Raw genomic sequence first — 144,179 nt, 5'->3', positions numbered from 1 at the left:
CTTGGCCAAAACTAGCTTCATGTGTAACAACCATCCAAATCCATCTCCCCAGCAAGCAGTCCCTGACTTGGCAATGGCCCATTCATACAAATGGCTGTCATCACTCTTGTTCTCTGCTATGCTTTATTGGAACATAAAAGCCATCCAGAAAATGCTAATGTGCTCGTAGAGAACCTATTGGTTTGGAAGAGAGGGTAGAAAGAAGTTATAAAATGGTAGAAGCAGTTTTAGTTACTCTTAGCCTCAAAACAAATTCCCAGGTAAGACTAATCCGCCTAATCCAATCCTCTTCTGCCCAATGTCACTACCAAATCAACATGTTTACCTGAGGTCTCACCCTGCTCCTTTGCCTAAAGCTCATTTATAAATAAGATCTTTATTTCAGTTGTCAGGTATTCTCCTTACTAATGCAAATACTTCCAAAGGTTAATGGGATTCTAATCATCACATTTCGAAATAACTCAATCATACTATCTTCCATCTAACTCCTAGAAAATACATGAATTATAACAAGTTTTGATTCTGGAGAAAATACGAAGATAATTGGCAGGTTTGGAGAACCTGTATATTCTCATTCTTTCAGACACAGTGATTGTTTATAGAAAGCAACCCCTGTTGCAGGCAGGAGTACTTAATACCTACGGGTGGAGGTGGAGAGGGTGACTGGGGAGCCACAGAAAAAGGCTTAGGATAAAATGAGGGCAATGGTCTGTAATGAGAATTGCTGCGAAGTCAACAATATGTTAAACTGAAGCAACCAAAGTAAACAGAAATGTAACAGACAAATTTTATCGATTTGAAAAGTTTGTCTCATGTTTTCCTATATCAAAAAAAGAAAGAAACATATATGTCCACCCTCTCTGACTAAGTCTATTTCCAGGACACAAACACAATAGAAACTATCATTAAATGTCTTTTACATGCTTTTAGTTTGTACTCACTTTCATTCAAAAGAACATTGTTTACACCACTGTAATACCATTCCAAGCATGAATTGCTATATCAACACTTACATTGGTGGTTATCTAAAAAAGTATTTAAGGATTCAGAGTTATATCTAAAACACTAAAACACCAGCATGTCATGCAACATCCTACGTATTTTTATATTGTCTTACTTTACTGACTCATTTTAAAGTATTACTTCCTCTGTTCTAAATAATCTGTTTCTAGCTTGCTACTCTATTCCAGGTAGAAAAGTAATGAGTGAACAGAAGTTTAAAAAATTCTGCAATAGTTTCAATACATGAATTTGGTGACTTTTTTTTGGCAAGGCAAGCATTACAGACAGCACCCTTGTGTCCACTCCCCAGATGCCTGTCCTTTGCCAGAACAAAGCCAGGATCCAGGAGCTTCATCTGCATCTCCCACATGGATGTCAGGGCCCCAGGTAATTAAGCCTTCTTTACTGCTTCTCCCAAGTCAATAGCAGGGAGCAGAACTTGGTTGGAAATAAAGCAAGGGAACTCAAACATTCACCAATGTGAGATGCCAGTAGCATTGCAGATGGTGGCTTTATCTACCACCCCTAACACCAGCCTCAGTGCCATTTATTTCAATGTTCAGATATTGTTCTACATAACTTCTCTGCTTTGCTCTGTGTAACTAACATTATCAGATTCACATTATCAGGTAAGTGACCTACAATTAAGAAGGAAATTATAATGCTGCAATCTATTATGAGGAAATGGATGGGGTACAAATTGAGCATAATGGTTCTGCCACCCACAGAGGACCTATTGGAGTATCTGAGTTCAAGTCCTACTTACAGTACCTATTGTCATTTCCTAATAAAGTGCATCCTAGGAAGCAGCAGCTGATAGCCTGAAATGCATGACCCTTACATCTGGGAGGGAACCACAAAGGAATGCTTCTCTTTCTCTTTCACTCTCTCCCTCCTTCCCTCCCTCCCTCCATGTCTCCTACCTTTCCTCATCACCTTCCTTCCCTTCTCCTTCACCCCTTTCTTCCCCCCAACTCTGATGTGTGGGTGTGCGTATGTATGTGCCTTTCAAATAATAAAAGTTGTCTATGAGAAGGAAATCAGAAAATCCTCTTAAAAGAATAAACAAATTCATGCCCTGATCCAGTTTCGTCAAGATTATTTATTTGAAAAAGTTAGAGACAGAGAGGGAGAGAAAGACAAATCTTCCCTCCTCTGGCTCAGTCTCCAAGCAGGCACAATGGTCAGTGCTGGATCAAATCCGTGCCAAGAGCCAGGTGCTTCATCCAGTTCTCCCACACGAGTGGCAGAGGCCCAAGCACAGGAACCATTGTCCGCTCTTTTTCCCAGGCCATTCATTGGGAGTTCACTTTGAAGAGCAGCAGTCAGAACATGAGCTGCACCCATACGGGATTCTGGTGTCACAGGCAGTAACGTTACCAGCTAGGCCACAACGCCGGCCCTAGGGAAACATTCTAAGAACACTTCTGTTTCTGTTTTTTTATTATTAGTTATGTTGCATTATGTGACACAGTTTCAAAGGCTCTGGGATTCCCCCAACCCCTTCCTGTGCCCTCCCCACATGGTGGATTCCTCCACCTTGTTGTAGTACTACAGATCAAATTAAGTCCACATTCTTTCTTTGCAAACATATACCAAGCATAGAGTCCAGCATCTTACTGTCCAGATAAATTCAACTGTTTCTTGGGGAGACCATCTCTGGTCTGAAGGTAGAGCTGGCTGAGTATCATCCTGATCAATTAAAAGCCCCAGCACATCATCAACAACAATTTACAACATTATGGAATTAATTGACATATGGTATTGAATAATCAATATGTTAAAACCATGCAAGTTCTTAACCATAACCTGTGACTACTTCATTGACATTTCATTTTTGATTTATACACAGAACTGGCTGCTATACATCTTAAAGTGGCTATAGGGCACTATTCAGCGATCTCATGTCTATTTTCATTTTAGTATTTAGCAGTTTATAGTGTTGAAGCATAATTTTGCTGAACTTGGCAGATTTTAGGATAGTCTAAGCTGGCTTATGAAGCTAACAAGACATCTGTCAACAGTTGAGGTGCAGAACAGTTTTAGGAGAGGAGTGCAGAGAAATCTTCAGTACCCTAGTAAGGAGTAATTAATCTTTGTGTTCTACCTAGTAAGGTATATGTGGATCCACGCTGACTGTTTCCTGTCTGGTTCTAAGCTTTCCTTGTTGTTCTCTGTCTAGGTATTCTAATTTTTTTTTTGCTTTTTTGGGGGGGGGTGGGCTCCGGAGCAACCCTGATGGTCATTGCAAGAGAGGGTAGGGATCCAAAGTTGGAACTAAGTAAGGACCAGAAGAAGCTCCTCTCCCTAGTCCCAAAGGAAGTTTACTGTTCTTCGAACCCTTCCGTTTTAAAAGTAAAAACAATTATCTCCATAAATGCTTTCACAAAAATAACAGCTGTTCAGCCATAAATGTATTCAGTCTGAAACAGCTCTGTTAGTTAGCTTTCCTCTCAACTGATGGGACATACCTACATTAAAGGGATATTTGTTTCTGGAGAAAATACACTTTTCAACACATAGTTGAAATCCTCCTGTGTTGAGAACACTTTGTAACCTGTCCTCAAATCCTTCTCCCTTTCTTGGATAGAAACAAAATTATAGAAACCATGTAGCAATCTAGACAAACTACATTTCCTGTTGCCTAGATAGGGAACCTCTCGCACAGCTAGGGATGTCCACATAACACTGAGTATGTATCACATGTACACACCATTCTTTTCCCTGGCCAATGTTTTAACACAACAGAGTACCTTTTTTGTGTGTTGTTCTATTTTTATTTTGAATCTTTGAATTTTGTGGTACAATTTCGCAGACTGGGATTCCCTCCCAAACTCCCACGTCCCCCAGCAGATGTTCCCCATGTTGCTACATTAATATAGTCCTTCATAAGCAGTCATCATCCCAAAACTCTGATTTAAGTGTGCCCCGACATTGCTGGTACAGACAATGTCAGACAGTCCAGCATCCCATTGTCTACACATGTCCAACAGTTTCATTGAGAATCCATATTTTGTTTGGAAGCAGGGATACGTGTTGCAACATAACCACCACAAACAGACAACTGTATTCTTTATTCCTTTCTCCCCTGATGCTTTCACTCCTAACTCCTTCTCAGCCTTTGGATAATCTAAGAATACTGTATATTAAAAGGCAATCATCTTGTAACCCCATATCCACCACCATCTACTACTCATTCTTTTTGCTTTCATTGTCAAACCTCTTTAAGACATGTTAAATTCAATGTCCCTGCTTCAATTGCTATTCAGATAGTAGATGGCAATTCAAATGTTTGTGGAAGAAAAGGCATTTTTGGTGAAAAATACAGTGGATTCCATGCATAGCTTTTTCATAGTACATATTTTCCATGAGCTTTGTGAAGATCTCTGATGTGCATGGATTTCATTTTTTTCCAACAAGATAAGACTTCTGAAGCCCATTTTTCACAAACTTTCAGAAGTGTCCTCATTTCATCTGGCCTCTGGCCATCAGCTTGAGGGACAGCCTCACATCTTGCTTATTAGCCTCTCTGGCTACTTCATCACAGTACCTGGAGATTCCTCTCCCTTCACCTCTTCTTGGTATGGTAACTCAGAATATGTCCTAAGATCTCTTATCCTCTCTTCTCACCCCACTGCTTAACTGTTCTTCCATTACAGTTCTGAAATGTCTGTTTCAGACCCAACTACTTTCCTAAACTTTCCTGCCGTTAATGTGACTGTTGGCTATCCTTGTAACATCCCATTGGCCCTCCAATTTTAGCATAGCCAAATTCTAACACCTTATCTCTACTAATCCTTCCACAAAAGTTATTTCTAGTATTTTTCCATATCAAAAACATCCACCCAATTTCCTAACGATCAATAAATCATAAAGCAATTAATCTCATAAGTATTTTTACAATGCTTACTTCTTTCTTCATAGTAAGCGTATCCTCATTCAACCAGTAGGTTACAATAGAAGTCAGGTTACCTGTGTTTAAGGGGCTGGGAATCTTGACTTGCTTCATTTTGTCTCAGTTTATTTTATGCTGTTTACCTAGTGTCCATGGAAAAGCATGCCTCAAAATAAATGAACAAAGCTTTGGGATATCTATTATCCAAACCTGATCAGACTGAAATTAATGTGTGTGTATATGTGGCAAGTGCAAAGATACATGAGCTATCTCACGCAAGACATTATCCTTCCCTCTGATCTCCAGAGTGCAGAAAAACACAAACTTCTAAGAGTCAGTGCTTCCCCAAGTCTTCCACATGACCTAGATGACTGGGCAAGGGTTTGGTCAAGCAACTGAACAGCAACAGTCTCCTTTTTCATCTACATTCATGCGAGTCACTATGCATCTACAGATTCACCTATACTTTGCTATCTCTATATTTGTCCTTGTAACTTTGCTTTTCTTATAATGCTTTGAGTTCCAAATAGGATTATGCAGATCTTCCATAATGTTTCCTTGAAGTATTAGCTGCATGCACCTTTACATGCCTTATTTAACACGAGACTACATTGTGTGCTGATCAACAGAGTATGCTCTAGAGCCAGACACCCTACCTGATGCACATCCCTTACTCTGCCGTTTACTGTGATCTGTGTCACACTGTAAATCCACTTTTTATTACAAGTATAGGCCAAGTCCTCCATTTCATTTCACTTCCCATTTGTAATACAGCCTTACCACCTTAAAAAGACATGGAAAAGAGACTTGAAATGCTAGTCATAGCACAGTATTCTTAAATTTTTAATTAATACAAGTTCACACCTGCTCATTCACTTCTCAAATGCTCACAATGCCTGATCTGGGCCCCACACTATTGGCAGGCACCTGTGCTTAAGCCATCACTGCTACCACACAGGATCTACAACAGTAGGAAGCAGGAATCAGCAGCTGGAGTCAGGCCTCAAACCCAGACATTCTAACGTATAATGTAATGTCCCAACCACGAGGTTGAAAACTTGCCACAACTATAACACTTTTAAAACTCACTATTGGAAGTTGGCTATGACTGTTCTCCCTGACTTCTCATATCCAATTACTAACTAAATCCAAGTGCCTCCTTATCATTAAGCTTCTTTTATTTCTGCCTTTCTTTCACTCACGCAATCTTTCATAAGTTGAACCCATTATCAACTCAAACCACCAACACATCTCCCTGTCTCTCCCATTTCCTTTTCACAATCCAATTTCTGTCCATCAAAATAGTTGAGAATATTTTTTTAAAAAGACACTATGTAACCATATAACACAGTGCAGATGGCAGAGGCCTTGCACACAGCTGATAAAACAAATCCCATGGGATAATGAATGCAAGGAGAAAGTGCAGTGGGAAATCAGAGGAGGGAGAAATCACCTCCAGGTCACACTGTCTGCAAATTGTTCATGGAAGACAAGGTTCCCACAGTCCAGTACTCACTTGCCCAGAAATATTCATTCAACAAATATTCACTGGGCATTTATTTTCAGCAGTGTTCTTCCATGGACACAAGGTAAACAGCATAAAATAAACTGGGACAAAATGAAACAAGTCAAGAGTCACAGCCCTGATGGAGCTCACATGCCAGCAGAAGACAAGTAACAAATAAGTAAAATACAGAGTATATCAGAGGATGATAAATGGCATGTAGAAAAATGGAACAAGGAAATGAATAAGTAATGAAGGATAGAATGTCAAACAGCATAATTATAGAAGGACTCACCAAGGAGTGACATTTTATCAGATTAAAAGTCAACAAATTGGCCCATGCATCAGTGCTGGCCTATTATCTATTTATATATGGCCAGTAAGCAAAGATTTACTTTGCACTCTTAAATGTTTTTTAAAAATCAAAATACAAATAGCAATTCATGCTACATGGAAATTATTAGAAATTCAAACTGTCAATAAGGTTTTGTTGAACACATACACATTCATCATCCATTCAGGTACTATCCACGACTGATTTTTCAGAGTGACAGCAAAACTGAGAAATTCTGACAGATACTTTATGCGACTCATAAAATATTTAATGTCTGATCCTTTTGTAGAAAAGTTTTAACATTAATTTGGGGTGAGAGGGGGTCTATGTGGTTTCTGTTCCAGGTGGAAGAGCGATGAGACCAGGAGCCTGAGGTGGGAGTGTGACTAGCATTCAAGATCCAGCAAGGGGGCAGTAGGAACTATACTGAAGAGAGTAAGGTAGAGAATAACAAGAAGAGGTGAGCTCACAGAACTAACAGGACCAAATTAGGAATGGTCACACTGAAAACCTGAACTTCTATTCCAAATCAGGTAAAACATTTCTGGAGGATTCTCAGCAGAGGAATGACACAAGGCAGAGGACATGGAGTAAAATGAAATAATGCATTTTAAATAGAACAGGCTAATGTGTCTGAGAAGAGACCACAGGAGTCAAGACTGCAGGGGAGGGAGGGACAGAGTACTGTGGCACAACCAGCTAAGCCTCCGGCTGACATGATGACATCGCCTGTGAGTCACAGTTGCTCCACTACAAAACCAGCTCCCTCTTAATGTTCCTGGGAAATTAGTGGAGGATGTCAAAAGTACCCTGGCTCAACCCACCTCTATGGCAGATTTAGATGGAGTTCCAGGTTCCCAGCTTTGGCCTGGCCCAACCCCAACTATTCCAGCCATCTTGGGAGTGAAATGGCAGGTAGAAGATATGAATCTTCTTCCCTATCCCACCTTTCTCTTCTTAAACATTCATAATGTCTGTCTGTCTGTGTCTCTGTCTCTCTCTCCCCACTCTGGAACTCAGCATTTCAAACACATAAAAATAAGTCTTTCTCTAAAAAGAAATGGATTGTTTATCAAGTAAAAGGGTCATCTGTCAACAAATGCTTAGTGCTATGTATCTGGAAATTCAGAAACGATCAAGACAGACATGGCCTTAACCCATCCTCGGGGATGATCTGCAGAAATCTCCAGCCGGTGGGATATTTCATCACTCACTGAGCTGAGTTAGAGCCGTGCTTCTCAACTCCAGGGAAGAATTTGTCATTCACAAGACATTTGATCGTCTCAATTTATAACCATGATGCTATCAGAAGTCAGGAATGATAATAAATAATCTACCAGACAGAGCACAGTCTCTAACAACACACAGTTCTCTAGTCCAAGATGTCAGTAACACCGAGTTTGGGAATTCTGAGCAACAGGTTTTAGAGAGAGCCAGGCTTTGTGCAGTTACTATTATGCGATACTACTGTACCAATTTTATGCATTAATCTAAAAATATATATTTTGCAGGGGATAATAAGTACAGTGAATATAAGAAAAAAGGCATATATTAGGAATTGGATGCTAGAGACTTATTAACAAGAAGATCTGACACCAACTTATTGGTAATATTAGTAAATGATATTTATAATGAAAAAAATATTACAGTGCCAAAGATGTGTCTCATATTCTTCCTAATCTTACCAAGCCTGGAGAAAAAAAATTCCTCTGAGATGGGGCTGCTCCCTGCAAAGCAACAATCTCTTCATAAGGCACAATATCAATCATCTGGCAATGTTTTAGATTTTATTGAGATTATTACAGCAAATCTAGTCAATATTGGTATTAGGTATACACATAGTACATACAACAGAAGGTTACATGTAACATGTCCCTTAATAATACACGTCGTTTATTATGACCTCTCAATAGAGTTAATCTGCCTTTCTGTACTAAACAAAGTGTTGCAAATAAACCTTCCCAGAGCGTTGCATTACGTACTTGATGGCCCAACTCACTGTAGAAGTTTGGATTCAGGCTGGAACAAGTAAGGGTTTACATACATCAGTGCCAACCCAGGCAATTAAACAAGAGCAGTTACTCATCTAGCTTCATTAAAAAATATATTCATCTTTGCTTCTAATCCAAATTATCAGAGCTATAGGCAACTAATACAATTCCATCGATCAAAAGAGAGAGACAAACAGATATAGATCTTCCATACTTCTCAGGGCAAGCAGAAAAAGTCATTCTCTGATTCCCTTCAATGTCCACGTGTGGCAGAACAGAACTTCAGTCTAAGCACAAAATAGCTAATATAAATGATAATCCTAAAACTGCAAAGCACAATTCCTGCATATTTCCAAGAAAGGCTTTGTCTCCTTCCATGCATCAGCCCACAAAAAGAATCTAACTGGTCAGAACCAGCCCTGGGTCAATCACTGCCAAGCTATGGGAGGACTCCGCATATGTGCCCAGCACTATGGAAATGGATCAAAACTCTACACTTGACTGCTCTTCCAAAACCACAGAGGTAATGCTATGAGGATAAATCAAGCAATCTTTCAATTATTCACAGAAGGGCATAAACCTATACAGTAAGCCTCTCATGGACAATAAAACAAGAATATTTGGGTTTACATTACATCCCATTATGGAAGAACTTCAATACTGTGGAACAAACAGTACAGTATAGCTAAACATAATCTTAGAAAATCATCTAGTCCAACCACATATGCTACACATAAAAAAGTGAAGAATACCAGTGAACTGGCAGGATCCAGAGCAAAGCCAGAACCTAACCAGGGTCCCTGGATTCACAGACTACTGTGCTCTCCCTGCCACACTTTTTCTGAAATTCAGATTAAAAATTAAATGATGGCCCCAGTGCAATGGCCTAGAGGCTAAAATCCTCACCTTGCATACACTGGGATCCCATATGGGTGCCAGTTTGTGTCCCGGGTACTTCCTTTTTGTAGCCTGGAAAAGCAGTAGAGGATGGCCCAAAGTGTTGGGACTGGGCATCTGTGTGGGAGACCCAGAAGATCCTGGCTCCTGGCTTCGAATCAGTTCAGCTCCAGCCGTTATGGCCACTTGGGGAGTGAATCAGCAGACAGAAGTTCTTTTGCTCTGTATTTCCTCTCTGTAATTCCACCTTTTCAATAAAAATAAATAAATCTAAAAAAAATTTAAATGATGATTCCTTCATGATGGGGGCATTTCAAATGAGTTTCGTGTTAAATTATTTCATTATTCCTTATATGCACTTAAATGTTAAATATTAATTTTTGCTAACTTCAAAGTATCAACTACTGTGGTCACTACATGGAAATCACATTAAATTTTTTTAAACAAACCGATACTGTGTATTAATATATCTTAATTTTTTAATTCAAGTCAAATACAATTTAACCTAAACGCAATAAATTTTTAAGATTCTTGAGATTGAAAACCATTACAAATAAGAGTAGCCAAGATTTCAAGATGGCTGACCAGGGGAAAGTAAGTGCTGATTTTGCCGGGCATGCAGGGAAAAAAGCAGAGGCAATGCACGCCCAGGGGAGTGGGAGAGAGAAGTCTGCAGTCTAAATGCTACAGAGAGCAGAGACCAACAGCTATCAAGGAAACGCAAGCAAAAGCCACAGTGAGGTTTTACCCCAGCCCAGGTAAAATGGCGATCATCCAATAATCAAACAACAATGAATGAAGGTAACAGTGTGGGAGGAAAGGTACTCCAATCCACTGTGAGTGGGAATGTAAGCTGGTATAACCATTATGGAAGACAGCAGAGTCCTCAGAGCCACCTGAAAAATCAGTCAATGTGATCTGGCCATCCCATTGCTGGGAACTTATCCAAACAAAACGGAATGAGCAAGTCAGTTATTTGTACAAACCATGTTTACTGCAGCTCAGTTCAGAGCAGCTAAAACATGGTGTCAACCTGGATGTCCACCATCAGATGACTGCATAAAGAAAATGTTTCATGTATGTATGTGTGTATGTGTGTGTGTGCGTACACTGTCATAAGAACAAAATTTTGCCTTTTGCAACAAATAGATGCAACTGGAAATAGCATGTTGTCTCTGACATGCAGAAGTCAATGTAGAATACAAGCAAATACAAGCACAAAATGATCACTTTGGGATATGACTGTCATTTTTGGCCCACATTTACAATCAAATAGAACCGAGGTCTTTCTATTTTTTTCCTTCTTAAATCAATTATCGCAAACGTATCATGAATGTAAGAGACATTGATCATGAGGGAGCCTGTCTGCGAGTCGGGTAGGATATGAGAAATCTACTTGCTCCTCATTTTTTCTATGAACCTAACATTGTTCTTTTATTGCTCTTGCTAAAAATAAGTCTCTTTATATGAAACAGTCTTGTGGCAATGTTGTGATACAACCAGTTAAGCCACCATTCGTAATACTGGCCTCCCATAGAAGTGCCTATTGAAGTCCCAAGTGCTCCACTTTAGATCCAGCTTCCTACTAATGTACCTAAGAATGAAACAGATGATGCCCAAGAACTCGGACTACATGTGGGAGACAAGTTTCAGCCTGGCCCAAACCTTTCTCCAGCAGCCCATCTTTATTCATAAAGTAATTGCTCCCAACTAACCTATAAGTTAAAAATCACTTTAATTTTCTAAATACACATCATTCATCTTTTTCCACATTCACCTCCTTTAGAGTAAAAAAGAAAAAAAGAAAAGATGGCTTTAACCAGTAATGGTACAATTTGACTCTGCCCATTATGCCCATCTGTATGGCAAATAGCCAGCTCCCTGTGTCTTTCTTGGTATTGATAGTGTCATTTTGTGATACAATTGGACACCAGTGACGTCATTCTCAACTAACACACATGGTCCACCATCACACCTAGTGGAAGACAAACTGCGCACAAAGTTCCGGCATTCCATTCCTGGAGTGACATCAGTCATCACCAGCAACAGTGGTTTCCTCACCTCTAACACTGGTGCTATTCTACGGGGCTTCTGAGGGGCCACATGCCCTAACACAGGGAACACACGTTTTCAAATGACACCTTCAAATCCAACACCAGCTGCAGCTGAACAAGAGGGAGGCTTGAGCAACATGTCCCACAAGGCATAATGGGGCCCATGTGAACATAATCAGATTTCAATTCTGAATTCATGCTAAGTCAAATGTCACCTTAGAGCTAATTTGTGAATCCTAATCAAGTTTGGGTGGTAAGATTCTTAAAAAGATTATTTCGATGGAATCATTTATCTGTTAATTCTGCAAATGTCACCAGCAGGGGCCAACTGTAAGAGCTTAGCAGGTCTATACATTTGCCATTTCAAAGGCTTAGCTGCCAGTGTAGGGGTGAGGGTGAGGTACAGCCTGCTGAGCTCCCTGTTCTGTACAAACATTTCCAGAAATATTTAGCAGTTAAAAGGGCTTCCACTGGGGCCCTGTGTTCAAAGGCACAGTGGTGAGCCACCTACTGTTGAAGAGGTAGATGCCAGACTGGGTTCCAAATGCACAAAGCCCAGGGAAACAACCTCTCTTAAAGCCAAAGTGCTTAATGCTGGGACAAAACAATGCCAGGGTCAGGATCTGAGTCGGGCTAGCCTTCCACCCTGCAGAGGCCCTTGAGACAATCTGACAACCTGAGAATTGAGGGCCGAATGGCTTGCCAGATTAGCACCCATCATTTTGAAAAGCTTTGCAATCCTTCTTGATTTTGCTCAAGAGAGCTGGTTCTACAGTGACAGCACTCTCTTAAGCTTGGATTTTTAACTGAAGACATTAGTACCCAGTGCTGCCTTTGACCCAAAATTAATAACTAAGTGGACAAAATCAAAGCACAATCATTTGGACTTATTTCATGACAGGAAAGACAACACACAGGTGTTATCCATTTTACATTTTCTAGCCAATGAGAAGTATACACACATTCAAATAGTGTTATACCTTTTAAAAACTAGTGATGAAATCTCAGGGGGGCAGACCAGACCAGGCAGGGCTACAACACCAGTGGGCCTCAGGTGAGCTAGATCAGGGAAGGGCCACGGTGGGCTGACTGTTCTGACTGGTGCAAGCATAAATTAGAGTGGGTGAGGGTTGGTTGGGCTTGGCCACAGCATCAACCGGCAGAGGTTGGAACTGGGAGCTTAATCTGTCAAGTTAAACTCCAGAGTCACCTGGAGAGTGCACAATCCAGAAGCTGTAGTGGCCTAGTAGGGAGATAGTGGGCATCTCCCTCTTGGATTACCACTCCCACTGGAGAGCACAAAAATCAGGACAGGGGCAAGCATGGCTAGACAGAAAGGCACCTGTCAGTACATGTGTGGGCTGGAGAGCAGGTTGGTTGGGTTGAACTAGGCTTCAATGCCCATTGATAAGTATGAGAGCTAAATAGTAAGTGGGGTAGACTGGACCAGTCTGCTGTACATACAGGCAAGCACGGGAACCAGGGTATAGGGCAGGCCTGGTGGTGGTTATGGAGAGTCACCCCAACTAGGCTCCCACTGGTTAGCGTGAGGGCCGAGTATGAAGTGGTCAGTATCAGGCCGGATTACAACACCCATTGGTTCATGTGGAAGACAGGGTTGGAAACAGAACTGACCCACAATTGCAACCACCAGCATGTGCATAAGCTGATTGGGGTGATGGACTGTGCCAGACCCTGTACTGGCAAGCACACACAAAGAATCAGGTCTGGGATCACCTCAGACGAAGTTTCTCTAGGGATCCTTCCATAAACTGCTGCTCTCAGAACCTCAACCATGAAGAGACTATGTCAGCCAGTGGATTCTGAAGAGATTTCATCATGCTTGGAACAGCAAGATTGGCAGCATTTCAGAACTGTTGAACTATCAAAACTGCTTGAGCAGGACCCCTGGAGCATGCCTTGTTGGGGACCTGGGATGGGCGGGAGGCTGGGTGGGGCTTTTCCCTTTGTTTCTCCCCTGACCCCAGATACAAAAAAAAAAAAAAAAAAAAAAAAGATGATATCAGTGTGGAAACAATGGCATTATCCACTTCAAAAAAAACTGAAAAAAAAAATATTAGTGATGAAATCTCAGGGATGATTCATATGCATGGTTCCACAACTTTCTGACTACCTACAAGGTTGTAGCCAAGCAATATGCAAATAGTAAGGGCTGTAAAATGTGTGAGAAGCAGCTTCCTGCCATCCAGAAACTTGCAGACTACAAAAGCCACCGAGATAGGTAGAGTCTGTTGTTGGAGCCAAGGAGGGAGCTGTCTACCAGCACTGCAGGAAGGCCCTGAAGTGTGCAGTCTGATCTCTTACACCAGTTAAGATCCACACCCGGAGATCAATGTAAGTAAATATCCCCTTCCCCTCTCACACAACAATGCAGACAGAGCTTCTACTGTGGAGCCTCGGTGAAGACTCTGTTTGCTTTTGGAGGTAAAGTTCTTTATTCTGTGCTTCTCTCCCATACCACTTCTCTCCCCCTTGAATGCCACTTTTATACATCTTTAAAATAACGTCTTTCAAAATTCGAGTATTCAGTCTGAGAAGCAACCTCAGTGTGGGGGAGACTGCTGGCGGAACGCGAGCTCATTCACTTGCCTTTTACTGACCTCTAGTGGCCATCTGTTTGCCTGGCAGGGAAGCCAACACGTTTACACAGGTGCTCGGAATCCGTACTCTCTGATGAACTCTGTCAGCTATATTCCTTTCTTCTGCTGGGTTGCTTACTTTTTCAACTGTCCTTTTGTGTAAGTGTCAATACAAACTTCAGTTCTAGTGCATAATACACAGAATGGTCCTCCACATATAACCCTCCCTTAGAATGCGGTACAAATGTTATTATCTAATTTTACAATTACCTGAAGCAAGGCGGTGAACCCAACAGGCAATTAGAGCAGGACGCTCCACGAGAGGCCAGCCAGAAATTAGACTGAAGGAAAAAATCCTTGACATCCATCTTCCTTCCCCAACAGCTAATTTCCTTAGTCACCCTTATCTCACCCCAAAGAAAATTACATTCAGCCCAAGTTTCAGCAAGAGAGTTTATTGCTAAAGAAAATGCTCCCATGATTTGTGAGGCAATTGGAAGGGGACACTCCCTCATGGAACCCACCATACACCAGCCTCTTTGTTCTTCTCTGCCATTTCTCTTCAACCACTTTCCATAAAAGAGAAATAAACTTGATCTACAAATGCATTAATAGATTTGATTACATCTGTACAGCAAGCAGCAGGGCCACCATATCAGCGAGGGCGTTCTGAATGGTCATGCGCAGGGGAGGCTCGTGGCTCTGCAGACAGGAAGCCAGGAGGGCCTCTAGGAAGACCTTGCCAAGCATTCCTACACACTCAGAAAGTGAAAATAGATAGATGTGTAAAATGATAACATGATGATTTAATCAAACTAAAGGGAACAAATAGGCTAACATATAGATATCAGGAGTCATTAAGCAACATAAAGACAAATCTACACTGGCGAAAATGTAGCCAAGTCGTGGGCCCAGCGCGAAAGCGTAGCAGTTAAAGTCCTTGCCATGAACACGCCGGGATCCCATATGAGAACAGGTTCTAATCCCAGCAGCCGCGCTTCCCATCCAGCTCCCTGCTTGTGGTCTGGGAAAGCAGTCGAGGACGGCCCAAAGCCTTCGGACCCTGCACCCATGTGGGAGACTTGGAAAGAAGTTCCTGGCTCCTGGTTTTGGATTGGCTCAGCACCGGCCATTGCGGTCACTTGGGGAGTGAACCCTCGGACAGATTATCTTCCTCTCTGTCTCTCCTTCTCTCTATATATCTGACTTTCCAATTAAAAACATTAATAGATCTTTTAAAAAATGAAAATGCAGTCAAGTCTTAAAGGAAAGTTCTTGCTTCAAAGAGAACATACGGAAATCTATGAGTTATCTCAGCCTCTGTCTCTCCCTTCCCCCATCTGGCTGGCACCTTCAGCTTATTCCTAGTCTAGCAACTGGGGAACCCAGAAGTCCTAAAATAGCATGCAATTTTCCTTCAGACAGTCTAATTACAACTCAATAAAGCTTTGGCACATCATAGAAGCACTGTGCTATGAGTGGAACAGAAATTAAGGAGAGTTTTGCTCCAGACTTTATCACCAACAAAAAGATTCCCAGAAAAGTTTTCTGTGTGTGAGCGAAAGCAACATTCTGCTTTCATTCTCACAGATAAAACAGTCTAGATCCTGGGACCCAGGGGAGGAGCCTAGTGGCTAAAGTCCTTACCTGGCTCGCACCAGGATCCCATATGGGCGCCGGTTCTAATGCCAATGGCCCCGCTTCCCATCCAGCTCCCTGCTTGTGACCTGGGAAAGCAGTCGAGGACGGCCCAAAGCCTTGGGACCTGCACATGTGGGAGACCTGGAAAGAAGCTCCAGGCTCCTGGCTTCAGATCGGCTCGGCTCTGGCCGTTGCGGCCACTTGAGTGAATCAAAGGACCATCCTGACGCTTGTTTTATTGATTTCACGAGCAGCAGTGTGGGCATAACGGTTAACAGCATGGAATCTATACTCAGCATGCCTACATTTGTACTGCAACACTAACAAAGCACGTAACAAATGCCAAGCAAGTTTCCTGTTATTATTCACAACACAATTTCTGAAACTGTTCAGCTATGTAAATGGGGAAGTAGGTACACAGATCTCACACTGCTTACGGCTCTCAAGTCACAGTCCTGCCTTGCCATGGACACGCTGCTTGCCGACGTCATTCCCTGCTAATGCACCATGGAGGCTGCAGAAAGTGACCCAAGTTCTCCCCCCTTGAGCCCACATGGGAAGCCAAGACAAAGATCCAGGGTCCTGACTGTAGCCTGGCCCAGCCTGGATGTTGCAGTCTTTGGCTAGTCAAATACATTGTGATCCTAATCAAAAAAAGAGCTAACATTTATATTGAAACACAAGAGGCCCTGAATATCTAAAACAATTTTAAATGACAAAAACAAAGCTGGAGGAATAGTAACATCAGATTTCAAGACATACTACAGGGCAGTTATAATCAAACTGGTCTGGTACTGGAACAAGAATAGACATGTTGTAGATCAACAGAACAGGAAAAAAGAAAGTAATCCATATATGAACAATCCACCTGATTTATGACAAATAAGTTAAAATCACTCCTTGAAAAATGTACAGTTTCCTCAATAAATAATGTTGAGAAAATTAGCTCTCCACATGCAGAAATATCAGACCAGACCCGTGTCATGGCTCCAGCCGCACCCATCTGTTTGCAGAAGGGATTTCATTGGCTTGTGCAGATGAGCAGTGTTTCATCCCACTCATGCACCACATTTTCTTAATCCAGTCACCAGTTGATACCTGGGTTGATTCCATTATCTTAGATACTGTGAATTGAACTACTATAATCATGAGGTTCAGGGATCGCTTTCACAAAGATCACAGCAGAAATCAATGGTAAGAAAATCCCCCTGGCCTAACCTAACCTAGACAGCTGTATGGAATCCATAATCTGTAGCCGTAAACTCAATTTGGGAATAATTCCTGGGAGAAGGTTAATTTTCCATTTCTGCCTTTGGTTTCAATTATGTGTTTCTGCCACTGAATACTGAATAGATTCTACGTAATGGCAGAGCACCCACAGTCTCCTATGAAAAGATTTTTCTTCAATCTTATCTCAGGGCTATTTTCACTGATTACAATGGAATTATTAAAGGGGGAGTGAGTAAGGATGGGAAGAAACATTGGCCTACGGGAATGAGCTCCTCTCCAGAGTAATTAACCAATACAGAGCTAACTGGAACCATCACATACGAAGTGAATGTGACAGACCAGGAAAAATTCAAAGTGAAAAACACAAAAGGAGTTTGGGGTAGAAGATTCAGAACTGCCAGCCTAGACCAGGCATCCATAATTGAAGACCAAGCCTTCGGTCATGTTTGATGATGGGAAGCAGAGCACATGTCATTCTGCCTAACAAGGCCACAAAATCCCCCAGACTCTCATTTCCTGTGTGTCCACCATTCCTCCTTGAGCCTGCATTATCTAAGAATACAGTCCTGTTTATCCCCTGCAGATTCATTTAAGACAAATCTGTTTCCCTTTTACTCTTCAAATGAAGATAGCTATCTTTAGAGATACACACCCGGTCATACTGGGTATTTATGATATGGGACAATGCTGAGTCCTTAGCCATGTCTGGCTTGCTTTCTTTGGAACAACTTTTTTTTAAAGTATATTGTCACACGTGAATGTGATAGTCAATGTAAGGAATAGGTAGACAATATCCTTTCTTAAAGATTTGTTTATATTTATCGGAAAGGCAGAAATAGAAAATAAAAGAAAGATCTTCCATCCACTGCTTCTCTCCCCAAATGTCTGAAACAGCCAGAACCAAGGTCAACTGAAAGCCAGGAGCCAATAGCTTCTTTCCGGTCTCCCACACTGGTGCAGTGTCCCGAGAACTTGGACCATTCTCCTCTGCTTTCCCAGGCCATTAACAAAGAGCTAGACAGAAGTAGAGCAGCTAGGACACGAACCGGTGTCCTTAGGGGATGCTGAAAATTAAAGGTAAAGGATTATTCTGTTGAGCCACTGTGCCAGCCCCAGAAGATATTTTATAAGATAGTTTTCTAAATATCCTGACTTTGTGCTTGCTTCAGCAGCACATATACTAAATATCCTGACTTTTCTTGTTTTGGTATTTGCTGCCCATTTATACAAAACATTTACCTTTGATTAAACTTCGTGATTCTCTTGGGAAATCAGAAATATATGTCCTTACTACTGATCTTTTCAATGACTATGAAATTTTGTATACAAATTATGGAAATAACTCACTAGTTTCATAAACATAATATATAACTTTTTAAAATCACGTTTTCATCTTACAGTGACATTATAGTTCTTCCTTTCAGACTTGTGATGGGTTTTCTTAAGAGTTGCTATAATAAACCACCATAGACTCAGTGGCACAAGCAACAATCATCTCCTCACTGTTCTAAAAGCTACAAGTTCAAACTCAAGGTATTAAATCACTATCTTCTGCCAGTGTCCTCATTCTGTCTTCCCTTTAAGTATGTTTGTATCCTAATGTTTTCTTCTTAAAAGGCTCTACATTGGCCTTCCTTATCTGTAGGTTCCAAATCCACAGTAAACCAAATGTAGATCAAAACATTTGTTTGAAAAACCTGGCATCTGTGTTGAAAACATGTTTTATTACCTACACAGTGTGTAGTACTTACATAGCAATTATATTCCAAATTATACGTAATCTAGAGACAATTTAAAGTATTAAAGCAAAAAGATATGTGTAGGCTATATGAAAATACTATGTCATGCTTCATAAGAAACTTGGGCATCACAGATTTGATTTATTTAAAGAACATATTTCCTTTTTAAAATTTATTTTTTTATTGGAAAGGTAGAGATACAGAGAATAGGAGACAGAGAAGATCTTCTGTCTGCTGGTTCCCTCCCCAAGCAGGAGCTGAGCCAATCCAAAGCCAGGAGCCAGGAGCTTCTTCCGGGTCTCCCACAGGGGTGCAGGGTCCCAAGGCTTTGGGCTATCTGTCCTCTACTGCTTTCCCAGGCCACAAGCAGGGAGCTGGATGGGAAGCAGAGCAGCTGGGACACAAACTGGCACCCACATGGGATCCCAGCACATTCAAGGTGGGGATTTAGCACGCCAGGCCCCACAGATTTTTTTTTAATCACAGGAATGACTACATATGCCTTAATTTCCCCCTTAAAGTCCCTATCTCTAAATGCAGACACACCCTATGGAACAAGGGCTAGAATTTCAATCTGTGAATTTGGCAGGGATAAAATTCAGCCCATATCAAGCTTACTGTGCTGCAGGAAAGCATGACCAGATTGTACGGACTGGAGATGTATCCCCAAGATGCTCCCGGTACATCGGGAGGCACTGCCTAAGTTAGTGTCTGTTGAACAAAGATAAATGTTTCTGTAAATATTAGCTTTTTCCTTCTCTCCTAAATTTTATTTTGATCAATCTCAAATCACGTTTTCTGTAAATGTGTGGCACTCTGCTGTAAGGAAACCTCAACACAATTGGAGAGTAGGCCTCGTTTTGTTCAGCTTCCTCTAACACGCGCAAACATCCTATACATCAGTTTCTCAAAAATCTCTTATCAAATGCCAAAAGAAGACATAGACCTCTGTTCCCAACCTTGATAAACTCCTGAGATTTTATTTCTGTTCAAGGTCAAGGTCAAAATTTACATATATTCAAATAAATCGTTGATCAAAAAGCTCCTTTTGAATTGAACTAAATTTCATTGAGTGAACTAAATGTAATTCTTTCCAAAGACTTCCATCCTTAACCATTTGCAAATTACTTTGGCATCCATTATTACCCATTACTTTCCTTTAAGAGGCCCTGCTGCTGCTCCCCCCAGTACCTTCTAACAGAACACACTTAGCAACTATCATCCCCTCTTCCAATCTCTGTGGCCTTTGCGCCCTCGCCTGTGCCTACCAGGATGTGAAGCTGTCCCTATACTACTAACCAGTGACCAGTTTCCTTCTTATCAGGAATAAAGCAACTTCTAATTGTCCCCTACAATACCACAGCATAACCCTGACACTATCACATCCCAATGAACAGGAGGCACATTAATAAACATGCAGTGCTGTGAAAAATTTCTCTGATCCCTCTCCAGGTCATTAAATCTACACATGTTTGACAGGCAATAAAAGAGAAATGTGGAATGATAATGGCAGTGACAGGAGGCCACTGCTCTCCTAGCCTGTTTTAACCACAAGACAGGAAATGATCCACGTACTTTTTGAATATGAATATTTCTATTCATTATGACTAATTTCAAATGCCTATGCATATTTCACAGGCAACTGGTTCATAAATAAAACTCAGGCTGATTTCAGCATTAAATTCTTTCTACTTCAAGAAGGGATATGATATTTTGTTTGATTAAATAAGCAGGAGTGGGTTGTGCCCTAACTATAAAAGTTTTTGTGTAGGGGTGACTTGGAGGGCAGGCGCTAATCAAAACACATCTCTGTTTGTCACCGTTTATGATAGATTCAAAGGATGCTGCCCTACACTGATACTAAGCAAAGTCAGTTTCTAATTCCAGAAACAAATCATCAAGTCAATAAAGATAAAATAAGCTTACAAGTTTATTCTTTAAAGCTAAAATCAAAGTGATAATTCATACCATAAGACAGGTTAAAATTACCTTAGGCATTTTATTCCAATTTCTTATCTCAGATAAAGACAAATATATACTATATATCATAAAATAGAATGCCTGAAAAGAATCTTGATTGAATTTGAACTGTAATACTGCATCAAGGTGGAGGAATCCACCAGGGGGGAGGGGCGTGGGGAGGGGTGGGGGGATTCCCAGAGCCTATGAAACTGTCACATAATGCAAAATTATTAATAAAAAAAAATAGAATGCCTGAAATACCTAACGCTGAATATCAGCAAACTTATCATGGGCCTACAATAATGGCCAATATTGAACCAAAATAAATTAAAATACTGCAGTAAACTTCTGATAACCGAACACTCACCATTTTCTATTCTGTAGGGCAACAAAGAGTTCTTGCCGATCACTAGGTTAATGACTTACATCACCACAAGAAAAGATAAATAAGAGAAAAGTACACGATTTTTCAACAAAAAAAAAAATGGACTCTTATTTGTGACCATTTAAGTCTAACTTTTTGAACAGTCCTGCACTGATGGCTCCTATCCATCAGTTCATCTGGACTTAGCACCTATTCCCCCCCCAGTGGTTTTTCCAGAACTACTGCCTTCACTACAGACGTGTTCAGCATTTTTATTTTTCCAACAAAGATGTCATGGTCGGAGTAAACAAATAGCAAACTTTATTTTAATGCCTTGCCAATGCTATCTCACATCAATTTACTGACAACTTTTTTCAAGTCATTTTTTTCACTTCTCAGGTCATGATTTCCAGCATCATCTTCCAGGTTTCACAGATCTGTTGACGGTGAGCCTAAGAAGTCCTCTGTACCTGATTGTCAGATTTTTAGTAAAACCAACACAGAACAGATGAGGCAAAGGTACTGGTCATCTTGACAGCAAGATGAGCTTCAACCACAGTCTGCCATTTTTGGCCACAGAACAAATTTTATCACAGTAAGATCCTAGCCAAGAAAGTTACACAGTAGTTCCCTGACAATTCTCAGTAATTCACTGAAATTTTTAAATGGACCTTCAACATACTGCAAATAAATGAGACTCATTTCAAACACATGACCCTTGTGGCCATCAGACAGAATTCTGATTCTTTGAGCTTTCATGATCACTGTTTTTCCAACATCTCTTACATTACGTATTGCAAGTGCATTCACATTGTACAAATTCTTTCTTAGAAAACTATCAACCACTTTCTTCTTCTTGCTCCCTTTTGCCTTTGCAACACACTTGTTCTTCCCAACTGCTATGGTGCTCAAGGAGCCAAAACCCAAAGCTGATGTAATATATTTTAGGTGATGGAAACATTCACAAGGAAAGGAAGACCAGAAGAAACAAGTCTTTGTTCAAACAAAATCCTTAAACAAATGAGATCTCATCCAAAATGGATATCCTGTCAGTATTTATGCAAATATCACATTGAAAGAACACAGGAGCATTATAAACTAGCTTTAGGGACTACTTTAGTAAGAACAAAGAAGCCCCCTAAAGTAGCAAAACTTTGATGCATTTACATAGATGCAGGACTCAAGGACTTCACTTGGATTACAGGATTCATACTTGGTTGGTCCCAAAAAGAGACAAAGGGAAACTAAGGTAGGTGGTCCATATGTTAATTTTTGAGTTTATAAAAGACAACTGTTATTGCCATCAGAATACTTAACCACAATGACTGTGTTACTCAAACAGAACAAGTTGATGTACACATACACATACAAGGTCACTCAAAGAGAAAAATCGTGAAGAATGAACTTGAGACAAGAAGTCCTTCGATCTTCTGTTTGCAAGCTGGAGATCCAAGAAAGCCAATGACCTGGTTCCCACTCACATCTAAAGGCCTTATACCACGGACACTAATGCTACAAATCCCAGTCTAAGAGTTGGAGAACATGAGATGAGCTGTCCTAACTCAAACATACAAACCGAAGCAAAAAAGGAAGAATTCCTCATTCTTCTACCTTTCATCTGTTGATTCCCACCATGGCCTGGAGAGTGCCCATTTCAGCAAGGCTTTCCCCATACCGGACAGGTGTTCCCCTAAACTGGCCTGGGCCATCTCCTTCCTGAACCCACTGATTCACTGCTGATCTCATCTGAAACACCTATGCATACACATTCTGAAGTGATGTTTAATTTGGGTAATACAATGCAACCCACGCCAACAAATAAAGTCAAACATCACATAGACTTACCTAGAAAAGCAAGCTATAATTCCATCTACACTTTCATTCACAATCTACCTTCCTTATGAGTGACATTTTCTTTAGTTAAACATATATACTCATTCCATCAGGCTACAGTTAAATTCTAGGAGGCCTGTGAGCCATTTTGAGAGCTGAATTTGTCTCTCTCTGTGTTATGGTTATAAGGTTTTTGTTGATTTTAGAGTCAAACATAAGCTATGAAATACATTTTCAAAGTTCTAGAATTACAAAGATGGATAATTCACCATACTGCCTCCTACACTGTCAAATACAAATGAAACATGCAAACAATATATAAATATACCTACATATGAGCAGCTGCCATATGCATGTACAAAGAACAGAAGTTGGCTAACTGAATCATTTGGAATGCACATCTAGAGGATGATCTCACTGCATTTTGACTTAACGCTCTGAAATAATTAATATTGAATTTCTACAAAGTTACAACCAATTTCAAAAGGAAAAAATTGAAATTACTGTAAATGGTCAGATACATTTTCCTAAGTGGTTACAATACTAAATGAGAATAACATCATTGTAACAGTAGCCAGCACAACTGAGCCATTATTTGAATGCATTGATGAGTTAAGTGGAGCTCTATATTTAGGAACAGCAAACATGAAAACAATTCTAAGTAACTCTAAAATTCTTACACAATGTTATCATGACTTCTACACATGTATCCTTTTATTTAATTCTCACAGTTCTACAAAATAAATGTCATTGTTATCTCTTTTGTAGTAAAAATAAAACAGTCAATTTTTTAAGATTTGCTTCAAGACTCAGTTTTAATGACAACTCCACCAATTACTGGCTGTGTCATCTTGAACAAGTTATATATCCTCTCTGTACTCCAAGGGACTTATTAGCAAAAGGAAATAAAACTTGTAACTGCCAGAAGGTTGACATACCAAAATTAGACATGGAGAAACAACCAGAATGCCTGACGCAAAGTGCGTGCTCAGGAGATTTTCAATATTATTTTGAAAGGTAATTAATATCTCTGAGGTTAACTTCAAAATCATAAGTTTCAAGAATCAGAACAGAATCTGGGCCCACTTTCTTCAAATGTCTATACTCTCAATCTATCAACTGCAAGGTATTATTTACCAAACACACTAAGAGATTATACTATACTCCTAAGTCTTATATGTTTCAAAGATCTCAAGGTGGATTATCATTTTTTTCTTACCAAAAAATAAGCTTGTACTGGGCTTACTGACCATTTCCATATCCTTTTCAGAGAATATCATTTAAAACCTATGCTCATTTTTAATTGGGTTGTGTTTTATATTATGGAGCTTATGCATATTTCTTTATTCCAAATATCAGTCCTTTATTAGACACATGTTTTCAAATATTCTATCTCATTCTGAAAGCTGCAGTTTCACTTTCTTGGTGGCATCATTTACAATACGAAAGTTTTTAATTTCAAAATTATTCCAACTTCTGTTTTTTGTTACCCATGTTTTTCTTGGTGTATCTAAGATGCACTGCCTAATTCATAATTTGCTCACAAGATTTTTTCAGTTTAGGCTGTTATGTATCTGGATATAAAACTCTCCCAACATCATTTTGGAGGGTATTATTCCCTCCACTGAGTTGCGCTGGCACCCTTGTTGAAAATTCAACTGATGGACTGAGTTTGGACCAGAACCAGAGTGGGAGCTAATGCTTCCGGCAGGTCATTGCAGAGTAAGAGCACACTTATTTCCCCCATTTCCCTACCAAGCACTCAGACTAGTGGACAGGGGGCACCATTTGGAAGGGGACCTGGACCAGCAAGGAGAAAACATCACTAGGATCAGCAAAGGTCATGACAGCTGTGGCGGCTACATCACACACCTGGCTCTGTGCAGGCACACGCAGATTCAGTGATTGCTCTCAAAAGGATGAAACCATGTTCCCCACTGACTTTGAGTCTAGCCTGGTGGCCAGGTAGGGGTTTTGCAGTATCAGGGAATGTGAGACACGAACGCACCCTGAAACTTCCACAAGCTCCAAATCACAAGCTACTAAGGTGGGGCAGACTTATGTAACTGGTGCTAGGAATGCCTGTGTTCTCTCCATGGCTGGGCCTGGCTCACACAGATGAGTGATCCCTCAACATCCTGGGACTACTGCAGCCTTATGTGCAAACATTGGCAATTCTGTAACTGTGTGTGCTGTCTAGCTGGCTCACTGGGCACAGAGAACTGCAGAGATATTATGTGTGGTATATGTGTAGGCATGAGTGGGGATAATACACTTGTGGGCTAAACTCAGGCATTGATCACCTTGAAAAAGAAGAGGTGAGGCTGTGATTTCACTAACAGCAATGATCACTGCATTCCCCCACACTGACAAAAGAGGAGATTCACCATGCCCAAATTGGGAGTCATCTATCATCCTGGAATCCCACTCCACACTCTAACAATGACCAGAATATACTGCCCACACACAGACCACACTTTTAGAGACCAATAAAGGCGCAGGAATTCCACAATGGAATGGGGACATAGCTCAAAGACTAAAAACCAAGAGAGGAGAAAACCAACAAGTACTACTAGAAATGTCTAAGAATAAATGAACAAATAAAGAAACAAACGTAAGAAAGATGTTATGAATGAAGATGAAGGGTCCAGTTCAGTGGCACAACTGCCTAATCTTCCACCCCCAAATGCGAAGATCCCATATGGGTGCTAGTTCATGTCCCTGATGCTCCACTTCCCATTCAGCTCCTTGCTTGGACCTGGGAAAGCAGTAGAGAACGACCCAATACCTTAGGACCCTGTACCCACATGGAAAGCCCAGATAAAACTCTTGGCTCTTGGCTTTGGACTAGCTCAACTCCAGCTAGTCTTTTTCTCTGTCTCTCCTAATCTCTGCACACTGCTTTTCAAATAAAAAGAAATAAACCTTGAAAAAAATGAAGATGAACAAAACAAACATAAATTGAAAGAATTTGCTACCACCATCCAGTCTTACAAACAATACTTTAAACTGTGCTACACCTGGAACTTGTGCCATAATATACTAAGTTAAGTGTCTGCCTTGCACAGCTGGCATCCCATGGGGGCACCAGTTTCTTTTTTGTTCCCCTGTCAAGTCAACTCCCTGCTAATGTGCTGAATAAAATAGAAGTAGATGGCCTAGATTCTTGGGCTCTTTCACCTACTTGGGAAACCCAGAAGAAGCTTCAGGCTCCTGGATTTGGACCAGCACAGCTCCAACTGTTGTAGCCATTTGGTATGCAAATTAGGATGGAAAATCTCTCAATCTGCCTCTCTGCTCTCCATAAATCTGCCTTTAAACTAAAAAATAAATCTGTTTTTAAAATGTGCTACACACATAAATTGAGAATAACAGTCACCATTATGAAACAATGTGAAGGCAGAAAGTCGCCTAGTAAAAATACAAATGAGAAATCTGATGAAAAATAGGACAAAATCAACACTGTTTGATATAAACCCTGAAAGCAAATTGCCTAAGCTCTCCAATCAACAGATACATATAAGCTGAATGGATTAAAAAAAGAGACACATACCTACAAGAAATACACCTCACCAACAAAGATATAAAGACTAAAAATGAAAGAATGGAAAGAGATAGTCTAGGACAACAGAAAGATAAAATGAGCTGGTGTAACCAATCTAACATCAGACAAAATAGACTAACACAATACTGTTTAAAAAGAGACCAAGATGATATCAATATACAGTAATCAGAAAGGCATCAAATAAATGAATTGGTAGATGAATTGGTAGATCATCTCAAGAAAAACAGAAGAAAACAAATAAAATACTAGGAGGAAAAAAGAACTAATTAAAATTGGAAAAGAAAAGCAGAATTTAAACCAGAACTATGATATTTAAGACCAGTATATTGAAGAGCTGATTTTTGAAAAAATAAAAAAAATCAGTACATCACTGTTCCAACTAACCAAGAAAAAAAAACAGGGAGAAGACCCAAAAACCATAAAATCAGATAAGAAAAAAAGAAGCTATAGCACTGGATAACACAGACATGGAATCCTCAGGAATTACCACAGCTATGCCAACAAACTGGGAAATATAGAAACCAATAGACAGATTTCAGGACAAATGCAATCTACCTAAACTTAGTCATGATGACACAAAAAATCTAAATAGATCAATAGCCAAGTCTGAGATTTAATCAGTACTATAAAATCCCTCCAACGATAAGCTCAGTATTAGATGGCTTCAAAGCTGAAATCAACTAGGCATTGGAAAATAATTCCAATTCTTCTCAAACCATTCAAAACAATTGAAAATGAGTTAAGTCCTACTGAACACCTTCTAAGAAGCCTACAACACCTTAATTCCAAAACCAGAAAAAGATAAAAAAGAAACTAAAAGTCAGTATCTCTGGAGAATATAGAAAAAAAATTTATAACCAGAATATTAGTAATTGTGTCCACCAACAAATCAGAAAGATCATTCACCCAGATCAATTTGAATTTATCTCTGGAATGTGGGGGAGATCCAACATATGCAAAACCATAAATATGAAACACCACACTGACCAAAAGAATAAAAATCACATAATTATTTCAACATATGCTGAGAAAGCATTTGATAAAATACAACATCCTTTCATAATTGAAACAAATCCTTAAGGATTACATAAGGAACATTCCTCAAACTAAGCATGGAAAACAGGACTAAGCCATAGTCAGCATCACACTGAATAGTGAAAAGTTGGAGGAATTGTCACTAAAACTGGGAGCCAAAAAGAACGTCCACTGTCACTTCTTATACTTAATATACTCCTGGAAGTTTTAGCCAGATCCCTTAGGCACTCCATTAGGCAAGAAAAACTAAACAAAAGTTACAATTTGAAAGGCAGGAAGTCAATTACCCTTGTTTGAAGATGACATGATTCTAAATAAAAGGGAATCACAAAATTGGACTACTGGAACTCATAAGAGAGCTTGTTTAATTTGCAAGATACAAAATCAATAGAAAAATCAATAGCCCTTTTATTTAAGAAAAGGTCACAACTGAGATGTAACATGTAAGATTAGTCCCATTCACAATACCTGTAAAAATTTTTAAATAAATTGGAATGAATTATTTTTTAAGATTTATCTATTATTTTTCTTGGAAAATCAGATTTACAAAGAGGAGCACAGACAGGAAAATCTTCCACCTGCTGCTTCACTCCCCAAGTGGCCGCAATGGCCGGAGCTGCGCCGGTCCAAAGCCAGGAGCCAGGAGCCTCTTCCGGCTCTCCAACATGGGCAAAAGGTCCCAAGGCTTTGGGCCGTCCTCAACTACTTTCCCAGGCCACAAGCAGGGAGGTGCATTGGAAGCGGGGTTGCCAGGACACGAATTGGACCCTGTATGGGATCCCAGCGGGTGCAACAGGAGGACTTTAACCACTAGTCTACTGCACTGGGCCTACTTAGAATAAATTTAACCACGGATGTGAGGAATTTCTATAATGAAAATTACAAAACATTGTAGAAAAAAACAGAAGAGATCGAAACACGTAAAAATATTCCATGTTGATAGTTTGGAAGATTTATTACCAAAATGTCCAAACTATCAAGAAAATTAACATATTAAATGCAATCTCAATCATAACCTATAATATTCTACTCAGATACAGAAAAAACTGCTACAATTCATATGCAAATACAACAAAGTCTGAATAACTAAAGCAATCTTTTTTTTATTTCTTAAGGTACATTTAAATTCTTTTTTCCTTCTATTTTATTTTTAATTTTGATACATTTCCATAGGCTCTGGGATATCCCTTACCCTAACCTCCCCAAATTCCCTCACCCCGACTGATTCCCCCATATTATTACAATAGTATAAACCTTCATAAGCAGTTATAACTCCATCATTCTGCTATTCAAGTGTAACCTGACATTGCTGGTACAGACAATGGCAGACAGTCCAGCATCCTATAGCCAAGATATATCCAGTTTTATGGGGAGTCCATCTTTGATTTAGAAGCAGAGATGCACACTGTACCGTATCTTCACATCTGGATATGATAATCTCGGTTATACAGTTTCTAGATATTCCCTTAAATAAAAAGCCATACAACAAAATCAACAACAGGAATAAAGTTTAAAAGCCAACATCACCTTAATCCCAAAACTGGATAGAGAACTAACTGAGAAGGAAAACTACAGACCTATCTCTCTGATGAACATTGATGCTAAGATTCTCAACAAAATCCTAGCCAATAGAATTCAAAAACACATCAGACAGATCAGTCATCCGGATCAAGTAGGTTTCATCCCTGGAATACAGGGATGGTTCAACATTCGGAAATCCATAAATGTGATACATCACATCCAAAAACTGAAAAACAAGAATCACATAATAGTATCAATAGACACAGAAAAAGCTTTCAACAAAATCCAACACCACTTCATGCTAAAAACCCTAACCAAGGTAGGCATAGAAGGAACAATCCACAGCATAATCAAAGCAACATTTGGAAATCCATCAATGTGATACACCACATCCAAAAACTGAAGAACAAAAATCATTTAATAGCATGAATAGATGCAGAAAAAGCTTTCAACAAAATCCAACACCACTTTATGGTAAAAATCCTAAGCAGGCTAGGCATAGAAGGAGCAATCCACAACATAATCAAAGCAATCTATAAAAAACCCAACGCCAGCATCATACTGAATGGAGAAAAACTGGAACCCTTGCCCGAGATCTGGAACAAGACAAGGATGTCCGCTATCTCCACTGCTATTCAACATAGTCCTAGAGGTGCTCGCAGAGGCCATAAGAAAAAGAAATCAAAGGAAATCAAACGGGAAATAAAGAAATCAAGTTTTCACCATACGCAGATGACATGATTCTTTATATAGAAGAACCAAGAGACTCAATACAGAGACTCCTAGAACTTATACGAGAGTTTGGTAGAGTGGTTGGGTACAAACTAAATGAACAAAAATCAATAGCCATAGTGTATGCAAACAGCCCCAAGATGAAAAAAGATCTAACCAGCAAGATACCATTCAAAATAACAGAAAAGTATGAAGTATCTAGGAATACATCTAACCAAAAATGTAGGAGACCTATTTGAAAAAAACTACAAACTACTTTAAAAAGAAATTGAACAAGACCTCAAAAGATGGAGTAACATCCCATGCTCCTGGATAGGTAAAATCAGTATCATTAAAATGTCTATAATACCAAAAGCAATATATACATTCAACGCAATCCCAATCAAATTGCCCAAAACATTCTTCATGGAACTGGAAACAATGATTCAAAGGTTCATCTGGAAACACACACACAAAAAAAAAGATAGCTAGAACCATCCTCAACAACAGAAAGTTAGGGGCCCGGCGGCGTGGCCTAGCGGCTAAAAGTCCTCACCTTGAAAGCCCCGGGACCCCATATGGGCGCCGGTTCTAGTCCTGGCAGCTCAACTTCTCATCCAGCTCCCTGCTTGTGGCCTGGGAAAGCAGTCGAGGACGGCCCAATGCATTGGGACACTGCGCCCGCATGGGAGACCCAGAAGCGGTTCCTGGTTCCTGGCATCGGATCGGCACGCACCGGCCCGTTGCGGCTCACTTGGGGAGTGAATCATCGGATGGAAGATCTTCCTCTCTGTCTCTCCTCCTCTCTCTGTATATTTGACTTTGTAATAAAAATAAAATAAATTAAAAAAAAAAAAAAGAACAGGAAGTTAGGAGGGGGAATCACAGTTCCAGACCTCTGGACATACTATAGGGCTGGTGGTTATCAAAACAGCCTGCTACTGGCACAAAGATAGAGAGGAAGATCAGTGGAACAGAATAGAAACAACAGATGGAAACCCACACAGATACAGTCAATTAATCTTTGACAAAAAGACAAACGACAATCCAGGCAAATGGGAAAGTCTCTTCAATAAATGCTGTTGGGACAACTGGTTGATAGCCTGCAGAAACAAAAAGATAGACCCACATCTCTCACCATACACTAAGATCAAATCTAAATGGATACAAGACCTAAACCTACATCCAGACCTTCAAACTTTTGGAAGAAAATGTTGGAAATACCCTGCAAGATCTAGGGGCAGGTCCTGACTTCCTAAAAAGGACATCAAAAGCAATAGCAATCAAGACCAAAATAAACAAATAGGACTTCATCAAACTAAGAAGCTTCTGTACAGCAAGGGAAACAATCAACAAAATAAAGAAGCAACCCACAAAATGGGAGAAGATCTTTGCGCACTATGTAGGTGATAGAGGGCTAATCTCCAGAATATACAAAGAACTCCAAAACAACCAAAATTCCAAAACAAACAAGCCACTCAAGTAATGGACATGGGAAATGGGCAGACGTTTCACAAAGGAACAAACCCAAATGGCAAACACATGAAAAACTGCTCAAGTTCCTTGGCAATAAGGGAAATCCAAATTAAAACATCAATGAGATACCACCTAATGCCACTAAGATTGGCCCACATACAAAAATACACCAACAACACTTGCTGGTGCGGATGCGGGGAAAAGGGAAATCTACTCCCCTGCTGGTGGAGCTGCAGGTTGGTACAGCCTCTACGGAAATCAGTATAGAAAACACTCAGACAACTCGAAATCTGCATACCATATGATCCAGCAATAGCACTCCTAGGAATATATCCAAAACACCTGTTACACAAGAAACAAAAATTTACCCCTATGTTCATAGCAGCACAATCAGTAATTGCAAAAACATGGAACCAACCGTAGTGCCCATCAGCAGAAGACTGGATAAGAAAGCTATGGTTCATTTACTCCATGGAATGCTACTCAGCTATTAAAAAAACAAAATGCAGTTCTTTGCAGCCAAATGGGCCCAACTGGAAACCATAATGCTAAGGGAAATGAGCCAATCCCAAAAGGTTGGATACCACGTTTGCCTTAATTTAAGATGAAATTATGTCAATCCAAAAAATAGTACCTGAAAAATGTAATATTATCTCAATCTCAAACAGCCTATCCCACATGCAATAAGATATTGGGAAGTAACCAATGAACCAACAATCAATGTGAGTTAGACTGCTTATGATCTACATCACAGAACTGTAAAACCGAATATACTTTTAATACCCTATGTTATATACCTAAGAAGCCGTTGAACTTGACTGGACAATAAGATGCTGGACTCTATGTTTGGTATACGCTTGCAATGGGGGAATCTCAACTGAACTTGAGCTGTGTTCATGCAACAAGGTGGAGGAATCCACCATGGTGGGAGGGTTTGGGGAGGGGTGGGGAGAACCCAAGTACCTATGTAACTGTGTCACATAATACAATGTAATTAATGAAGAAAAATAAATAAATAAAACACACAAATCAGAAAAAAAATAATAAAAAATAAATTAGGTCAAAAAAAAAAAAAATACCCTATGTTATTCCGTAATGGAGCGGGAGAGCAGAGAAGTCTTCCATCTCCTTAGAATGTGTGAGGAAGACGTGAAATACAACCTACCAGGTTCATAACTGGTAACTCATAGACAACAGACTCAAATTAGCATTACACAATAGTTAAACTACAAAGACATATAGGGGGAATCAAGAGCGATCCTGATAACCTCTTAACAGGAGGTCATATGCACAGAGCAGGGGGGGACCCCAGAGTGGAACAGGGGGACAGGAAGAGGCTTGTATACCAACCCTGAAGACTCCCAGATCCTCACCAAGGACTATCAGTATGGGCACCAAGGACTACATCCCAACAGACAAGGAGACCACGGGGAACTGGAGTGCCTTTAGAGGCCAAGAACTCTGAGGTCATCCACTCCCGCTTGGATCTGCCACATGGGATGGAAGAAGTTCAAATCCTTCCTCACAGGATCCAAGGGCATCAGAACAACAGCCAGCAGCCCTGAGCGGTCCCCAGAAACAGAGTAAGAGTAAACTTCCTTCGGGACTAAGGAGGGGAGCTCTCTCTGGTCCCTGGCTCTCTGGCAATGACCATCAGGATCGCTCCAGAAACCCTTCAAAACAAACAAGCAAAAAATCTAGAATAGACAGACAGAGAACAAGGAAAGCTTACAATCAGACAGGAAACAGCATGGATTCACTTATACCTTATTAGCTGGGACACAAAGATTAGTTACTCCTCATTAAGGTATTGAAGATTTCTCTGCACACCCCTCCTAAAACTGTTCTGCACGTAAACTGTTGACATATGTCTTGTTAGAGTTATAAGCCAGTCTAGGCTACCCAAAAAACAGCCAGGTTCAGCAAAATTATGCCTCAACGCTATAAAATGCTAACTACTATAATGAAAATAGATATGAGACAGTTGAATAGTAATCTATAGCCATTTTAAGGTGTATAGAACCCGGTTGTATATAAACTAAAATGGAAATGTCAATGAAGAAGTCACAGGATATGGTTAAGAACTTGCATTTTTTTAAAACATATTGTTACTCAATACTATGTCAATTAATTCCATAACATTATAAATTGTTCCTGATGTTACGTTGGGGCTTTTAATTGATCGGGATGACACTCTGCCGGCTCTACCTTCAGACCAGAGATGGTCTCCCCAACAAGCCGTTGAACTTATCTGGACAATAAGATGCTGGACTCTATGCTTGGTATATGCTTGCAATGAAAGAATCTCAACTGAACTTGAAATGTGGTAATGCAACAGGATGGAGGAATCCACCATGGGGGGAGGGTTTGGGTAGGGGTGGGGGGAATCCCAGTACTTATAAAACTGTGTCACATAATGCAATGTAATTAACAACAAAAGAAGTAGCTTAACTCCCTGCCCTGCAAAAGTTTGAGTGTAAAAGTGCTTAGAAAAACTCAATAAAATGTGCATTTTCACTTGCCTTTGCATCTCCTGAGTCCCAATTATTCTCAGCATGGTCGCCACAACTCAGATCCAGGTTGCCACACCCAGGAGGGACCCCCCCACAACAGCAGACCATAAGAACAGATTGCTTCACCAACAACTGAATTGATTTAGAACAGGAAATAGATAACTCCAGACTCTCTCACCTTGATGGAGAACAATTAAGAGAATTGCAGCTTCATGTTACAAGCCAAAGGGCAGAACATAAGTTTTCATAGGGGACATTGGGAAAACAACCAGAAAACTCTTATTGAGATCATAGCCAACTTTGAGTTTAGGAAGTTACGTGCATGGCTAAGTTTCACTCAGGAGCTCTCAGGACAGGATGCTGGGGAGATGTGAAAACATTCCTCAAGGGTCACACATTTATCAGCTTTGAACTGAAGCCTTATTGGCACAAGAGGCTTAAACAGTTTTTGACCAAATATTGACTGAATAATAAATTATACTAACCTAGGGCCCATGCTTAAACATATAATGATACCCACCAAGTTAATGTTAATTTTATGTTTTATGTGTCATTTCACTATGCCAGATATTTTTCAAACTGAATTTTTCTGTGATGGTATTTTTAGATGATATTCTCATTTAAATAAGTACCTTCTTATTTATTTGAAAGGCCAAGTTACAGAAAGAGAAGGAGAGATACACACAAAAAGAATCTTCCATCCACTGGTTCAATCCTCATATGGCTGCAACGGCCAGGGCTGGTCCATCCTTAGGCCAGGAGCAAAGTGGGTCTCCCACATTGGTGTAGGGCTGTCACCATTTGGGTCACCTTCTATCGTTTTCCTAGGCTTTTCAGCAAGGAACTGGGTTGAAAGTTGAACACATGGGATTCAAACCAGTGCCTACTGGGAATTCTGGCATTATAGGTTTAGGAGGCACAGCATGTCATGCCACAATGCCAGCTCTAAATCAGTACATTTTGAGTGCAACAGATTATCTTCCTTAAAGAGAGTAGGCTATTCAATCAAATGAAATTCTTAATAGAACCAAGCCTGATGTCACCTAGAAAGAGGGAAGTCTTCCTCTAGAATGCCTTCCTGCTTCCTGCAAGCCTGCTGACCTACCCTGAGAATTTCAGATTTGCCAGTCCAACAAACTCATGAACCTTTTTCTTAAACTAATCTCTCTGTATGGATACATACATCTTGTTAGGTCTGTTTCTTTGGAAAGCCCTGGATACTATTATGTTCAAGGATGCTCCTTTTCAGGAGCCATGAAAGTGGGAGTATCCAAGCTATACACTCTTGGCTGAATGCAGGGGGACAGAAATATAAAGCTACTAAACTGTAACAGTATCCGTGACTGGGCATGTCCGGGACCCACCCAACACCCTCATTGGGTGGTGGGTGAATGGGATTGGGGAGGGGCGCAACCTCGGGCCTGCAGGATTTAACCTCCGGCTGCCAGAGGCGAGCCGAGGGCTGCGGGAGAGGACGTCTAGCTCGGATCCCGAACCCAGTCCGCCATGTGCCCATGGCTTATGGCGGGCTGGGCCCGGACATGCCTGGGTGCGGCCTGCTTCCTTCTGGGGTGAGTACGCCGAGGGGGGAGGCCTCCGTGACTGGGCATGTCCGGGACCCACCCAACACCCTCATTGGGTGGTGGGTGAACGGGATTGGGGAGGGGCGCAACCTCGGGCCTGCAGGATTTAACCTCCGGCTGCCAGAGGCGAGCCGAGGGCTGCGGGAGAGGACGTCTAGCTCGGATCCCGAACCCAGTCCGCCATGTGCCCATGGCTCATGGCGGGCTGGGCCCGGGCGGCCAGTGCGCCATTTGGCGCCAGGCTGTGGCTGCTGGCCGCCCGGCCGGGGAGCTCTGGGGTATTGGACGTCTGAATCGCTGCTGAGATAGCTCTAGAGTGACCCCACTGTTTCTGGGATCTGAGTCAATCCTAAAGATTCCCAATGCCAGTAACTCTTTCTTTGAAGAACTTCCAATCCCTTAATAATGCTGAGCTTTGAACACCTATCAAGTAAAAGATAAGCTCCGGCTTGTGTAGCAGGCTGGCACCTAATGGTCCTCGGAGCAACCACGTGCAGGTGCATGATTTACAGCTAGGAACGGTCCCAATCTGGGATGCCACAGCTGAGATGAGGTTCCCACCAAGGGGTGTATGTGCTGGAATGGGGGCTGCGTTCTATCTAGGAAACAGTTGCAGTCACCCGAGGCACTAGTGTGGGCTGGGATTGGATGCACCAGGCCGGTTCAGATCCCAGCACCATCTGGTGTTATGGAGAAACAGGGTAGATGTGGGACTGACTAGGCTGGGTCTCAATCCCCTTCTGAGCCATGTGTGAGCTGTATGTGGGTATGGACGAGCCATGGCTGGGCTGAAACATCCAACAACAAGAGTCAGAATGGGGTGAAAGCCAGCCAGGAAAAGCCACTGTTCCTGCTAGGACAGGAGGTGAACTGAGTAGGGTTGGCTCAAGAACCCCCTGGCAAGCGCAAAATCTGGCATTGGGAGGGGTTCTGATGGAGGAGCCTGGGCAACTCCTCTGGCAGGACACAGTCCCTGCAGGTAAGCGCGAGAAGCATGATTGGAAACAGCCCAGAATAGGCCATGGAAAGTTTCCCACTGGCATGCATTCGGCATGGGTCAGGAGCAGGCCAGGCTGAATCAGTTCATGTCATCCTCTGGCAAATCCGATCACCAGAACAGAGTGTGGAATGGGCCGGGTTTGGTTGCGACAAAACCAGTACACATTATGGAACGCCAGGGCGTGGTTGCCTGTACTGGATATGAATGCAGCACCCATCCAGCACACGTGAGATCCAGGAAGGGAGGGGCAGAGCTGGCGGGGGGGTTAAGGGGCTGGTCCCCTCGCTGGACAACCACTCCCACTGGGGAGTGTTGGCTGGGATAGAGACAGACACGACTAAGCAAGGCTACAACACCTGTGCGCTGCATGTGGACAAGATCAGGGCCACAGCATCAGCTGGCAGAAGCTGGCACTGGGGACTAATTCTGTCGAGTCAAATCACAGGACCACCTAAAGAGTGCATAAACCGGGACAGAGAGACCTGGGAGGGAAAAAGTGGGTTCCCCCTTCTTGGGTCACTATTCCCGTGGGAGGGCATGAAAACTAGGACGGGGGCTGGGATGGCTAGACAGAGGCACTCAACAACATCTGTGAGGGCTGGATGGTTGAGTCGATTAGATAGAACTAAGCTTTAATACCCATTGACAAGTACCAGAGCCAAATGGGATGGGGGACAGACTGGTCTTCTGCTACACAAATTGGCAAACCAGGGTAGGGGGCAGGCTTGGTGGGGGTTATTGTGGGTCGCCCCGACTAGGCTGCAGCTCCCACTGGTTGATGTAAGGGCCGAACCAGACTGGACTGCAACACCCATTGGTTCCAGTGCAACTCGGGACTGAAAACAGAACCAACACAGCAATTGCAACCACCAGCTGACCAGGGTGATGGACTGTGCCGGGCCCTGTGCTTGCTAGAACATACAAGAATCTGGTCTGGGAATACCTCAAAGTATCTTTGGAGATCTCCCCACTTGAACTGCTGGACTCAGAATTCTAACCAAGAAAAGACAGAAGACAGAATAGGACAATCATTCATCTCAGCTACATGTTGGCAGCGAAATATGGGACAAATGGAGACTTCATGATGGACCATATCAATCAGTGGACCACCTCATCGAGCGAAACTGGCAGTGACTCATAACTGGAGAACTATTAACTCCACTTGAGCACATATCTCAGAGCATGCCCCACATCCGGGACTTGGGGTGGGCGGGAAACCGGGTGGGGCTTCTCCCTCAATATCCCCTTTTACCTCAGATACATGATGGAAACAATATGGACATAATAGCATTGCCCACCTCCCTATCCCCCTGAACCTTTTTTTTTTTTCTTCTCTTTCTTGATTTTCCTTCAACTATAGTTAACTATGTAAAGATTGTCAACAACAATACAATAAAATGGATTATAAAAAAAAATAATAAAAAATAAATAAATAAATAAACTGTAACAGTAGCTTCAATCCATACAAAACGAAAGATAAAAAGCAAAATCCAGCTGCCCTAGGGGTACGGTACACAAACCTTTTTCCAATAAAGAAGTGCTGTATCAATCTAGAGTGACTTATAGATAACTTGATCCAAAGAGGAAAACTAGGAAAAAATCTTCAGTAACTGCAAACTGAGGGAAAAATCAATGCCATTGAATTAATTCTACCATTACTAAGAAAATAAATGACCAAGAAAACAGCCTCCCAGGGTATAAACAGAATTACTACAATGTTGCTAAAATGTCCAGTTTTCAATATAAGATCCTATTACAGACAGAGAAGCACGATCTATACACATGAAAATAAAAGGCAGGTAATAGAAACACCTTTGAATAGACCCAGGTGGCAGAAAAGGACATCCAAGGGAACCAAATATAAGAAATTAAAGAAAGGCATGATGACCACGTCTGGTCCCATAAAGCAGACCAACAAAGAAACTGAAATCCTGAAGTAGAAATGTATAATAATTAAAATGAAAAACCAGAAAGCCAATCAACAGATTTGGACTCGAAGAACATAATAACTACAAAGTTTTATAGTTCAACAGAGATAATACAATCTGAAGAAAAGGAGAAAAAAAAGAATGGAAAACGAGCAGAGCCTCAGGGAAATACGGAACATCATTCAGTGTACTAAAACATGACTATCAGGAATTTTACTAGAAGAGAAAAAGGAACAGAAGAAGAATAACCTAAAGACCAAATTTAGTGAAAATGATATGTAATTAAAATAGTCAAACTTCAGGTAGGATAAATGCAAAATCATCCACTCTCAGATACATCATTGTCAAAAGACAAAAAGTTAAAGGACAAAAAGATAATGTGGATAATTGTCAGTACTACTGCATGTATTCCTTTTAAAATTAACTGAACAAAACAGTGTTGTATTATTGGGTCTGCAATATAGAGAAATATACTTTGGCAATGATAGCACAAAGAATGTAGGTGGGAACAAAACTCTGAATAAGCAAGCTGTATCAGCTGGTAACTCATGTCTTGGGGTAGAAATGCTAAGACTTTCTTGCTTACTGCTTCCCATGGATGTGAGTTAGCATCTGATGGCTCACAGAATTTAGAGGAGCTGTTGATACTTCCCAGGAGTCTTAATTCTTTTTTTTTTTTTTTTGGCTGCTATAATACAATTTAAGAGGATGGATACTGCATAAAGAAATTAAGCTTATTTATCTCTAAGTGCTGGAAATTCAGGAGCATGATGGTGGTATCCTGGTGAGAGCTCCTAGCATAGTGGATGGCATCATGGAGGAGCACACACTACAGGTAGAGATGATGTGATGAGACGGAAAGCCAGATTCAGAGACCAGAATTGCTATTGTTGCAACAATCCACTCTCACAGCAACTAACTACAGTCCCACAGAAGCCACATTAATCCCTTCTGAGAACAGCCTTCCTCTCCCTAGTAACCTAACAGCTTCCCATCACCACTACACACATCACATTGCGATAGGGGACACACTCAAACCATATCCAAACCACAGCCACCAGGAGCTACCCCATTATCAGAGATAGTTCCAAAGATGCCGGTGAACACCCAGATGAAAGAGATGTAATGGGCAAGTACTGGGGTCCCCCGGGGTCTCCCGTACCCGCGGAAGAACTCACCCGACACTCCAGGCTCTGTTTCAAGAGCCACTTTACTTCCAACCAGTCCTACTTCGTCTTCGTCGTCATCGTCTGTCCCATCCATCCGTCCGTCCTCTGTAGCTCCCTGTAGCTCTCTCCCTGTCCTGCCTAAAACGGGCTGCTTATGTATCCTTTTTTCCCGTGGGTCCACTGGGTGCTACTTGATTGGCCAGGCCCTGGAGAGGAGGCAAATCTGCCTCACCTGCAACCTCCAGGCCAGGCCCTGGAGAGGAGGCAAATCTGCCTCACCTGCTGGCAAGACCAGCTCTCGCCTCTCCACTGTGCAGAGCAGGGGCTGGTCCTGGGTTATTGGCCACAGCTGCCACCACCGGGCTTTCTTCAGCAACCCGCTCCCCACAGGCAAGAAGCTGGGGAAGGGACACAGGACTTATGAGTTCTCTCCAGGTGCACCAGCCTCTAGCACCTCCATCTTCATCAACCTGGAAACACTCAGCAAGACTGATGAAATCCTTGACCACTGGTGCTCAACCTCACAAGAGGTCAGGAGGTAAGGAATGTGGAAATTCTGAGCACTTAGTAATGTTGGTCTCCTTGATAGCCAAACCCTCTCAGGAAGGCTATCTGGAAGCCCCAGTCCTCAATCATTTCATTAGCATATAAAAAGATACTTCCTATTTTGGATATTCCAAGGGTTAAAGATGAAGAACAATAACATATTTCTTTCCAAAACCCATGAAGCCAAAAATCATAAATCAAACCATCCTAAGTCAGAGTGTATGCAGAATGGTAGTGACTTGAGAGGGGAAAAAAAAACAACTTCCCTTCCTGCATCCCACCAAATTTGGCACTCATGAGATAACTACCTAGTCTTAGCAGATGGGTGGCAAGCAGAAGGGGCTTCTTCCTGCGTTCCTCTGCTCCTTACCCTTTTCCTGCATTCCCCCTTGTTATTTCAAGGTAATATTTCATCCCAGAGTGATAAAAGTCTCAGAAATTCCAAGAACAGGCAGGCCTTATTTTAAAAGCAACAGTAAAAAAATTCTGAGCAGCTAAGCATGTTATCATGGAATTAATAATAAATCTGTACAGACTGATACTCCTCTGAGATAAAAAGAGAAAACATTTTTTTTAAATGATGCTTCTGCCAAATGAGTGGATGTCTCCACAGGAAAAGGCAGGAATACAACTCTTGCTCTCCTTAACAAGACTGGTGGTGGGACAGTCTCCAAGCACGTATGCTGTGCTAGCAACATAACAACAAAACCCAAAGAGTGTGATGCCATGAGCCCTCGAGGTTTAGCTGGCATGCCATTTCTACCACTAGTTAGCTGTGTGGCTTCCCATAAGTAACTTACTGAGCCCGAGTCCCAGTTTTCATGACACAAAATGAAGAAACAACAACCTCCTAATGCATGGAGAGTTAACAAGAGCGTGTACATCGCAGGTACTAGCGAGGACTCAATAAGCTTCTGATTCATGTCCAGTAATCTGGTCATTTTTTCTGACTAACCCCTTTATTCAAAAGAACTCTATACCACCTATACTGCCCACCTTAAACCTACTAACTCACATACTATATTTTAATAACAACCCAAGGTATACAACATCAGGAATGTTTAAAAGATATATTTATTCGAAAGAGTTACACAGATGGAAGGATACACAGAGAAAAGACAAAGAAAAGGAAAAACAGATGCCTTCCATGTGCAAGTTCACTCACTATATGGCTCAACAGCCAGACAGACGTCAGGAACTTTCACCTGACTCTCCCACATGGGTGGAAAGGGCCCAGGTACTTTAGCTGTTCCAGGTGTATTCACAGGGTGCTGGATAGGAAACAGATCACCCAGGGCTCCAACTGGCACTCACACAGGATGCTTGCATAGCAGGTGACATGGCTGTATGAGCTGCACCACAACTCAGAGCCCAGAAACCACTTTATCTTATTTTATACGTATAAACTCCTTAAAAGTAATGGTTTTAAATTATTTAAGAGTTTTTGAGAGCAAAGTTTAATTGTTTCAAAATTATGATATATATGTTGCTTTAAAGTACTGTCAGAAGAATCAAGATGGCAGAATAGGGTAAGGACACGTTTAAACAGATGGAGACATCAGCCACTATGAGGCAGAGAGGGCACATTCCAGGAAACAGGAGAGGACAGAACTACAACAGAGGGGTACCTGGAGCCTGACAGACACAGGAAAGCAACAGACACACAGGCAATGAAGCAAATGAAATATATATCAGATGATATATCAGAAATTAAAAACATAATGGATCAAATTAAAACTACAGTGAAGAGTCTCCAAAATAGAATGAAGGAGGCAGAAGAAAGAATCTCAGAATTCAAAGATATTTTCTGTCAATGGGGGAAACAAACAAAAAGCTGGAAGCAGAGCTGGGTCAAGCTAAAAAAAGTATTCAAGAATTGAAAGACACTATTAAAGGCCAAATATAAGAGTAATGTGAGTCCCAGAAGGTGCAGAAAGAGAAGCTGGGTTTCAAAATGTATTTAATGAAATAATAAGGGAAAATTTCCCTAATCTACAGAATTGGGAAACAACATCCACGAGGAACACAGAACTCCCAAGATGGTTGACCAAAAGCGATCTTCAACACAACAAATGATAATCAAGCTCTCCTCAAGCGATCATAAGGGGGAAAATATCTTTAAAAGTGCATGTGAAAAAAATCAATTGATTTATAAAGGAATGCCAGTTAAACTCACACGAGATGTCTCACAGGAAACTCTATAGGCCAGAAGAAAATGGAGCAACATATTCCAGATTCTAAAAGCAAAAAACTGTCAGCCTAGGATAACATATCCAGCAAAGCTTTCCTTTGTCTTTGAAAATAAATAAAATTCTTCCACAGTAAAGAAAAGTTAAAGGAATTTGCCTCTTTCAAACCTGCCCTACAAAGGATACTTAAAGAAGTTCTCTTGACAGAGAAAAGGAATAGTACCCACCCAAACCAATGGCAAATGCAAAGAACATCCCAGTAAAATAACAACAGAGACTAAATCAAAGAACAACCCATTGTTAAAATGACAGGACCAAATTACCACCAATTCATATTAACCCTGTGGGTAAATGGCTTAGACTTATCAAACATCATAGATTAGTGGACTGGATTAAAAAACAAAATTCATCTATTCGTTGCCTACAGGAGACACATTTCACCAACAAAAACCAGCTGAAACTGTATCTCATGAATTTTGATATTTTTAGTTTCATCTTATCAAAACTCTCATTAAATTCCTCAATGACTCATACATCATACAATAGCATCATTTTCTTCAAGAAGGTACTTGATTTTCATTTCTTCGGCAACACATTAGTCATTCAGTAGCATGTTATTTAACTTCATGGTGTTGTTAATTTCTTTTTTTCTTCCTGTTGTTAATTATGTTTTGCGGCTTTTCGTTTAAGGGGATGTATAGTAACTGTGTATTGAAGACTATCACATCTTGTAGCAGATTATTTAATTTCATGGCATCGCAAATTTCTATCTTCCTGTTTTTGATTTTGTATTGTGGCTTTTCATTTAAGGGAGGTATAGTAACTGTGTAATGTAGACTATCATATCCAGATGTGAGGATACAATGCAGTATGCATCTCTACTTCCAGACAAAGATGGACTCCCAGTGAAACTGTTGACTGTAGCTTGACAATAGGATGTTAGACTCTCTGCCATTGGCCATGCCCGCACTGATGGACGTATGACTGTGTATGAAGAACTATACTCTAGTGATGATATAGGGGAACTCAATGAGGGGAGATGGAATTGGGGAGGGGGTAAGGGACCTATCGGCCTATGGAACTATATCATAAAATGATAATAAGAAGTAAAATTTTAAAATAAATAAAGTACTGTCAATGCCACTACACGTCACAGGACTTTTTTTCCAGACTCTTTTTCCCCCTTAGCTTCTGTGCCATGCCCCCTTAGTGACTAACTATACAGGCTCAGCTGAGGAAACAAAAGGCATTCTACTATAGCCATTATCTCAAAGATGTACTCAGCACATACTTTCACATGGTGGGCAGCACAATATTCTGCTGCCGTCACTGTAATGTCTTGATTCCTCTTCCCCAATTCTGTTCCCTGCAACAGGCATGTGCTGTGAACTGTACCAGTCAAGTCTTTCTCGCCTTCAGGAACTCTGAGGTAGCTGAAGCCTCACAGAACAGGCGCTGACCCTAGGACTCACGTGGCACAGGATCACCATTACAGTAAGGCTAAGAATGTTCCCTTTGGGCCTCACGCCTAGAGACCTGGCTTTTTGCACCCTTGCCTTTTCCTACCATGGTCAGGAACTTCTTAAGTGGACATGTGAGCATAGCATTGGCCTCCACTGTGCCCACCCTTGAGAGTGCTTATCATCACTGCTCAGATTCCATCTCCTTCCACCAACACCTTCTCCACTCCACCTTTATTCATTACTACTCAAGTCTCCACCCATACTTTTTTCAGCACTGTACCCCAGCATCTAACCCAGAGAGTAGCACAGTGTAAATAATCAGAATATCGGGCCCAGCACGATAGCCTAGCGGTTAAAGTCCTCGCCTTGCAAGCACCAGGATCCCATGTGGGCGCTGGTTGTAATCTTGGCTGCCCCACTTCCAATCCAGCTTCCTACTTGTGGCCTGGGAAAGCAGTCGAGGACGGCCCAAAGCTTTGGGACCCTGCACCCGCGTGGGAGACCCGGAAGATGTTCCAGGTTCCTGGCTTCAAATTGGTGCAGCACCGGCCCGTTGCGGCTCACTTGGAGAGTGAATCATCGGACGGAAGATCTTCCTCCCTGTCTCTCCTCCTCTTGGTCTGACTTTGCAATAAAAATAAATAAATCTTTAAAACAAACCATGATAAAATATAATAACAAAGACAGTGAGCAATAGTGTACCTCAGTATCATCAAATATCTGCACTAAATCAAAGGTAGCTGTCAAATTTACACCTGCTTCAAGTTTGTTTAAGTTGTCCTGGAACTGAAGCAGGCTTCAGGTGTAATCCTTGTGCCTCAGTATGCAGAGTTAGAAATTCAATGGCAAAGCAGTCATAAACAATCTGAGCCCGATGCTTTTGTGTTAGGTAGCCCACACAAAAGCTGCTCTTGGCTGTCCACAAGCCCTGCTCAGCAGACACGAAAGGGGAAGATCTGGGTACTTCCAGAATCCCAGGCCTTTGTGGTCTTTGCTCCTTGTTGGACACGCACAGGTCAAGACAAAGAGTTTAGCAAGGTCATACTTTGTTGGAAAGAACGGGCCTCATCCTGGAGACTCCTATCCTGCCTTGACTGGAAACAAATGTACCAAGATAAACATCACTTCATTCCATTTTCCACCAACATTTTGAAAAATCGTGATGCCTGAGGCATACCTGTGCCTGAGGAGAAGCAAGGTGCCACAGGACTCCTGCAGCTACCCCAGCACTGCTCTGGACAGGCCAGCAGCCCAGGTCTCCTGTCTAATTTGCAAGTTTCCCTTTTCAGCACATTTTCCTCCCACCAAGCAATGTAATTAGTGCTTCTTTGCAGCCTTAATTGTAAATTTGTTTTGATTAATTAGCCTCAAAGCTGACTTGGCAGTTATTGAGACATTGGCGAAGGTTCTGGATTTATTTAGTGTTCAGACCCCTGCCCCCTCTGGGATTCCTTTCTCTGTCAGCTGCAAAACTTCTAGTTCAAGACTGTCTACGTTATAAAATGCTTTATGTGTCTAATTAACCATTTGTCACTTTGAGGTAAGTACAAAGATAAAATCTCACCATCCCGTGTGAGGTGATGGATGCGGAGCTTTTTATAGTACCACAGAGCAGGTAACTCGGGAATCAGTTTCTAGGCCTGGGAGCAATGACAAAAGTGTCTAATGTATTAATTTGTGCTGTGACACATTCCTCATGCTGTGCCCTTCCAAATGGTTACTCAAATCGTAAAACCCCTTCCACTCCAAAGTTTTGAGTCTCCAGAGTTCAAAGAAAAAAACTGAAGCTGTTAAAATTTAGTCCTCGGGCGTGGCAGTGTGGCCTAGTGGCTAAAGTCCTCACCTTGAACGCTCCAGGATCCCATATGGACGCTGGTTCTAATCCCAGCACTCCACTTCCCATCTAGCTCCCTGCTTGTGGCCTGGGAAAGCAGTCGAGGACGGCCCAAAGCCTTGGGACCCTGCACCTGTGTGGGAGACCTGGAGGAGGTTCCTGGCTCCTGGTTCCGGAGAGACACAGCACCAGCCATTGTGCTCACTTGGGGAGTCAATCATCGGCCGGAAGATTTTCCTCTCTGTCTCTCCTCCTCCTCTGTGTATCTGACTTTGTAATGAAAATAATATAAATCTTTTAATATAAATAAATAAATAAAATAAAATTTAGTCCAGCAAAGCAGAACCAAAAGTCAGAAAGATCTGTAGGAAGAGAGTCCAACCAAAAGATTAAAGGCCAAGATTCAGTCCCTGTAACTAACCAGCTGATGAGGACGCTCAGACATGCAATCACAAGGAGTTCAAGCATAACCTAAGTTCAGACAGCTAAACAGCCAGGGGTGCTTTTTTTTTATTAATTATTTTGCATTATGTGACAGTTTCATAGGCTCTGGGATTCCCCCCACCCCTCCCCATCAGGGGTGGTCTTCAGGCACAACTAAGCGAAGGAGCGCAGGGAAGGCCAGCAGATGCTGTACTTGGGTCATTCCTTTCATATTCATTTAGTCTTCAGTCTGTTCATGGTAGCAGCCACCAGCAAACCCACGCATGCAGTTCCCATCCCGCATCATTAGAGATATTCATTCATTCATTTTCTTCATATATACTCTTTTTTCCATCTGACATCTACATACGAATTTTTGCATTAGCCTCTGATTACTTACTTGGCCCATAAACCCATCCTTGAATCATTTACTGAAGCGAAGGGATGAAATAATCTGTGTTTTATATCCTTCCATGTGGCAAGAAAGTAAGACTGGCAAACGAACCTAGTGAGAGATCCACTGTACAAGGGAATGTGGTCCAAAGGTCAGAAGCCCCAAAATGCCACCGGAAGAAGCAGAGACAGGACTACCAGAGTTTTGCTACACACTTATTTTAAGCCAATGTCTTATTTTATCCAAAAAAAAAAAAAATAGTAATGTGTCTCTTCACTTTATATGAAGCTACAAAGATAACACACACACACACACACACACAAAATCCTCCAAAAAAGGACTTTAAAAGAGAAAATGATTAGGTGTATTGTAAGGCAAACTACATCTCTTATACACTGCTATTGAAAGAAAAGATTTGAAAAGATTTGCATCAATTCTTTGGGAAACAACTTGGCACAGCCAAGACTGAATATTCATGAACTGCACATTTTAGGAAGCTCACTGCTCCAAGCAGAGGAGTGGATGCTCATCAAACACAGTCTGTTCCCCTACTGTTCCACCTCCCCTGAGTTAGGCTTGGCCACTGGCTTCTTCAGATTATGGCATCTATCTTGTAGGCATCCCTGGCAATCACCTCCCACCACCAAATTCAAACCTTTATTGTGCCAAGTCATCTTTCTGTAAAGGTTAGTTTGTTATCACAGCATAATCTGTTCTGTCAGATTCAATTACCAAAGGAATCTTGTACATATATAAGACAATCATAGTAACACTCATAATAGAAATTATCAAGCATGTCAAATGTCTAATGACAAATTTGACGAAGAATCCTAGTTATGCACCCAAGGAAATATTACACAGCAGTAAGATATGCTATTATATAGAACATTATGCATGAGTTCTAACAATACAATGTGAAATTTTTTTTAAAAGATCAAGTCCTAAGAGACTGATATACTTTTTAAAATTTCTAAATGAGCAAAAGAAAATAGAAAATACCTTATTCTGACATACTAACACATGCGCCCGAATCTTACTGAACAAAATTACAATAAAAAATCGGTATATAGTTTTTCTGGCAGTTGAGACAGGAGATGAGTGAATGAAAAACAAATGGAAAAATACAGTTATTGGTCATGTTCTGAATTTGGGGATGAGTTAGCCTGTCTATAGGTAAAAGCACCAAACACTAATCCAATCCATGAAGCTTGCTTTGGTTTCAGGAGGACAGGGTTACTATTTCAGACATGCAATTAAAGTCAGTAGTCTGCACATTTTTCTGCATAAAAAAGGGCAAAATCAATAAAACTAGGAAATCACTGAAGGCTATTTTGAGTAGCAAATTTTAAACTGATGCCCCTTCTGCTTTCAACTGTTATCCTCAACTCTTTTCCCAAAGTACCTTTTATTCTCTATAGTCTCTTATCAACCAAAATATGGCTTTAACCATCTTTCTGTAGAGTGTTATCTCAGAAATCTAAATTATTCAACTGTATTCTTAGACTGGTAAGATTTGGAAGCAGCTGAAGGACTTTGCAGTAAAGGGTACTTCAAAAAGTCTCTTTCTGCAAGTTTATTTTGCTGGAAAAAGAGAAGAAAGAAATCTTTGCACATAGGGATCTCTGAAAAGTTCTTGGGAAATGGAAAAAAATCATAAATCTTAATTTTTTATAACAAACATCTTTTAATGCTATCTTTTCAGAAGGTTTTTTTTTTTATGTATCCCCATGTTACACATCTCTGGACACTGTAGTCTACATTTTATTAGCTTTCCATTTCTTAGTACCTATCATGGTATGGCAGCCTGTGAGTAGACACCTGACACTAGTTAGTATTTAAATAAGTTTATATAACACAGCTTTTCTGTATCTATTTATGGCTTAATGACTGAGGATATTTGAGAACACAGTGAATCTTCTCTAGTCCCTGGTCATACATACAAACAGCTCACTTAGCCCAGACATGAAACGATTCCCAAAGTGCATTTCAGACTGGGGTGTACTGATTGCATGTCACTAAGTCATTTTCCCTTGCACTGTCCACGTTTCCCAGCTCCTGACAAGCAAGCCAACATCACAAAAAGGAGACAGACAAGAGTTCAGAACAGTCTGCAATGTTTTGGAAATACTTGCCTCTACAGTTTTGGCAGCACTCGTATCTTTTAAGCATCAATAAATAATATCATAAAAAGATGCACAATATTCTCAAAGAATTTAAGTCAGATGAAAGAAAGGGCATGCTGATTCTACCAGCATAAATATTTACCAATCTGGCTGCACTTTGCAGACGTGGTGATGAATGGACCCAAGGTCAGGGTCAAGGCAGCACTGTCTCTGTGTTGTAAACTCTCTGCTGGAAACTGACTCTTTTCTTCCTTCTGCAATTTGAGTGTTATTTTTTTAAAGGCAGGTTCATTTATGACCTCGTGGGATTGCACATTTTTAGCAGGTTATTTCCCATACATTATAAGAACCAGTGGCAGCTGTCCATGGCGACACTTAAAAAGCCACCCAGTGGCATATAATGAATCCCACAGTCAATAAATAAGGTTGACCTGAAAAGAATACTAAAAACACAACTTCTACCAACAAGTAACTACTGACTGCTAGGTGCTCTACAAAATACCATGAAAGAACACTGTGCCCATGGCAACCCAGCAGCTGAACTCTGATGGTGTTTTGGGAGTTTTGTTTGTTTTTGTTTTTTTCTTGGGAAGTGGGTGTGCATTCACATGCCTACCACAGTCAATAATAACTTCTAAATCTGGCATTTCCTGATAATACAACCAGTTTACAAAACAGCTTTCATCCCAGGACCTTCAAAAGGTGTAAAAATCAGGCAACCATAAAAAGCTACTGAAAGATAAGGAAACCTCAAAAGATTATGCAATTTGCCCAAGGTCAGACAAGGAAAACTTGCTTAAGCAAAACACAATTCAAGGTAACCAGCTCCCAGACTGTTGCTCTAATTAACTTTGCCTTAGGTCCTCAAAACCTTCAGTGGCTCTCTGAAGCTCAGGGAATGTTCCTGAAGGGCCACTGCAGGTAACTGACCATCCTGCACCTGGCAGGATTTGGGCCTCCTTCATTCTACAGCACTGCCACAAAACAAACTCTCAAAACCCAGGAAAATTCAGAATTCCCCACCCCCACCCCCGTTTCACAGTTTCACAAATGAAGATGTTAGCCACACCCTACGTAATATAAGCACATTTTCATTATAAAAACAGAAAATGAAACTTCAATCGTACTGGGTTGAGGGGCTGTAAAGAGACTGGAGGCATAAAGCCATCCATCCACGGTCCCTTCTTGGTGTGGACAATGTTAAATTAAAGCAGCACAAAAACAATGAGAGTTAATTGCATCAAACAGGCAAGGCGCACTAACGGCGTCCCACACACCTGTCCTCGCTACCGCTGCACTTGACATTCCCCTGACCAGGCCCGCTTCCCATCTGGCATCTCTCTAGCACTGTACCTCCTGGAAGACCCAGCATCAGGCACACCCACGCCCCGAGCCCTTGCCTGCCTTCTCTCCCCATCCCCCACTCCCCTGGGATAAAGCAGGCTCCACCGTGCTCATTCCGCTCTCCCGGCTTATCTCCCATCTTCCAGGTTTAAATGCTTTTCCTTATGCATTAGACAGAACCCCGCAGAAAGCAGTAATAGGGGCGGGGAGAAAGCAACACGGTTTCTAATTTTCTGTGATCCGACTTGATACATCCAAGAACCTACAAAAATTGTCCACACCTGGAAAGACGCGTTTTCCTGCTTCAGCTCCTCAGAGCAGGAAAAAGTGGAACAGAACGAAGACCAACGACTTAGGCCCTCCAGAGAACGGAAGCTGTGGGGAGAACCACTATCCTCAAAGCTGAAGAGACAGCTGGGTGCAGTTAAAACCGAGCCGCGCCTACCTGGAGCGGAATCCTCCAGAGCCCAAACTGACAAGGCTGGTGGAGCGGTGGTGGGCAAGTGTTTGCCTCTGGCGACTGACATTCCGAGAGGAAGTGGGTCCCCCGTGGTCTCTCACTTCCGGGGCTCTCTCTGATGGTGTCATCCACCTGTCCAATCATGTCGGGCGCGCCACTCAACACCGGAAACGGCTCCTGAGGCAGGAGGCGGCGCCATTCCACCTGAGGACTGCTCCTCAGCTGCTACAGCTCCTTCTGCTCCTTCCCGGACAAAACGCATTCGACCCCAGAGCGCCAAAGGGGGGCCTGGGCCTAGAGTGCGTCTTCCTTCTCTTCCCCACCTCTTTTGGAGCACAAGCGTCTGCCAGTTCCAGGCTCGCCATCAAGAAGCTGATGCACGAGAAACGAGACTCGCAAGCAGATTGCTGCGAGGAGGTCAGGGACGGCTGCTCCATGACAAACAACCCTCGGTGCCCTTGGGAGCCGGCCCTGGAGACTGCAGGCCTCCGCCATGCTGCCTCAGAGTCCCCGCAGCGGGAGGCAAGCTATTGCTCTGTTGCCACAGCTCTGGAAACTTCTTCCTCCCTCCATTCCTAAACGGTGTGGTGTGGGGAGCAGCCAACCCCACATGGATGAGGGGCTTTAAGATGGCGGCTGGCCAAGTGCCAGGAGGAGGGACTTGTTCCCACCGGGAGGCAGGCAGGAAGTCACAAGGATAGGCTAATTCTCCCTCGCTGCGATTGCTGGCCTATCAGATAGCGCCCCGTGGACAATGTGCACAAGTGATTGGTGGAAGAACTATATTTAAGCAGTTCACTTTCGGCAATAAAGGTCTTTTTGGTTCGTGACGTTCTGGTGGCTCTTATGTGGGGACTGGGGGGAATACAGAAACGGGAAGAATTGGGAAGAAGGATGGTGGAAAACGGGAGGAAGGGTGGCGAAGAAGCGGGTAGAAAAGCTTAGACAGACGGGGACAGGAGCAGTGGAGAAAAGGTTTTAAACGCAGCCATTTTGCCAGTTTTTCCCGGACCTCCAAGAATATTCCTCGTCATTTTAGTGTCGCTGCAGGGTGGCAACAGTGTGGCCTTTCCAAACAGCTTTTACTCTTCTGGTTCCAATGCGGCTAAACTAAATCCAATGCCTAGAGTTGACAAAGAGGTGGTGGTTTTGTTGTTGTGTTGTGTTGTTTTGAGGTGGTAGCTTTTTAAGAACATTCATGTTACTTGTTCCTCCTCTTCCTATGCTACCAGTGGGCTTGAAACTTTCTTTGATTCCAGCCCTATCCTGCGGCAATTACCACGTAAGATTACAGGCCTCACCCACTGAAAACTGAAATGCAATCATAAAATAGCAGAAGTCTTCCAGCGCCCACACCTTACTACCACCCAAAGTCCTGGTAAGTTAATTGATTAATTAATTAACTTGAAAAGTCGAATTTTTACAGAGAGAAAGAATAAGATATTTCATCGGCAGATTCACCCCTCAAATAACCCCAACAGTTAGCACTGGGCAGTTCTAAAGCCAGGAGCTTCTTCCAGATCTCTCACATAGGTGCAGGGATTCAAGGATTTGGGCCATCCTCCACTACTTTCTCAAGCACATTAGCAAAGAGCAGGATGGAAGTGGATCAGGCAGGCCTCAGACTTCGGCCTCTGTGGGATGTTGGAGGCTTCACCCACCATGCCTCAACACTGGCCCCCAGGTGCGAGTAGTTTACCAATAAATTACAGGTGGAAGTAGATTGTAGCTGCAAGATGAAGACTTTCAGGAGAAATTTGGGAAAACAAAGGTCTACAGAAGAGAGAAAAGCAGGAATACTGAATCTAAACCCCTGGTTGGCACTCTGCCACCTGTGCCGCCAGCATCCCATGTGAGAATCCGTTCATGTCCTAGCTGCTCCAGTTTGATCCAGCCCCCTGCTGGACGTACCTGGCAAAAACACCAAAACATGACCCTAGTGCCTGGATAAATGTCCTAGTCCTGACTGGTGTGCCTAACTGGTGAGTGAACCGGTGGATAAAGAATGTGTCTACCTCCCTCTCTCTGTGTAACTCTGCCTTTCAGACAAATAAATACAATCTTTCAGCCCATGACGCTTGTAGTCAGCGCAAGCATGGAACGCCGTGTAGTAGACATCTCTAAAGGACCGTTTACCCTCAGTTCCTTTTGCTCAATGTAAGCTGCTCAGTTTTCATCAAAAAATTAGCAGGCATGCCCAAAGCAGGAAAAACAGTTTGAAAAGGCGAATGTTAGAAGAGCAGGGTCGGATATAATAGATTTTAGAATTAGCAAATTCACAGTAATGTGGTTGACATTAATGGGTCTGATGGAAAAGTAAGCAATCTCCAGTAATAGCTGAGTAATATAAATAGAAATATAGAAAGTACAGAAAGGAAATACTGAGAAAACACTAAGGAACAGTAATAAACAGTGTCTGATTTTTCTCTGGGTTACTCAATATTATTTGTGAATTCCTACCCAGTCTCTCAGTTCGGTTACTCTTTCCTAACATTTCTAACTCCTATTGGAGCAGTTTGACATAGTGTAGGGGCTGGTGTTGTGAGCACAAGTTAGGCTGAGGCCTACAGTCCCATCCCATATGGGCACAAATGAAGTCCTGGCTGCTCTACTTACTATCTAGCTCCCTACTCAGGTGCCTGGGAAAGAAGCAGAAGGTGACTCCAAGTATTTGGCTCACTGACACCCACATGGGTGATGCAGAAGCAGTTCCTGGGTCCTGGCTTCAGCCTGCCCCAGCCCTAGCCACTGTGGCTATTTGGTGAATGAGTGAGCATATGGGAGAACTCGCTGTCTCTCCTCCTCTTAATTCTGCCTTTCAAATAAATAAAATATTTTTTTTAAAAAAAGGAAAGGCCAATTTAGCAAATATTTTCTCCATGCCTGTGGTTTGTCTTCTCATTCTCTTACCAGTATCAAAGAGAGGTTCTTATGTTTGACAAATTATAACCAAGTTTGCCTTTTATGAATCTCATTTTTTTTAATGTCATGGCTAAGAAGTATTTACCTAACCTAACATTACAAGGTTTTTTTCCTAAAAGTTTTGTATGCTCTGTATTTAGTTTAATGATTCATTTTGGCTTCGTTTTTGAAGGTAATGTGGCTCTCAGTGCACTGATTTATACTGTAATTCATTTCTGTCAGCATCACTAACAGAAAAGTTTTTCCTTTACCCACTGAATTGTCATCACACCTTTGTCAGAAGTCACTTGCCCATGTACAATGTGACATACATGAGAGTACATCAAAAGGTTATTGAAAAAGCAGAACTTGGGCCCGGCGGCGTGGTAGCCTAGCGGCTAAAGTCCTCACCTTGAACACACCAGGATCCCATATGGGCGCTGGTTCTAATCCCGGCACTCCACTTCCCATCCAGCACCCTGCTTGTAGCCTGGGAAAGCAGTTGAGGATGGCCCAAGGCTTTGGGACCCTGCACCCATGTGGGAGACCTGGAAGAGGTTCCTGGTTCCCGGCATCGGATCGGCACAGCACCGGCCGTTGCGGCTCACTTGGGGAGTGAATCATTGGACGGAAGATCTTCCTCTCTGTCTCTCCTCCTCTATATATATCTGACTTTGTAATAATAATAAAAAACATAAATAAATTTTAAAAAAAAGAAAAAGCAGAACTTAAAGGTTAGTGTGTGGTTGCAAAAGTTGTTGAGCCAGTAACTGTGAGGGCACCTGATTCAACTATTTTTACTTGGGAGAAGATACTATTTGTGATTATGGTTGACCCTCTCTGTTAATCTGTTGATGGTGTGTGTGTGCGTGCAGAGAGACAGAAAAAGAGACCAAGTCAGCTCTCTGTATGGCCAGTGTCTAGTCTCTGCCTCTGTAGCACCTATGTGGCAGATTACTACCTACTCTCGTTAAGGTTCATGCTGAACAGGTGCTTTTGATGATGTAAGCTTTTCAGAAAGGAGGCTGGTGTGGTGGCTTACGGACTCATCCTGCACCTGTGTTAGGAGCCAGTATCCCACACAGGTACTGCTTGAAGTTCCAGCTGTTCCGCTTCTGATCCATTTCCCTGCTTATGACCTAGGAAAGTGGCAGAAGATGGCTCAAGTCCTTTGGCCCAGAAGAAGCTCCTGGCATCTGGCTTTAGCTCTGGCCATCATGACCATTTGGTGAGTGAACCAGCTGATGGAAGTTCTTTCTCTCTCTTTCCCTCCTTCTGTCTCTGTAAACCTGCCTCTCAGATTTTAAAAATTAATCTTTTTTAAAAATTCTAGAACATGGAACAGCACTGTAGCTAAGCCTCCACCTCTGGCACTGGCGTCCCATCTGAGCCTGAGTGGGTCAGGTGCTTACAAGCTCCTAGAGTGGCTTCAACTGGGAGCCAGTTTTATGTGAGTTCCTATATTGGGCTTCCTTTATACTATTACTATTCCCTGATGTTCAGCAAAGCTTGCTAAAAGAGGCAGCTTGGACTATGCTGTGACAAATAAATGGAAAGGCTTGAGAAGCAGAATCAAGGGAATGCATAGAAATAGTCATACCTAGAAAGCGACTGATGATAACAATATGCCAGGCACACATAACTGGAGGGGCAAGTGAGGAATATATTACCATAGACAATAAGAAGGATCTGGGGAATCCTTAGAGTCTGAGAGACTTGAAGGGAAAGAGTGTCATTGTAAATCAAGGAGTAAGTGTAGCTCATGTGGGTAGAGCCCAGAAGACAGAATTTAGTAGAAAAATATAGCTGCATTTAAACACTAGATCTGCCCCATATTAACTGAATGACCTGTGGAAAAGAATTTAGCCTTGCTGGCAGTTAGATTCCTTGTGTGTGGAAAGAGTACAATAGTGCTAATTACCTCACTGGGTTATTCAAATGAGATCATGAGTTCATATACATAAAGTGCATAGAATAATATCCAAAAAATGGAAGATGTTGTTGAGAAGGGCTTTTCAAGGGCTCACCACAATGTTTACTGATAGAAATAGATTCATGATGTATGTAGTGAGGCTGTCAGAAAATGGTTGTATATTTTAATCATGTCAATATATTAGGTAAAAAGAAAAAAATTGGAAAAAGATACTGGAGTACATCTAGATTGAGAGGTATAGGTCTTTTAACTATTTCCTTTTGAACTATTTACTTCTGCTGTAATCCATAGTGAATTGTTGTGCCAAGGGAAAAAATGAAAATTTAATTTAAGGAACAATGCAAAAAGGTATAAAAATTCTGAAACCAATTGATATTCTTGAATGTATATTAATAAATTGTTCAGATTAAAATGTCCTAGGAATTCTTTTACCAACAAAGGATTCAATGTTAACCTACATCTCAGCAAACAGGCAGAACACGTCCAGCCCTTTAAAATTAGTCAACTCATGGCATAAAAATATCAAAAATGTTTCTCTCTCTCTCCTCTCCCTCTCTGCTCTTGGTCTTCTCTCTCCCACTCTTCTCCCTTCAGTGTACACCTGCGTGCACGCGCGCACGCACACACACACACACACACACACACACACACACACACACACAGAGTATATGGAACCAGAAAGTACCTTGGCCCACTTCAGCCCCATTACCAAAATATTACAGACTAAATAGCTTAGAAACCATAGAAATTTATTCCCTGCAGTTCTGGATTTGAAGCAACTACAGGATCGAAGCAGATAGGTTGGTTCTGGGTCTCAGATAGCACCGGCTCGCTGTCCTCACAGAACATAATGATCCCCTCTGTGAGGGCTCCACCCTCACAACCAGAACACTTCCCCCAAAGTCCCACCTCCCAATATTAGCTCCGTGGTGATTCGACTTCAATGTATGGATTTTGAGGGGACATTCAGACCAGGGTAGAAAGAATTCCCAGTATACACAATAGCCAGTTGTTCCAAAACTTTTTCCAGCCCTGACTGTCCTGACTTCACAATTCTACATTTGCTTATAATTTTTTTGGTAAAATGGCAAAGGAGAAAATGTTATCACTAAAAACATAGAAATATGAACAGTACACCACTCCCTTTGCAAAACCTCTAAAACTAGGAAATTGTAAGGTTGGGAACTAAGTATTGAGGCAAACTTTTTTTCCATGTCATTCTAGAATACTGTTGTCATTCATTTGCTCATTTACTCCTCTGGTAGTTCCAGTGTATTCATTCTGCTGTGTTTATTGTATGCTCAGCACTGCTTGTGTTCTCGTAGTTCACTGAGAGGTGCTTTGTTGTTTATTTCACGCTCTTCTGGCCATCATTTTTTACATTAACAGAAAGAAAACGTACATGCCTCCACCAGCCTCAGTGAACTTGGGCCATAGATTCTTCTCATGTTTCCTAAAGAAGGCACAAATTTTGTATCCTTGCTTATCAATATTAAAAATTATATGCCGGGTCTGGCACGGTACCTTAGCAGCCAAAGTCCTCATCTTGTACACCCCAGGATCCCATATGAACTCCGGTTCTAATCCCAGCAGTTCCATTTCCCATCCAGCTCCCTGCTTGTGGCCTGGGAAGGCAGTCCAGGACGGCCCAAAGCCTTGGGGCCCTGCTTCCATGTGGGAAACCCAGAAGAGGCTCTAGGTTCCTGACTTCAGATTGGCTCAGCTCCAATCGTTTTGGTCCTTGGGGAGTGATCCAGCAGACAGAAGATCTGCAACTCTCTCCTCATCTCTGTGTATCTGACTTTCCAATAAAAATAAAATTTAAAAAGTATGCATGTACATGTGTGTATATAATGTGCAGTGCCTGGCTGTTGCAAGCATTCAGGAAGTGAAACCATAGCTGGAATATCCCTATCTCTCTTGCTCTTTTTTTATGTAATTCTCTGCTTTTCAAATAGAAGAAAAATAATTTTAAAATGATTTAAGTGCATAAAAAAGCTTATTTTAGGTAAAAAAATGGACATCGAAATGTCTTTATCTTTCTTCATAATACACATTCCCATAAACTTTCTGAAGACACTCATGTGTGCACTTCACTTTCATTTTTGCCTCAAAATAAACTCATCTTTTAAGTCTGTTTTCTATAATTATTTTCTTTTTTTTTTTTTTAAAGATTTATTCATTTTATTACAGCCAGATATACACAGAGGAGGAGAGACAGAGAGGAAGATCTTCCACCCGATGATTCACTCCCCAAGTGAGCCGCAACAGGCCGGTGCGCGCCAATCCGATGCCGGGAACCAGGAACCTCCTCCGGGTCTCCCACGCGGGTGCAGTGTCCCAATGCTTTGGGCCGTCCTCAACTGCTTTCCCAGGCCACAAGCAGGGAGCTGGATGGGAAGTGGAGCGCCGGGATTAGAACCGGAGCCCATATGGGATCCCGGGGCTTTCAAGGCAAGGACTTTAGCCGCTAGGCCACGCCGCCGGGCCCTATAATTATTTTCAAGAAGCAAGAATAAAGAGAGAAAGCAGTTACACAAACATAATTGCTTGTCTATTCCCCAAACGTCCCCAGTGGCCAGGAAGCAAAGAACTCAGTCCTGTTCTCCCTCACATATGGCAAGAGCCCAATTACTTAAACCATCTCCACTGTCTCTGAGGGTGTGAATTAGTAGAATTTGGAATCAGGGATGGGAGCCAGGATTTGAACCCAGGCACTTTAACACTGGAGAAGATATCTGAAACCCTACGACAAATGCCTGCACCACCTGCTTTCTGAAGCATCCTTACATATATGTACATGTGGTGGCATGCACACCCCATGTGTGTATGAATTACAATGAGAGCAAGGCATTCTCTATACTAATACTGCAAAGCAGGCATTTGTGTACCTGAGGGCCCAGCGTTACCAATGATTTAAGAATATTCGTGCTCTGTAAATGGTAGCAAAGCTGAGTCCCCTTGGCCACAGAGAGCGCTTTGTTTTGATGATGATGGGGTCTTCTGGCCTGGAGGAAGGGAGCAGCACACCCATCACGGGGGAGGGCCCCCTCTGTAAGGGAGTCGTTATCTCGCTGTGGACTGAGCAGCGGAAAATGTTGCTTCTTCCCTGGATTAAAGTGCCTGCTCCTTGACTCAGTTATTAAAATGAGGGCACAAATAGCTCCTTGTTCTAATTTTCCTTATCAGCCTCCACAGGGCCCATTTCAGGCTGTCTGTGAAGTGTTCAGATGCAATTGTGTGCTTGAATAAAAAGGAGAAAACTGAATTAGAGCCTCTTAAGACCATTATATTGTCTTATTTAGTGACACTGCTTGCCTCACTATTACTAAGCAATGAGCTAAGTGTTCTTCCAGAGTAATAATAATAATACCCACATTTAACCAGCACTTTACACTTGGCAAACACTTATGCATACGTTATCATTTTGAACCATGCAGCAAGGTTGAAGATTTAGGCAAGTGTTAGGATCATCCATTTACAAAGGAAAGGGCTTAATCCTGGTTAAATGATACCTAGAAATTTCCAAGCAAGGACTGGAACGGCAGTGAGCCAGGCACTGGAGCAGAACACGTCTCTCTTTGGGGTGGGGTACACTGTCCTGCCGCAGGTGGCATCCAGAACACAGCCTTTGATTCTCCCTGCCTCCAAACCCTCACGTCAAGGGTCAGTCTTTGAGAGGCCAGAAAGCAAGCAGATTAAAAGAACATTCTATTAGCAGGCATACACACAAATATTTGTTTCTCATCCAAAACTAAAGTGGGATGGGTCACTTTTATAAGACTTAAGTTTTCAGGCAGAGCTTTCAGTTATGTGGATTCATGTGAGTTTTTCATTATCTGCTTAGATCTTCTGTCCAGAGCCCGAAAGTTCACATTTATGGGAATTTGGATGTCACAGCCTACTTCTGATTCTAGTAGGTTCACTTCTTTCAGAAACAAATGGGATCCTGGAAATATTTGTATAAGTCAGTCTTTTGACAAACTACATTTTTATAAGCAGTTTTATTATTTTCTAAAATTCCCTAACTATGCTGTCATGTGACACACATATTCTCTATGGAGGAAGGAATTCAGGATGCATTATTCACCCGTTCAATGCCTTGACATGCTGCAGATTTTAAGCTGAAGGAATTTGAGAAGCAGGTTGTGCAAGGATGATTCTCCGACCTCCTTCTCGGGCGGACCAGGAGCCCCTCAGCGAGGAGTGGCCAGTCTGTAGCAAGGCTTAGGAAGCGTCACGTTCTCCAGAGATGAAGGGACACAGACAGCACTCTGAATGACCGGCTTTGACAAACTTATTAGCCTACAGGCTTGGTTAGCATCGTGTTTATTGATTTCTCCACAACTTTACACACTTGACAAAAATCTAGCATTAACAATCCCCTGGTTTAAACAAGCTGTTTGGGTTTTCATTTCTTCTGGAAGGCTCTAGTGTCATGCAAACATATATAAGGTAAATTTGCTTGTTTGTATCTTGTTAATCTGTCCTTTGTCACAGGACCCCAAGCAATGAACCAACATAGGTGATAGAAAAGGTGTTTTACCTACCCTACGTCCACCTGATTAACTACACTGATTGTATTTCTAAAAGATTTCTTTTTAAGGTTTATTTATTTTTATTACAAAGTTAGATATACAGAGAGGAGGAGAGACAGACAGGAAGATCTTCCGTCCGATGTTTCACTCCCCAAGTGAGCACAAAGGCCAGTACTGCACCAATCCGATGCCGGGAACCAGGAACCTCTTCCAGGTCTCCCACGCGGGTGCAGGGTCCCAAAGCTTTGGGCCGTCCTCAACTGCTTTCCCAGGCCACAAGCAGGGAGCTGGATGTGGAGTGGAGCTGGCGGGATTAGAACTGGCGCCCATATGAGATCCCGTCACGTTCAAGGCGAGGACTTTAGCCGCTAGGCTACCACGCCGCCGGGCCCCCTAAAAGATTTTTTTTAATTGGAAAGTGAGATATACAGAGAGAGGGAGAGACAGAGAGGAAGATCTTCTGCCCGCTGGCTCACTCCCCAAGGGGCCATAACAGCTGGAACTGAGCTGATCCAAAGCCAGGAGCCGGGAGCTTCTTCTGTGTCTCCTATGCGGGTGCAGGGTCCCAAAGTTTTGGGCCGTCCTCAACTGCTTTCCCAGGCCACAAACAGGGAACTGGATGGGAAGCTGGGCTGCCAGGATTAGAACCAGTGTCCAAATAGGATCCCAGTGGATACAAGACAAGGACTTTAGCCACTAAGCTATCGCACTGGGCCCAATTTATTTGTATTTTAAGTTTAAGAAATGAGAGGGAAGACAGGCAAGAAGGAAAGTTAAAAGGAAGAGACTAACAAAGAGAAGGGAGGAAGGGAAGAAGGTAGTCATCGAGGGACTTAGTGTACAAACTTTCATTTTTTTTTTTTCAGTTTGTGAGCAAAGTGAGACTAAGTCAGAAACCTTCCACCAGAAGAGTCAGGAAAGGATTGGAGGAAAATGGCATCTTCCCGCTTGTGAATGCTGCTGCTTCTTTGAGACTGAATGGCCTTTGCTTGGAAGGTGTCCAATTTTTCCCAGCTCCTCTTACTTCTCACTCAGGCTCTGGGGCCACTCACCACTTTAGGCAAACAGAGGGGGTAGTGGTCATGTTAGCAAGGCAGTCCAAGCCACGCTACTCTCCCAAGGTTTACTTGTCAAGGAGAATTCTCACAACAGTTGAAAGTTGTCCACAAAAGGAAAAAAAAAAGTGAAAAGCTTTGAAACTGGATAAGACTATCAAAACACAATCGTACCTGCTTATGAAATACTCTACTATTGTAATAATATGGGGGAAACAAGGTGGGGGGGAAGGGGGAGAATCCCAGACCCTATGGAATTACATTATAAAATGAAGAATGAAATAGAAGAGAAAAAGCCCACACAATCATTTCAGAGCACTCAACCTCCTCACTCCAAACTCTCCATCTTTCCTCATCTTTTGCTTCTCCTGATGTCCCGGGGTTTGTTCTTTACATTCAAATCACTTCCAGCTAATTGGATCAGAGTTAGCATCATTCCTGTTGCAGTGTTGATGAGTGGGAACAAGATGGCAGTGTGACTCATGCAGATGACACAGTAGTAGTTTATTGGCTCTTGCAGAACGCTTCTATGACAAAAAGAAAAAAGTTCTGAGTGCCACTGCAAATCGGCAAGGGAAATGTTTTAGGTGGGAAAGGAAATTACCCTTAAGTCTATCATTTATCTAAGTTGCTGCTACTCCCCCTCCTAAATGCACAGAAATTTATATTTATACTTAAAGAGAAATATCTATATAAGACTTTCTGGAACTAATTGGAGGCCTCGCAGCGTGCCGTAGTGCTGGGGTACTGAAATACCCTGCACTAAATGATTTGATAGTCTATGGGAGGCTTCTAAGTGTGAGCTGCTTCTCAACCAAGACCAAATACCCAAATCTTCCCTCCAGAGTTTTGTTTCTAATCCTAAAATTATTTTTATCCGATTTCCCTGGTTTTCTTGTGACAATTGAGCTATAATTGCCATAGATGTTAGAAATTAGAAGGTACGGTGTATCATTTTCTTTCATAAAGTTGAACTCAGTATTAGAAGTCCTGTAAATCAACAGAAGGACTCAGAGTGCCACCTACTGGTGTAACAAGTAAACCCAGGTAAATGTCCATTTCAGCAGATACTTGTGCAAGTCACCTTTATTACCAAAACTAATTAACATGCAAACAGATGTGTGCATCCCTATCCTGAGTGATTCAAAAGTTCAAAGGAAGAGAAAAATCACTGAATTTTGTGTTAGAAAACCTGACTTGGTCCGTTCAAGTTTGCCCATGAGCAAGGTGTTAACACCCCTGAACTTCAGGTTCCTCATCTATACAATTTGAATTTGAACAGAAAACCATTCTTGCTAAAGAACTGAGACATCATAGGATGATGGGAAAGTGCTGGCAGTGGAGGAGCTAGGGACAGGTGACCCTGAACCAAGGCATGGTGCTGTCTGAGAACACAGCAGGAGCCAGGCGGTCACTCGCTGCTGCATTTCCATTGTTTATCTGCTCCTGAAGCAGGTCATAAAGTCAGCGGATCTTCTGCTACAGGGGACCGTAGGGCTCTCATGTGCCTGACACCCACAGGAGAGGAATGTCCCAGGGGGCACAAAGAACCGAAAGAAATGGGCCTTTCCAAGTCCCCCAGTCCATTCTAGCTGACCACACCCTTTTGTCTTCCAATCACGCTTCCACATCCATGTTTACACAAAACACACATCCTGTTCCCCTGGGTCCTCATTTCTCGAGACTACCATGTCACATAAAAAGCAAACCAAATAAGTGTGGATGCTTTTCTCCTGTCGAACTTGTGATGGCATAAAAGTTCTTCCTCCTCCAACTGCAAAATAAGTTTACTTTTATTGACCAAGTCCTGCTGAATGAGTTCTGTGGTTTATCAGAAAAACAAGAGCATACAGTGCTGGGGAGAGAATAAAAAACACTTTACCTTGAACATGGCAAGAGGAAAACAAATACCAAGACTTGGTTTCAAATGAAAAGACCAGAGGTGGGCCCGGCAGCGTGGCCTAGCGGCTAAGATCCTCGCCTTGAAAGCTCCGGGATCCCATATGGGCGCCGGTTCTGGTCCCGGCAGCTCCACTTCTCATCCAGCTCCCTGCTTGTGGCCTGGGAAAACAGTTGAGGATGACCCAATGAATTGGGACCCTGCACCCACGTGGGAGACCCGGAAGAGGTTCCTGGTCCCAGCATCGGATCGGCGCGTACCAACCCGTTGCGGCTCACTTGGGGGGTGAATCATCGGACGGAAGATCTTCCCCTCTGTCTCTCCTCCTCTGTGTATACCTGGCTGTAATAAAATGAATAAATCTTTAAAAAAAAAAAAAAGAAAGAAAAGACCAGAGGCTACAGGTCAACATGAGATGAAAGAGAAGGTGGACTATGTAAGAACACGGGTGATTCAGAAATAACAGACTCATCCAGTGATGATAGTGTCACAGGTATGCTGAGTGACTGATGGGGCAGAGGAAGGTGAGGTTGGTGTCAGCTGACCAGCTCAGTGGACACTAACCAACAAGACCAGGGATCAGCAGGTGACAAAACCCTTAACAGCTACAAGAAAGACCAACACAGGAGGAGATGACAGCAGGTAGGAGCTTGAATGGGTGTGGGACAGCTGAACCAGGCCACAAGAGAGCTGGATCTGGGGGTGGGTCAGACTGGGCTAGGCTGCTGTACCCACCAGTGAGAACTAGACCTGGAGGCAGCCTGTGCAAATGCTGAGACTAGTAGTGGACCATCCCAGACGAGGCTGACACAAGCAAGACCCAGGGCTGGAAACATCAAGAACTCCCGTGCTGAGCTGCTGCTTCCACTGATGAGCATGAGAGCTGAGATGGGGGTGGATTGAGAGAACCAGTCTGGGGATGGGCCAGGCAGGGCTAGACTGCTGGCTAGACTGCTGGCTAGACTGCTGGTTAGACTGCTGGCTAGACTGCTGCATGTGCACCGGTTGAGAGAACCAGTCTGGGGATGGGCCAGGCAGGGCTAGACTGCTGGTTAGACTGCTGGTTAGACTGCTGGTTAGACTGCTGGTTAGACTGCTGGCTAGACTGCTGGCTAGACTGCTGGTTAGACTGCTGGTTAGACTGCTGGTTAGACTGCTGGCTAGACTGCTGGCTAGACTGCTGGTTAGACTGCTGCATGTGCACCGGTTGGTGCACAGAGTCAAAATGGATGTGGGCCCGCTGGGTTAGGCCTCAGCACAAGCTAGCAAGTGCCAGGACTGGGTGCATGTCAGGCTGCACTGCAGTACTTCCTGGCAGGCACAAGATCTGTAGCTGAGAACATGCCTGGCAGGGGAACTATGAGCATTCTCTGCTAGGCTGTGCCTATGGCTGGAAAACCAGGGTTGGAGATCAAGCTGGACAAGGTGGTGGCACTTGTTGGCATATGTTAGACCAGGTCTGGGTACATGTTGGGCTAAGCTAAGCCACAGCACCAACGAGTGTGCATAAGAACCAGATGGAATATAAGCTGCACTGGACTAGGGCACAGCATCACCTGGCATGCATGAAAACTGGGACCAGGGGACAGGCATGGTGCAGGTTATTGGGAGTCACCCCAACTAGGCTTCAACACCCCCTGGTATGCGTGAGGGCTGAGTCTGTGATGCGCTGAGCTTGGCTTGGCTTGGCTGGGCCACAGCACTCTTCAGATCTAAGAGATGTGGCTGGGTACAGGACTGAGTCTGACTCTACACTGACTATTGCACACGAAAGTCTGAGGTCACCCCAGGTAAGGTTTCTTGGAGGACTCCCCAACTTAACTGCTGCTCTCAAACTCTGGCCATGGGGAAAATCATAACATATGGTCTGACCTTGGAGTGGATGTTTTAGGACTGGGTGTCCTCAGTTGCTGATGTCTGTGCAGTGGATAGCATGCCCAGGCACACATGGGGGACCTGACAATCAGCTCATCTAAGCAGAAAAGGACATCAAGTGCCTTATCACAGGACGGAGAGCAGAACAAGTTGGACAATTCCCCTGGTCAAGCTTTGCAACATGGTCTCCTGGGTCTGTGGGTACAATAAGGTGGACTTTGTCAACCAATAAACCTTGGAAAGATTTCCTCATCCATGGAGCAATAAAACAAACAACCTCAGAACTATCAAAACCACTCAAGTACAACCATACACACTCTTTGCCACATCAGGGACCTAATTTATCATCAAATGATTGTTCCCCATCCCTGGAGGTTGATACATTTTGCCAGCAAGGAGTGGCCCTTTTCCCCTCCTCTCCTGCAGCATGGGAGAAAAGAAAAAGGAAGCATGTGTCCCACCCACCATCCTCTACACCTGACCCTCCCCACCCTAATCAGAGGCCCAAATGGATGTATATCCATCTCAAATATGGAAACAATATTGAAAAGAAAAGAAAATATTTTTGCAGGTGACATGATTCTCTACTTTGAAGAACCAAAAGACTCAGTCAAAAGACTACTGAAACTCATGAGACTTTGGCAGGGTAGCAGGATAGAAAATTAACACAAATTGATGGTGTTAGAATACACAAATAACTCCATTGATGAAAAAGAAATTTCTGGGCCCGGCGGCGTGGCCTAGTGGCTAAAGTCCTCGCCTTGAAAGCCCCGGGATCCCATATGGGCGCCGGTTCTAATCCCGGCAGCTCCACTTCCCATCCAGCCCCCTGCTTGTGGCCTGGGAAGGTGGTCGAGGATGGCCCAATGCATTGGGACCCTGCTTCCATGTGGGAGACCTGGAAGAGGTTCCAGGTTCCCGGCTTCAGATCGGTGCGCACCGGCCCGTTGCGGCTCACTTGGGGAGTGAATCATCGGACGGAAGATCTTCCTCTGTGTCTCTCCTCCTCTCTGTATATCCAGCTTTCCAATAATAATAAAGTCTTTAAAAAAGAATTAAAAAAAAAAAGAAATTGTAAGTACAGTCCCTTTTAAAATAATGGAGAACAATCTTAAATACCTAGGAATTAATCTAAGCAAATAGGTAGAAGACATCTATGATGAAAACTATAAAACATTTTTAAAAGAAATAGAAGATATTTTAAATGGAGAAACTTACCATGTTCTGGATTGACCGGACCAATATCATCAAAATATCCATATTACCAACAGTAATACACAATTTAATGTGATCCCATTCAAAAGCCCAGCAACATTCTTCTCAAAAATAGAAAAGAAGATTAAAAAGTACATTTGGAAGCACAAGAGACCATGTATAGGCAAAGCTATCCTGAAAAATAAAAACCAAGCTGGAGGAATCACAATTCCAGATCTTAAGACACACTACAGAGCAGTGGTTATCAAAACAGTCTGGTACTGATACAGAAACAGAGAACAGGAGCAACGGGACAGAATAGAAACACCAGAACAGAGCCTATACATGTATAGCCAACTTATCTTTCACAACAAACAAACAAACAAACAAACCAAACCCTGGAAACAATCCAGGGGAAAAGCCTGGTCTCTTCAACAAACGCTGTTAGGACAATTGGTTAATAGCCCGCCAAGGTAAGAAGCAAGGTCCTCATCTGTCTCTTTATACAAAAATCACCTGTAAATGGATCAAGCACCTAAATCTGCACCCAGAAACCATCAACATATTAGAGGAAAGCATAGGAAGCACACTCCAAGATATAGAAATTGGGAAACACTTCTAGTCAAAGCCAAAATAAAAGAATGAGACCAAATCAAGCTTTAAAGCTCTAATTTAATCAAGCTTAAAAGCAAAGAAACGATCAACAAAGTGAAGAAGCAACGAACAGAATGGGAGAAAATGTCTGCATACTACACAGCCGATAAGGAACTGATATCCAGGATTTACAAGGAGCTTCAGAAACTCAATGACAGCAAAACAAACAAACCTATGAAGAAATGGCCAAAGGAAATGAACAGACATTTCTGAAAAGAACAAAATCAGATGGCTAATAGACATATGAACATATGGTGCAGGCTCCTTAGCCGTCAGGGAGATACAATTGAAAATCACATTGAGGTTCCACCTAACTCCAGTGACATTGGCCTACACTCAGAACTGTACTATAATAACACCTGCTGATGTGGATGTTGGAAGATAGGTACCCTCTTCTCACTGCTGGTGGGAGTATAGGCTAGTATAACCACTATGGAAGTCAGCATGGACAGTGCTAGGAGAACTGCAAATAAACCTAACATAATACCCAGCTATCCTACTCCTAAGAATATATCCAAAAGAATGAATTCTGCATACAAGAAAGAGATTTGTAATTCTATATTTACAGAGGCATAATCTACAAAAGCAAAAACATGGAAACAACCCAGATGCCTGTCCAAAGATGAAAAGTTAAAAGAAATGTTAGTACATCTACTCCATGGAATACTCCTCAGCCATTCAAAAGAATGGAATTCTACTATTTTCAACCAAATGGTCCCTACTAGAAACCATTATGCTCAGTAAAATAAGTCAGTCCCAAAGGACAAATACCACACATTCTCTCTGATATAATCAACCTTCAAGCAAAATATAAGATCAATAGCCCTTTCAATATTATCTTTTCTGTAATCCATTGGTTTTGATGTTTTTGTTTTTACCTTCATTTCTTCAAAATAGTTTCTTTTCTCTTATTAAATTCTTCATTAACTTATAGATCATAGAGTAGCACCATTTTCTCCAGGAAGGTGTGTGTTTTTTTTTTTTCATTCCTTCATTGACACATTGGTTATTCAAGCAGCATGTTGTTTAACTCCATGGTGTTATAAATTTTTTAACTTTATTCCTGTTGTTGATTTTGTTGTATGGCTTTTTATTTAAGGGAATATCTAGAAACTGTATAACCGAGATTATCATATCCAGATGTGAAGATACGGTACAGTGTGCATCTCTGCTTCTAAATCAAAGATGAACTCCCCATAAAACTGTCTGGCATTGTCTGTACCCTCAATGTCACATTGCACTTAAATAGCAGAATGATGGAGTTATGACTGCTTATGAAGGTTTATACTATTGTAATAATATGGGGGAAATCAGTCAGGGTGAGGGAATTTGGGGAGGTTAGGGTAAGGGAAATCCCAGAGCCTATGGAAATGTATCATAAAATTAAAAATAAAATAGAAGGGAAAAAAAAGGGAAAGAGCAATTTTTTAAAAACTTTACATTCTTACCATAGTTAAAACTTAACTCCCAAATAAAAAATGCTACTAACACACACACATACACACTTACATGCTGAGGAATACACACGCATGCAAAGACCAATTCAAAAACCTTAAACTTGGGGAAACGTCCAAGTTTGTTCCTGGAGGTGCACAACGTAGCTGGTCAACTAAGATGTCACCATTGTTTCAGTTTCAAAAATTAGGTCATACTCTCAGGAACATTTTGTGAAATGGCCCAGCCAGTGGCTTAGATTCCCTGGCTTTTAACTCATCCTCATCATAAAAAGAAATCAACTTCATTAAAACACATTTTAATAAAGCTGCCAACAATATTATTTTATATAACAGGGTTCATGACACACTCTCCCAAATATGACCGCTTCGCAGATTGCATATTTTCAGGCAAAGAAATATAAAGAATGGAAAGTGTAGGAAGAACTCTAATCTTTTCCTGAAGTAAGTGATAAAATCTTCAATATGTGAAGAGGAAAGGAACCTGAACTTCCCAGGATCCGAGAGGAACCAAAACAACAGGCCTCGCTTTATTTCCTTCTGTTTGCCACTCAGCTCACACCTCCTCATCCTCTTGTCTTTGTCCATGATATGTTGGTCAGCTTCCCATCTCTGCAACGCATACTTGCAAGAAGCAACTTGTGAAGTACCAAAGTTTAGTTGTTGCCCTAGTTGGAGGTTCATAGTCAACCATCAGATGGCGCCACTAGCCTGGAGTCGGATGAGGGTGATTCTCCTGGGTTGAGATGTAATCTTCCTTCTTACTTGCCAGGTAGCTTTGGGCCAGCTAACCACTTTGATGCTATTTTTGCTACTACAAAATTGAGGTGATGATGAGTCTTTTTTCCTTATAGGATCTCAGGAAGGATTAAAGAAATAACGTTTGGAAAGATGCAGCAATGTGTCAGAAAAGCTTGCCTTCCTCGTGTAATTAATCAGCTCTTCTCTGCCCTTCCTTCACACATTGACCTGGCCTGGCTGGGCTTCCTTTACTTTATTCTTCTCCCTCTCCTCTCTCTCCTGAAATGTGAGGCAACTAAATTAATTCAAGGTAGGCCTTTGCCTAGTGAATTTTGTGTCTACTTTTGGCAACAGACTTGCAGATTTTAGTCCTGAAACCAAAATGAAATGTGGACATATTTTTTGAAAAAATGCTTTGTAGTTTATACATTTTAGTGAGATTCTCACTTCTTGCTGTTCTGTGTAAGCAAATGAGATGGCGATGGTTAAAAGGTTAAAGCATACTGGAATATCATCATTACTATTTCTAGTTTTAACTAATTAATTCTTTCATAGAATTAATAACAGAGTTAATTAGCCCAAACAGGATACATGTTTCATTTGGGGGAGGGTGAAGCATATTTTTTAAAGCCTGAGAAATTAGGATCATTCTTTTGCCATCTTGTGGTTTCATTTGAACATTGCAATGCATTAGATACATCTTCACTTTTCCATAAAACCTAGAGAGATACATTCTTTATCTGTGTAATTTTAGTATATCTTGAAAGGTATTTGAAGCTACTGGTTAAAATTAACTGCTGATGGCATTTTGTCCGCTTCTTCAAAATGTCAAATACTGAAAAAGCTTTAGTCAATCTCCTTGTAAAGAGAGGATGCTTTCCTATGCATCTGTGGATAAATGGGACAAGAGGCTGTGGGATACAGCAGAGTTTGCAAAGGGAAATTTGCAAACACTGAAATTCCATATTTCTGTAGGTTTCATATCTGCAAATTACATCTTCTATCAGTGTGTCATTCATAGTTTTTTTTTTTTTTTGAGGCAGGGCAATTAATATTCTTGGAAGATCCATTCAACACAATTTAGACAACTTAAGATGAAGTGCTGTTACTGTTATTGCTATTGTTATTGTAATTAACTTTCCATCTGTGTGTCCAGAGGTTCATATCTTGAACATCTCAGCAGGCTTCCAAGTCTTAATAAGGCTTACAGTTGAAAATTCTCTACCATGGTCTTCCAGTCTCCCTCTCTTAGTTTATTATTTCCTTGCCCTGCTTTTATGATTGCAAATCAATCTCTTACTAAAATAAGCTCAGTGAATTGAAGGAGTGGTATAACTAACCCTGCAGGGTCCTTAATCACCATATTCATGAGATCATTGAGCTTCCCTAGAAGATAACATCTCAGGGCTTAGTTTAGTCTTTTTTTTTTTTTTTTAACCTTAGGAGGTTTGTTCCAGCAGGGCAGGAATAGGACCGGATGGTGGTAGAGCGGTGAGGAAAAAAGGGGAAGGAAGGCGGGGCGGGCAGAAGGCAAAGAGAGAGACAGAGCCACACCTGGGGGGCTTTATGCCATTCAGGTGATCCTGCAAGGTGCGGCGGAGGGGTGAGGATTGGGAGCGATTGAGGGCAGGCCCCAGGGGATTGGCACCTGAGACTGTCACAGGTGATTGCCTAAAGATGATTGGTAAGTGGGCAGAGTTGGGGAAGGGGCCGGGAGATTGAGGGTGGGATTCTCAGGTGAAATGGCTGATTGGTGGACAGCTGGACTGTTGTGAATTTCGTGAGCTGTGAGGAAGAGGAAATGGCGCTGGGTCCAGGGTGGGATAGTCAAATAACTCCTTACCTTCCTCCCTTTTGTTGTATATAAAGGAAAGGGGGCATTGTTCTCTGTGGCTTCTTCGAGCTGAGTTTTCTCTTGGCAGTGGTTGCAGCCTGGTGGGAGGAATGGGAGGTGGAGGGACGCTTCTAGTCCTGTAAAAGAAACTGGTTAATGGTTTGATGACAAAAAAAAATTTACATTTGAGTGGATGACACAGGAATGGAGGGAGGGGTTATAAAGAGTCCTTTTGAAAAGGTGGCTTGAGTTCTCTTTTTCTCTTAGCCAGGCCTTCTCATACTTTGGTTATTGATTCTTCATTACTCCTGAATGGTCAGTGTAGACAAAGTAGTTTCACCAGGAGTTAGAGACCCTAACTGCCTATCATCCCATCTGACTCCTCACATTTCCAGAGGAATGAACCCCAACTGCTGTTAGGAAAAAGGGGCAGCGACTGCTGCAGCTGTGTGGAACTGAAAGGGGGTGTTGTTGAGTAACAGTAGTATAGGCGGGTCTAGAGGTTCCTGGTAGAAGGTAGAAGTCATCAGGTGTTTGAAGTACTGCCTGGCACTTGAAGACTTCTCTTTGTTAATGCGTAGATAACAAAACATAACATAGTTATAATCTTTCCCAACCTAGCAGGTTGTGAGTTCATTTAGAAACCCCAGTTGTCAGGTGATCACTAACGTCACACATGAGAGTGCTAATTTGTTAAATTCACTAGTCACTGTGTACTGACTTCCCATGCAGGACCTGTATCTTCAGAGTTGTATTAAAATTAATAGTAAGCCTTACTGTATTTTAGTATATTAAGATTTATCATCTCAGTTTTGGTTATGTCTGAATATTTAGCTCGTTTACTCTGAGGCAATTATTCAGAAGTTTTGTACACTCCCACAACCAATAGTCTAACTGGTCAGGTTTAGTTATGTGTAGCTTGTAAATAATATGCATTTTGACATAGGAAGAACTTTGATTATTGTTAAAAATAGAATTTTATGTCTGTTTAGGTATTTACATTAAGGAATATGAAAGTTCTTTAATTGTTGCTGTTTATATATTGGTACGAATCTCAATAGGCATGCAATTTACAGTGGAGTGGAGTGTTTCTGGTGTCTTAAATACTTCTGCACTGAATTTTACATGAATTATATATTAATATTTACGGACTTTTTCAAGTAGTGTCTAGTGGATCTGAAAAGTCTTATTAGTAGGAAGAGCTTAGAATATTGTGGCTACTGGTGGCATGCAAGTTAGCTGGCCTATAACTGCTAAACTAGTGCCAGACAAGACTCCCTTAGACCTCACTGAGGTAGGATACCCTCACTGTCCTAAGGCAGACTTCATGTCTTCCTCATTTGCCAAATTATTTGGGATTTCTCAGCTTATCTACTTAAGGTTCTTCTGTTCTTCAATTGCCAGTACATGGCTTGTTAGACTATAAATTAGTAGATTGCTTGCCTCTGCCTTGAAGAGTATAAAGTTCTGTAAAATCTTGTGTGACTACTATAAACTGCTGGGTTATTGCAAATAAAAACTAGTTTATGTCTTTTGACACCTACAACGTGACTAGTAGGTCTTGTAACAGAATGTTTTCAGTGCTGTGCTTTATATTTTAGACTATATGTCTTCCTGAAACTCTTAGTGCTTGCAACTATCAGTAAAGTATAATTATTTTAGAATATCTAACACTTGCCTGTTCCCTACCTAGATGCAAAATACTGTAGCATTCAGCTTGCATTTACCTGTCCTGTGATGGGTTTATATGCTGACGCCACATGCTAATCCTTTCATTGTTGCAGATAACAATTTCATACAATTCAAAAGGTTTCATGTGTTCTGTCACATTCATTGGGTATGTTTCAAAATTTGAGACTTGAAGGAGTTAACTTAAACTGATATAAATCTAATCCATAGTTTTAAACTAATGTTTACTCTGACAAAAGTTGAAACCTGACAATTCTTTTATATCTAGGCTTGAAAGCCCAAGTATTCCAACTAGGGTTTCTAAATGAACTTTTTTGAGAAATTTTTTTTTCCCCTCCAAGAAGCACAGGCCTGCAGATGATCACCAGACAGACTAATGCCCAGTATGCATGGTGAGAATTTGCTAGAAAACATAAAAGAGAGTCACAAGCACTCTACTAAGCAGGAACTTGGACATGAGCTAAACGTGTACCTCTCGCCCCTAACTTCAGTCAGAAACCACCTTTTTACCCCTAACCATTTCAGGAACTCAAGAAAGAAGCAAGAGGTTTGATTTGCTTGTCGCAGTGGACACCTGCCTTCTCCCACCGCTCTGGTGTTAAAGTTGGCCTGCTATGCATTAGGCAAACAGACCCAGGATTGACTGTTGCATAGCAATTCCTCCAACCAGTTTTGAGGGTGTTCTATGACACCTTTATTTGAATGCCTCCAAGTTTGGTCCCACTTCATTTAGGGCAGTGATGTTATGATACAGCAGACAGCAGACTCTAGTTGTAGACCAGGAAACTAGTAATACTGCCAATGGGAATTATTTAAATAAGTTTGTTCATTTTCTATGCAGTTTCAGTCTTTTTGCAACCTAATCATATTGAACATTAATCCAAATGATTGGAAGTGAGAATTGGTAAGTAACCTCAATGCCACCCGAGAAAACACTTCCTTGAAGTAGTGAAGTAGGAACCACATAAACAATTACATTTTGGCAAAAAGTGACAAATGGGATTACATCAAACCAACAAAAATAGGGAAGAATGGTATTATGTTTCATTTTGGGAAATGTTTTAATACCTTGTTGAACATAAGACAGCTGGATTCTTATCTCTCTGTTTATGCTCAATATATCACAGCTTGCTGTGTTGGTCTAAATAAATGAGAAGCTGGCACCATAGCATAGTAGGCTAAGCCTCTATCTGTGGAGCCAGCATCCCATATGGGCACGTCATGTCTGGCTGCTCCACTTCAGATACAGATCCTTATTTATGGCCTGGGAAAGTGGCAGAAGATGGCTCAAGGGCTTGACCCCTCATCCATGTGCGAGACCTAGAAGAAGCTCCTGGCTCCTGGCTTTGGATCAGCTCAGCCCTGACCATTGTGGCTTCTTAACGAGTGAACCAGTGGATGAAATACTTCTCTGTTTCTCCTGCTATCTGTAACTCTGCCTTTCAGATTAAAAAAAAAAAATCTTTAAATATATATACGGGATCACTGGGATTAGAAATGGTGTCCATATGGGATCCTAGCATGTTCAAGAGGAGGACTTTAGCCACTAAGCTACTGTGCCAGACCCAACTGTGGTTTTGTTTTTGTTTTTGTTTTAGTCTGTTGTAATGTGGTATCTGAAAAGGCATCTTGATTAACTTTTGAACTCAACTATGATGAAATCCATTGGTCTTTTAATATTTTGAATAGATCTTTCCATCCATGCCCTGAATCTAAATCAGTCATTGTTCATTTAAAAATACTGCTTGCTGGGCCCGGCGGCGTGGCCTAGCGGCTAAAGTCCTCCCCTTAAACACGCCAGGATCCCATATAGGCAGAGGTTCTAAACCTGGTAGCTCTACTTCCATCCAGCTCCCTGCTTGTGGCCTGGGAAAGCAGTCAAGGATGGCCCAAAGCCTTGGGACCCTGCACCTGTGTGGGAGACCCAGAAAAGGCTCCAGGTTTCTTGCTTCGGATCAGTGCAGCTCCAGCTGTTGTGGCTGCTTGGGTAGTGAATATAAGATGAAAAATCTTCCTTTCTCTCTCTTGCCTCCTCTCTGTATATCTGACTTTCCAATAAAAATAAATATTTTTAAAAATACTGATTACTGCTTCATACAGATTTTTGAAATATTGACACATTTTACTCCGTCGTGTCAAAAATTCCCATTCATTATTCCATCATTAGCAAAGTCTTTGTATATTGGGAAACAGTGAAGTTCAAGGTGGCTAATATAGGTCTTAACACAACTCTCACAAAAATTCAAATTTATCATTGGAAACAAATGTTGTCAGTTGCCTTCCCTAAAGATACAGGCTCCTATAGTTCATTTTCAAGCAAATGTTTGCCAAATATCCATGTCTGGATAACAGTATCTTCTGTCAGACAGTTGTTCAAGTCAAATTTATGTTTCATAATGAAAACTTGACTAGTCCAACTCACAAGTGAAACAAATGTACTTCTTCTCCAGACAATAAGAACATTTTTAAAACAGCTTCTTTGACATGCAACTCACAAAATTTAATCATTTTAAAGTATATAGTCCAACGATTTAAGTATATTGACAGAAGTATACATTTTGTTGCAATAACATTCAAGTTTAGAACATTTAGAATGTCCCACTCCTTAGCCATCATCTTCCCAATATTCTGTCCTCCATAGCCCTGGGAACCACTCGCCGCCTTTCTTCGCTGTGGGTTGATCTGTTCAGAACTTGACATGCATGAAACCATCAAGTTATGTGGTCTTTTTTCAGATTTCTCTCATTTACCCCATGCTGTAGCACATGTCTCTCGTTTTTATGACCAAGTTAAAAATCTGATATGATACCCGACTTTACACCTGCGTTACACCTGTGGACTTTTCCCAAATCAAGATCACTCTTAGGTTAGACATCACTCTGCAGCCTACCCACATTGTTGATAGCCTCAGAGGCATTTCTGCACAGTGCAGTAGATACAATCCTTTCATTGGAAAGCTGGAGACTTGGCTTCTAGTCCTGATTTGCTGCTGACAAACAGTGCTTCCCAGGAAAAACCCAGCATTCTAAAGCATCATGAATATAAAGACCAGCACATTTATAGATCCACTCAGCAAATATGGAGTGACCACTACTGAGTGATGTTCCAAGTTGCAGTGCATTCCATAGTGCTACTTTAGAGGTAAAGAAATCATAAAACAAGGTTTTATGGGGCATTTAAGCATAAGTACATGATGAATTCAGACTTGAAAATACTGAATTGGCGATTCTGGTAATATAGCCAGAGCAGACACAGAGCTGGTAGTATGAAATAAGAGGCTATCTCAAAAAAATGTACAGGTATGAGCTGGCACGGTGGCATAGTAGGGTAAGCCTCTGTGTGCCAACAGCACATTTGGGTAAAGGTTTGAGTCCTGGCTGTTCCACTTTTTGATCCAGCCCTTGTGCTAATATACCTAGGTAAGCTGTGGAAGATGGTCTAAGTCCTTGGGACTTTGCACCCATATGGGAGACCTGGAAGAAGCTACTGGCTCCTGGCTTCAGCCATCGCTGCCATTTGGGGAGTGACTCCGTGGATGGAAGCCATCTCTCTTTCTCTCTGTCTCTATCTCTTCCCCTCTATAAACCTGCCTTTCAAGTAAAAATAAATTAATATTTTTAAATGTTCATATAAAATATTGTGCAAGCCAATAAATAATAATTTTTAAAAAGGAAAAAAGGAGTGGAATTGCTAGGTCATATAGTAAGTTTATGGTTTTTTTGTGACAGCTTGATGAGTTTTGTCCATTTAGTCTAACAAAAAATTTAGATGTAAAAAGAAGATAGGTTTATTTTGATGCTAAAGTTTTTGAAATGCATAGGTATGAGGGATCTTTGAAAAGTATAAAAAAATTCATACCATGTAAAAACTATGCATAGATTTAAATTTTTGGCTCCAAACAAGCTTCATATTTTAATTATAATTTTCCATCAACTTTTTGAAGTATTCTCATTTAAACTGAAATACAGAATGAAATTAGCACTGAAAACACAAATTCATTGTGTATCTGAATGTGGGTGAATAACACTCAGCAGCTTTCTCACTAACATAGGCCTCACAGAGAACATGTGCATTCAATGAAAATTACAAGAGCTATAAATGAAAATATTACTGCTAATTACAACTTCTTACCTTGTGAAGTTTATAATAGTTTACATTATAATCTGTAACTAAAATGACTTTCTTTGGGTCTTAGCTTTATTTTAAAACTAAAAGCAACTGATTGCTCCAATTTTGGCGAGGAATCAAGTGTAGAAATGTGCCATTAGCTCACACTGATCCCTGCCATTTCCAGAATCTTTTGTATTCATCTTTGAAAGCTTTTTTTTTTGGGAATACATTCCCAAATTCCCCATATTTACTCCTCCTTGCTATCCTTGTCCTTTGTCTTATACCAAAGTGATGGGATCTATTTTTCTCTCTAAATATGGACTGTTCTTGTGATTTGTTTTGACCCAAAAATTATAACTAGGGCTCTGGGGACCTTGAATGGTTTTTGTTGATTTGCTCTCTTCCTTCTCCCACTGCCAAATTAACCTGCCTAATCTAGCCACCTAGCTTGTTAGAAGAGGAAATACATCTAGGGCAGCCAAGTTCCCCCAGTCAACTCAGTTAAAGTCATCATTTAGACCTAAAAACAGCCCACTCACCCTCACTCTCAGATGTTTGTGAGTGTAGACAAGATAAGTAATCATCAAGCCAACCTGAGGCTGACGTAGACAAACAGAACTAATTAGGGCAACTTAAGCCAAACCCAAATGAGCCAATCTCTGCAGACTCAAACTGAGCAATAGTTTTGCTCATATTATTAGAATGCCAATGATTTAACTCTAGAGGCCATGATCTGAGTTCTTGTACTATAATACATTTTACACTTTTTTCTCAATACAGAATAAAGTGAAATAAAACCATTTTTAGATGCTGCCTTTCTTCAATTTACATTCCAGCCTACCCTCATACGAGTCTGTCCTTTCGCTATGTTTAATTAGATGGGAGAACCCGACTAGCACCAACCAAGTCAGGCTGATTTTTGCCATCTGGAAGTAGAAAACTGGGAGACCACACAGCTTCACTTCCAAAGCATAGGCAGGAGTCAACACTACCAATCTACAAAGGAACAGACTGCTAAGGAGAGGCAGAGATCAAAGAGCATGATGGCCCGCAAAGACAGGTACTTAGTTCATGACAGCTTTTCTGAGCGAAGTTTCAGACCTCTAGCAAGTTTACCAGCAATAATCCTCCCCTTGACTCCAAGAGACACCCCTGCATCCCCTTATAAAGGTTTCCCTTTTTTCTTAAGCTAGTTTGAGTAGGATTCTGTGGAAGACAGAATAATACCCCACCAAAGATGTCTACAATGTAATCCCTGGAACCTGGGGATATGTTATCTTACATGACAAAAACAACTTTGCAGACATGAATGAAGCAGGGACATTGCCATGGAGAGATTATCCAAAGCTTCTCAAAGTGGGCTTAATATAACTACAAAGTTTTTGAAAATTAAATGTGGTGCTAATAGTGAAAACATTAATAAAACAATGGGCAAGGGCCTGGCATGGTAGCCTAGGAGCTAAAGTCCTCACCTTGCATGTGCCAGGATCCCATATGGGCGCTGGTTCTAATTCTAGCAGCTCCACTTCCATCCAGCTCCCTGCTTGTGGCCTGGGAAAGCAGTTGAGGACAGTCCAAAGCTTTGGGACCCTGCACCTGTGTGGGAGACCTGGAAGAGGTTCCTGGTTTCTCGCTTCAGATCAGTGCAACTCCGGCTGTTGTGGCCATCTGGGGGGTGAATCATTAGACGGAAGATCTTCCTCTCTCTTTCCACCTCTCTGTACATCTGACTTTCCAATAAAAATAAAAAATAAATCTTTTTAAAAAATGGGTTGGTAAGATAAAAGGGAAAAATAAGAACAAGTTGTTTTTTCATTGCAGATTTGCCCAGTGCATGGTTTTATGCAATAGCATGTGTCAATTTCTTGTACACACTTAGGAAAAACTATGCATGTTACAATGAGTGCCATGGCTCAACCGTCCAGATCCTACTTCGGACACCCTCATCCCATATCGGAAAGCCTGGGTTTGAGTCCTTATTCTGCATTTGATCTAACTTGTGCTAATGCACACGTGAGGACACAGGGGATGATGGGCCAAGCATTTAGGTCTCTGTTATGTGGGAAGGAGCCCGAGGTGAGATTCTGGGCTCTTGGATTCGCCTGACACAGCCCCAGCCACTGCGGGCATTTGGAGAAGGAGCCAACAGACAGGAAATCTGTCAGTCTGCCCTTCCAATAAACTTTTAAAAATAAATCTTAGAAAAAAATTAAAATATATGCAATAAGTAAAAACCTCTTAAAATAATGCATGTCATGCAGCCAGTGTCAGGGAAAGATATCTATTACATTACAGGTTTGACATGTGAGTACCGCATGTTCTTAAACTTTAAATTTAGATGCTTGTCACATGGCAAAATTCCCTTGTTGCCCCTTCCCGCCAGTGCCAACATGCATGCTCCAGCTGTGTGCACATGCCAGTGAGAAAGGCATTTGCAGGGACACAAGTTGTCTGAGTACTTGCTCTCCCCTAAAAATTCTGTTTTCAATTGACAGTTTAATGCTTTCCTCTTGCTTCCTTACTGAATTAAAGAAAAAAACCCAGCCTATGTAAGTTGACCTAACCTGTGCTGATTGAGAAATTACCTCTCAGAAAAACTAAGGATCCCTCCATCCAGAGCCAAGTGACTTGACTTCCTTTTTTATACAGTGATAAACAAAACACTGATGTTGCGTAAGCAGCATGTGACAAGTTTGCCGAACACAGGCTAAAACACCTACGCAAAAGGTCCCCTTCCAGCTTCCCTATCCATACCAATGTGAGCATTGAGGTTCAACAAAACTCAATATTCACAGCAGAGATAATTCATTCACGACAGCTGCTAAGATGAAGAGGCAGTTACCAACTGCTACCTATCGAGCCAACATCAGGACCTTGCAAATAAAACGCGGCACAGACAGTGATGTCGCTCACAGACTGATCCAATCGAAACAGAAAGATGCTTGAAACTGAAAAATAAGCAATGTTTTCAGTTGAATATTCTTATCATTAGTGATGACTCAACATAGTTCCGGTACGCAAGAACTAGCCCTTCCCTGTATTATGCAATTCCTTTTCTACATTCTCTTTTTGGCCACTTTTGCAATATGATAATGAGATATTTTAACAAAGATTAACGCTGACTTGAAATGCTGGGAAATAAGACACATGAGAATGAGCAACCAAATAATTTGCTTGCCCTAATGAAGAATACTGGAAACTAGCTTGTAAGGTGGGGGTGGTGGCTCAGAGGGACAGGTCCACAGGCCATTTTCAATGCCAGTTGGGAGTCCCAGGTACTGCGTTTCTCATCCAGCTAGCTGGTTAACACCTCAAAGAGCAGTGGGAGACAGCCCAAAGAGGCTTCTGGTTCTAGCCAGCCCTACATCCAGTCAACACTGCAATTTCACATTTTTAACAGTTTGTTTAAATCAAAAGTTTTTCAATCACATGTGAAATGTTATTTATACACAAATGCTTACATTTTCTCTAATAACTACTGAATCATTTACCACACAATTGTTAAGCAATGTTGAAAACAATCACCCCAGGGGTCATTGCAGTCCACCCTGACATGACACACCACCTATACTGCCACTAGTGCTGCAGCCTAGCCTGGCTGGGCCACACTCATTCTGGCTCTTGTTTGTGCCAGTGGGTGCAACAGTCTAGCCCAGCCTGTTGCACCTCGATCCCATCTTGCATGCTCACCAGTGGAAGCAGCAGCCCAGCAAGGGAGTCCCCAAAGGTTCTCTACCAGGCCCAGTCCCAGCTCTGGGTCTTGCAAATCCCAGCATGCTGTAGCCCAGTCTAAGATGTCCCCACACCACCCTGCCAAAGTTTCGGCATTTGCCAGCAGGTGCTATAGCTTGGCTCTTACTGGTTGATGTAGCAGCCTGCCCGCTCCACCCCCACCAGCCCTCATTTGAACTGAAAGGTGTTGCAGTCAAACCTGGCCGTCCTGCATCTCATCCTGGCTCTTGCCTGCACTAGTTAATGCTGTGGACCAGTCCAGGCTCTCATACTCATCAGAAGGAGCTGCAGCCAGCAGGGGAGTTCCCTAAGTTCCCCTACCAGGCTCACTCTCAGTCCTGGGTCTTCCATGTGCTCTTAGGTGCTGCAGCCCAGCCTGACATGGCTGGCTCCCAGTCCTGGCACTCACCAGAAGGTGCTGTGGCCTAAACTATCCTACACCCATTCCAGCACTTGCTGGTGGGTGCTACAGTCTAGCCTAGTCTGGCCCACTGCTAGACCTGACTATCATATGAACTAACTGGTAGGTGTGGTCTAACCTGGCCTGTCTCACATGCATTCTGGCTCTTGCAAGAAACAGTGGATGCCTAGCCCAGTCTGACCTTGCCCAAAACCAGCCCACATGCATGCCATTGGGTGCTGCAGCCTTGTCCAGCCTGGCCCAGCCTGCCCACAGCCCCAGCTCTTGCCCTTACCAGTGGAAACTGTGGCCTAACAAGAGAGTCCCCAAGTTCTCCTGCCTGGACTGTTGCCAGCCCTAGATCTTGCACGCGCTGGTGGATGCTTAAATCCAGCCTGGTATGGTCCATTCAGTCTCAGCTCTTGCTGGGGGATGTTCATCCTAGCCCAGTCAGGCATGGCTCACACTCTGTTCTGGCTCTTGCGTGTGCCAGTAAGTGCTGCAAGCCTATCTCAGCCTGGCCTGCTCCCAGACTCAGTCCACACAAACACTGATGAATGATACAGCATTGCCTGGTCTGGTCTGCTCCCAGCCCTGGCTATTGCTCCCCAGCAGGAGCTGCAGCCAAGCAGAGGAATCCCCAAAGTTCTGCTACGAGGTGCACTCCCAGCCTTGGATCTCATGCATGTTGGTGGGTGCCACAGCCCTATTTGGCATGGGACGACTTTAGTCCTGGTCTTTTATATGTTGGTGGGTGCTACAACCTCTTCCTCCCACCTCCCCAGCCCCCGGCAACCTATCAGTCTCAGATCTCATGTCAGGTGATTTCTGTGGTCCAGCCGGGCTTGGGCCAATTCCCCAGCTATCTGCATAAACTGGTGGGTGCTCAAGTTCCAAAGAGGTGAACCCACAATTCCTCTACAGAATTTGCCCCAGATCTGGATCTCTCACGTTCTGGTGGGTGCTGTGGCCTAGTCTGACGTGGCCCACCCAACTATTCCGACACCTGTGGGTGGGTACTGCAGCCTAGCCCAGTCAGGTATTCCCTCTAAACCGTTTTTGTGTATGACGGCAGCTATTTAGCCCAGGCCAGGTCTCCCAAGTGGGTGGGGTGACTTGGCCTGAACCACACATGTCCACCAATTTCCCCCTCTAAACCACTCCATCTCTGCTCCCTTGCCTACCTACAAGTGCAGTGGCCCGGTCTGTCAAAAGCCCCAGAAGTCATTCCTTCCTGTCAAAAATGCCCTTAGCTGCTCCCACTCCAACACATCCTCAGATCCCTTCCCTGGGTAATCTGCATCCCTACCGCTTGGGTACCAGGTCATGTGTCCCAGCAAAGCATTCCCCACCTTCCCCACATATCTTACCAAAAAAAAAGCAGGTTATTATGCTACCATACTGGTATAGTGAACACAAAGCTGGCATTAATCAGGCCTTGGGTGCCCTTCAGCTATCGGTTGCTTTCTCCCAGCAGTGTAACACTTGCCTGGGTACAAGGCAATCTAGGAAGTTGCCTACAGCTGGGGTGACTCTTCTCCTACATCCCATTCTTAACTGTTTTGGATATTTGATCTGTAAATATTAAATAGACTTGAAAAAGGGGTTGGTCTAAGGACAAGTAACCAGGTATCATAAATTCCCTCAAAGTTAATAACCACATCTATATTGAAAAAATTGAATTAGACTCATTAGATAAGGTTTATTTATTAAAGCATCTTATATTAACATTGAAAGGGAAAAAGGAACCCATACATAAAACAGAAAACATCAACAGAGACAGCACAGAAAAGTATGTACATGTTACAAGTTACATGAGTGTCACATGATGACAAAAACAAGTGGCAAGAACACCATGTGAGAAAGGAGGAAGGGCTAGAAGTGTTGTACAGCTGCAAGCCAAGTTATGCCAAAGACCACCAAGAAACCATCCTAAGTTCGGGAGAAGGGAGCAAGGATCCTCCCTCAGAGGTTTCACAAACATCACAGGCCTGATTACACCTTGACTTCAGACTTCTGCCCTTAAAAACTATGGCAATAATTCTGCTGTCTGAAGTTTGTAGTTGTTTTGGTACAGCAGCCCTAGGAAACTAATAGAGCTCTAATATTAGATCATCTAACGATTAATGACTTACACTACTTACAAAAGATTTTCTTAAGTGGATATACCTGTTGAAGTTAGCAGTCACTTGCAAAGAAACAATATATATTTCACTGTGGGAGAATTTATTTCAGTATTCTTTTCATCTTACTAAAATAATACAAAATAAGGCATCACTACAGGCTATGTGTGTTTTTAAGGAAAAAAATAAGATACATGTGGAAACTTAAAAATGTTTATCTAATACAAATTTACACAAAACTGAATAAAATTTTATTTTAAAACATTACAAGTAATACAAAAGTAAATGTCCCAACTATACAAACATTTGTTGCATGTATATACATAGCCATATACATATATACATACAGGCATTTAAACTGGTTCCATTTTTCATCTTTTTATCTGAGTAAAAAGAAGAACACTTTCCTCATTCAGGAGATTTTTGATGTTATAATAATTACCTGAAAGTAAAGTAATTAATAGAATTATTTTCGTAAGAAGCATTGCCTTTGAATCAAGTATTTGGTCATCACTTGGCAGTGAAAGCATATAACACAAAACAAAAACAATCCACCTAACCAAAAGGAATGCACATTTCATCTCATGAACTCAAAAATCCAAGACTTTACTATCACGTATGGTACAAAAAAGGTTTGAAAGAATGTAAATTTCACATCCATCTGGTAACAAATACAGGTATATTATTCAATGGTATAAATAGAGAAAACAGCACTTTCTGAAACTAATCTTTCTTAGATTAGTTTTACAGGAACTTCTATTTATTCCCCTAAACCAAATACATGCACATACAGTTATATAAGTTACTAATAAAGGTAGAATTTGCAGTTAATTATAATCAACTCCCCAAATTAAAAAGACATACTCTTAACAATAAATTCAACCATCCCTGCTTCCACTGACTTTATAATTGTTAATGTTGGATAAAGCACATCGTTCTTTGTTTAAAATAACCCATTAAAAACTATTTGAACACACAGCTTCTTCAGGACAAGGCGGCAAAAAATTCTGACACTTTCCTGAAATACAACGTATCAATCAACCATTTTTATATTAAGCAAAACAACTTCTGTTCAATTTTCATGTATGAAAACACTAATATGTTCCAATAAAGATAAAATGAAAAAAAAAAAAACTATTTAGCACACTACTGTTGCGTCAGTCACCTCACTTTATCATGACCGCTATGGCTTTCATTTTCATGGTGCCTATAAGCAGTTTCACAGATACAGTGTGAAATATAAAACATTTTTAATAATTCCTACCTGAAGGAACAAAGAACGAATCCCCTGTAGATAACAGATAAGGCGTTTCATGTAAAGTACACAAAAGGTCACCAAAGTTAACATAAAATACCTGTAAAGATAAAAAGTAAGTTTCGTATTAAACTGCAGTATCTATACTCTAAGTAGCCTTAAAAAAACAAACAAACAAACAAACCAAAAAAAACTTGATAGGCAACAAGACTCTGCACAATGTCCAGGCTGTGAGCTCCAGAACTTGTACTATGCGATACCACATGACAAACAGGATCCAGAGATGGGAGGATTATCCACGACATGGAATTGCATGAATCTTTAAAAAAAAAAAAGTGATTTCTTCTGCTGTAAGCAAAAGGCAAGGCAAATACTGTTAGTAACAATAATTAAATAAGATGAGAGCTCTGCGCTGTCCCTGGCACTGACACGAATCAAAGGAACATGCACTTTCTAAAAGCCAACCTCCAGGCCAGCAGCTCCATGCAGGTCTCCCTGTTTGCGGCAGAACCCCAGCACCTGTGCCGTCCTCAGATGCCTTCCCACAGCATCAGGCCCTGGACTGCAAGTAGAGCCGCCAGGACTTGAACCAGCACTCGTGTGAGAGGCTAGTATCACATGGGGTGGTTGAACACGTGCTGTCATGATGCTCAGTGCTATGTTGGAAGGGAAGCTATTGGAATATAACAATTTATGTATAAGTGGGCTTTTTTAAAGCATGAAACTACACTGTTACCTTTCTAATAAATGTATGAAATCTCAAGACAAAAGTCCTTTTAATGCCAAATTTCATTACATACACACCATAGCACATTATTTTACTTAAATTGTCATGATTTTAAAATTTTAACCAGAAAAGTAAAGAATTTTCATCAATATTTGCTTAAATGGTTACCCCAACAGCCATGGTATATGGCTATTTTTCAAAAAATATGTTTAAACTAATTTTAAGATGTTTAGTGCACTGCAGAAATATACAAGTGTTATTTGTTATTATTTATTACGTCTAATAATGGTTGAGAGAAAAGTTCAACAATTTTCCTTCCATGTCAGTGTTTTCAATTTTTGCAATTACTATCAACATTACCAAAAAAATACATAAGATCAATTTTATCTAACTTTCAAATTATTTTCCTAAGAAAAATTTTTAGAAATGATACTCATTAGTCACATTCTAAATTATTTTAATTGTTCAAATAGAAATTCTAAAATGATAATTATAGAGTCAACTGTGTCAGAATGCACATCTCTGATTACTATCCCAGGTTAAACAGTTTCACTCACTGTTCACATTTCCTTTTGTATAATAAAACATTACAATTTACTTGGTAACTGATATCAGCTCCATGATGACATGTCCTAATTTTTGTCTTCATTACTGTTTGTTTTCATCCTACATGGACCATCCACTGCTTTAAAGAGGTGTAGTTCCTGCTCGATAATACCCGGATAGGGCATTAGGAAACAGCAGACAAAGCTGCATGCGCAGATGACACGAGCATCCCACATGGGCGTTGGTTCCAACTCCGGCCGCTCCACTTCCAGCCCAATGACCTAAGAGGTCTGGGAAAGCAGCAGATGGCTCAGGTGCTTGCACACCTGCCACCCACGGGGAGACCCAGAAGCAGCTCCTGGCTGCAGTAAGATCCAGCTGCTGCCACCAGCTAGGGAGGGAACCAACAGATAAAGGATCTCTCTCTGACCTTCAGACAATAAACAACAGCTTAAAATAAGCAAATAAAGAAACAAACAACTGAAAAAACAGTGTGTGGAGCTCCTCACAAACAGGCCACTGAGCCATGCAAGCTGTGAACCCAGGAGATGGAAGATCTTTCTCCGTGTTAACCTTCCTCTTTCTCTATCACTGTCTTTACATCTTTAGGGAGGCATTTTAAAGAAGACTGAACTAATGAATAATTTAAGAAATTATTTTAAAACAGGGTTTAAGCTATAAATACCATAAATTAAACTTGGGCCATCGTATGTATCCTTTTAAAAAAGAATTTTTTTTTTTTTGGTGGGGGAGTCATTTATAGAGAGGAAAGGACAGCGGAAGATCTTCATCCACTGGGTCACACCCCACAGCCGCAGCAGTCAAAGCTGAGCCAATCAGAAGTCATGAGTCTTTTCCAGGTCTCCCATGTGTTGCAGGGTGACAAGGCTTTGGGCTGTCCTTGACTGCTTTCCCAGGCCACAAAGCAGGGAGCTGGATGGGAAGTGGAGCTGCCGGGATTAGAACCGGCACCCAAATGGGATCCTTACACATGTAAGGCGAGGACTTTAGCCACTAGGCTGCCGCGCCGGGCCCCATATATACCTTTGCTTTTCCTTGGGTCAATCTGCACATCTTTATTAGTATAAACTCATGGATCTTCACGATTCATCTTGCTTTTGAGCTTAGTTTTGCAATTTACTTATTTCTTTAAACATTTATACATTTTTATTGGAAAGTCAAATACACAGAGAGGAAGATCTTCCATCTGGTGATTCACTCCCCAAGTGACCACAAAGACTGGAACTGCACCAATCCGAAGCCAGGAACCAAGAGCCTCTTCCAGGTCTCCCATGTAGGCGCAGGGACCCAAGGCTTTGGACCATCTTTGACTGCTTTCCCAGGCCACAAGCAGGGAGCTGGACAGGAAGTGGGGCTGCTAGGATTAGAACTGGCATCCAAATGGGATCCCAGCACGCAAGGAAAGGACCCCAGCTGCTAAGTTATCACGCTGGACCCTAATTTTGCAATTTAAAAGAATTAAAAATTTGAAAACCTTTTCATTTGCAAGGGCAGCGAGGCAGAGATTTCCCACCTTCGAGTTCACTTCCTAAATGCCCCTAAGGGCTGTAGTTGAGCCAAGATGAAACACAATCATCTCAATCTAGGTCGCCCCTGTGAGTGGTAAGAGCCAATCACCTGGTCAGTGTGCTGCCCCCAAGGCACACACTCACAGGAAGCTGGACCTGGGAACAGAACCAGAGCTGGAACCCAAGCACAGCAAAATGCCACATACTGAAAATATTCTCAGTTTAATGTTTCTTTCTTTTTTTTACAGATTCATTTTATTTTTATTTGAAAAGCAGAATTACAGAAGGAAGGAGACAGTGAGATCTTACATCTGCTGGTTCACTCTCCAAACGGCCGGTGAAAGAGCCAGAGCTGAACAGATCTAAAGCCAGGAGCCAGGCGCCTGTCAGGGTCAATCATGCGGCTGTGGGGGCCTAAGCACGCGGGCTGCTCTTCCTGGCCTTTAGCAAGGCGCTGCACCAAGTGGAGAAGCTGGGACACGAACCAGCAACCATATGTGATGTCGGCACCACAAGCACAGGATTGGGCTCCCGTGGCACCAGCCCCAAATTTAATGTTTTTAAATAACTGATATGTTACATCCAATGCTTTCAAAATCCCCAATTTTCAAATTTAGAATAAAAAATGTATTCACATGTATAAAACAGAGCAATGTTGCAAATATTTCTTCAACAGGCAGTGAGGAGACTGAGCCCCTTGAATCTCCTGACTTCAGCCTGTAACATATTGCTGCACATTACTTAGTACTTAACGAAGCACTGAGCCTCGTCCTGAGTCTACTGCTAACGTGTTTTGTGGGTTTTTCCCCCAATTTGAACGGTATAGAGAATGAGAAACAGAGTACTCCTCCAGCTACTGATTTAATTCCCAAACAACCTCTATGGCTAGGGCTAACTCAGGCTAAAGTGGAGGCCAGGAATTCTGTTCAGCTCTCCTAAGCAGATGACAGGCACTGAAATATCTGGGCCGTTACTCTGGATCCCAGGTGGCATCAGCAGAGCTAAGCTGGTGTGACTCTAGACAATCTGATACACAAGGTTCAGTCACAGTTGATGGGTTAACCTCGACATCCAGTGCTCTCCCCTAAGTAACTTCTGAAGTCTATTGACCTTTCCACTTCTTTTTTTTTTTTTTTAAGATTTATTTATTTTTATTGGAAAGTCAGCTATACAGAGAGGAGGAGAAACAGAGAGGAAGATTTTGTGTCTGCTGTATTTACTCCCCAAATGGCTACAACAGCCAGAGCTGAGCTGATCTGAAGCCATGAGCTTGGAGCCTCTTCCAGGTCTCCCATGCAGGTGCAGGGTCCCAAGGCTTTGGGTCATCCTCTACTGCTTTCCCAGGACACAAGCAGCGGACTGGATGGGAAATGGGACACCAGGATAAGAACCGGTGCCCGTAAGAGATCCTTGCGCGTTCATGGTTTAGTTTAGCCACCAGATTACTGTGCCAGGCCCAACCTTTCCATTTCTTAAATGCAGCATCAGAGAAATGTGAAATTAGACTAACTGTCCATAAATTCTGTTTAGAATTCTAGTGATTTGTTTAAAAGCTTACATTCTACGGCTGAGTAGACCGTTCCTTAAGCTTTCGCACCTTAAGGCTACAGTTCCACTTATAGAACAGATCGTTTAATGACCATCAGCTGACTAACTCCAGATTTAACAATTTAAAAAAAAAAATTCTCTGTGAAGTAAATTTCACTTCTGAGAAAATGGAATTTTAATGATTGATCAAATTCAAAAAAACCAGAATTGCACCTACAGCAAAACATAAATAAATGGAGAAACAGACTTACCAATATATCTGGGCCAACATGCTGCTTTCCTTTTTCTTCATGTGGTCCTAGTATCAATTTTCCAGTAGAAAAATAAGGTGTATCCAACGTTTTATAAACTTTCAACTCACCATGCTTTACAAAAAATTGGTAGGTATCTCGTGGCCTAACAAGATCTATGAGGAAAGCAGTAATACTAATATTAAGCAACAGCCATGCTACTGCTCAGCGATAATGAACGTATTTCCAGACGCAAGCCTGCCTAACAGACAAGAGATTAGGATCACGGACTTGGGAGCTACACTGTCAAGGCCAAAGTCACCTCTTACAACCAGTTCTGTGTCCTCAGGCAAGTTATATAAGTTTCCTCCCTACATCTCACTCTTCATCTTAATTTCCTTTTCTATAAAATGAAATAATAGTATCTTATCTGCATTTTTAGGTTGTGAATAGTAAAGAGCTAATGTATACAACCTAAAACACTGCCTTGGCAATATCAAATAAATAATAAAATTTATCCGTACAAAAAGGGTGTGAGTTCCAAATACTATTTACTGAAATTATGTTACTATCTCATTTTCAAAGAATTTCCTTTTACTAATAAATCTTTCCAGATCTACAAACACATCCATTTATCATCAGTAGTTGGCTCTATTCCCCTGGATATTTGGGAATCTTAGTGATGCCAAGAACTACAGAATATATACTTGTAGATTTATGAAAAAGGAAAAAGTGAACTCTTAAAAAATACAACTTTTCTGAAGTGATAAATTACAGCAATGGTTTTACACTAAAAAGAATCTCTGTACGTCCACATCTGTTGCCAAGTAAACAATCTGAATATAGAACTTTGCTAAGATGTTTAGATGTCAGACAAAACCTATTTCACAGCCAAAATTTTAAGTAGGAAAAACATGACTGACTACTTGGTTTGACCTGTTTGATGTGATGTAGAACAGTGTTTCCTGTATGTAAATACTGCATACTTGGTAAATAGCTGAACACTTTCTAGACTTCCACTCCACTTATAACTCATCCCTTTGGACCTCCCAGGGCCTCTCAGTCTCAGTGCTTGGAGTCCATCTAATGGGGCAGGAGGCCTCAAGGACCTGGTGCCAGTATTAAAGGTTAAATCTGGCATTTGTATGGCTGACTGATTCCCTGTCATTCATCCTTAGAAAGTTTTACATCCCAGGCACTGTTATCAGCATCCACAGGCCCAGAAGGGCATCAGTGAGCACCCAAAATCCACGCCTAGCCCATGAATACGAGTATCTAATGTCTGACTTTTAACTTGCTATAATTCCCCATCCACAAGGAGTCAAAGAGGGTCTAGACAACACTCCTGGAACCAACATTTATGCTGGTAGGAATTTTACTTCAGAAGATAAATGCAGTTTTATATGCCTCCTGGAGGTGGTGTGCTATTGATATGCCCTTGGTTCGTCGCCCATAGGCTATTTACTAGAATCAGACCTTTTTCTAGACTGCAGGGTTGAAAGTGCTAGACAGTATCGAAAGGGCAAGTGGTCAGGCCCATAACCAAGCCATTACTCAGCATCCCTTATCTTACCCATGAGAATAATTTCCCTTGTTTCTGGATCCTTTACGCTGGTTGGCTCACAAGGATTTCCAAGAGGAATATGTAGATTTACCATTAATCTGTTCTCTGCAAAACAAATAGAATCAAAACATAAAACTACTCAAAATTCTTTTCAATTATCAAAATCCAGTACAAAATATAGCTACAGATAAGGTGTAAAAGAACACTGACCTAGCACATGGCAGGCTGAATGAAGCTGCCACCTGAGGTACCTACAGCCCATACTGGAGTACCTGATTCTAGTGTTGGTTCCTCCACTCCTAGCACAGCTTCCTGCTAATATGCCTGGGCCAAGTACTTAGGTCTCTGCTATCCACAGAGGAGACCCAGATGGGGTTCCTGGTTCTTGGAGACCTGGCCCAGACCTGGCTCTTGTAGGATTTTCGGGTGTGAACCAGGAAATGGTAAATTAATTTCTCTATTTCTTTCAAATAATAATATTTTTAAAAAGTGAAAAAAGAAAACAAATAAAGCTGACCTGGGATAGAATAATCTCTTCTTTATGACTGCTTCAGCAAATACACATTCTAATTCAAAACCCAACTAACACTTAAAGCTTCCTATTTTTTAAGCCTATTATAACATGTCAACTCATATATAATCAAATCAAATGATTCTGTGTATATTCTCTTTCATTTCTTCAAAACAGTTTCTTGTGATTAAATTATTCAATGACTCATAGATCATACAGTAGCATCATTTTCTTCAAGAAGGTTCTTGAGTTTCTTTTTCATTTCTTCAGCGACACATTAATCATTCAGTAGCATGTTATTTAATTTCATGGTGTTGTTAATTTCTTTTTTCTTCCTGTTGTTGATTTTGTTTTGTGGCTTTTCATTTAAGGGGATGTATAATAGCTGTGTAATGGAGACTATCATATCTAGTAACATGTTATTTAACATAATGGCACTTAAATTTCTATTTATTTTCCTATTGTTGATTTTGTATTACTGATTTTTTAAAGAAATTTGTGGAAATATCTACTAAGAAGTAAAATTTACAGTATCACATCTAAAGTCCTTAGAAGTAAATTCTAAATTCTACAAAGAGTTTCTCCCCAAAACACTATGCTACTGGAAAATAAAATCTAGGGCAAGCATTGGGCACAGTGGTTAAAACACTGGTTTAAGAACCCATACCGCACACCAGAATGCATGGGCGTAACAACCAGCTCTGACTCCTAATCCACCTGCCTGACAATGCAGACACTGGGGTACACAGCTCTCTGTCACCCACGTGGGAAACGTGAGCTGAATTTCAGACTCCTGGTTTCACCTCGGCCTGGCTCCAGCTTCTGCAGGCTTTCTGGGAATAAGCAGTCAATGGCAATGTTCTTTCTCTCTGATAATAAATAAATAAAACTTAAAAAAAAAAAAGCAAAGCAATCTAAGAGTTACTTTCAGGAATAAGTTCATACTTCTTTCAGCACTATCAAGACAGATTCTTTTTCCATTAGCCATTTGGTTGACTTTTTCCACGTTTGCTCTTGTCTTTCGTTTAGGTAATACAGCATCAGGGGATAGCACTCCACCAATCACAAATCCTCCTGAAATTTAACAACGACACAGGTAAAAGAACAGGCTCAGGAATGTAAAAAAGCTCTAAACAAAACTTTTAAAAGAGAAGTAGCATACTTCCTTTCAAAGTACCAGAGAAAACATTACTAGTAGTTAATTCTATAGCTAATAGTTCAAATAACATAAAACACGAACCAATTTCAGTTACTCCTCTACCACCCTAAATCCAGAAGCATTAATCATGCATGGTTGAATTGCCTCTGGTGTTACTGGAAACTAACAGTCACATCATCACTAGAAATTTAAAAAAGCTAACAATGAACTATTTCTTGCAATCTACACGAGTTTAGATTTACATAAAACAGAGGGAAGAAATAACTTTAAGAATACACAATATTTTTTTTACTTACCTCTACAATTTTGTAGAAAAATGAGAAAACAGATAATTGGAAGAACTTTACCAGTTGTAATTTTCTCATGTTCCGATCTAACACTTTATGCAATGATAAAGTTTGTCACAAAATGTGAAAAAAAGTAAAATAAAAATAAAAAATCTAAAAAGTCAAACACTTATCAAAAAAATCTTCATCTCCAGTAATCATAAATTCAGATTTGAACCCAATTCTTACCAGATTATGGGTAGATGATACGCATGTTATGTGTTACGCATGTAATGTGAAGGACAGGACTGATACATAGCAAACACAAATAAATTACAGCAAACTTCACTGTTGTTTATTAATAGGCTTTATAGCATAAATTATATTTTACCTGACGGTGTTCCTTGATAATCTATTCGTTCACCTCGCCAATATTCCAAAGGTTTCAAACGTACTCTCTTGGTCCTGCGAACATTTGGCGTGTTTGAAGGCAATACTGTAAAAAAAGAATATAAATGCTTGTAGACAAAACTCTAGAAAAACAATTTTAAGATACAATTGTGGTACTAAAAAAAGAAATGCCAATGAAAAATCAGGTTAACATACTGGCAGAGATTTCAAAATTTCACAATACCCATGGTTGACAATGATAAAAATACATTCATCTCGGGACAATGTAAAATTCTTACTCCAAATTGAGTACAGTACGTATCAAATTCCTATGGCCTTGTTTATTTTTATTTGCTAAGCTAATTCTGAAAGAGGTGCAATTAAAATCTCCCATTGTAACTGTACAATGTAAGTGAAAATCACCTCGCTTTCCTTTTTATTTTTAGTTGTTAGGTTGTATTTACTAGTAGATGTCCTTCCTTATCCTGCTCAGTATTCTTTTTAAAAAAAGATTCAGTTCTGTGGTATTCCTAAACTATGTCTTTAACCCTCATGGTTTTCATTTGTATTTCTGTTGTTTAGAGGAATACTGAACACCAGTTAAATTCATCTCTCAGCAGTGACTGTCTTTTCCTTAAGCCTATCTGTTGACTTTAACTGATCATGCTTTCTATCACCACAGTCTTTTATGCAATAATTCAGTCTCTGAAAGTGCTCATATTTCTTTTTTGTTAAAGGGTTCCTGTCTCACTAGAAGTAGGTGTTGTTGCACCATGCTGGATTTTCTTCTCTGGATACTTATGGCCATGTTCAGGCACATTTCACTCTTTTGACTCACACCTGACACCACTCACCATTCATTCCGAAACTAGCAGTAAGCACTGAGGTATGGCAGGCTCTCTCACAGGCTGAGGCAATGAGAGAAAGCTTCATTCCTACTGGTTCTCTTCAAAGGCAAGTACAATATACAGTAGTACTCAACCTCCAGTGCAGGGAAAATACACAAAGGCTAGCAAACATCACAAGGATGGGAGGTCCCATGACTCCTGACTGGCAATTCTCTTTTCAGGAGCCAGGAGTTCTCGATGCTCACATGAATCTCTTCGCAGATTCCATAGCTCCCATCTTCCCTTCCTTATCGTGCTAGCTGCCACAACATTTAGGAAGGAAATGGATCAAAGTGGAAGAACCTGACAGGAACACCAGTTACCTAGCAGTTACACTTTCCTGAACACAATTCTAGCTTCTTAGAACATACAGGATTACGTCCCTGCTATGAAATTATTATTGGAATTGTAACGATTTATTATGAAATTCATGAAAAATTAATAGAAATTTTGGCTTATTTACTAATTAAAACAAGCAGGACTTTTTTCCTTGAAGAAAAGTGTTATGTTTGGAAACAGAATTTTAATACTAGCATTTTAATCTGTGGAAATAGTAAAAGAGAAAAATAATCCTACCTAATTTGTGATGTATTTTCTTCTCCGACGTCCTTCGTTCATCATCTGCAAAAAGATACCATGAGCAACATCTGCTAAACCCAGGCTCACTTAAAGTGTTACTTAATAAACTTTATATAAATATTTTAAATAAAATTTATGTGACCATAACTTAACCATTCCTTTAGTTTTTCATTTCTGAGGAATAAAAACTAAAGAAAAACAGTGTATCATTTAACTATAGCTTGCTACAAGGAATGTATCTTAAAAAGCCTAACAGGGCCAACGCCATGGCATAGCAAGCTTAGCTTCCGCCTGCTGCATCAACATCACAGACATTTCATACAGATGCCATCGAGTCCTGGTTAACTATTTCAGATCTAGATCCCTGATTATGGCTTAGAAACGCAGTTGGGTATGGCTCAAGTCCTTGGGCACCTGCATCCATGTGAAGAAGCTCTTGGCTCCTGGCTTCAGATCTGCTCAGCTCCAACTATTGTGGACATTTGGGGAGTGAATCAGCAGGTGAAAGATCTCTGTCTCTCTTCTCTGAAACTCTGGATTTCAAATAAAAATCAAATCTTTCAAAAAGCATAACTACTTAAACAATAACAAAAAAGCAGGTTATCCATTGCTTTTCAACAAGTGAAATATGTGATAAAAATGTGGAACAGGAAAATGAATAAGCAATGTGCTAAGAGTGTAATTTATGATCTTTTTCTTTAAAGCTTTAAAATTGTGTAAGTGTAATGAATTTGGCCACTGAGAGCTGTTCTCAACTTTAAGCCTGAACTTAATGATATATTTGACTAATAGAACACGGCAGAAATGACTTTCTGAGAGTTTGAAGGCTAAGCTTTATTTATGTAGGTTACATCAGGGATTTCACCTAGGGTAAGACGTTAGTGATATATGAAGCCTGACAACTCTGAGACTTCCATGCTGGGAGGAAACCCAAGAACAGCGTGTGGATGAAAAGAGATGCTTGGCTAGGCCTCAACATTCCACCTGCACTAGCTGGGTGCCAAGTAGAGAAATCATGAAGTCACCTTGGATTTTCATATGACTTCAGTCCATTCAGTAGCTTGAACATAACTACAAATTCAAGAGTGACAATTAAAATCTGCATAGCTAAATCAACCCACAAAGCCTTGAAACATAAAAAAACATAATAAGTAAAATTCAATCATTATGTTGTTAAAGAGTTATTAAATTATTAAGAATGACTAAATTAAATATAAACTTTCTGGTTTGGAAGAAACTCCAGGGATCAAAAATTTAATGTCCTTGTCTAGGCACATTCATGAAGATCAGATTAGATTAGTGTGTTTGCTTTAGCTACTAAAATTTAAATGATACAAAGACTGGCATAGACCTTGTACAATGATGACACACAAATCTGTTCTATGTTTTTAGAAGAAGGCAGACATTTGTCTTAAGTTCAAAGTCAATAAAGAATGGGCCATTCAAATGCAGCCTTGATACTATCTATATTACATATGGGATTCTTGAGAGTGCTAAGACAGGAGCATAAATGACTGAGTCACTTTAGTCTTAAGACTACTCTAGACTGCTCTTGCCGATGCAAAGGTAAACACGTATACCAATAATGCTGATAAGCTATCATGAGTTCTGTGTTGTCTTTCTCTTCCAATATTGATACTAGTAATTTATAAGGAATCTGTAGACTGAATGTATTTAAATGACTTCTATTATACTTTAGTTTTTCTTAGTTTGATGCAAAAAAAAAACCACCACCAATACACTGCAAGTATTCCTATGTGCTTCAGAAGACTGAAGTCAATAAAATAAAACCTAGCACCAAGAACTGAAGTGCAAAATAATTCTGAGAAATGAATGTAAAGAAAACAGTAGATATTTTGCAGCACTATTTCAATTATCCTTAGCAAATGAACACACACATAGAAGAACTTTAGAAGAAGGTAAATCTGTGATTGCCTGAAGGTGACTGTTGAAGAGTATGGGGTTTCTTTCCTAGGGTGAAGAAAAAGTTCTAAAAGTAACTATGACGTTGATTACACACCACTGAACTGTTTACACTGTAAATGGGTTAGTTGTATGAATATGGTACAGAGCCTATTTCAATAATGCTGTTAGCAAACAAAAAATCAATTTTCTGTGCAATCCTGCTAACACTAGAAGTCTTGTCTTTGCTGAAATTTTTACATCAGTGGGGCTTAGAGGCGGCAGGTAAAGTCACAGAAGCTAACAAGTAAATATATTCAGGATAAAAGGAACCAGCTTTTTTTTCCCCCTTCTGATTTGTTTTGAAGACAGTGTTACAGAGACAGTATGACACACACAGAGATCTTAGATCTGCTAGTTTACTCTCTAAATGGCCACAGTGGCAGAGCTGGCTCAGTCCGAGAACAGGAGCTTCATTCTGGTCTCCAACACAGGTGCCTGGGGCACAAGTAGGAGCCTGCATGGTGGTGCAGCAGATTAGGTTGCTGTCTTACAGTGTGGGCATCCCGTGTGGACACCAGCTCGAGTACCAGCTACTCTGCTTTTGCTCCCACTGTCTGTTACCATAACTGGGAAAACAGCAGATGGCCCAGATCCTTAGGCCCTCACACCCACATGGGAGACACAGAAAAAAAATCCAGGCTCCCTGCTTCGGCCTGGCATTGTCCTGAACATTGCAGCCAGTAAAGAGTGAACCAGAAGATAGAAGAGGTCTTTCTATTCAGCCTTTCAAATAAATACTAATAAACAACAAATCTGACTGAAATCCTACTGCTCTCCACCTCCTACCACTAACACCATCTTTCAATAGAATTATTTCCATATCTCACCAACTATTCTGGCTTCCACGTTTTCCCTACCCTCTCACCCTATCACTCCACTCTCAACAGAAGAGCTGCAATGATTTTACTAATAAAAGGAAGCTCAGATCTCTGCCATGCTCCAAGCTGCCTGTGGCTCCCCATGTCACTCAGTAAAAGACGACCTTACAAGAGCCTTTAGCAGCCTAGGTGATCCGTCACTGTTACCTTGGTGACATCATCTTCTACGTTCTCATCCTCTCCTCTAGCTTGGTGGTGCTTTAGTGTTTCTCCATCGGGACAGACTCTTGATCACATTAAATGTCAATTCTTTAATCCCCCTCTGAGGGGCCACCATAACCAAGACAGCTGTATGGTTTTGCTGTCTTACTCCTTCCTTTTTTTGCTAAAATAACCACTATTCAGTGAGATCTTCTCTGTCTTTACCTAAAAACGTTAACTTTGATTTTCCATCCTAAACACCTATTTCATTTTTCAATTTTCAACACAAAACAAATGATAAACAAAGGTCAGATAGTTGATAATAATGCAGCTTGTACCTTACTGATCAGGCTTCCCATCTGGCTTTTCAGATAGACAGAGAGAGACATAGATACAGATATAAAAAGTCTGAAACAGCCAAGGGAAATGGCCAATTAGCCTATAATCGTTCAGCCTGTACTTACTGGTCAGGCTCCCTATTTGCTTCTCCTAGACTTTACTAGGTAGGATGTAGAGTTAAACTCCTTCTCACTCACTGGGTTGTTGGGGATTTCCCTGCTTACCTGCCTAAAACTTTTCTATTGTTCAATTGTTAAAATGCAAAGTTCTATAAAACCATGCTTAATCACTATATACTACAAAGTTTAATTGTGGCTTAATTGTCTCCCCAAAAAACTTTATCAATTTATGTCTGTCAATGTTAAACAGGATGTAACTGCATAGAAACTTTGATATTAAGTTTGTACTTAGCTGTTATATATATGATGGATGTTAATGTTAAAAAAAATCTTTAAAAATTTTCTTTATTTTTATTGGAAAGGCAAATTTACAGAGAGAAGGAGAGACAAAGAAAAAGATCTTCACTCTCTGGTTCACTCCCCAAGTAGCTGCAACGGCTGGAGCTGAGCCAATCTGAAGCCAGGAGCTTCTTCTGGATGTCGGGTCCCAAGGCTTTAGGAAATCCTCTACTGGTTTTCTCAGGTCACAAGCAGGGAGTTGAATGGGAAGTGGAGTAGCCAAGACACAAACAAGCACGTATATGGGATCCCTGCACTTTAGAGGGAGGATCAGCCAACCCAGCCACTGTGATGGGTCCTGTTCTTATTTATAGTTTGCCAGTCTTACCCCTCCAGAAAGTACGCTCTCAGAAGGCAAGAATTTTAGCCAGTTTTATTGTGCGGTATCCACTAAGAGTGTTACATAACATTGCATAAAATGCATAAAATTAAAAAAGAATGATTTTCATAAATATTCAAACTATAGTCAAAAAGGTAAATCTACTTACATCATCAGAAAAATAACTTGTAGATACATTTTTCAACCTATAAATGTATAGAAAATTCACCCTCGTTTCCCAGTACTGATGGAAAAATATGAAAACTGGGGTTGGTACTGTGGTTTAACAGGCTAGCCTTCCACCTTTAGGAGCTGACATCCCTGGACATCAGTTCATGTCCCAGCTCCCTGCTTGTGGCCTGGGAAAGCAGTTCGGCAATCGTGCAAGGCCTCTGCACCCTGCACCCGCGTGGGAGACCCACAAGAAGTTCCTGGCTCCTGATTATATCATTTCTCACTGTTGCGGCCATCTGGGGAGCAAACCAGTGGATGGAAGATCTTTCTGTCTCCCCTAAATCTACCTTTCCTATAAAAATCTTTAAAATCATTAAAAATTTCTAGTATTAAATATAAGCCATGTTCTCCTCAAATGGTTAAATGAAGTCAGAAAATATTAACACCAACATAAAGCAATTTTCCAAAAAAGCCCACACCAGGTGTTTATTTCCTACTCAAGATAACATAGCTAGGCAACAACAGAGTATGATTCAATTCCAGGCCCTTGGTCCTGAAGAATAGTCTTTTATTTTTTTTTTTAATTAATTACGTTGCATTATGTGACTGAAGAACAGTCTTTTGACTAAGGCAGTCTTTCAATAACTTCTGGGGTCAATGAAAAATTATACCTATAAGTTAGAATATATTACAATATTTGTACATATCAAAATCTGTAAAATAAAGCCAAAACCATGCTCAGGAAAATTTGCTGCTTTTCTTTTACCAAATAAAAAGTGGAAAGCATTCAAGTTATAAGGGAAAATAAAGGCCGAGAAAAAAGAAGAAAACATTTTTAAAGGAAAAAACAATTAATAAATTATGAAGGCAAAAAACCCACAAAAATCCATAGTATTCAGGGTTTGGTGAAGTAGTGTATCTATCACATTAATCTGCCTGTGACACAGGCATCCCTCAATGATACAGTTCAAATCCCAGCTACCTCCAATCCAGCTTCCCACTAATGGCTTGGGAAAGCGGCAGAAGGTGGTCCAAAGCTTTGAGTCCCTCCGCCCACATGGAAGACCCAGAAGAAGCTCCTAGATCCTGGCTTCAGTTTGGCTCAGTCCTGGCTGTTGTGGCCATTGGGGGAGTGAGCCAACTGAAGGAAGATTCTCTGTCTTTCTTTCACTGTAACTCTTTTAAGCAAAAGTAAATCATTAAAAAAGCTGAATATATCCTTTAAGTGCATGAAAAACAGTACAAAATGACTGAAAGACAAGCTTCAGTATGAATAGGATAAACTTCAAATCTATTCAATACATAAAATTTACAGAGAGACAGGGAAGACCAAAGAGAGACATCTCCACCTGCTAGTTCACTCCCCAAACAAGCTGATCTGATGCCTAGAGCCAGGAGCTTCATCCAGGTCTCCCAAGGACCTGGGCCATCCTCCGCTGCTTTTTCAGGCCACAAGCAGGGAGCTGGATGGGAAGAGGACAGCTAGGACTAGAACAGTACCCATATGGAATGCTAGCATCTGCAGGTGGAGGATTAGCCCCTGTAGTAGATTCTTTTAAACACCAAAATTTCATTGACTTAGCAAAAGAAAAACCATTGCTCATTCCTCCCCACCTTTTTTTTCTTTAAAAAAAAATTTTATATATTTTATGTAGAAAACAGCATTATGGGGGTTAAAGAGGAGGGAAGAGAGGGAGACAGAGTGACATCTTCCATCCAACTGGTTTACTCCATAAATGGCTGCAATGGCCAGAGCTGGGCAGGTCTGAAGCTGGGAACCAGGAGCTTCTTCCAGGTCTCCCACATGGATGCAGGAATCCAAGGACTCGGGCTACCATCCACTGCTTTCCTAGGCCATAAATAAGGAGCTGGGTGGGAAATGGAACAGACGGAGCATGAACCAGTGCCGACCTGGGAATTCAGCGCCAGCAGGCAGAGAGGTCAGCATGCTATGACAACTGCCAGCCCTTTATTTCTCTTTCTAATTACAGGGTCTTAAAAATCTCTAATTGTAAGGACGAGTCTAATGCACATTTGCCACTAGTGACAATTTGGGCAGAACTGAGTATACTTAACTTCATATTTATAATGCAACAAAAAAAATCAAATCTATAAAAAATAAATAATAACTTACCTAAAATACCCTGAACTTCTTCCTCATCTACATCAGAATTATTCTCTCTGGAGATTAAATTACTCTTGTGCCTGAGAGGTCCACTAAAAACAAAAATAAATAAACACACAATTTGGACTTACATATACACATATATAATGTATATAAGATTGGTAATTAAATATTTCTTATAAAATCAACTGTGTTATGACAAGTCACCAAGAATGTACTGCCTTGAAGCATAAAACACTACATTTAATCCCATGACTATAATGGCTATAAAATTTGATTATTTTAACCTTTAAACTCACAGATAAATTAACTAACTCAAATAATAGCATCCTTTGATAAAATCAGATTACAAGAAAAAAGCTAGAAACGATATCCAAATTCACGCAGAATTTAAGATGTGTTCTAGAAATCATCAGACATGATCCCAGCATTCAAGTCCTGTATCTTTTGGCTTTTTTCCTCAGCCCAGGATTAGCATAGACACATCCACATAAATAGTAATCTTAGCCATTTCATGAAAGTCTGAGTATTCACTATAATTTAGCATGTATTCATTTTGTGAAAGACTATGTGGCCTCAAATATAATATAAAAAACATTCTTCCATATCCCTCTTTTCAAGAGGTGGGTCTCACTGCCCCCTTCTTGAATGTGGTAATCAGTGGCCTGTTTCTAATGGTCAGAATCAAGCAGGAGCGACAGTGTACAACTTCCAAGACTAAATCATGACAGGAATGTGACAGTCACACTTACTCTTAGATCACATGCTTTGTGACAAGTCAGGTAATACACCAAGCAGTGTGCTATGACAGCACCACCCAGTCAGAATCCCTGAGGTAGAACTAAATAGCTCAGTCCCTCCCAGATCTCTGACAAAAAGAAACTAAGAAACAACAAATGTTTTCAAACTCCTAACAAAAGTTAGGTTTTGAGTAATTTGTTACAAAGTAAAGGATGAATAATAAACATTATTATAATAAAGTAAACATTGTTATCCTTAGAATATATGCATACCTTTCTTCCAAAACCAAACGTTTAGGTTCTACAGAATCCAACGTAAGCTCTGTGGAAGCTTTGCATTCATTATTCTGAGATTTTAGACAAGTATCTTGTGCCGTCATAACACTGTCTTGGTCCTTTGAGCTCTCCGTAGATCTACAAAAATTAGAAATTTAGAAACGTTTTTACGTCTTTGAAAAATATTTTAAAAGTAATAGGTGATAATATGGACAATATGTATCGACTATAAAAAAATATCAGAATACCCTGTTATGGTCCTGGAACTTACAACAATCTTAGGATGGAACTTGGAGCTAATCAGAGTTCTGATTTTAGATGGACTCTGAGAGACGTCCCTAAAAGCAACATTTTACCATTCAATACAGTACAGTTTACTGGAAGATTTATAGAAAACTGCAACTGTTTTCTCTGATACAAGGAGAAGAGAGGTGTTGGGGGAGGGATCTAACTCACTCTTTGGTAGTCAGCTAATCAGTTTACCTCAAATACATGCACACATGACATACTTCTTAGAAACAATCTATTTCTGAAATGCACTATTACATCCCAGGGACTTTCAACAGAATCAAAAGAAGTAAAAGAGACTGTGCAGTGAAAAAAACACATTCTTCACACATTTTTCATCATATTCAATAACAAAAGGAAAGCAGAAGTGACAGTGGTCAGGGCAAGTGCTTCATAATGGTAGTTAAGATGCTGCTGTTTTCTACATCAGAGCCTGGGTTTGGGTCCAGCTGCAGCTGTGGCTAACGCACACCCTGGGAAGCAGTGGTGAAGGCTCAAACATTGAGGTCCCTGCCATCACATGGAGCCCTGGAATGAGTCCGGGCTCTTGCACTCAGTTTGGCCCAGACCAGGCTGCTACTGGCATCTGGGGAGCAAACCAGTGAACCAGATTCAAATGGTCTCTCTTTCTATCTGTCCCTACCCTATATAGGAATACAAATTTAAGAAACAGGGAAATGATCGGTAAAACCTAAGCTGACTGTGTACTGGGTTTCTTTGTTGTCTTTGTATCCTATAATGATATACACTAATATATTTCAAGTAATTCAGCTATTTATTTCAATTCTCAGAACCTTGCTGTTTGCATACAAAGAATTTATAAAATGTTTATTCAATGCATTCTATGGCAAAAAGCAAGACTGCATAAAAACTATTTACTTTCCTCAGTAGGCTGTTGGGACTGATGAGATCTCATTAATGTCACTAGTGATAATCAGCACACAGGGAACATCAAAAGTCGTAAAGTATTAAAAGATATATGACTTCCTAATTACTAAGATCACAATATTAATTAAAAGCAACTCAACAACTATTACTGAAAAATGACTAAGAATGAATTTTATGTTACAGAATTCTCATCACAATGTCTTCAAAAAGCAAGGAACTTTTCAGTAACAATACTTCATTTAGTAAATTTAATACTCAAAATCCCAGGTTCTCTGATTATTCCCCGTTGTGTTAGGACACAAGTTCAGAGCACTGCTCCGTATCCGTGTATCATGACCTAATGGCAAAGTCTGGATGTGCTACCATATATATCAGAGACCAGAGCCCTTTATGCTAACATTGCTTCTCTATAAATGATTAAATAATGCTGATATACTATCAAATACTGAACAATAAAAGTAACTGTACAGTACATGTAACAGACATTACCCTGAACAACTGGATTTTTTCTTCTTAGCCAAGTGTGACTCATCATTTTCCATTGGCTCATCACTCTGGGAACAATTGGGAACTTCATCACGGACCGAGAGAACTTTAGAATCTTCATCATTTACAGTCTTCTGTACCCGTGAGCTGCCTTGCACACGTGTCTTCTGTCTTTTAGGTGGGGCAGTTTTCTTCCCAGTATTCTTGGACGACTGGTTTGCTCTCTTAGCAGGTTTCTGTCTACTGCTGTGATGCACTGGTAATTCATTTCTTATTGGAGAACAATTGCTGTGAACAGGACCTGAACATTCAATGAAAACCTAAAATTACTGCAACATTTGCCTAGATGACTGGGCCCCAGATAACCAGTCACAGTTACATTTACACACACACACACACACACACACACACACACAATCTCACAAGCTAAATCCATTTTAAAATTAAAATCCACCTACCACTCTTTCTCATATCTGCCTCTTGTTTTATTCCTATCGTAATAAAAAAGGGTAGCTATCTAGATATGCGAATCAAAAAAACTGAGTTATTCAAATAACGGAGTCATTGTGCCTGTAGCCAGAATCAGTCCCTAAGTCCTGATTAGTTGTACTTCCTGAATGCTTTTTAAATCTGCTCTTTTCAAACTCTCCTGCCTGTCATGACCAGAAGTCCTCATCATGATGTGGGTTATTAAAACAGCTTTTTAACATCAGTTAAGACTTGAAAGTTTGGGCCCGGCGGCATGGCCTAGTGGCTAAAGTCCTCATCTTGAACACACCAGGATCCCATATGGGCGCCGGTTCTAATCCCGGCAGCTCCACTTCCCATCCAGCTCCCTGCTTGTGGCCTGGGAAAGCAGTTGAGGACAGCACAATGCCTTGGGACACTGCACCTGCGTGGGAGACCAGGAAGAAATTCCTGGTTCCCGGGTTCGGATCAGCACAGCACCGGCCGTTGCGGCTCACTTGGGGAGTGAAACATCGGACGGAAGATCTTCCTCTCTGTCTCTCCTCTTCTCTGTATATCTGACTTTGTAATAAAATAAATAAATCTTTAAAAAAAAAGACTTGAAAGTTAGAGAACACTTCCAGAGCAAGAATCAAAAGTTAGCTATGTGCATGCAATGAGGAAAATGGAATGTTTCAAGCAGAAGTGCCACGTACGTAGATCTAGAACTTCATCTTCTACTTAAAGAGAGAGCCTTCTCTAGCCTTGTTCCATAATCCATTCTTTACATGGCTTCAAGAATCTTTAGGGAAAAAAACTGGATCACTACAACCCTGTTTAAATCTTTTAAGTCCAAATACCTTCAAAATTAATTTATTTCAACATCTAAAGGTACTATTCATTAACGATATTTCTGAACACATCCAGCAAGCAGTACTAAACTATTTGCAGCTTCTCTGCAGCATGGATTCCCCAAGCGCAGTCTCTAATCCAGTGATGTCAGAATCACCCGGCAGTCGGGGCCCGGCGGCATGGCCTAGTGGTTAAAGTCCTCGCCTTGAAAGCCCCGGGATCCCATATGGGCGCCGGTTCTAATCCCAGCAGCTCCACTTCCCATCCAGCTCCCTGCTTGTGGCCTGGGAAAGCAGTCGAGGACGGCCCAAAGCTTTGGGACCCTGCACCGGCGTGGGAGACCCGGAAGAGGTTCCTGCTTCCCGGCATCGGATCGGCACGCACCGGCCCATTGCGGCTCACTTGGGGATGGAAGATCTTCCTCTCTGTCTCTCCTCCTCTCTGTATATCCGGCTTTCCAATAATAATAAAATCTTAAAAAAAAAAAAAAAAAAAAAAAAAAGAATCACCTGGCAGTCTGTTCTCCACTCGCCCTTCCAGACCACGACACAGGCTACTTGTGCCGGCAACACTCCATCCTTCCTCCTTACCCCACCAATCACCTTGCTAATTCCTGATTCACTCTTCCGGAAGCTCTCCCCAGCTTTCACGTTGCAGGGTTGACTCTCTCACTACTTTCATAATTTTATTACACAGTTGTTTGTTGAGCTCTATCTCTTCCAGTTCAAGAAACTGACTGACATTTTATTTGTCTTCAAATTCCTAATGCTTTACAATACGGGCATGACTATGGTGAAGCAAAAATAGTCTCTGGTGGACAACAGAACAAAGTATTCACTTTCTAGGTGGCACGACTAAGTACAGGGCCTGAACTCACACAACCCTGAGACAGAATGTTCCTTCTGTTTTCAACTGCTGTGCCTTACCTGCATTGCTTGGCATTACTTCTGGTGCTCCTTCCATCATGCCTACCTAAGAATAAGCTCTCAAAAGCCTTTCCATGTAGATGAAAGGGCACGCTTGGCAAATGCGCACTACAGGCATGGGGGGGGGGGGCAGTGCAGGAGTTCAAAAACGTAACGATCTTGGGGCAGGTCCTGTTATTACTATTATTACTTTTTTTTTTTACTTGACTTCAATTTCTTCTATTAAATGAAGGACTTTTCGTAATACATGACAGTCTTCTGTGACACCTAGCTTGGTCAGAAACATCTAGCTCAGGACTACTATACATTCCTTTTAATAGGAGTTTTTGCACATTTATGAAAGATTTGTATGATTTTTCTTTGGTGTATGTTCACAGTCGTAATATAGCATCTTGGGCAACGTAGAACAGAAAAAGTGATTTCCCAAATGCAGTAACATTAATAGCTAACATTTCAGTATTAACTATAACCCACCTACTATATTGATTAAATCTGTAGAAAAACTAAATGAGGTAGATATTAATGACATGTAAAAGTGAGCAAATGAAAAAAGTGCTTTGTACAACATTGAAAGAGTCACAATTTAAACCCAGATTTGATTCCAAAATCCTAGAAGGACTTACCTGCTGCTATTAGTCAAGAATCCCAGTGACTCAATAGTTATAATAATTCAGTAACTCACAGCAGATGGCTTCATGGTAGTGCCATATTTGTACTAATATTTCAGTTGATCTAAACTGTCCTCAATCAACAATGTTTACATTTATAGATATTATTTATCTACCAATCTTAATCCTCAAAAAAGGATTTTTCTAGAACAATACATGTTACACATTACACAACAGTTAGTTTACCAGCCTTAGAATACTATTCTTGGAAAGAACTATTAATAAAAGGAACTTTTGGGTTATGTCTGGAAATTTGAATTCTGTATCATTTTCTACTAAGTATGGTTTACTATGCCTAAATAAACCATTCAAAAAATATGGTCTGTGCTGAATACTTTCTTTCAGGGAGTCTACAATTTTGGTGTTTACCACTCGAAGAGTACCTATACAAACCAGGCAATCTTAAGTCATGGGCCTGGGCCTGGCACGATGGCTCAGTGGCTAAATCTTTGCCTTGCAAGCACCAGGACCCCAATATGAGCACTGGTTCACGTCCCGGCTATTCCACTTCCTATCCAGTTCTCTGCATGTTGTCCGGGAAAGCAGTAGAAGAGGGCTCAAAGCCCTGGGATCCTGCACCCACATGGGAGACCTGGAAGAAGCAACTGTATCCTCTGGTGCATGAGCCAGATTAAGTACAGACTGGTTGGGCGTTGCTGCATCGGTTGACAGGTGCTGGAACTGGGGGCAAGTCATGTCAGGCTAGAACGGAGAACCACCTGGAAAGTGCAAGGTCCAGGGTTTGGAGTGGGCCTCGAGGAGAAGTTGTGGTAACCTCTCTGATGGGCTGCAGCTCCCACTGGTGTACATGAGAACCAGGAGTGGGGAAGGGCATGGTTGGATAGACTGTGGTAGCTGTCAGTATTAGTGTGAGCTGGAAAGTGGGATTGGTTGGGCTGAGTTAGGCTCCAATGCCCATTGATACGTATGAGAGCCAAATGGGAGGCAGGACAGACTAGACCAGTCTGTAACACTATTGCACGTGCAGGACCCAGTGCTGGGTACGGGCCTGGCAGTGGTTATGGGGGGGTCACTTCAAGTAGGCTGCAGTTCCCACTAGTGTGCGTGAGAGCTGAGTGTATGGTGGGTAGAGTTAGGCTTGGTCACAGCATCCACTGGTTTGCATATGAGATGGGGCCAGGGATAGAATCGACCAGGTGGCTTCAGCCATCACTGTGTATGTAGGCTGATGCGGGTTGGGTGATGGACTGAGCCGGATCCCACACTGGGTGGCAAACACAGAAGTCAGACTGAGGTCACCTCTAGTGAGGTTTCTTTGGGTACCCCTCCAAGAGGATCACTGGACTCAGAACTCCAACCACTGTGAAAATCATAGGATGCGTCAGAACTGGGTCTCCACAGTTGCTGAGACCTGTGCAGTGAATGGCATGCCCAGATGTTCATGGGGGACATGGCAACCAGTTCATTGCGGCCTGCAGAAAATGTCTAGTACCACAGAGAAAAGAACAAGTTGGACAGCTCTTCAAGTAAAGCTTTGACAGCAAGTATCTGGGTAAATCAACACTATAAGGTGGACTATGTTGGCAAAAAGACCTTGCAAGGATTTCCTCAACCTTGCAGCATCGAAATCAACAGCATCTCAAAACTATCTAAACCACTTAAGCAGTACCCTCAGAATATGCTCCATATCAGGCTCCCTGGGATGACACCCAGCAGCCATCCCCCATATCTGGGTATGGATGTGGCTGGGCTGTTGGAGGCGGCCCTCTCCCGCTTCTCTCCTCGCCTTCCCCAGATACAGGAAGCAAAAAGGAGATTGGAGGTAGTTGTCTCATCCACTTTCCTACATTCCTCGACCCTCCCCCACCCTAATCGATGGTCCATATGGGCATGCATCCCTCTCAACCATGTAAACATTATCACAAATAAAACAAATTACTATTAAAAAAAGGCGGGGGGACCAGCACGGTGGCCTAGTGGCTAAAGTCCTCACCTTGCACACACCGGGATCCCATATAGGCTCCGGTTCTAATCCCAACAGCCCCACTTCCCATCCAGCTCCCTGCTTGTGGTCTGGGAAAGCAGTGGAGGACGGCCCAAAGCCTGGGGACCCTGCACCTGCATCAGATACTTTTGGTTTGGGATCTGCTTTTCTGCATTTGTATCACAATACCTGGAATATTAGATATGTTAGCATTTCAAGAATTTCTCTATAACTGATTGAATGTCGTTACTGATGACTCAGTTTAGCTTTGTTCTGGTGAAATTTCTTTGGATAATGTGAATATAAGTCAAATACACAGGGACCGACACAGGGCTCAGTAGGTTAATCCTGCGCCTGTAAGTGCTGGCATTCCGCAGGGACACTGGTTCATGCTCCACTTGCTCCACCTCCAATCCAGCTCCCTGCTTAGTGCTTGGGAAAGCAGCATAAGATTGTTCAAGTCCTTGGGTCTCTGCACACCCACGTGGGAGACTCGGAAGAAGCTCCTGGCTCCTGACTTCAGACTGCCTCAGCTCTGGCCATGTGACCATTTGAGGAGAGAAGGAGTGGGCAGATCTCTGTGTGTGTGTAAATCTGCCTTTTTAATAAAAAGAAATGAAAACTTTTAAAAAAATATATGTCAAATATAAAGCTCTTTATACAGTGATTTCCTGAGAGCTCTCAAAGAATATCAGTTAAATAAAAATACTTACTGTCCTGCGATTTTACCACCCACCAATCAGATGGATGCCTGGAAATTCTTTGACTTCTCATGACAGTCAAAGTCACTTCCTCAGCTACAAGTCTGTTTTTGGACTCACTGAAAACACGCTTCTCTTTAGAATCTTGTTTACCTTTTGGGAGCTTCTTTTTTTGTTTGCTTCCTAAAATAAAGAAAATCATAAATACCAGAATTTTTAGCAAAACGAAACAGATTTAAAGAGTTGCAAAACATTGAAATTCTCAATCATAACTATTCTTATTCATCCTGCAGGATTCTTTACATCCCAATTTCTCAAAAAGTAAGGATGCTCTCAATATCAGCTCTTTCTGTAAGTTAAATGCAAGCTTTTCACTGATAACTTTCATATGCTCCCAAAGCATCTTTTGAAAAGAAAAAAAAAAAATACATGGCTTTGTCTATTAACAACCAAGAAGCAAAAGCATACAGAATTACTTCTTCTCTGCTTTGAAATTATTATTACCAATCTAATTTTGGAAAGATGAAGTGTGATAAAGTTATAGATCCTGGAAAGGTGGTGGGGGGTAAGCTATTGAAGTTGTCCCAATCTAATTCTAAATATCCTTAAAAACTGAGGTCAAAGAATCAAGGAGTAACAGAAGAGGCAAGAGAAACCTGACCCACATGCCAGCTGGTAGCTCTGACTGACGCTGGAGAACTGGAGCATGAAGAGGCAGAAACACTAACGGCAGCAGATTTCACGCCAGAACCACTGGGAAGCAACGCAGACAGTAACACTTCTCATCAACAAACTGTGAGGTAGTGGATGTGTGTTGTTTTAAGCCAGTGGGTGATGGGCATTTCAATAACAGAAAATCATTATATCTGGTGTTCGGAATAATTAGAGCAACGTGCTCACTAATCAATCTAGATTTTAAGAGGAGTACTTCTGAAAATTAGGGCGTAGAATACAGCAGAAATTCAATGTCTAATACTTGCAATTATCTAGAATTCCTCAAGCATACATCCTTCATGCAATGTGTTAAGAAATGCGGCTAAATCAGAATTCTACCTGCTTACAACAAAGCACGGTTTTTCCCTCTACATTAAGCAGAATATTTTGAAATTACATGAAGGCACAGACAAAGCTAAAATCTGTGAGAGACTATACCAAGAGTTAAAAATCAGTAATTTGATGCTCATTTAAGGAATTTGTTTTTATAAAAAAATAATTTAGATATTTTGCTTTAATACCTCTTTCTCCTCTTCATATTACCAATATAGTATCTCCAATAAGACCCTTCAGCTGGGCCTTCAAGTGTCCTGTTTGGACACTAAATTAGACACAAGACATGAATCACATGCAACTCCAACAACTATTGAAATGCTAGTCAGGTAACTGCTTTCCATGCGTCTGTTTTCATCCTGTGTGTGTATGTGCATGTATATTTCTCTGCTGGTCTACAGACCTCACCAGAATGATTTATTAAGAGTGGAAATTGTGGCTTAGTAATCCTTCCAATTCTGTGCCTAGTCCAGCACTGGGCATTAATAACTATTAGAAAACTGAGTGACTAATAAAAGGGTAAACTTTTACCTCTATTAGAAACAGCCTCTACCATCCTGTGTTTTTCTTCCCTTGATTTATATTTTAATAACCCTAAAAAATTTATGGTTCTGTATTATTTATTTGTGTTCTGATAACTGATTTGCTTGGTTGCCTTTCCCTTTCACTTTTCTATTGCCTGCCACCTTAGGAACTAAACAAAAACCAAGTGTGTTAGAATTAACCTACACTTAAGAGATTCTGGGCCCGGCACAGTAGCCTAGACGCTAAAGTCCTTGCCATGCGCAAGCCGGGATCCCATATGGGAGCTGGTTCTAACCCAATAGCCCTGCTTCCCATCCAGCTCCCTGCTTGTGGCCTGGGAAAGCAGTCGAGGATGGCCCAGAGGCCTTGTGACCCTGCATCAGTGTGGGAGACCCAGAATAGGCTCCTGGTTTCAGATTGGTTCAGCTCCAGCCATTGTGGCTGCTTGGGAAGTGAATCAATGGACGGAAGATCTTCCTCTCAGTCTCTCCTCCTCGCTGTATATCTGACTTTACAATAAAATAAAATAAATCTTAAAAAAAGAGAGAGAAAGATTCTGGAAATGAGTTTATTAAGTATCTGAGGCTCTTTGTAGATTTAGGTTTACTTTGACCACTTGCCTAGCTAAATAAGGATACGTAAAAACAGTAGAATATTGCTCAGTTGCATTTAATATAAACACTTACCTTTAGGTGAAATCTTTTTGGGAATATCATTTTTCTTTGCTTCTTGATCATTACTTCTACCCAGATTTCTCTGTAACTTGTTGTGTGTAGTATGTGACATATTTGTGCTTTTCTTTTTAGCATGTCCCACATCAAGCTGTTCTTCAACTATGTTGCCCTTATATTTTCTTTTTTGTTTTGCAGTTCTTTCATTTCTAGATGACTTTTCTTTGTTCTTGGAATATATTTCACATTTTGTAGATGTACAATTATTTTCCACTTCATCTGTCAAAGTACAACTTATACCTCGTCTTTTTTCATCATCAGAGAGAGATTTCTGTGCTGGCTGAGTTTCATGTGCCTGGCTGTCACCTGTCGAGGTCTTCGGGGGTACATTGCCATCTTTTTCTCTTGATTCCTTGGCAGCAGGGTTCTCAGCTGGGGATACTGGGCATTGTTTCTGAGTCCCAGTCTTTCTTGGTATGGTAACCCAAGAACGACTCGCAAAACTTGTATCTGACTCATCAATAATAAATTCATCTTCTAGTAATTTCATATCACTTGCAGGTGGCAAATGAGGTGCAGCAGGTTCTGTATGCCTAACAACGGGACTAAAACAGGATGTTATTTCAATAGCTCAAGTAAAAAAAAAGTTTTGCCTTTGGTAAAGAAACTAAAGCAATCTTTATAGAGTATAAAAGCCTGTTTGATTATTGAAGAACATTTCAAATGTTTACTCAATTTTCTCGTTGGTATAAATATTCCTACTTTTTCATATGTATAGCATCAGATCATCTCATTTACAATACCAACAGAAGAAAAGCAATCTACATGTCAACTAATTTGATGTCATCTCTACTAACATATATATTAAAAAACTGAAACTCAGTCATGTATAAGATACATTGATTCACAATCCAAAATGAATGTCAATATAGACACTGAATTAAATTATGCATTATAGACAGATAGCTTTGTGCCTTAATTCCTTCACATCAAAAATAAGGATAGAAAAAATTTTTCTAAGAAATCCCCAAATAAAATATTTTAAGAAAATACTATTAAACTTAGTTATAAGATACGAAGGATAGCTTCTTTCTAATATTTTTTTTAAATATCTTACAGGGCTTCACAGATACTGTCAAATATATACAAGATGAATGAAAGCTAAAAATGTAAATATTATTAGACTGCATTACATAAAGTAGATTCCAAGTTTGAAACATTTTCATTTATATTTCAATCTTATAATCAAGATATAGAGTATATTGAGGAAAGGAGTATGAAGATAAGACACCTAAAATCCACAGAAAACAGGAAAAATACAAAACAACTCTCAATAAAAGGAGACAGTGCCACAGAATCTGTTATAATGAAGTGAAACTATATTTCCATACTTTTCTTCCTCCACATTAACATTTATTTTTACTAAAATAAATCCCCAAATTAAATTTTCCACTTCCAGTGTTACGAGGATAACATTATTATACAATTTTAACTATAATCCTATACTTCATCATTTAATGTTAACTCCAATACTTAAATAAGCATAAAAGCACACGCACGCACGCACACACACAGACTTAACATGATGCCCGCATTTAATGAAGTGGTAGAAAAATTAAAAACTAATGCATTGTGGCTACACAGCACCTCTTTCAATTATTTGGGAAAGTTTTTGAGAGAAGGAAGGAATTATTCAGATGGCAATCTGATGAACTCTTGCATTTCCCTACATTTAATAACAGCCTTGAGCAGGCCTCATATCATAGTGAGATATGAAAAAAATCAAACCTCAGGATACACTAACAAACTTACAAGCTAGCAAATGTACTCTAGTTTCTGTGTTTTTCATGTGGGTAAGAATGCTTAGCTATTTTTAGCTATAATAGAAACAAAGGCCTTACTGTCCTACTTCCCATCCAGCTCCATGCTAATATGCCTAGGAAAGAGTGGCACGTGGCCTTGGTTTAGCCCCTGCGCTCACGTGGCAGAGCCACTAGACGCTCCTGGCTGTTGCAGCCATTTGGGGAATGAAGAAGCAGATGGCTCACTCTCTGTCTCTGTCTCTTTCTGTAACTCCTTCAAATAAATATCTTACCAAAAAAAATCATCTTCTAATAGCACTACAAATTCACATAATTAACAAACAAAAACAAAAGCAATATAAAGACTACAAGCAATATTGAACAGAAAATTTTTTAACACTGAAACAACCAAACTGTTACAATAAGCCTAATCTACCTTACTGTATACTGTTTTCATTATTTTTTAGTTCCCTAAGTAATGCTAAGAATTTTTAAATGATGTCTCTGCAGCCCAGCCAACAATAACTTCTCAACTATGTTCCCCTTCTGCTTCAAGGGATTTCCATCATGTTATACAAACCAAAGACACTCTTAGGAAACAACATTAACATCATTAAAATTCCGCACAAGAAAATATGACTCCTGGGCAGGTGAGACGTGAAGACTTGGTAGCATTTGAACTACATCCTGAAGGATGGACAGAGGTTGTCCATGATATGATCTAAGAACCATCAGAAGGAAGAGCATAAGCAAAAGCAATGATGCAGGAAGGTCCAGGGAAAAGGGATACATCTGGCCACATTAACTAGATAAAATTAACTTGAGCCACTGGCTTATCAAAAGCAATCACAGGGCTTTCAATGCCTTTCAGTTAAATAAATATATCTATTTTTTTAAAAAGGAAGAATTTATCCAACATGTTATTTATCCAACGTGTTATAAAAATTTACTAATTATGCTCACCAATACACTGACAGACACCAGAATTCTAAACTACTGGAAAAGAATTTACTTCTTAATCTATGAGACACATAAAATCACAAAACTGTAACATGAAACAAAAAACTGTGTAAACCACATTGAAGTCAAACCTGGAAACCTACAAGGTATTTAAAACAAAAATGGTGACTGGAAAATGACAAGGTGAAAAGGTATGCAAAGCAAACACAACTGCAAATGTGGGCAAGTGGACAGAAGCTGGAGTCTAGGAAACCGAGGGGGTTGAATGCCAGTAGATGAAATCTCCAGTTCATCCTACCATTGCTGACTCTCAGTCCTTGTTGTCATCACTTCTATGTAACTCTAACATGCAAACAGGGTTAAGAATCACTATACAGACACTGCAGAGCCAACGGAGGTTTTCAAGTACATAAGAACCTATCAAAATTTTAGAGCTATGGCTGCCATTGTTTAAAAAAAAATTTATTTTTATTGTAAAGGCATATCAGATTTATGCAGAGGAGAGACAAAGATCTTCCATCTACTGGTTCACTCCCCAAATGGTAACAATGGCTTGAGCTACGCCAATCCAACACCAAGAACAAACAGTTTCTTCCGGGTCTCCAACGAGGGTGCAGGGTCCCAGGGCTTTGGGCTACCCTCTACTGCTTTTCCAGGCCACAAGCAGGAAGTTGAATAGGAAATCGAGAGATGGGACATGAACCAGTGCCCATATGGGATCCTGGCACTTGCAAGGTAAGGATTTGGCCACTGAAGCTTTGTGCCAGGACCTAGGGTAGCATTGCTGCATAGCTGGTAAAGACACCATCTGCAACACCAGCACCCTATATGGGGGGCAACTGGTGTCCCAGATGTTTCATTTGACAGTCAGCTTCCTGATAATCGCCTGGTCCCAGCACAGGAAAATGGCTCAAAGGTTTGGGCCTCTAGCACCCACATAAAGGATTGGATAAAGCTCCTGGCTTCAGTCTGGCTAGCCCTGGCTGTTGCAGCCATTTGGGAGTGAACTAATAGATAGAAAATCTTTATCTGTCTCTCTCTCTCTCTCTCTTCCTGTAATTCTAAATTTAGGACTGTCCTTTTACTAGTACAGTCATAAGTAAGCAGAAATTTAAGGTCTATAATAGTGAAATTCAGGTACCCTTAAATAATTCTGCTTGTACATCTGCCATGATTGTTCAATATCACACAAACGAGACAAAACTGATAAGCAGGCGCAGTACAAACTGCATACACTCAACTTCTTTCACATTTAACTTACTATCTATGAAAAGCTGGTTGGCAGTTTTATTAGTAAGAGATTAAAATTTGTGTCAATTAAAATATTTATATTTAAATCAAAGTTAAGTTGGATATGGCCCATAGAAGCTAAAAGAAATGAATGTCTCAAAACAGCTTCTTAATAACTTACCTCAATTCACTTTTTCTTGTTATAGTTTCTAAAAACAAAGTTGAAAAGCTCTTTTTAGCTTGTGGTTGAATTTCAAACTCTGAATCTTGTATTTTCTTTTGAGATGCTTCTGATCGTTTCTTTTCTTGTTGTCCTTCTGATATTTTTTCCTCTACTTCCGATTCCTCATTTTCTGTTTCAGTGCTTTTCAAAATATCTTTGTTTTCAAAGTTTAATCTAAAGGGTTAAGAGAAAGTCAACATGTTCCCCTAAGGTTTGCTGAGTACTGAATCTCCCTGTGAAGTGTTACAGCACATCTACAGACTACTCACTGATTCTATACCAGGCCGTTATTTAAAATTTGTGTTGATTTATAAGTTATTGCAAAATACGACAGGTAAACTGCTCAAGAAGAATCATTACGTATTTGTCAACAAAAACAAAGGAAAAAGTTACCCTTTACACTAAAGAAAAGGGCAGTTTAGAGCACTGGTTGTCAACATATTCTGGAAAAATTATGGAAGATAACACAATTCTACACAGAACTCTACTCATTGCAGAGATCCTCAATGACACAGAAATTGAACAAGTTACCCTGCTTCTAAAGGTCGAAGAGAAAGTCCCAAGAATTGGAACTGGGTTTAGTGCAAATTACCCTCAGTAATAGTGACCTGACACATACTTTCCTTGCAATGCAATAGTAAAGAGGTATACATCTGGGCTGATGCTGTAGTTCAGCAGGTTAAACCTGCACTTGTAATGCTGGGTCCTACATCAGACCCTTATCATAACCCCAGTTCAAGTTCTAGCTGCTCCACTTCCAATCTTACTCCCTGCTAACGTGCCTTGGAGGGCAACAGAAGACAGCCCAAGTACTTGGTTCCCTCCAAGTATTCATGTGTAAGACCCAGTGGAGTTCCTGACTCCAGGCTTTAGCCTGGCCAAGTCCTAATGATTACAGTCATTTGGGAAGTGAACCAATGGATAGAAGATCTCTGTATCTCTGCCTCTCTATAACTCCCCTTTTAAATAAAAATAATTTTAAAAAGGATATCCAAGCATTTCTTACAGACACTCATACAACACATTTTCCAATGGACTGTAGAAAAGAAAAATCTCAAATTTAGACTAAATTACATTTTAATAGGAAAGAAAATCAACATAGAAGCAGCATTTTAAGAATATTTATTTATTCAAAAGAGAGCTACACAGAAATAGAAATCTTCCATCTACTGGTTCATTTCTCCAAATGGCTGCAATAGCCAAAGTTGAATCTGTCCAAAGCCAGCAGCCAGGACCTTTTTTTTGCCTCCCAGGTGGGTAGAGGGGCCGAAGTCCTCTGCTGCTTTCCCAGGCACAAAAGCAGAAAGCTGGATTGGAAGTGAAGCAGAGGGGGCCCAGCAGGGTAGCTTTGCAGCTGAAGTCCTCGCTTTGCACACACCAAGGTCCCATACAGGCACCAGTTCTAATACTGGCAGCCCTGCTTCCCATCCAGTTTCCTGCTTGTGGCCTGGGAAAGCAGTCGAGGCCGGCCCATAGCCTTGGGACCCTGCACCCATGTGGGAGACCTGGAAGAGGCTCTGGGGTCTGGGCTTCAGATAGGTGCAGCACTGGCCATTGTGGCCACTTGGGGAGTGAATTAGTAGACAGAAGATCTTCCTCTCTGTCTCTCCTCCTCCCTGTATATCTGACTTTCCAATAAAAATAAAATAAATCTTTAAAAGGAGAAAAAAAAGGAAGCGAGGCAGAGTGAACTTGAACTGGCACCTATGTGGGATGCTGGTATTGCAAACAGCAACTCTATTCACTTTACCACAGTGCCAGCCCCCAGTGGTATTGACAAGAAAAAAAAAGTATATATGTATGTATACATGTATTTACCTATATATTTATTATTGGTTCACTTCTGAGATGGCCTCAATCTAGACTGCCCATGTAAGTGGCAAGGGCCCCACACCTGGGCCATCTTCTGTTGCGTTCACCAGCCCATCAGCAGGGAGCTGTCCGTCTCAGACTCTGGCTTTATCTGCTATGCCACAATGCCAGCCCCTACAAGCAACATTTATTTTAAAAATTACCTTTTTTTTGTTTTCAAAGAAATCTCTGTACTTGAAGACAGCACATTTTCTGAATTTTCAAGAAAGTAGGTCTCCCTGGCAGCAGATAAAATAGCATTTTGTGACACAGGTGATTTTGCATTCAAAGGAACAGAAGGCGAGCCAACAGATAAGTAAAACTCTTCATCAGATTCACTGTTTTGATCATCTGGCTTTCTGCTGGATACATTTTTCAGGTGTGGTGTATTTCTAGAACCAACGTCAGTTTCCAGAATATCCTGATGAACTTCATGGGCGTGAACTAGAAGAAAATTATATAAAAATTCTTGTAATTAAAAAATAGCATTACAATAAAACACTAGATTAATTAATTATAAATACTTTATAGCAATAGAGTAAAAAATCTGAATTATAAATGTTTTACAGGAGATTCACACAAGTGACTAGGCTTAGAATCAAGGATGTGTGCTTTAAGAACATAAAACACTTTTTAAAAAGAGATTAATTTCTTTGAAAGGCAGAGTTAGAGAGAGGGGGAGAGATAAGAGAAAGAGACAGAGCTTCCATCTTCCGGTTCACTCCCCAGATGGCTTCAATGCCAGAGCTGAGCTGATCTGAAGCCAGGAGTCAGGAGCTTCTTCTGGGTCTCTCACAGTGGGTTCCAGGACTCAAGGACTCGGTTCATCCTCCGCTGCTTTCTAAAGTCTTTAGTAGGAAACCAGATTGGAAGTAAAGCATCCAGGACTCAAACTGATGCCCAATGCGATGCTGGCACTGTAGTCAGCAGCTTTATCTGCTACAGCACAATACTGGTCTCAATAAAATACTTTTGACGTGGTGATTTATGACATGTCATGAGAAGTGGTGATTTATGACATATATGAACTGAGTCTGTCTCTGCGGCGTGCGATGGGCCCCCACCATGCGTCAGGACTGGAGTCTGCCGCCGAGAGCGCTTCGTTCTGGGAAACCGGGTGTGGCTGGAAAGGGGGACTCCCTCTCGCCCAAAATGCAACACACATTCGTGGGGAACATGGCACTAAACCATTTGTAGACGACCTGCTTCTGCGTCAGGGTTTCCTATGTAGCCCTCAACACATGGGATTGTAAAAACAAAAAAAAGAAAAAAATTAACAAAAAAATTATGAACTGAATTTGGCCCATGTTATCTAATGTTTTGAAATAACAGAAATCCCCAAATCTTGAGATATAAATAAATCTACATACAGCTAAAAAAATGAAATAACTTAAATAAATCATGATGTCCTTTTTTCTTTAAAGCTGTAAATTGTTAGGGCAGGGCCCACGCCATGGCCTGGTAGGTTAAGTGCCAGCATCCCCAGTTGTTCCACTTCCGATCTGGTTCCCTGCTAACGGCCTGGGAAAGCCACAGAATGGCCCAAGGGTTTGAGTCTCTGACCCATGTGAGAGACTGGAAAGAAGCTCCTGGTTCTTGGCTTCAGCCTGGCCCAGCCCTGGCTGTTGTGACCATTTGGAAAGTGAAAAAGCAGATGAAGACCTCTTAATACGTAATTCTGCCTTTCAAGTTAAAACAAAAAAGTTTTAAGGTAGATAGCTAGATGAGCACATACTTACACATACACACAGATATAATAAAGATATAAACACATGCATATTTCCAAATATTTATGTTAATATATATTCCCAAGCCCTCAACTTTCAAAAACTAAAGAAAAAAATAGTTGGATAATATTTCTACTAAATCACATGCTTAAAAAGCAACGCTACTGTGCTGCCGCAGCAGTGTAGCAGGCTAAGTCCACCTGTGGCTCTGCTAGCCTACATGGGCACCGGCTTGTGTCCTAGGGTGGTCCAGTGCCCTGTTAATGGCCTGGCAAAGCAACAGAGAATGACGACACCTGGAAAAATGCCCCTGCTCCCAGCTTCACACCAGGCCAGCTCTGGCGGTAGAAGCCATCTGGGGAACGAAACAGCAGAGAGACGATCTCCTGACCTCTCTTCCTCGCACTCTCTGTAATTCTGACTTTCAAGTTAAAAAAGCAAAACTCAAAAAGAATACTAAACATTTTAAAATACAATCAAAAAGCCTTATGGTTCTAGAACACAGTCCATTTTTCAGCTTTTCTCTCCAAATTCAACAGAATTCCACAAAATGATCCATTAGTTACCCCAAAAAGTCTCTGAAACTGACAGAAACAAAGTGATCCAATTAGAAACCTCAAGACCAAGAGCCAATATGGTGAGTTTCTGGAAGATACCCCCTGCTGGGCACTGGCTAAGCTACAGTTTGCACCCACAAACAGGTAAAAGCAAGCAAGGGAAATCCATTAAAAACCCAGTGTAAAAACTTAATTCCTACTCCAAAACTGGGGTACGAAGCATTGCATTGACACAGCAGCAAAACCTGGGCAGAGCTATGGGACAGCAATAGCAGAGAAAGCCACAGAGCACGCCAGTGCCTGCTCCAACCAAAAGAAGTGGCAGTAGCTATGAGTCAGAGGCAACCAAGGGCGTCCAAATACTTGGACTCGTTAGGCCTGTGGGCAATCTGGATGAAATTCCAGGCTCCTAGGTTCAACCTGGTCCAACCCGGCCCATTGCAGTCATTTGGCCGCGGCTGGCCTAGCAGATGGGAGATATACTCTGTCCTTCCCTCTCTGTCCTTCTGGCTTTCAAATAAATTAATCTTTTTCAAAAAGTAGTGCCTTCATAATAGGATATAATTATAAATTATAAATCACAATTTTAAATGGATCTGACACAACTGACCACCTAGAAGAAAACAAACTTGCAATATTCTATCATTATATAGCAAAGTAAATACCAGATGGATTAATGACTTAAAAACACATAGATGAAAAAAGCTAAGCCAATATAAACCATTAAGGTAAGACCTTCTGACTGAAACAGGATATTTACAGCTATAAAGTCACACATTTAATAGGCAAAACAAAAACTTCACTTATTGTATGGATAAAAATAATATAACTACACAACTGTAACAGTCAAGGACTGATTTGGAAGATATGACACAAAATTATGCAGAAATGGTTACAGATACTCAAATATCTCTTACAAAGAAGCAAGTATAATAGGAAAAGAACATGAAGAGACAATCAGGTTTTTGTCAGACAAGTGCAAATTCCAACATTCAATGAACGTAAGACGATGCTCCAGCTCAGCAAAGTAGCAACGAGCTCACTGAGCACGGGTCAAGGCAGTGAGGAAGGAGAACTCTGGTTCATGTAAGAACAGGCACTCTTCTACTGATGTGCAAGCACATTATTAACAGCTGCTTCTGAGAGGACCAGACCCACACCCAGACATACACACAATTTTATTGCTGAGCATGAAGGATTCAAGGGAAACCACAGCAGGAGGATGGAAGCAATGATTACTTTCCTTTTAAATCTTTCAAGCTGCTACCTAATATGTAATGGTATTATTTTAAATTGAAAAAAGGAAAACAAAGAAACTTTTCAAAGTAGCAGCATATATTACCTTTTTCTTTTGAAAAGCACTGACCAGACTTGGAATCAAAAGCACCTATTCCACAATTTTGCGTGTACTGACTGATGCTGTCAGTCAATCAACACATGCACCACATCTGGCATTTCTCTAATAGATGACTTTGTCTATTTGAATGCTTGTTTGAAGGAAAAACAGACAAGGCAGAGATCTTTCATCTGCTCCTTTACTCCCCAAATGCCCGTAACCGCCTGCTAAGGAACAAGGCAGGATCAGGAGTCAGAAACTCCATACAGGTCTCCCACTTGGGTGCAGGATGCAAGTAACTGAGCAACGCCTGCTGCCTCCCAGTGTGTGCGTGAGCAGGAAGCTGCAATTGCACTCAGGACCTCGACTCAGACTCAGATACTTGCACACGGAGACAGACTTCCCAAGCAGCGACCTGGCTGCTGTGGCAAATACATGCCCCCACCTTTGGCATTTCTGACTTCTGAAACACATCAGGACAATAATACCCGTGGGGATGCCACCAACCTGATCTGCTGGCAGCTTTACTTGGTTTCTCAACACACGGTAGGAAGCTGTCTTTCTTCTTTGAAGAAACTGGAACTGATTTTGGAAGCGATTTTTGCCTCTAAACATAGAAGAAATATAACATTAAATCTACTTTCATTAGGTTATCAATTCTGATTAGACACACTTGTTTTTAAAAAAGGAAAAGATACTACTTATTTTTTTTTAAAGATTTCTTTATAAGAGAGATCTGCCATCCACTGGCTCACTCCCCAGATGTCTCCAACAGCCAGTGCTGGGCCAGGTCAGAGTCAGGAGCCAAGAGCTTCTCATGGTCTCCCAGGACCCAGACCATCTTCTGCGTTTCTGGGGCAGCTAGCAGGGAGCTGGATGGGACGGAATGAGCGCCCACAGGCAGGCAGGGGTTTTATACACAAATCACAACATCAGCCCAAAAACAGTATTTAAAAACAAATCAGCTGAAAGAACTTTAAATTTAAGAAACTACTAGTAGGATATTGAATACGTAATGGCATAGTCATGTAACACACCTAACATAATAAACTATAGTACCATGAATAAATCATTACATTTGCTAAAAACTAGCAAGTCATAGAATTATATAATAATTTCACTTATGTAAAGTTCAAAATAGATATTGGAATAGGTAAAATAATACACAAAATTCTCTGAATGCAAGGGAGTAATATAGCAAATCTACTCATGTAAAGGACCAGCTTGCAAGACCAGACCTTGGCTGGCATCTGGAACTGCGGCTTTCAGGAATGTGCAGAAAGGAGATGAAATATGGGTTCAGGGAAGGACACACACAGATCTTCAAAGGTATTTGTATTTCTCCCACTGAGTGATGGGTATGTGTATAAAGTTACTATTTTCTTAACTTTATGTGCAATGTATCTATGTAAATTTGAAATATTTTAAGTCACAGATTTAATACTTAATGTAATTTCACATGTGTACATTCTAGGGAATACTGTTTATAAAACGTACACAGAAGAACATGAACAAGCATGTTCACTGCATCACTACTAAAAGAAAAATGAATATTGGAACCAATTCCCTACTTTGGTATCCACTCCAAAAAAAAAAAAAAAAAGCAGGCTTTCATTTACTCTGTGCTTCCCCCTGAAATCTCATTCAGAATTCTTAATAACATACAAACCCTGAAAGAAGAGAAAGAGAAGGAAGTGAATGAGACATCAACAAAATTGGAAACAGAATAGTGAGTAACAAGTATCCAGCTTAGGTGTAGAAGCATGTGGCAATGGAGCAAGCCCAGCAGCACAGGTTCACGCTTTCACAGAGTTCAGCAAGATGAGTGACTTCAAAGATACAAGGCACCTCTAAAAGGAGGAGTACCTCTGGGGCCAGCAAGCAAAGGTAGCAAGTAGTGAGACCAAAGAGCCCCCTACCTTATAACAGTATCAGATTAGCTGGAACTGTCTTTAGTTTAAGCATCAAAGAAGAATGGGAATTTAGTGACGTGCACAGCTGAAGGTAAGGGTTTCACAGCAAAGACAGAGACATTGAGGGCATTCAAACAGCACCTTCCCTTTGGCCCCACCAGACTGAGAATACTTAGAATCAGGACGCCTCTGCTCACTCCAAATAAGAAAGATGTTTTGTTACAAGATCCAGGCCAACAGAGGAAAAACAAACAAACAAACAAAAACCATGACAGATATTAACACCTAGACATACATAATAAAATGGCCCACATTTACTACATCATAGGAAATCCATCAGACTACAAATTTTACCACTCATATAGAATTCCTACTCTTTAATAAGTTACATCTAAAAATTAATAAACTTAACAAAAGGCAACAATGCAAATTAAACATAAATAGTACTTATGGGCCCAGCGTGGTAGCCTAGTGGCTAAAGCCCTCACCTTGAAACACCGGGATCCCATATGAGCGCCGGTTCTAATTCCAGCAGCCCCACTTCCCATCCAGCTCCCTGCTTGTGGCCTGGGAAAGCAGCTGAGAACAGCCCAGAGGCCTTGGAACCCTGCACCCGCGTGGGAGCCCCGGAAGGAGTTCCTGGCTCCTGGCTTCGAATCAGCACAGCACCGGCCATTGTGGCTGCTTGGGGAGTGAATCATAGGATGGAAGATCTTCTCTGTCTCTCCTCCTGTCTGTATATCTGGCTTTCCAATAAAAATAATAAAAAGTAAGTCTAAAACAAAAACAAAAAAATCAAAAAATCAAAAAAGCAAGGTTTGACATTGTGGCAAAGCAAATAAACCCAGCGCTACATATGGGAGCAAGTTCGATTCCTGGGAGCTCCACTTCTGATACAGCTCCAGCTATTGCACCTACGAAGGCAGCGGAGGATGTGTCAAGTGATTGGGCTCCCATGTGAAGCAGCTCCCAGCTCCTGGCTTTGCACTGGGGAATGAACCAGTGGATGGCAGATCTCTCTGTGTAATCCTGCCTTCAGATAAAATAAAACTAAAAAACAAACAAAATCCAAGGCATTAACATGGCATTTTCAATAACAAAGAAGGTAAAACAAAACAAGGTAGCATTTTAGGAAGTCCCTGAGGGGTGGGTGTTTGGCTTAGTAGTAAAGACACTAGATGAATGTCCACATCCCACATCAAGTGCTGGGTTCAAGTCCTGCTCCCCTCCTGATTCCAGCTTCCTGGCATGAAGTAGTTTAACTAGTTCAACTAGTTGGGTCTCTGTCACTCATATGGAAGATCTGAACTGGGTTCCAGGTTCCTGGCTTATGGGTTCCTGTGAGTGAATCAGGGGGATGGAGCTTCCTATCTCTAATTATCTTTCCACCTCTCAGTTTTTAAAAATTTTATGAGAAAATAATTTCTAACTTAGACTTCTATACCCAACAAAATTTATTATTAATAGAGTAAAAACATTCTATTTCTAAACTTGTAAAGTCCTAAGTTGCCAAGAATCTAAAGAGACCAAGAAAATGGAAGAACTAATATTCAAGAACTAAAAGAGTTAGGCTAGCAGGGTGGCTATTGTCTGCAGTAGGCTAATCTGTCTGCAGAGTCAGAATCCCACGTCGGTGCCAATTCTAGTCCTGGCTGTTCCACTTCTAGTCAGGTTTCCACATATGGAAAGCAGTGGAGAATGACTCAAGTCCTAGGGCCCCTGTATCAATATGGGAAACCAAGAAGAAGCTCCTGGCTCTGTGTCTGTTCAGCTCTGATCATTCTGGCAACTTGGGGAGTGAAACAGCAAAAGGAAGATCTTTGTCTCTCCTTCTCTAAATAAATCTGCATTTCAAATAAAAATAATCTTTAATAAAAATATATAGGGGCCTGGCGGCATGGCCTAGTGGCTAAGGTCCTCGCCTTGAACGTGCCAGGATCCCATATGGGTGCTGGTTCTAATCCTGGCAGCTCCACTTCCTCTCTATTTCTCCTTCTCTCTGTATATCTGACTTTGTAATAAAAATAAAATAAATCTTTAAAAAAAGGACTTGCTTGGGCCCGGCGCCGTGGCCTAGCGGCTAAAGTCCTCGCTTTGAACGTCCCGGGATCCCATATGGGCGCCGGTTCTAGTCCCGGCAGCTCCACTTCCCATCCAGCTCCCTGCTTGTGGCCTGGGGAGCAGTCAAGGACGGCCCAAAGCCTTGGGACCCTGCACCGGCGTGGGAGACCTGGAAGAAGTTCCTGGTTCCCGGCATCGGATTGGCGTGCACCAGACCGTTGCGGCTCACTTGGGGAGTGAATCATTGGACGGAAGATCTTCCTCTCTGTCTCTCCTCCTATCTGTATATCTGACTTTGTAATAAAAATAAATCTTTAAAAAAAAAAAAAAGAAAAAATATTAAAAAAAAAGACTTGCTTATAAAATAAATAAATAAATAAAAATAAATTAAAAAAATATAGGCTACATATATACCTATATTAAATTTATATATATTTTTGTATATTACATAATACATAATCATAATATATATTATATAATATTACATAGAAAAGGGCCAATTCACCAAAAAAAAAGATTCTGTAGAGCACACAGTACCACCTCTGTGACAAGCCTAGAAGCAGCTAAAGGAGGAAAAAAAGAAAGAAAAAAAAAATCTAAGAAAGATTCCTAAAGAAAAAAATTGAAAATGATAAATTATCTAATGTGTCTACGTATACAAGAAGACATATACACTTCTGTCACAGATACCAGAGATGAATCAGTCATGGCAGCATAGAAAGTCAAGAATGGAAAATCCAAGCAAATTCAATCAATAAAAAAGCCAACAGCTGGGGCCAGTGCTGTGGTGTAGTGCATACACGTGCTGACTATGGTGATGGCATCCCATGAGGGCACAGGTTCAAGCACCTGCTGCTTCACTTCCAGTTCATCTTCCTGCTGCTACACCTGGGAAAGCAGTAAAAGAGATGTTCTTTGGCCCTTGCAACCGTTTGGGAGACCGGAAGCAGCTCCTGGCTTTGGAATGGCCCCGTTCAGGTCACTGCAGACATTCGGGAAGTGAACCAGTAGAAGGAACATCTCTGTCTCTGCCCTTCTCTCTTTCTCTGTAACTCTGTCTTTAAAACCAAAACAAAATAAAAACAAGCCCCTAGCAGTTATAAATAAATAGGGGGAAAGAGAATGGCTTTACTGCTCTCATCAAAGTATGTCTTGTGGAACTATTTAAACTTTTACATAGTCAGACAGTGCCACTGATCTTGGAAACTGAAAAAAAAAAAAAAAGGAAAATATCAAAAATGACAGGAAACAGTAAAATAGAGACCCAGCATACTGAATTTTTAAAAAATCCTTATGAACTATGACCTACAGCAAAACAAAACAAAAAGATGTGAAGGATCCAAATAAAGGGGGAGCGGGGGAAATACTACGGACTTGAAAACAATCATACAAGACTGCTAGCACAGGAGCCTGCGCTGTGATACAACACCAGCATCCCATATGAGCACCAGTTCAAGACCTGGTTGCTTCACTTCCAGTCCATCTCTGCTGTTAATGCACCTGGGAAAGTACAAAACGGTCCAAGTCCTTGGACCTCTGCACCCTCGTGGGAGATCTGGGAGAAACTCCAGAGCGCAGATTTCAGCCTGGCCCAGTGGCCCCTGTAGCCATTTGGGGAGTGAAACAGCAGATGGAAGATTCCTGTCACTGCCTCTCCGCTCTTCCTTTCTCTCTTCCTCTTTCAGTGTGATTCGGAGTTTCAAATAAAGAAATCCTTAGAAAAAAAAGTAACACTGCACAAAATTGAGAATAAAAGAAATATATGGTTTAGAGTTCAAGAACAACATAAAATGTGAGAATTAGCAAAAGAACTGGAGTAGACGTGACACAGCCAGTTAAGTTTCCACTTGAACTCATACATCCCACATCGGCGTGGCTGGATGGAGGACCAGCTTTTGCTCCTCGTCCAGCTCCCTGCTAACAGAGACCCTGTGGGACAGCAGATGACATCTGAAGTATCTGGGCTCCTGCCACCTGGGTAGAAGGATGAGATTCCTGGTTTCAGCCTGGGTCAGTCTCAGATTTTGGAGTGAGCCAGCAGATGGAAGAGCTCCCTCTTTGTTTTGTTGCTATTTCAAAACAAAGAAACTAAAAAAAGAGTAGGAAAAATTTTTAAATCATTAAGTGGTAACAACAAATATCTCTACCCAAATAGCCCTAGCCGTATTTTTCAGAAGGGATCCAAATTTGAAGGAACAGATCATTTTTGCTTGCTCAAATTAAAAAAAAAAAAAAAAAAAAAAACACAACAGGAAAGAAATCTAACTTATGAAGTTGGGCTATGGTTGATTATTAAAACCCAAGGGATGTTGTGGTGAGGGGCAGTATTCGGCATGGTGGTGGAAGTGCCACTTGGGACATAACATCTGTACTGGGATGCCTGGGTCCACACCCAGGCTCTGCTTTGGATTCCAGTTTCCTGTCAGTGCATATGCTCAAAGATGGTGAGTGACGACTCAAGTATGCTGGGCCCCTCCTGAGGAAGACCTAGACTGAGTTCCAGGCTCCCAGGAGGACGCTGCCCAGAAGTGAAAGCCAGCGTAGCTACACACTGTATGCTGCTGGTCTAGGTTGTTTCCATACCCCCCTAAAAATGTAATTTTTTTTTTTTTTGGTTCCTCTACTTTTAGCTTTGCTGTTACAATGGAATCGACGGCCTACTATGACCTATTATGTCCTACCCAGAAGAGGAACCTCAGCATTATGTTGATCGTAAAGCCCTACAAGAACATTTTAAGAAAAAGAGACATTATTCATGAATTCATATGAAAATATATAAAGCATTAGCTCAGAGAAAATTAACAAATAAGTCTGCTCATATCAAGAAACAAAGTTGACTCTCAAAGTTAAATTTTATCACATTACCTTTTAATTATAAAAATCAACTATGTCTTCATTCCTCGTAATCAAGAGAATATATATAGTTAATATGTTGATAGAAGTTTTAACAAATGTTATTTCTAGGACTACACAATTTTTCTGATTAACACTGAGTTTTTGAATCATCAGCTTTAAAAACTATAGGTGCTTTTTGAGTTTAGTTAAGTCATCTTATCTTCATAAGGCATATAATCAACACAAGATTGGTTTCCCTGCATGGTTAAAGAGTGACTCCAACATGCAGAAAATAATCAGACCAGGACTTGGCTTTGGTACTTCACTAACTGCTCACTTTTCTAAAAAAACAAAACTAAATGTTATTTTAGGAGAAATAATTAAATGAATTTTACAGTTTCATAATTCTTAGAATCTCAATTTCAAATACAGAAGTATCAGATCAATATTTCTATATACTATTTTCAAATTATGTAGAAAACAAATGGAATTATAGAATTTCCTTTCAGATTTACAAATAGCTAAAATGTTTGTAGTAAATTAATAGTTTATTTCATTAAAATATTATGAGTTCTCCTTATGAACTTACCTCCTGCTTTGGTGTCTGGCTACAACTGTCTCTTGCTTTGGGTGTTGAACAAATCATTGATTTTGTAGAATTTGTGCTAAAGTCATTGGCAAGACCTAGAAGAAATGTATGAAATTCAGTATAGCACCTGCTGGTTTTAATTACAAGTAGTTCTAAATGACATGTGAAGAACCGCCTATCGACTATTTTAAAATAATCAGCCTAAATAAAGTATAATACTCAAGTATTCCAATGTTCCTGAATGGTACTGAAAACTGAGGAAGGCAAGTAAGACTCCACAAAAAGTCTGTCAGGTCAGTGGGCCTTTCCACCGTTTGGGTTGGCTTCATGCTGTTCTAACAAAACACCTAAAACTCAGTAGTTCATACTGAATATAGATTTGCATTTTACAGGTGTGAAGGATTGGAGTGCGAAATCCAGGACATCACATCTGGTGAGGGCAATAGATCAAGGAGCATCTCCCAACTCAAGCCTTTCAGAATCAGAATTAGCTCCCTACTGAAGGTGGAGCTCTCTCACAGTAATCACCTGTCAAAGTTCTCGCCTCTTAACACAGTTGCAGTAGAAACTAAGTTTTCAACAAGTTTTGAAGGAGACAAATTCAAATCACAGAATCTAGCATCTGTCCTGATTTCTTGCACACTGCCAGTTCTCGTATTCTAATATTTTCAGATGCTAATCAATACTTCCAAAAGTTTATGCCATAGTTCACAACTTTCTTAGAGATATATATCACTAATGTGTACCTCAAACTTTTTCTAAAGATCTCAAGAATTGTGCAAATGTATTTTCATTGCAGTTTGATTACTGCTTAACTAAACTTCTGGGGACCAGAAGTGCTTTATATTTGTAAATTTTGAGCATATAAAATGAGATGCCTGAGTATGGCATCCAAGTCTACATCCAAAATTTGTTTCAAATATCTTTTACATATATCTTAAAGATAATTTTATATAGCGTATTGAATAACTTTTGCACAAAATAAAGTTTGATGGTACGGAGCCTCCTACTTACAGAATCATGCAGCACCCAACAAAGTTTCAGATTTGAGAGCATTTTGCATATCAGATTCTCAGATTAGGTATACTCACATGTATATGAAATATTTCTCTTGCATATGGTAACTATACATGGACTTCCAGATTACAGGAATTCAATGGGAACTAAGGGGGATGGCAAATTATTGTCATTTAGTCAGTATTATTCTAAGTGTACCAAGAATGAATGAGTGATCGCATACATACCTGAAATTCCAGAGAAAATAATTTACATATATTTAAATGCTGGAAACATATTGACTACATTTAATAAGATAAATTTGTATCTTCATCCACTACAACCTTTAAAAGTTCATCTACAGGCCTGGCAGAGTAGCCTAGTGGCTGAAGTCCTCGCCTTGCATATACTGGAATTGCATATGGGTGCTGGTTTGTATCCTGACTGCTCCACTTCCCTTCCAGCTTTCTGCCTGTGGCCTGGGAAAGCAGTAGAGGATGGCCCAAAGCCTTAGGACCCTATACCATGGTGAGAAACCCAGAAGAAGCTCCTGGCTCCTGGCTTTAGATCAGCTCAGCTCTGGCTATTGCGGCCACTTGGGGAGTGAACCAGCAGATGGAAGATTTTTCTCTGTAAATCTGACTTTCCAATAAAAACAAATAAACAAACAAAAAAGTTCACTTAGAAATGAAACCTTACTTCTGGCTGGAAGCCATCACTGGAATTCCAGCAGGGATTTGTAGATTGTCTGGGGAAGAGGATTTGGGGATGTGTGGGAACAGGGCCAATGAAGGAGTATTTGACAGGTGTGGAATGATACCTGGGGGGTATCCAGAATGACTTCTGGGTTGCTGCACCTGCAAGTGGGGAATGACTGTGGAGGGCTTCCATGTACCAGGACACTACACTTGCAGGCAAACTAGGGAGCTGAGATGGAATGATTTAGAAAGGTGAAACCGGAGGGCATGTCTGGGTCAGACCAAGCACCCACTCACGTAGGAGACCTGAGCTGGGCTAAGTAGCATCACAAACCACCTGCTGGCACAAAGGAAAACTAGCACCCTTTGGGGCCTGCCTGGCAGGGTTAGGTTGCAGTACCTGCCAGTGAGCAACAGGGCAAGGGGTGGGCCATGTGGGGCTACACTGCTTACATGAAAACTGGGTCTAGGGAAAGATTTTGTAGAGGATTTGGGGACTCATCCCTGGAGAACTGCATTACCGACTGGTTTGCACGAGAGCTGGGGGCAGTGATAGACCAAACCAGGCACCAATGGAACTATCCAAGGTTCACAGGAACTGGGTGTGGGAGCAGGCCAGGGTGGCCCAAGCTGCAGCACCTGCTGGCACACCTTAGGACCAAATCCAGGGCTGTAGCACCTACCAGCACATGCAAAAGCTGGAACTGGAAGTAAACTATGTAGGGGAAGGGGCCTATCACCCACCAACACATGTTAGATCCAGAACTGAGAGTAGGCCTGGAGGGGGATCTAAGGGAAATCCACCAATAGGCCATAGTTCCCACTGGTGTGAGGCTACAGCACTAGTCAGTACATGTGTGTACTGGGTCTGGGGCAGGCTGGGCTGGGCTGGGTCTTAGCACCTGCCGGCTCACCTGACAGCCAGGATGGGGTGTGGGCCAACCTAGGATGGGCAGCTGTATGCACCAGTTCAGAAGAGAAATGGAGTTAGTGGCAGGCTGGGGTAGCACAGCACCCACTGGCAAGAGTCAGGACTAGGGGTAGACCATGCAGGCTAGGTCAAAGCACCTGCAGGCAAGTGCAAGATCCAAGGCTGAGAATGGGCCTGGTAGGGGAACCAAGGGGCTGCAGCTCCCACTGGAGAGCAGGAGAGCCTAGGACTGAGGTGGGGGGAAAGGAAGGAGGGAGTAGGGGACAGGCCCCAGACTGAACAGGGCTGTACCCCTTGGCATACATATGGACTGGGTCCAGGGACAGGACGGACTGTGTCCAGGGACAGGACAGACTGAGCTGGGGCCCAGCACCCACTAGTGCTCCTGAGAGCCACAGTGGTGCAGGAAAAGCTGATATAGTCACAGTACCCAGAGGTCTATGTGAGAACCAGATCTGGGCTGTTATACCCACTGGCAAGAGCTGGAATGGGTACAGACTGGTCAGTGAAGGCTGCAGTATCTGGCAGTGAGTGACAAGACAGGGGTAGGCTAGGCCGGGCTAGGCTGAGCTTCCTCAACATGCACCCCAGATCCTTGGCTGCAAGCGTGTCTGACGGGAATTTGGAGAACTACTCTCGGGACACAGCCCCTGCTTGTGAGTGCAAGAGCTTGGGATGGGGTCAGGCCAGGCCAGGTCAGGCCAGGCTAGGCTAAAGTACCCATCAGCATATGTGAGGGCCAGGTCTAGGGGGAGGCCAGGTTGGGCAAGCCTGTAGAACCTGCTGGCACATGCAAGAGCTCGGATGGTGTGCAGGCCGGGCTGGTTTGGGTCACAAGACCCACCAGTTCACATGAGGGCAGAAGCTAGAAGCTGGCTAGGCTGGGCTAAGCTGCAGCACCTGCCAGCAAATGCTAAAGTGGGGTGGGCCATGCCAGACTGGGCCACAGCACCTACTAGCTCACACAAGTCCCCAGGAATGGAGTGGGCCTGAGAGGGGAGCTTCAGAGACTCCCTTACTAGGCTGTTTTTACTGGTGTGTGTGAAAGCTGGGACTGGGGCCAGACTGGACTGGGCAAGACAGGACTGCAACACCCATCAGCTGGCATGTAGGCTGAACCTCAGCGAAGGCTGTGCTGTGCTGGGTTGTCACACCAGCTGGTAAAAACAACAGCCAGAAGAGATGCGGGTCAGTCAGGCTTTACCAGAGCATTTGCTGATAAGAACCAGGACTGGATATGAGTCATTTCAGGCTGGACCAGAGTGGTACCTGGCAGGTACAAATTCCAAGGCTGGGAGTGATCCTGGTAGAACTATAGGCACTCCTCTGCTAGGCTGCAGCTCCCACTAGTGAGCACGAGAGCCAGGGCTAGGAGCAAATCAGGCTAGACAAGACAGCAGCACCCATCAGCATACGTGAAAGCCAGGTCTGGAGCCAGGGCAAATGATCTAAGCCATAGTACCCATGGATGTACAAGAGAGTCACATGGGTCATAGGACAGACCGGGCTAAACTGCAGCACATGCCAGCCCATGCAAAAAATCAGGGCTGGAGGGTGGGGGACACTGGGCTCACCCTGACTAGGCTATGGCACCTGCTAGTGTACATGACAGTGTACATGAAGACAGGGCCTGTAGCGGTCTGGGCTGGGTCACAGGATCTGTCGGTCATGAGAGATGGGGCTGAGGGCAGAACTGTCCAGGCAGCTGCATCCATCAGAAGGGGTGTTGAGGGTAACAGACAAAACCTGATCCTGCACTGGTTGGCACACATAAAAGTCAAGTCTGGGGTCATACTAGGTGAGGTTGCTTGGGGGAATCCTCAACTAGACCAAACCCTGGCCAGAGCGAAATTCAGAGATATGTGGTCCAACCTCGGAATGCACATATAGGCTCTGGGCCTCCTCAGTTCCTGATGTCCAAGCAGTGTAACAGCATACACAGATGCCCACGGGGGGCATGGCCATCAGCAGCTACTGAGCACCTCAGTAGATGGAAAGCAAAGCAGGATGAATGGCCAAGCTTTATAGCAAGCGTCTGGGTCTGCGGAGGCTCTAAGGCGGACATTGTCAACCAACAGACCCTGAAAAGATTTCCTCAGTTCTGGGGTGATGAAATCAACAACATCTCAGAACCATCAAATTCTCTCAAGTAACAACCTCAGAAAATGCTTCCCCACATCGGGGTCTTTAAGGCATCACCACATGACCATCCCCATCCCCAGATTCTGGTGTGGTTTTATAGCAAGATGCCCCGGCCACCTCCTACACCCTTGCAGATACAGGAGTAAAAGAAAAAAACTGAAACATTTTATCCCACACACCTTCATCTATAACTGGGTCCCCTCCACCTTAACCAGAGGCTGACATGCACATACAACCCTCTGAACTACGTAAACAACATTAAAAAATAAAATCAAAATTAAAAAAAAAAAAAAACTTACTTTTTTCTTCAAAACAGTCCTGTAAGAATTCCATCAAGTTCTGTCCTTGCTCTGTATGAATATCAGGTGCCCTGGTTAAAAATAAAGAGAAAATGTAACAGATCTTTTGCAGAACATATAGGTTATTTATTTGAAAATTCTTATCTCATTATTATAAAACTATGAACTTACTTAACAGGAAAACTATTTTTAGCATTTGAAGAATAAACAAGTATTTGAAGGTATGTCATTACCTACATTAACATTATATTCCTTAGTTGAATATCCATGTCTAAAGCTTTTTGTTAACAACAACATAACAATTTTTGAATGAATCCAATTAGTCCATCACTGCTTGTTTAATAAAGACTTCACAGTCATGGTCCTAACATATTCAGGTAACATAAAACTCCTTCTCACAAGTTCTCAAATGTTCTTTTGAATCAATATATCTTACCAGCAGCTCATGAATCAGTATACATTTAATTAAAAATGATATTGAGCAGCCACTGTTGCATCCCACATTAGCGCAGGCCAGAGTCCTGGGTGCTCCATTCTGATCTCGCTCCCCGATACTGCACCCGGAAAGCAGCTGAAGATGACCTCAATGCTTGGGCTCCTGCCACCTGCAAGGGCGACCCGGATGGCTCCTGGCTCCAACCTGTACCAGCCCTGGCTGCTGTGGTCACTTGGGGAGTAAACAAATGGATGGAAATCTCTTTCTCTATAACTCTGCCTTTCAAAGAAACAAAATATTTCTTAAGATTCATTTTATTTTTTGGGCTCGGCAGTGTGGCCTAGTGGCTAAAGTCCTCACCTTGAACGCCCCGGGATCCCATATGGGCGCCGGTTCTAATCCCAACAGCTCCACTTCCCATCTAGCTCCCTGCTTGTGGCCTGGGAAAGCAGTTGAGGACAGCCCAATGCTTTGGGACCCTGCACCTGCGTGGGAGACCCGGAAGAGGTTCCAGGTTCCCGGCTTCGGATCGGCGCGCACTGGCCATTGCGGCTCACTTGGGGAGTGAATCATCGGACGGAAGATCTTCCTCTCTCTCCTCTCCTCCTCTCTGTATATCTGACTTTGTAATAAAATAAATAAATCTTAAAAAAAAAAATGTAACAACACGCTACCCGTTCTTTAAAAAAAAAATACAAAAAAAGAAAAAAAATTTAAAAAAAAATAAGATTCATTTTATTTTTATTGGAAAGTCAGATATACAAAGAGGAGCAGAGACAGAGAAGAAGATCTTCTGTCCAATGATTAACTCCCCAAGTGACCGCAATGACCGGAGCTGAGCTAATCCAAAGCCAGGAGCCAGGAGCTTCTTCTGGATCTCCCATGCAGGTGCAGGGTCCCACGGCTTTGGGCTGTCTTCAACTGCTTTCCCAGGCCACAAGCAGGGAACTGGATAGGAAGTGGGGCTGCTAGAATTAGAACCGGCGCCCATATGGGATCCCGGCGTGTACAAGGCAAGGACTTTAATCGCTAGACTACCACGCCAGGCTCAACAAAATAAAATCTTAACAAACAAACAAAAAACAGAGAGAGACCACTTGTTTACATTACCCCACTCCCACAAATAATGCTTTGAAAACCAGCAGCAAGATACCAAACCAGGATACCACGGTGTCTATTCAGAACTCTGTAGTTCCATATGTATTCATTTGTTTAGATATTGGTTCTCTACAAAGCATCACAGCCACAGATTTAGACATCACAATTCATTTCAAAATACTCAGAACTCGGTGTTGCAGTGCAGTGAATTAACCTGCTACCTACAACAACAATATCTCATACAAGTGTCAGTTCAGGTGCAACTCAGCCACCCTGCTAAAGTGCCCAGGAAAGCAGTGGAGGGTGACCTAAATTTCTGGGATCCTGCACCCACGTGGGAGAGCCAGATGAAGCTACAGGCTCCTAGCTTCAGCCCGACCCAGCTCCAGCAACTTCCGGAGACCAGCTCCAGCCGAGTTCAAAGCTCGGGAAGGGTACGTGGAGTCAGTGATGAAGAAAGACACGGACACTGTCACTTGGTACCCTCTCATAACAGCTCAAGAAGCTGTTCTTTTAATTTTCTCAGACACATCACAAGCTTCTGTACAAACAACTAATTGTTCTATTTTTACTTCAATACTAAGGGGGCATGTACAGACATTTGGTCATTCTGTGTGCACTTCAGGGCTAAGTAGGTGCCCCTAAAGATAATTCTGCAAAATACTGTACTCGTATTCTTCAAAGCTAGCCATTATTCATTCATCAGTAGTAGCCATGGAGCGACAGTCAGGGTTCCAAGGCCAAGGCGCATGCAATTACCTGCTAATCAGTAATACATTCCTACCACATTTTTATTTCCACAACTTGCCCATCATTTAATTGCAGAAATATGTTACAAGGGAAAAACCGTAAAACTCCAAGACAAAAGTTTCAAATAGTAAATCCCCCCATAATTCCAGGCTCTACAACCCCATAAACAATCAAACAATAATCAAAAGCATATCTCTATGATATTTTTAAAAATCACCCTATAATTCCTCTAGTTAAAAAAAAATACAAAAGCGGCTAAAACAGCTACGTTTTCCATGTCCTAAAGAGTTGCAAGGATAGGCTAACCTTTAGGGTCACAGTAGCTATATTTTTCGCCACAGCAGTTTCAGTCATACTCCCATCACTTTCATTAGTTTATAAGATTCTTATCAAGTCATTTCCCAGAAGGCATGCTACATGTCTGGTCCAGATTACAGGGCAATGGGAAGGCACACAATGAGGTATCCAGACATGGCGTGGGCTTAACTGTACTCCTGTGCACAGTTAAAGGCCCACTCATCAGAACATTATCAATAATATTAACTCCCAAGTTCACATCAGTTGTAAAAGCCGTCTCACGGGGCAAACAACAATGCCTCAATAGATCACAGAATTCTTAGTGGGGTGCTTGAGTGTCCATGCAAACAGGGGGTGAAACTGCATCAAGACGGTCAGAGAGAAAACCGCCGGGCCCTGCCAAACAGCTAGAAGCTCCCCCGGGGCCCTGCCAAACAGCTGGAAGCTCCCCTGGGCCCTGCCAGACAGTTGGAAGCTCCCCTGGGCCCTGTCAAACAGGGGAGCTGTTCTCTTCACCCCTTTGTGTCATCCACACCTGCTGCACAGGCCCCAGCAAGCAACTGCTGCCACTTGGGTAGTGAGCCAGAAGATGAAAGCTCTCTCTCCCTCTCTCTTTTTCTGTTTCTCTAACTCTGTGACTTTGCTATAGAAATAAAACACATCCTTTTTTAAAAAAGCCAGAAATGTTTAAGTCTAAATCACCTGGAAGGCCGGCAAAATCTTCTTCTGTAGTCATTTTTGAGATGATCCTGAAAGAAAAGTCAGTCACCAGTTCAGCCTTTTGGTTTAAAACATAATGAGGTACCACTTATCTTCAAAGCAATCCCATCCCAATGAGGGCATGTCAGAAAATTTCAATTCCTTTTACTCATGGAAGAAGCATTTGTTAATTTTCTGCCACAAATATCACAAAATAGAACCATGGTTTTTACCTACTGATTTGAAAACCTTACATATATGATGGTAGCTCAAAAAAGGTCATGGAAAATGAAGTTAAAACTTCAGTCAACTTTGGTACAAGATACTTTCAAATTCATGCAGTTTTTTGTAATTCCCATTTCTCACAAACTTTATTAAGTGCAACTGTCCTACTTCACGTTCTCACCCCAAGTCCTTTCCATTGATTGTTCCTCTCCTTCCATTCATTCCCATACCTTTTCCACCACCAAAAGCCAAATTATTAGGTCTACCAACAGTTCAGGTTGGTTAACTAACAATATCTATTGATACATCTTTCCTACAGGAAAAGCGCACTAAAAATGTAATACAGGACTAAAACAGCACTAAGCAATGTGAAGAAAGAGAATGCAAGAGTGGGCCTTACGTGGACAAACATAACAAATATATGGAAAATGGAAAATAGATGAAGAATGCCACCGATAAAATCAAATAAATAAAATTAAAGCTCAGCGGAAACTACACTAATTGATGAAGGAAGTCAATCTGCCCAGCAGAAAGCCAAAACATGCAGGACCAGGAAACCTGAGATCTGAAGATGTCAGGAGTGAGACAAAGGAACAAAAGCAGGATGACTAAAGGAAACGAGACACAGAACAGCAGACTTGTTCTTATTCTATCCTTATAAACACAGAGCTTCACGAGAGTGGTCTGCTGAAACAGGGCCAGTCCTGTAGCCTAACACGTTAAGCCTCCTGCAACACTGGTGTTCTATATGGACTCCAGTTTAATCTCTGGCTGTTTCACTTCTGATCCAGCTCCCTGACATTGAGCCCAGAAACGCAGAAGCTGGCCCAGGTGCATGTCCCCTGCACCCATGTGGGAGATTTGGAGGAAGCTAGGGACTTCGGGCTTTGGCCTGGCCCAGCCCAGGCCTTGTGGCCATTTGGGAAATGGGCTGGTGGATGGATGGAAGATATATCACTTCTGCCTTTCAAACAAATTTTAAAAAATAAATTTTTAAGTCTCAGATATGACCAGCATCTCTCTGACACTGTGCCTTACAATAAATACATCTTTAAAAAAGAAAAACTGTAATATTAAAACTATGATATTAAAACCATCACTTATCAAAAGAAGACAGAAGTGCACAGATGGTCTTTCAACTTATTCTTCAGTTGATTTGACTTTCTTCTTTTCATTGTCAGATTATGTTTCTCCCACACAGGAAACCTGGGCTGGTCTAAATAGCATTGCCAACCACCCAAAAGTAGGGGTCCTGGGGCATGCTTGGCTGGACTAGGCTGTAGTACCCGCCCACAAGTGTTGGAACAGAGACTGGGTCAAGTCAGACTGGGACACAGCACTGACCAGAAAGTGAGAGAATCAGATCTAGGGAGGAAGATTGTATAGAATTGTGGACTCGCTTTTGTGAGATTGCAGCACCTGTTGGTTTACACAGAGAGCAGAGGCAGCTACGGGCTGAGCCAGGCTGGACCACAGCATTCACCTGACAGGAACCCACCTGACACTCCTGGGAGCAGGAGCTTAGAGAAGGCTGGGTTGGGCCAGGCTGCAGCACCTACCAAAACATGTAAGGGCTGGGACTGAAGACAGACCATGCCATGCAGGGTCTCTACTGGCATGTGTGAGATGTGAGGCTGGGAGAGGCCAGTAGGGCACTTGGGGAACTCCTCTACCAGGATGCATCTCCTGCTAGGGAGCACAATAGTTAGGGCTGGGGGGTGGGGAGGGGGCAAGCCTTGCAAGGGTGCAGAACTCATCAGAATTTGTGTGGGTCAGTTCTGGGGATAAGCCAGGCCTCAGCACCCACTGGCACACACCAGAGCCAAGACACACACAAGCGCCAGGTTGGACTAGGCTGTAACACCCCCCAGTGAGATTTGATACTGCTGGTAGGCCAGACCAGACTGGGTCAAGCACCTGCCAGTACACAAAAGACTTGGGGCTAGCAAAGGGCCTGGTAGGGCAACTCTGGGACTCCTCTGTTGGACTGCAGTTCCCACAGGTGAATGCGAGAGCTGGCGCTGGGGGTAGGCCAAACTGGGCTAGGCTCCAGAACCTGCTGAGTTACAAGAAAGCCAGGTCTTGGGGTAGGCCAGGCTGGACTAGGCTACTGCACCCGTCAGCAAGATCTGGAACTGGAGGCAGGTCGGACTGAGCCAGGCTACAGCACCTGCTGGCAAATGCTGAGAGTAAGAGTGAATCACCTCAGACTGGGCTGGCACAAGCTAGACCAGGGCTGGGAGCAGGCCTGGTAGGGGAATTGCAATAGCTCTCTTTTCCTGGGCTGCTGCTTCCACTGATGAACATGAGAGCTGGGACATGGAAGGGGGCTAGACTGCTGCACCAGTCGGTGCACGTGAGTCAAAATGGATGTGGGCCAGCTGGGCTAGGCCTCAGCACAAGCTGGCAAGTGCCAGCACTGGGTGCAAGTCATGTCAGGCTGCACTGCAGTATATCCCCTGGCAGGCACAAGATCTGTAGCTGGGAACATGCCTGGCAGGGTACCTGTGGGCATTCCCTGCTAGGCTGTGCCTATGGCTGGTGAGCACAAAAACCAAAGCTGGAGACAGGCCAAACTGGACAAGGCGGTGACACTTGTTGGCATACATTAGGCCAGGTCTAGGGACAGGTTGGGCTGAGGTAAGCCACAGCACCCATGGGTGTGCACAACAGCCAGATGGGATATAGGCTGTGCTGGGATAGGGCACAGCAGAGGCTGGCACACGTGAAAACCGGAGCCAGGGGCAGGCCTAGGGGGCTACTGGGGTCATCCCAAGTAGGCTGCAGCACCCCTGGTGTGCATGAGGGCAGGACCTGTAGCTGTCTGGGCCACAGCAACCAGTGGTTGTCCTGAGAGATGTGCCTGGGTGCAGAACTGTTCAGCCAGCTGCATCCACTGGTAAATGCATTGGCGGGTGCAGGTGACAGACTGAACCTGATTCTAAAGGGCTGGTTCACACAAGAGTCAAGTCTGAGGTCACCCCAGTTGAGGTTTCCTGGGAACTCTGCAATTAGATTGCTGGACTCAAACTCTGGCCACCAGGAAAATCATAATAGATGTGGTTTGACCTTGGAGTGGATGTATCAGGGCTGGGCCTCCTCAGCTGCCGCTGCCTGAGCAGTGGACAGCATGCCCAGATGCACACAGGGGATATGACAGTCAGTTCATCTAGGCCAGAAGAGGACAGTAAGTGTCTTTTCAGAGGATTGAGAGCGGAACAGGTTGGATAACTCTCCTGGCCAAGCTTTGCAGCATGTTCCTGGGTCTGTGCATGCACTAAGGTGGCCTTTGTCAACCAACAGACCTTGGAAAGATTTTCTCGTCTCTAGAACAACGAAATTAACAACTTCTCAGGACTATCAAAAGCACTCAAGTAAAATTCCTGGAACACTCTTCCCCACACGGGGGTCTCTAAGGTGTCATCAAATGACTGTCCCCCATCCCTGTGAGTTGATGTAGTTTTGACAGCAAGAAGCAGGCCCCCTTCCCCTTCCTCCAATGCGGATACAGGAGGAAAAAAGCTGAAACATCTGTCCCACCCACCTTCCTCTGTACCTCAACTTCCCCACCGTGATCTGAGGCCCAAATGGGCGTGCATCGCTCTCAACTCTATGAACAATATTAAAAAGAATATTTTTAAAAAGGCAAATACTATAGAACGTAGTAGGGTTGCTCAAGGCTTTCCCCCCTCACTTTGGGATAGAGAAGTCTTAGCCCTGAGGACTGCAGGTGGGATGCTCAGTGTTACAGGGGCCCTGCAGCACTGGCAGTCACCCCACCCTCCCTGCCCTGTCAATAGACACCTCCAGGAGCGCCACACAGCCCTGCACTGGGAACCCCTGAAGTGCCGGAAGGGGTTCAGGGATCACCTCCCTCACCTGTGGCCTTGCCGCAGTCAGACCTCAGAACAGAAAGGCTCAGAACCGCTCCCAGGCTAGGACATTCAACATTCAGAAACTCTCGTTCTTTTCTTCCCCGCCCCGAGTGAGAATGGTTTCACTGTTTTTGTCCTTCCTAGTTGCGCGTAATGTGAACAAAACATGTGGTCCTTGTCAGAGTACATCAAGTTCACAGACAGGGGCCATGAGCAGGTGCAAGGTCTTCTAAAGGAGGAGAGAACGTTAGGGAACACCAGTGTGGGACAAGAGATGACACGGGCTTTAAATTTACAGTAACCATACGCCAAGTATGAAAGACGAACCAGGGAACAGCACCCCAGGAGCCCAGAGACTCACAAAGCAAACGTGTCTCCGTGCTAGGTGGGCAGTCAGGGCTTGCACCCTCTCAGAAGAGGAGCTTTCAGAAGACTTGAACAACACAGCCCCAAACGCCCAGCAGATTCAGCATTCTGACCACACTGAAAACAGAAAGTTACAAAGTCTGATCATCTCGAGTCAAGCTTGATCTGACCCCAGACCAGCAGGTCTGCAACAAGGGAACGGTTCGTTCCAAGGTGTTGCGGCGCGTTCACTCTGGAGCCAAGCTGCAAACTACAAACGGGGTTTGGGAAACAAAACGACACACCCTTTGGCAACCGGAACCCGCGTCACGAAATCCTAAGGTAACAACAGAAGTGGACTAACTCCGGATTTTCAAAACTCCGTGCACTTCGGCCGCTGACATCGGACCAGCCACCGCCCCGACCCCCGCCGCCTTCCTACTAGCCAGGCGCCGCGGGGCCCACACTCACCAGACCCGAAGCGGCCATGTTGCAGCCCCGCTCCGCCTGCGCCGGGGACCCGGGCGGAAGTCCACGCGGGCCGCGGTTCGAGAAGACGGAGCACGGAGCGCCGGATCGGCCCTGAGGTAACTGGCGGGCCGGGCCGGGGGCTGCGAGCCCGGAGACGCGCGCTCCCGAGTTTGAAACGGACCGCCGCATGCGCATAACGCGCGGGGCCACCCAATAGGGAGAAAGCCGTTACTGCAGGCCCGGCCCTCCGCGCCGCTGCGTCACTCGGCGGCGCCGTCGCCGCGGCCACGGCGCGCGCTGCTTCGAGAAGGCGCGGCCGGAGGGCCGCCTGTGCCGCGCGTCCCCGTGTGTGCGCGTCCCCGTGTGTGCGCGTCCCCGTGTGTGCGCGTCCCCGTGTGTGCGCGGCTCGGCGGCGCGGAGCACGTCCGTGTTCACGATGGAATCCCTACAAGTAGATGGTGCTCCAAAGATTAGGCGCATTGACTAAATTGACGAATCAGCAGTAGTCGATCTTTGCAATGCTTTCATAAACGGCGTCGTTTGTTTTTTACTAGGGAAGAAAAAGAGGTATTCTGAACTCCGACTTTGACTCTGGGATCAAATACCTGTATTACAACCTTGCCATCACGGGCATGTTAATGATCCGTTGCTCGGTTCCCTTGGATATTCCATGGGAGTAAAGCAGAACGCTGAGATGATTGTAAATACTGGCAATGCCCGGAGCACGGGGACGGTCTTGGGCTCCAGGCAGCAGATGTGGGAGGGCTGCTCTCTGCTCCACATCCAGTCCTTGCAGCAAAGCTCCCGGGAAGCAGGGCAGAACCGCACAAGTGCTCGGGTCCTTGCCACCCAAGTGCAAAACCCGCACGGAGGGCCTGCTCCGGGCACCGGCCGGGCGCTGACCTGGGTGTTGCGACCGCTGGGAGAGTGCACCAGCACATGATCACTGCTCCCCTGTCTTTCAAACAAATAGGTCTAAAAAGAGACAGACTGAGAGGAAGACACATGGAAAAATGTGAGCTGTATCTCCTGGAGAGCGAGTGTGTCAGGGCTTATTAACTACTTTTTCAGCATATCTGTATGCTCGAAATCTTTCACAATCAAACGGTGGGAGAAGGTGCATGAATAAAATTAGTGCAGATCTCTGTAAAATGCTTACAAAAATGTATTCTGCAAAACTCTACAGTGAAAACTGTATTCAGCAAAAATGACACGGTGCTAAAAATCATAGCATAGCTGCAACTACAGCTTAAAATTTGCTAAGGTTAAACAAATTTTCTTTTGTAACTTTGGTTTTATTTTTTTATTGCTAAGCATCGTTATTTGTTAAGCAGAATCACTGTGTAAGTTGTGTTTCCTGCAAATTATCCTCAGGCAGAGGTGCTATTCTAATTGGTGAGTAGTAGTGTCTGCATTGTGCTAGTAGGTGGCAGCAATGTTCACCAAAACAGGGTCTACTAGGCAAGGAGGCATTAAAACCCACACACTCCTTAATTACAAAGCACGTTGTGAATCAATGACCTTTGCTTTTACCAGATTATCTTTGCCAACCTTTAAATTATTAGTTGTAATTATATTCTGTTATTTATTTATTGCTTCTTTTAATCCACGTAACAAATAATACTGCTGTAGGGGTCCCTGTTCTGTATTCTACAGTTTACTTAGTCAACTTTTAATTCTCACCCCACAGAAACATTAGTCATTGAAAATGCATTTTGATTTCCCAAAGCTTAATACAGTTCCTTCTTACAATTTTAGCCTTGGAAGGACTTAAATTACTTTGAGTGGAAACTGGCACATATTGTAGAACATGGCAGCCACTTGCAAAGTACAAGACGGTCAAAATGACCATACATGCTGCCACCACCTTAATGAAAGTAAAAGAATTTTTTTTATGTTGTTTGGAAATAGGAAGATAAACCAGGCACAGACGCATGTCAAAAGTATGCAGCTTTGACACAGTGAGAATTTGTCTGATATCAAAAACCGTTCGTGCTGACAAAATGGAATTGGAACATGGAAGCCCATCAGTGTTAGGATAGGTTATTCCAATAGATAACGGAAGGATTCTGTTGGTCAGAGGTCAGAATTCAAATTAGCTAGTTCAGGGTACAGGAATGAACCACGAAGCACAGGGGAACACACAGACCTGATGCAGGGATGAAGAACCTGTGTGTGGGGTCAGAGTGATTCCCAGAGACACTGCTGAAGGAAACTGCTGTTTCCACAGTGGAGAGGCAAGAGGGACAATTGGGTCGCTGAGGCTAACGGTGCTGGCTCCGACACCATCCTGACAGTGTGCAATCAGGAAACCACGACAGTTGCAAAACCTCCACATCACAGAAGCCAGCTGAAACGAGAACCCTCTAATGATCAAAAAGCCTGTGGACGGCAGTTGGCTCCAGGACCACGTTGTACGGAATAAGAAACACTCCAGCAAAGCTGACATCCCGTGGCTGGGCTATCTACATCAGCGTAACCAGCGACCAGGCAGTGGAACTCCTGATAACCCTGCCACTGGAAAAGAAAAAACCTGGTGGCTTACTTCTCCTTTAGCTAGAATAAAATAAACAGACAGCAGAAGAATGAATTCTGCCTTGCCATTTGGACTGAATGCTCTTGGATCCCAAGTGCAAAGTAGTCTTGGTAATGCAGTATCCACCTTTTCAATCTCCAACACAGAATGGCACAACAGAAGTTGCCGGAGACCTGCTCCGGCTGACTGAGAGCTTGCAAAGGATGCGTGGATCGGCGAGACTGTAAGAGGAAAAGATAAGACACGGACCACTATGGCTTGATGCTCATAATGGACAACTCAGAAAAGTTGCCTTCTTTATTTATACACAAATCATCACAAACTTTTGCACAATATCCAATTGTTTCATTTTTACATCATGGTTAAGAAAATGCAAAAAACAATCCTAACATATTATTTACTTTAAAGAAAACATTTTTGGCAAACCATTACTCATTGAAATCTGCAGTGACCTGGCTAAAGCCAGGAATTCCACGGTTGGCAGCACCTGCAGTTACATAGTGAGAAGTAGTTTACTTATACTCAAAATTAGTCTTATACTCAAAATCAATTTCTACTAAACACAAACTAAGATTGATTAAAATATTAAGAGTACAGAATTAAAAGATTATAAATGAAAGGATCTTATAAAAGCATATAACATAGGTTCTTTGCTAAATCTTATAATCAAGTCATGCATTAATTACCGTCACCTTCACCTAGTGCTGATTCAATTGTTTTTTGTTCTTTTGTTAAAGGGCAGTGAAAGGGATCAAGGCAGCACAGCCAGTCTACAGAGGGCCTTTACAAGA

At 41.8% G+C, this 144,179-nt stretch overlaps 1 protein-coding gene across 1 annotated transcript; it reads right to left on the bottom strand.

The window, feature by feature from the left end:
• Positions 1–82,015: 82,015 nt before the first annotated feature.
• CENPC (centromere protein C) lies at positions 82,016–140,985 on the bottom strand. The gene is made up of 19 exons (XM_004590857.3): positions 140,853–140,985; positions 135,940–135,986; positions 132,657–132,727; positions 127,591–127,685; positions 120,700–120,799; positions 116,737–117,016; positions 114,680–114,895; positions 110,522–111,111; positions 108,276–108,446; positions 102,728–103,025; positions 101,060–101,200; positions 100,056–100,138; positions 93,645–93,689; positions 92,183–92,287; positions 91,312–91,440; positions 89,865–89,960; positions 88,313–88,467; positions 83,721–83,811; positions 82,016–82,898 (listed from the first exon to the last, which is right to left on the bottom strand). The coding sequence occupies exons 1-19, from the start codon at positions 140,868–140,870 to the stop codon at positions 82,828–82,830; spliced, it is 2,802 nt and encodes a 933-aa protein (XP_004590914.2). The 5' UTR covers positions 140,871–140,985; the 3' UTR covers positions 82,016–82,827.
• Positions 140,986–144,179: the final 3,194 nt, after the last annotated feature.

This window comes from Ochotona princeps, chromosome 7 (assembly GCF_030435755.1).
Source record: "Ochotona princeps isolate mOchPri1 chromosome 7, mOchPri1.hap1, whole genome shotgun sequence".
Lineage (NCBI taxonomy): Eukaryota > Metazoa > Chordata > Mammalia > Lagomorpha > Ochotonidae > Ochotona > Ochotona princeps.
This window is presented reverse-complemented; position numbering and strand designations above follow the sequence as displayed.

Coding starts and splice junctions, on each gene's coding strand:
- CENPC (XM_004590857.3), bottom strand. Junction 93,690..100,055: donor AGAAGTTCAGGGTATTTTAG/GTAAGTTATTAT, acceptor ATCTTTTTGCAG/ATGATGAACGAAGGACGTCG. Junction 92,288..93,644: donor GAAAATACATCACAAATTAG/GTAGGATTATTT, acceptor CTTTTTTTACAG/TATTGCCTTCAAACACGCCA.